Genomic DNA, 144,179 nt, shown 5'->3' on the forward strand with positions numbered 1-144,179 from the left:
AAAGACAAATAATTGAATGTCTGGCTCCAGTGTTATGCTCCACGTATTTAATGATGCATGATACTTCTTTAGTAACCTCAAATGTCTTTTAAGCTCTCCTTGTAACATCCTGATCTCACTGATTTGCCTGCAGATTTTAGGACCGCATTTATTTGCTGCATTTAACAGTTTTTATCTGTATACTGATGTCTTACAAAGGTGGAAGAAACTTGAACTATTCAGTTATATAATGGAGAACAAAATGCTTTCCCAGAAATTACTATTTGTATACTGAGGGAGGATGGGGGTGTGGGGACTGTTTCCTAAGCCTGCATTGTTGCAGTCATTGCAGACCTGCTTGTGTCTTTGTCATTTGTAAGCTTGAACATCAAATTAATTAGACTTTTTTCTTTTATATCTACCCATCCTGGGTTAATAGTTTAGAGGGTATGTATGAAAGACTGAAGTCTATAGCACTGCAAACATGTGAACAGTCTTATTCAAAAGACTGGTTTTGCTTCATGACAGACCAAAATGTAATCACACAAAAGCTAAAGCAAAAATACTTGTATTTTTACATGTGTATTATTACAAACCACTCAAATTTTATTGTAGAAAAATATAGTTTGATTCAAACACAAGGTCACAGAGTTCCATAATCATATGAGAGTGTATTATATTTCAAGAGAAATACAACAGGAGTTATCAGTTATAACAACATCCCTCTATACACTGGAGCCCAACTTGTGACAGGGAGTACCTGTCCCTCATCAGCCTTTCAAGCAGCCACACTGACACCTGCAGAAATGCTCACAGGCAGCCCACGAGCAGCCTCTCTCCATAGTGATGCAGCTCAGTGCCCAGAATGGATCCATAGCTACAGTGGGACAGACTCTGAGGTGTGCTTGAGTGCTCCCAGATCCCTGTGCTCTAGCAGGTGGCCTGATGTTGCACAGCTGGGTCTATGCCTGACAGAATGCATCTGTTCTAGAGGAAGAGTGTAGAGCATTCCTAGAAAGGGACAGTTGAGGTACGACCACTCAGGTCAAATATGAATCCATAATTAATCCATCTCTGTAGTAGCAAAGTCTCAAGTATGTCTTCCGCTGCTGTACAACAGAAAAAAACTAGAGGAAATCCTGTGTTCTCTTCCTAGGTTTTTTTGCTAGAGCTCTGACATCTTGTATAAAGAAATCTAATGGTCTAAGCTTAATTTAGGACAAAGACTATCTTGTAATCCATCTTTGCTTGATTTTCTAAATTGCTTATCTTTCTGCTTATCCCACAGATCTGTGAGTGGCTTTGCCTACTGTGTCGGAAAAACACCAGCCCAGTGGTTTAGATTTCACTGAATCTGGAAAAATTCAGATTGCCAGTTCAGCAAACCAAAATGCATATGTGCAGTCCTCTGGCTAAAATTATCAGGACTACTAATGAGCAGCACTGATCTTGTGAAACTAACTTTACTCTGAATTTTAACTTACTGAAACAGCGTGTCATGGCTATGCTGGGTACTGCACAAATATTTTTTCAACTGATTTCTCCATATATTAAAATACAGATTAGCAAGTTCAGTATCTTAAACTGATGAAGAAAAATGTTAGCAATTAAAAATCTGTTCCAGGGATTTTGAAAACGTGATGAGAAGCAAATGACATCTGGTTAGACTAATATCTTGAAGAAGACCTGAACCTTCTATATAGCATTGCTCTGAAGGCTCTGATCTTCAGGGAGAAATTTCAGAAATTTCAGCAGCAGTTCTCATGTAGCAAGGTGAAGAAGTGCACACAGAACATGCTGACATTTCAGTGCAGGTGACAATGCAGCTGCTGGCATTATTCACATTATCTGCATTAAACCCCCCCATGCAGACTTTGGGCATATCTTCATTTTGCTTCTAAAAACACCTTTAACAATACAGCCTCCCTTGCTGTATTTCCCAGGATGTGATGCTGATGAAAAAGACACGTAAGCAAAAATGTAATCTGCTCTGCTACTGTTAGCAGTATGACTATGTTACTATTGAAAAATAGTAAGATCTGTATTCTCTCCTTCACACAGAGCTGTATAGCAGGACAGCTGCTATCAGATTTTGTGTATGTGGGAGAATGAATAGCAAACCAAGCCTTTGCAAACACAATTACCTTTAAACAATCTTGTGTGGAACTGTGACAGATCCTTCCATGGGGAATGGTAGTGCTTTTGAAGATCTTAATACTTGGCATTGGTATTTAAAGTTTGAAATTTTACTTGCTAAGCAGAACTATAAACAGGAATCTAACTCAGCATTTCCATGGTCTGTTGCATTTGCAAACAAGGTTTTCTGAGCTCCAGTAGTTTTACAGTAACACCTGAAATAGGTCTTTGCATAAGAGAATTTCCCAAATGCTTGAGTAGCCTAGAAGAACTGACTTTCCACAGAAATGAAGGATGTTCTGAGCTGTATAACATGTATTTCTTACATTCTCCTAAAGGGAACTAAAAACTGACCTTTCAGAAAGAGGGAGTTTGGAGCAATTACTTGCTCTTCAGTAGTCCAAAACTATGCTTTACAGAATTAAACCTTAGAGATTCCGTCTCCTTTTTTTCCTCAAGGCATGTATAGTTTGATCACTGACATGCGTTCTCTGTGGGCTAAACCTAGGTTTTTTCCAAGAAAATGTTGAGCTCCTTGGAGCATATAACCTGCCATACTGCATTATGTTCATTTTGCCCAGTTGTGTGTCTCAAACTGTTGTCAACTCCCAGAGAAGAAGCAAAATGAAAAAAACCCCAAACATTTTCAACAGAACTCGGATGATGGCAACTCCATCCTAATTACTAATTAGTTTAAACTTTGTGTTTCCAGCTGGTTTGTTTTTTGGTTTTTTGTTTTTTTTTTGTTTTTTTTTTAAATACCTCTTATGTGAATAACAAGAATATCCAGAAATGCACTCATTCAGGACAAGAGACTATTGCTCTCTCTCTTAGACTCTTGCTGTGTGTTTTGACTGTAAGAACATCCTGGAGCAGTGAGTTTCACAGTCTATTTTGTTCTTTGATGAAAAGAACACACAAGGTTGCAAATATACAAGTTGTCAACTGCACAGTCTGCCTCCTCTTACACTACAAGACTAAGAAAATTAAAGCTTACTTTTTTATATTTTTACATTTGCAAGCCTTTTGGTAGATCTTGACCCAGAATTTCTAGGGAATATTTATTAAAATGTGACCTAAATAGTACTGTACTTCCCATTTACAAACAGCTTAACAAAACAGAACTTAGAAAGGAGGAAAATGAAGAAAGGGTAATAGGACAGCAACTACATTTCCCCTAAAGGACACTAGTTACAATTTAGTTTCCCTCTGATTTCTTGGTTCAGGTGACAGCCACTCACCTCACTTAGTATCAAGTGCCCTGGATTGACCACCTGCCCCAGTTTGGGCTGCTGCATCCTCAAGTGTCACCATGGAATTTGCAATGAGGAAAAAATTCTCCACCGTATTTAAATTATAGGAAGTTATGTAAAGCAAAAAAGGGCAGATCTTCAAAATATCAAACCTCCATTTTCATGCAAAGCCTCAGGGTTTTTTACTGGCTCCACGTAGAAGAAACTCTATATAGAAGATAATGAGTAATGAGGGGAGTAACCAGCTCTCCTTTTGATGTGTGAACTGGGAGAAAGAAACATATTTAGCTCCCAAACCAGAGATATTAGCAAGAGCAATGCTTAATCTCATCTACTTAAATTCTAGGGATGAAATTTTGAGCTATAGATGAACAATATAGATGAATGCAGCAAGCAGATGTTCAAACTACTCCCAGAATTCATCAGCTCCAGGATGTAACAAAATTTTAAACTTTCAGATGGAAAAAGTAGTAATCAAACCTGCTGGTTTCAATGTAGGTTGCAACTAGCATTTAATGCCAACTTAAAAATGTGTTATCTACTGTCTAGTCTGAACATTAATTCAGGATATAGGGAAAAAATGTTAATTATTTCACAAGATAGATGAATTGGACTGGTACTTTTGCCTTCATAGTCGATCTCAGTTTTACAACTTTTTAGCCTGATTTTGTCATCAAATGAGGTTCCTCTGCAACTTGACTTGATAACTTTAAAACATGTTAGCCAAATTCAACCAAATGCATCAAGTGTAGAGCTTGGAAGAAATTAACATTTTACAAATTTCATGTAAATAGCCATCATGAAAGAAGAAAAAGACAAACGAGGTGTCCTCAGCTGGGAAAGATTGACTGAGAAATCTCCTAGTTTCTTGGTCATCAGGGAATCTACACCAGTCAGAGCTCTGAGATTTGCTTTAGCCACAATTCACCCTGTTGTCTATTGGGATTTAATTTTCCTTCAAACTTAGGTTTCAGGATGTAGACTTTGCAAACTCACTGGGTATAATTTAAGGATTTTCCTCCAGATGAACCAATCCAACTCCTTTGGCATCTGTACTGATCTAGTTCTTGTCCAAATTCACCCCAGGTGGGTATAGTAACATTTTGTCCTTGAACCCTGTGATTGGGACCAGTGTTATTCTAAACAGCTTTTATTTAGTCTGGATAATTTGCTATAAAAGTCTGAAGGCAATTGGGGAGACCTCATATAAAAGGTTTTAACTGAACTGGACCAATGGGAGTTATCATTGGTGATTTTCTTAATTCTTTTCTTTCACATATTCCTTGAATACAGGCTGCTTTTTATACTGCTGCACCTATAGCAGAGTAGCCTGTAACTTTAATTTCTCTCAGCTCTCCCTTCTTTGGGGGCTCTATGCTGCCTGTCCAACATGCAGCCCATGCAGTTAAGGGATAGCTATGCTTCCCAGAAGTGGTGGTTAAAAAAACTCCAGGTCCCCCATATCCTCCTGCTTCATCCTCATTTAACGCAATTTGGTTTCCCCTGTCAAGAGAGGCTCATCACACACATTCCACTTCTGTTTCCCCAGTTTGCCTTGAGAATTTCTCTTGTATTTTAATTAATTCTGCTGGTGACCACAGGATGGTATGGACAAGTAGTGTGGATCTCATAACTGTCATCAGCAGTGGTTACAGTTTTAATTAAAGGTCATCAAGAAACGAATTGAGATTCAAAGTCACGGGGGTCTCCAACCTCTTCATCATTACTGTCATCAAATTTATGCCAAATGGGGTCATCTGAGGACTCAGGGTCACACATTAACTTGCAAATTTTCTTAACTGGAGCAGAGGGCTTCAATTTGTCAAGGAGATTTAATACCTTGTATAACAATTGATAAAGGCTGCAATTTTTGCTTAGTAACCTATCGTTTTCAGCTAAGTTTCTTAACTTGGATTCCTAATTTTTCCCTTGTCTTCCTCTCAAAAGTCAATGAGGATTTTAGCACTTCATTTTCCCACTTCAGTGTCATATAATCTACACTGAAAATCAGAGTGGAAGCAGGGGCTTCATTAGCTTCTGTATCTTCTTGTTGAGAACAAGATAAACAGGCTCCTAAAACTGCACACATGAAACCTTTTCCTTTTTTTCAGTATACTCTTCTGGGTGGCTTGACATTGCTCAATACATTTTACCCCTTTATCTTCAGCCTTCCAAAATTTCTAGACCCATTCCTTCCCAGCCTGGAAAGGAGCACATTTATATTTTTGCAGCAGTTTACCCATGGCAGTCCTGCCTGTGATGCCAATTTTCTGTTGCATTAAAGCGAGTAAATAAATTTGGCAGAAAATAAACCCCCTTGCCATCCAGCTGACCCTCAGATATTAGAGAGGCTGGGGGCAGCTGGGCTTAGATTCTGAGTGGTGGCCAATAGTAGCCTGGAAAATGAGGGTCTGGTTGCATTACTAACACTACACTAGTAAGGAAATTATTGTGGATATGTGCTGGAATTTGGTCATGCTTAAATGAGGTTCCATGAGGTTAATGAACAGTGTGATTTAGTAAAGCAACAGTATAAAAGTTCTTTTGGATTGGCAGTGATAGACTCCTGAAAGAAAAGCACAAGCAAAACACCTAGGCTATGAGTACTCCATGGAGATTTCCTGGCCAACCTGGCAAAAAAACGGGGGTGTAGAGGTTTGTACTATTAAAGAGATTCTGCAGAGAAAATGGCCCCAGGTGTCAGGAGTGTCCATGCAATGGTGTCTTCCCTAACACCCATCCCCTTGCTAACTATTTTTATGCTATTTTACCTGACAGGTGGATCTTCAGTGACTCTAGTCAAGCACATTTTTATTGTGGTTGGTGCAAAGTTCCTTCACTTTGTATTTAAAAGTATGGGCTGCAGAAAACTCAGTGCACAGCCTCTGTGAGGGGTGGTTGCACCTTGGAGGTGGGTAACTTTGGGAACGGAGGTGTGTTTTTTATATTAAAATGAGGCTATAGTGAGCAAAGTACACTCCAGGAACAGCATTTGTCAAGGGGTGGCAGGTTGTTGGCCCAGGGTATCAGCAGTGCACTTAGTGGGTATTGTTGCCACAGAGCGTGGCCACGGTGCCTCCACTCTGCTCCACCCTCCATGCAATCGCTCTTGGAGTTGGGACACTGAGTACCCCTGATAGTGCCAACATCTCTGGTAGTCATGGAACACTGGTTACATTCCACTGGCTCCAAATGCTGTGCCTTTTACTTAAAAAGTACAAGTGCACTCTGGGTAATTTTTAGCAATTATTGGAATTATTCCACAGGTACTCTTGTAGTATTTTTGCCCACCTGGTTCTTCAGGTGCCTTTGAGGTATCCTCAGAGATAGTCAAAGACTGGGTCTTTTAATATTTTTTTTCTAAAAGCAAATGAACACTCTTAATGCTTTCAGACATTCTTCATACATAGTGAAATGAAAAAGGAGTCTTTAAAAATACACTTGGAGAAAAATCACACTTAGGTTCTGAGCACCCTAGAATTATCTTGCCTTTCTCCCTTTTTTGCTGTCTTTTTCTCTTTGCTAAACTTTAATGAAGGGTGATTTGTTCAGACAAAGTTAGATTGCAACACAGTAAGTGCTACTAGAACAGGTGCCCTGTCAAGGCTAAATTACCTTCCAGACTCAAAATTGCATCTTTGTAGGAGCACAGATGATAAAGTCTTGAGATTAATCTAGTTCTCCAAATGAGGTGTCTTGGTACATTCCTCATTTGCTATGCTTCTGAGGTGAAAAAAAATGACTGTGGGTGTATCCACTTCAGCAGTTGAGCTGTAACTGGTTTTAATGCCACATACTTTTGCTAGTATCAGCTCAGACTTTTTGTTCCTGGACTCCTTCAGAAACCCAGAATGTCTGCAGATTTATGACTTGTACTCAGTACTAGCAGAGTAACTTTGAAATAAACCAGTGGAGGCATAACATTTAAAATAAGAGATGAATTGTATCCAGCCTCTGCTTTTTTACATAAATCTCATACTGTGACTTTTTAATATTTTTTTTTTTTCTTTTCAGCCGAGTTTCATGATTAAAGGCTATGCAGGGTTTAGCTGAAAAGAACTTCGACAAAAAAATGCCATCTGTTTTATTCTAACTAAAAAGATTTTGACTGTTGTGGAATAACCTCTTTGAAGAGGTGATGGGGTGTTTCCTTTGGTTCTGTAGGCATTATTTCATCTTTGTGATGCTACTGGCATGCTCTCAAAAATCTCCCATATCTGGAAAACACAAAACTGAACAGTCTGCTTCAGTTTTTTTTTTTCCCTTCCTAAATATCTTTAAATATTCCAGAAAATTCTGGAAGTCTTAGCCACTCTATTCAGCTAGAGTTGGGGGGAAAGGAGTACTTCTGTTTTGAGGTTGTGATATATATCATTGTGGAAGAACAAGAAGATGACAAAAAATCTTAAGAATTTATTGTACCTGAAAGTTTCAACTCCCCTTCTGCAGCCTTGCTTCTTTCTGCTTGTTAATAAAGAACCAAGTAAATGCAGTAAAATAAGAAGTGGTCAGGACTTAAAAATTCTTTAGTGACTGATTCCTAGCAAAAAGCTCTACTTTTCTAATATTTTTGTTATACACAAAGTTTTATGGCTGTATCTCAGAACAATGTACATGTGCCCTAGGGGGAAAAAAATTCACAAAAGACCCAAAGCAAAACAAAAATGTAAAACCAACAAAAAAGCCTCAAACAAAACAAAAAAACAAACCCTAAAGCACTTGCTCTGTGTCTGACAGTTGTATATATTTTTCAAGCTTTCAAACACTTGTATCCAGTTCCTTGATAACCATATTCCTACTTTTTTTTCAGCCACAGAATTAGTTTAACCTAAAAAGCTGTTATCTGGATGGGGCCTTTATCTCTGCTTAGTACCTTCCCTCCTATTTTATTTCAATATCAATACTTGACATCACTTTGCTAAAGTGAATACTGCCATGATTTTCAGTAACTTGGATTGCCAGTGCCACAGCCATGACCCTGTTACACAGCTACGTTATAACTCAAATAAACAGTCACTAAAAAAAAAATGCTGTCACTGTGAAACAACTTGTACTTGTCATAATAATTATAACTATGAATGAGATAAAAACATAAAGTGGCCAGAAGCAGGATCTGCAGCTAAAGTGTCATCTGTTTGATGACAACCTTATGTCCAGGGAAGGCATGTTTGGGTGACATCACACAAGAGCAGTGACATGAGCAGATATGTCCCATCTGGGATAAAGGAAATCAGACAGCTTGCCCCAACCTTAATTACAAACCAGCTTAATTTGTTAACTTGTCCCTCCAGCAATTACCAACAATTGCAAAAACACATCATAAAATTATAATGGCAGTTGAAATAATAGATGGAACATAAGGATTGTGTAACACATACTTTGTGTGCAAAAATTAAACTAGAAAATTATTACTACAGAGATGCAAATACTGATCCATTTAGAATGAATTGTTAAGATGCATATTGGACCCTGTTAAATACAAACTACCCTACAAGTGATTTTACTACTTCCAGTCTTGAACAGAAATGGTATTAAAATCAGCCTTGAGATAGGCTGACACCACTGGGGTACCAGAGACTGAATACCTAAGAGAAAACCAAACCCAGCTTGTTGGAAGGGGTCATCATGTGTGAGACCATCAGTGGTTCAGGCTTTGAGTTTTCTCTCACCCAGGCCTTACCCAGTGCAGTGTCTGCTGCTGGTGGGTGCAGTCACCAAGGGAAGTGTCTGCTCCTCAGTTCTTTCACTAGCAGGTGAATATTGGGCAGCAGAACGAAACTTTTGCAAACGACCTTACAGAATTTTGACAGTAAAGGTGTCTGCTGGGCAGCTGGGTTTCAGTGCCAATGTGAGAGGCTGAGCCTCTACAGCTAGGTTATTAAAACAAAAGGTGGAACAGCCTAGAATCCACCCAGCTGCCAGCACAGCAATTCATTAGATTATCCTGACTGCTGATTTCCACATTATCTCATCAGGGTTTTGGTTGCTGATTTATCCTTTTTGCTTCCTGCATGTCCCTGAACAAGAGAGAGAAGCCCACTTCCATAGTTTGAGGCTGTCCTGGCTCATCACAACACTTGTGGGAGGGAATATCCAGCTGGAGATTCCTAAACTTGGACTCCATGACATTTTTCCCGAGGCCGAGACTTGTGGAGGTGCTGTGAATTGCAGGATCGTGGCACTGAAGGACAGTTAAATGAGCTTCATACAGCTACGGTGTTTCATAAAGGAAAAGGATTAATCCCTCCAGAGTCGTACCAGATTTTGCCTTCTAAGTTTGATTGAAGCTGAGATTTACACACATCTGGAACGCTCAGTGTTGCTACTGGAACCCTTATATTTTTATTGCAACCTGGTATTTTAATAAAGCACAAAAAATACTTGGAATACTTTGGAATGAGATACATTTAATTTTAAATGACAGGCAAATTTAAAAATGGATATAAAAACTATTTCTTCAGACTTTTATTTTAACTTCCCCAAATATTTTCGATATCTGTGAATTGGATTCACTTAAAGACAACAAAATTCTTTAATTTCCATTTGTTTCTAGCAAGGACTTTAAAAGGCAATCTAATATTCTTGTTGGAAAAAGAAATACGATTAATGTCCATGAAGGTAACATAACCTATTATTGTTATTTAAATACTAACAAAAGAATAAACAATTTGGCTTTAAACCATACAATTAGTAATAGCAGAATTACCCTGCAATAATTTTAGATGATGTAAGGTCTGCTTCTGTAAACATATTAATAGATGAGTACGTGTGTGTTGAGTCATATGCATAAATATTCCCAGACAGAGTGGCTGGCTTCCAGGACTGTAGACCAAATCCAGCTTTTCATGTTAGCACCATAATAAGGGCAGAACTACCTTCCTATCCAGGCTGATGGCATAAATTTTAATTGAATTAAAGGATAAATTAAAGGTGTGTTACATACCGTTTAAGATTCCAAGAAATGCATGAATTCCTAAAAGTGTTTTTTTTATTTCATAGTTCTCCCTTCCACAATGTCTTTTCCATTAAATGCTCCTTGGACAGTATGTTCAGCTTTAATAAAATATAATATATATTTATATAAATATATATAACAAATATAATACTTAATAAAATATAGTCTCACACAACTGGGTCTCACTGACTAATGATTTACTCTGCAGGTGCATTGAACAAGAAGAGAAACATTGGCCCAGAAAACTCCACTTTTAAAAGTGAGTCCAGGATTGATTCTTCAGATAGGACAATGAAAGTTAAAAATCTGTTTTTCAATGAAGAATTGTATTTTGGCACTATTGCTGGAAGATAAACGTTTATATCTTGCATTTACAGCATTCTTATCATTATCTTTATAACCTACCTCTTTAAAAACTGTGTAATTTAAGTTGATATGGGTATCTGAAAGCTCTCTTTATTGCCTGTAGTTCTTTCTGTAGTTTCAGTTTCAAGGCTGAAAAGAATAAGATCTCTAACTACACTTCTGTTTTTACTGCCTGGTTTTATCAGATAAACTGCCATTTTACACCTTGTTAAGGAAGCAAGGTGGGAAGAAAACCACATCATACTGTTGACAAAGAAGATAAGCCTATTATTTACTTTAATATTTTTGAGCAATAATATTCTTCATGTAACAGGATAAAAGATAAAGCTTGTCCTATGGTGATAATGCACAAATTGAAAAAAAACTTTCTTCCACATGTTATCAACACTAGTAAAGAAACCATGCCCTAGTGCAGTAATTCTGTATTTGAGTTAGTTCACAATGGACTATTTTGGAAGAAAATCGACCCTCTAAGTCAGTCAGCTAAACACATTTTATCTGTGCACTGCACTGAATCATAGACTATTTCTTTAGGTGACTGAATGAAATAGGTTTGTGATGGTGGGGGCTTTGGTCTTGGTTTTTGTTTTGGTTTTTTTCTCCATTCCCCTTGGATCTTCCTCTGACCTGCAGGAAAGGCCATCTGAAGAGGGAAGATATGTTGCAGAATATTGGCAGCTTGTCACAGGAACTGTGTATCTGCAGAGACTGCAAGACACTTCGGAAGTTTAATGTTCTGCAAAATATTCTGTTTCAAGCCAGGATGTTCTTCACAATAGAGAACAACAGAGAGAAGAAGGATTTAGCCACTCTCATTTCTTCCTTGGAGCAAAATGGCATAAACAAAGCCGGAATTGAAATTTTAGACCATGGGAGGAAATTGAACATACCTTTAATAGACTGAGACATCCAGTTTCTGTGGTGATGGCAGAGAGAGAAATGCCTAGTTGAAATGTACAAAAAAATGCATAAAATCATTGTGGATTAAACTCTTTAAAGACTAGAAGAAGCAATTAAGATCAGGCTTATATAATTCAATTTATTTTCATAATAGTTTCTATTCTGTACTCATCTAGTTTATGAGAATGTTCTTTAAATGTTGCCCAAATGAATTTTAAAAAGTTTAGTCAGTGAAGCTCCCACAGATTCTCAGGAAGATTACTCCTTGTGGCTTGCCAGGATGCTCTCCTCTTCTCCCCACCTCCAATTCATCCTAATATGTTCTTATTATTCTTTTTTGAAGCACCTTTAATTGAAAATTCCTCTTAGTCCTTCCTCCAGCCTTTCTTTCTTTATCAGACAGCCAGAGGGTGAGGTGTATTAATAGCAGCTGCATGACTCAGAGTTGGTAGCTCAAGTGGATCTCTTTGCACTGAGCTTTGCCGTTTGGCCTCCCTGGCTATGTTGCCACTGAGCTTAGGGAAGACCTTCACTTTCTTTAAAAAAAAAAAAAAAATTGCAAAAACATAGAGGGGGCTGGGACTGCCTCAATCTCTCTGTCCTTCAGAAGGGTTTTCCGTACTGCTGTTTTCTTCTCTATCCGCATTGGGATTGTGCACGAAAAAATCAAGCTGTGTGTAAGCGGGGAAAAAAAAAAAAAAAACAAAACAAAAAAACAAACAAACAAAAAAAAAAGGTGTGATTCCATTCCCCAGAGTGACTCCTTCCCCCACATTAATGTTAAAAAAGGGGTGAGGGTCCCATCACTCCGATGAGATGGAAGACAACCGGGACGGAGCTCTGCACTCAGACTGCATTCCGTGCTCCTTCTCAGAGGGTTTCCCTTTCCCCAAGGGCCATGGCAGCTGGAGCCGTCCCACTCCCCCCCGAAACCCGCTCCTGCCCACCGCCGGTGGCACCGCCAGCTCCGTGCCACCCTATCTGCCGGCACACCCGCACTCCCGCCGCGCCTATCGCAGCCGCACGGCGCCCCGCAGCACCCCCTGCCTCCTTCTCCTCCCCCGCCAGAAAGGAGAGCGCGTTATTTCCCCGCGGGGTTTGAATGTGACACACCCACGCTGCCACCGCTCCCTCCCTGGCCCAGGCGTTCCTCCTTCGCCCAGCTGTGCTAACGGGACAGCAGCTCCGTCTCCTCATCTCCTTAACGATGTGAGCAAAGAGTTTTTTGAGGTTTGTGCCCGGACCGTTTCACCGCCGAGCAGATTTTACGAGCAAACACGGGCGGGCAGCGCTGGGTTCAGGTGACTCCCACGGGGCACTCGCGTCTCCGAGCACCGGCTCAGGACGCTGCGAAGCTCGCAGCAGAGGGGCCGCAGCGCGGTGCCGGCTCTGGCGGGCTGTGGGACCGCCGCGCTCCGGACAACTCCTCAGCACGGGGGGTGCTCGCCACCGTCCCCTCACAGGAGCTCCAGCTCTCGCTATCCCACCGTGGGATCCCCGGCTCCTCACGCTCCGCGTCTCTCAAAGGGAGCCCCAGCGGCCTCTCCCTCATATCCACGGAACGACGGCTTCCGCTCCCCCCGGGCCGCCCCCGCGCCCCTCTGGCTCTATGGGCAGCGGCTTCGCGCCGTCTGACGCGCAGGCCTGGCCGCGACGCGCATGCTCAGCCCGGGCGCAGGAGCAACATCTGATAGGGGGGAAAATCTGAACGGCGGCGGCTGCCGCCATATTGCGGAGCTGTCAGCGGCGGCCGCGCTTGGCGCCTCGTCCCCGGCGGCGCCGCGAGCACCACGGGGCGGCCCCGCAGCGCCTCCTGCCCCGCTGCGAGGGGGGAGCTGCGCGGCGGGGGGGACACGGCGCCTGCCCCGCGAGGAGCTGAGACCGCCGCGCACAGCACCCTGCCCGAGGGGCTCGTCCCTCCCCTCTGCCCGACGCCGCGGAGCGCCCACACCGCTCGCTGGGGAGCGGAACCCCAGGTGAGGTGGGGGCGGGGGCAGCGGACACGCCGCCGTTCAGGCCGCTCTGTCGTCGTGGGGCACTGAGGGGAGGGGTGCGCGGGCAGTTGTCAGCGAGCTCGGAGTTTTTCCCCGTCGCGATGCCCCGGAGCGCAGCGCAGCGCGGGGGTGGCAGGCCGCGGCTGTGGGGGCCTCTGCCCCGCCGCGCTGGCGGCAGCTTGAGGCGGGAGCCCGCCCGCAGCCCGCGGGGGTGGGGCACCAGGGCGCAGCGGGGCGACTTGTTGCGGCGGCGGTGCGGTGCTGGTCGGCGGGGCTCGCCCACCTCACCGCTTGAGAGCGGGGCCCGTCTCCCCGACTCCGCCGGCGCTGAGGGGGCGGCGAGCGGGCGGGAAGGAAGGCGCTTTGTTGGGGAAGCCCCGGGAGCGCGGCCTCGGCATGCCCGTGCCGCGCAGCCCCCTCTGCATTATTCATGTCCCCGAGCGCCGTGGCTCTGGAGGTTACCGTAGACATGTGGCAGTCGGGTCGGCCAGCTGACTGTGTCGGTGTGGAAGAAGAATAAGGAATTACTTCATAAGCAAGTGCTGTGAAGCATCTGTTGCTGTCTATTGTTTTCAACAAATGCACATTTTTACAGTCCTTAAATACTGACCGACGTAATGGGTACAGCGGCCCAGAATGAGCCTTTGTGCATTGTTTTTTTTGAATGGATTAATGTTTGGTACAAGTCGTGGGCATTGGTAATTAACCTTGCCGCTTAAAGTCTAGCGCAGATAAGGGGTTTTAGTTTCAACTTTGTGGAATTCACTTATCTTTTGTCAGTTTTCTTAATTCAGACGTGGAAAAACCCCCACCTCTTTGGACTTCATGCCAACACAACTAATCGCATCATTTGTAAGGTGCTATTATGCTGTCTTGCTGTCTTTTCCAGCCTATGTAACACCCTAGACAAGTATTTCATGTTCCTCTTTCTGGTGCAGGCTTTTGAAAAGATTACTTTTTTTTTTTTTTCCTTTTCAAATTGAGTTATGGGAGTTGCAGTTCTGAGTTTTAATTAGTTCTGTCTTTGTGACTGGTTTGTGTCAGGCTTTAGACGTGCCCCTGCACCTTACTCTGTTTTGTTTTCATCAGAGATGCTTGTCATTGTGTTTATGTCACAGAAACGCTTTGAGGCTGCATCTCTGCCTGCGTTTCACATATTCAGAAAACCACAGAAATACCATTGTTGCTGTCAGCTCTTAAATAGTGTGTTGGCACAATGCTGCTGGGCAACGTGTGTTGTGAGGGAAGACGTGGAGTTAGTATACGGTAACGTTATGGCTTCTGTGATGAGGTAGTTTTGTGATCCTTAAAGGCAAGAGACAACTAGTAACTATTTATTGAATTGTAAGACTTGCCTCTATTGATATATTGATCTAGCATGAGAGAGGCTGTGGGAAAAATAAACTGCAAGTCGTTGCAATGTTCCCAGATAAGCAACCTCCCAGCAAAAAGCAATTGCAAGGCAGTGGCATATTTCCAAGCTTTGTGCTGAAATGACACAGCTCTTCCATCAGGTTGGAAGACTAGAGAACAAAAGTACAAAAAACAGCTTTAGAAAACACACAGAAAACGACATGGTGTGACATGTCAGGAGCTGTCCAGAGAATTTTCCTTGCATGCTGACAGAAAGAAATGGTGTAAAAGTACTTGTGGAGATGACAAAGAGAATCCTGGTCTGACTGTTCCTGCTATTGCAGTGGAGAGCATTGCAGGGCTTGATGGTAATAGAGCTTCCAGAAAAAGTTGGTTCACAGAAAATAAAGCTATAAAGATAGAATATGGATCTGTTTACAAGATTGAAAATCAGCAGAGGGGGAATTGTAGATGTTATGATATTGGAAGGAATTCCTGGTAAGGAAGGTTACTTTGGGCACTGCCAGGGTAGGTCTTTTGCCTTTCTTCTTCAAGAATCTTACTCATCTTTTTTTGAGGGGGTACTTCTGTTGGCAGAGGTTAAGAGGGAAGTGTTTAAGGTATTACTTCTTTATGTTTGATGAGTTAAATACATCAAAGCTGTCCTATCACTTTGTCTTGCATTAGGAGTCTGTGGGAGTAGAGGAAAGGGAGGATTTTCAGGTCTGTAAATGTAAACAAAGCTTTATACAAAAAGAAAGTCCTGTTTGTTGAAAGATACTGATCCATTAAAGCAGTGCTTGTGCATCTTGTGTGTTCTGTGAGTTAACTCCAGCACTGAAGGGGCCTTGGTAAACTTTTTACTTTCAACATCGAAGGGCTGCATCTGTGAGCATTCTTAGCTGTGCTTTGAATTTAAATTCTTTTTATTTCATTTCAGCTTTAGATATTTATTAATCACTCTGTGAAATGAAACCTTCAAGTTATGTTGCACAAGTAAACACAAATATTACATTGGCCTCAAAAGAAAGTTAATAAACCTTACACTAGAAACATTTCAGTTTTAGAACTCTAGTATGGAGACTGATGCAAGTGGCCAGTTCATATTTATGGTTATTTTATGGAATTAGTTCTAAGAGCATTATTCAGAAAATATAATGTCTGGCTTTGAAATGGGATATATCCAGAATTTTGTTTATGCTGTAATTGTTTGCTAACTATTTTTAGATAGAGGTTTATTTCACCTTGAAACAAGAGAGTACCTGCATCAGTCATAGTTACTAATTTCCATTTTTGCTGGTGTATCAGATGTATCTACATGGAAAAATTGGCCTCCCTGTCATTGCAGGACTGTTCAAAATCTTAATTATTTCAGATAGGGTAGCTGTGGGTACTTTGAAACTGAAATTTCCAGTAAGGCCACTAAACTTAATAAATATAAACTACATATAAACTGTGCAGCATGTGTATCATACCAGTTTATTATCTGGTAAAATTGCAGGTATTTCACAGATATTCTTTGGGGTGCTCTGTGTAGCTTTTTGTTTAACTCCTGTGTTGGCAGCTGTCAAGTTTTCATTGTTATTTTTGAAGTTCTCAGGAACTCCAGTTTGGAAGAAACACATCACTCTTCAAAATACATTTATCTATAAAGACATTTAATGCATAACAGTTGTACTGGTTATATTGCAGTTATTTTTCAAAGGAACTGCAAGCCTATCTCAAGTATTTTATAGCAGGGGAGGACTAGGGGAAACTGGTTTTAAGAAGGTGAAGATACAGTACTCCAAAAAACAAATTGGTAATACTCTGCATGTGGTATCTAGCACTGGTCAAATCTCAGTTACAATATGTTAGTTGTATAGTTCAGCTCTTTTTTTTTTTTTTTTTTTTTTTTTTTTCCCTTTTGTGAGATAGATTGTTTTGGTTCCTGCTTTGGTTTACTTCCATTGCATACAGCTGTGTAGGCAAACCTCTCTGCCTGCCTGAAAAAGATGTATGGAGAAATGAAGTGTGTGGCAAATGAACTTCTTTATGGGACTGCAGCAAGTGTGTCATTAGGGACCAGTTAATGTGAAAGATCACTGCCCTGCAGACATTAGCAGGCTGCTTTGGAGTAGAGAGGTGTTTTTGTAGGAAGCTGAGACCAAAGTTAGTCAGTTACAGTGGCCTTGAAGTTGCCTATTGCTGCCTCTCAAAAGATCTAAAACTATTAGCTATCACAAAAAAAATGGAATCACATAAGACTGAAAAGAAACAATATATTTTGTTTTTAAATAAGTGAGTTATTCTTATTGCTGTGGCTAAAACTCTGTGGTTCCTGCCACCTCTGTATAGGAAAATAGATAATGAATCTCTTACTGGAGCTTAAGAGGCAGACTGCTGAAGAGCCTGCTTCTGAGAGAAGGTCCTAAGCTGTCAGGGATCCCCCCTTTGGGGGTTGGTTCTCTGCCGGCCAGGCATCCTGCTCAAGCTGTCTGCCTCCTATCCCATCCTCACCTGACCTCAGACCCATGGCTGTGTGTATGAATGTTTCTTTTGAAAACAGCTGCTGCATAAATTATTTGACAGAATTTTGGCATCAAGCATTTTTATGCACCATCATTTTCTGAAGAAAGCTTTCTTTGTCATCTTTCAACAATTGCTTTATTTGTTGGCTTCTGTGGCATAACTGGAAACATGGATTTAAAAATCCTAACTGCCTGGTAGCGAAATTAATTGAAATCATAGCTCTTCATTTCAAGAGAGTTCTGGAAGTTCTGCGTGATTTTTTTATTGTTTGTGACGTGGAGACTGCTGTTATTTTGGTGCTTTGGTCCAGAGTCCAGAATCCTGCATATGCTGTGAAGGTTTGAAGGGCTGGAGTCTCGTAGCAGTAGGAATGCTGCAAAGTCACAACCCTGCTAATCCTGACTTGGAGGGGCACCTTTGGGAATTGAAATACCAAAGTGATGAGCCTTGGTGTCTAATAGGTCACAAGCTGGTTTCAGAACATGGGAAGTGACAGGGATATCATTGCTGGTCCCAGCCGGCTGTTGGTTGGTTTTGTTTTCCTCTATTTGCAATGCCATTTCACATAAATGTTAAGATAAAAGTAAGTATAAGTAGTTAATACTTTCTGAAAGGAAAAAAAATTAAAGCTTGATATGATTGCATTCACTAAATATAAATTTATTGGAAATGTATAAGTAGCAGAAGTGAACTCCCACTCCAGTAACAATAGTGGAGATATGCAATATTTTGCCTGGCAGTGATACTTGGTTTCTTTTGGCCAAATATTTTCCTTATATTTGTTTTGTTTTCATGTTAGCTGGTGCCAGTAATTGGGAAAGATACGGTGTTATTTTTCTGTTCAGTGCTTATTTCATTTCAATTTTTGCACAGTTTTGTCATCTGTGAACTTCTTGATTATTTTCATACACTCATAATACTTACTTGCAATGCTTTTTTGTGAATATACTATTTTGAAATTGCATAACATTATGAGTATGAAAGAATATAGGCACAGGGTGGTTCTTGCATTTTATATAAAATGGAAACAGTCTTAAATTTAAGCTGTAGAACCTATCAGTTTAGTTTGATTTCTCTTTTTTCCTTATAATATGACACAAGTTCTTCATGATCTGAAACAGTACAAATTCAGCAGTTGGCTCTAAATTTATTCTGTTTCTTTTTTGCTTTACTAAATGATAGAATTTGTTTTTTACTCTCATAAAACATATTATAGCATATATTTTAACAAAAAAAAATCTCAACTGCTGTTTATTTTGCATAGCATTTTTTTCTGTTATTGTGTGCTGTGGTAATTTATCAGATCTATGAGATCTGTAGGACAGTGATACTTAATTTTTATTGAGTTTTGCACAAGAGAATTCTTACTTCCAGTGGGTAGCTTTTTTTATTGGATGTGAACAATAAATGTTGATTCTGTAAACTCATTTAAATTACGTCTACCAATTGTGATTTGGTGACAAAAAATTATCCTATAAAACTTTGAATTTATGTTTCTGATTAAAAAAATTACCTTAAGGTTTAAAATCTGTTTTTAAGTAAGTAATATACGGTTGCTTGATAGTAATTTTAAGTGGTATTTGGGTAAAACGTGAAGCAAAAAGTTAGTACATATTTATGGAAGATTTTGCAGTGATAAAATGTAGGAGGAAATGACAGTCTCTCTAGCAAGTGATAGACATGGTCTCTCTTAGAGAGCCCTCCAAGTCATCAGTTGATAGCACAGATCTCCACTGTTTGCCATGCACTCTCATTTGTCTCCTGGAGACCAGACTTAAGTACAGTCATCTAATGTAACTACATGCACATAGATAGTTGTGCTACTTTCTGTTCCTTTGAGTACTGTTGAGTTGACATACTTATAAAATGGAGAATCTAATTTAGCTTTTGCATTGTTAATTAACTTACTCTAACTCTTGGGCTTCAATCTGCCTTCAGTTTTGCAAGCAACAAGCCTCTACTGTGAAAAGTGTGAACCCCAGGGATTACTACAGCTCTAAATCCTGCTTACTGTTAGCAGATATTAGAACCAAGCTTGTTTTAATTTTTACCACTCTCTCGAATTTTATCTTCTGTAATAATAAAAAATAATCCATTGCATATAATTGTCTTTATGTTAGGTGAATACAGTCTGTCTTTATAGTTGTGCTGCATTAATTATGTCATAATTAATAACTTAAAGCTACTGTTTTCATTTTTTCATGTTGATTTTTTTCATTAGACAAATGTTGCTCCATATCTGCCTTGTCAGTCATTGTAGCATTATATCTCTCTGTAGTCTTTAGTCTTAACATTCATTTTTCTTTAGCAGAGAACATTGATGCTACTTAAAGTGTTTTCACTCTTTTTTTTTTCCAGCCCCACTTTTCAAACTTATCTCTGCAGATTAGAAAAATTAAAATGGAATGCTCTAGTGCATCTTTGGTTGCCGTGCAAACATTTCTATTATTTACTGTGGGTTTTTACTGGCAAGAAGCAAGGAGAAATAATTTCTTTTGTAGTTTTATGAAACAGCATTTCATATCTGCATTTTTATGAATGAGAAATCGTTTATCCAAAAGTTTGCTTTTTATAAATGAATTACTCAAAATATTTTGGTTTTCTACTTATCCTTAAATTGTTGGGTATTTTTAAGCACTTCTGAAAATCTTACTGATTTGATGGAATCACAGAGTTAGAATACTGGGTTCTCAGATTATTCTGAATAGTACATCACTTTTTCTTAGTATAACTGTAACTCCAGTTAATAATATTCTTGAGGGCAGTGCTACTTTTGGCACTTTTTTCAGGCCGGTAGCAAGAGTGATTCATGGAAGTCATTCCTTTAAAAGTGTGCAAGAAAGTGTCTAGCTGCATATTTTTTCTGGTTTAGAATGAATTGAGAAGGAGGCAGGATCCTATCTACTCATAACTTTGAAAGCATATTTATTCAAGGCATAAAGACTTTATTAGAACAGAACATAATACTGAATCAATTCATTACCATGGTCACGTAACTTAACAGCCTTTTATTAAAAAAAAAAAAAAGCTTTCTTAGGCAGAGCAGATTTCCTTCCTTTTTTCCTGTGATGGCGTACTTACATTTCTCTTGATTTGGGAAAAAAATTGCCATATCATTCCTTAACTGAGAGAAGTGGAGGGTTTTATAGACATGAAATACAGTTTTGCTGCTTTAGAATGATGTTGTTTTCATGTTTCAAGTGTGACTGGAGATGCCAGCTTAAATGCAGTTTTGGAGTCCTTTGTACAAATTTTACTTACCTCTAAGTAATGCTTAGGGGGTTTAATACTAGGAGATGCCTGATAGTAAAATTTATAAATTTATAGTACTTGGGGAGCTGTTGTGTCTGTATTCTAGCATTAGTGGATTTATATTCTACAAAAACTAGAAAGAAGGTTACTATTTGGAGAGCTGCAAATTATGGTGTTAGCTAACTTAATTGTTTTTTATTACCTACTGAAAAGTGTATTTTGTACATGTAGGGTACTTGTTTACCTCCTTTCAAATTTGTAGTATTTGCTGTCATGTACATGGACTTTGTTATGATTAATTTAAAAACAAGCCTTTTAATTTTGTTTTTGGCAGAGAGGGTCGCCGAGTTTATAGAAGACTTCAGTGGACAAGAGTCTAAAGAAAGCAAGAAAAATGCCGAAACCAGTAAGTAGTTCATAAGACCCCATAAAATACAACTGGAGTTGGTGTAGGTTGATACCAACATGTGGAAAGATCAAGCAAGCTTGGTACATGCTGCATGGAGCACACTCGAAGATGGGGAGAGCACTTAAAAACTATGATTAACTTGGAGCCCATTTGGCTGACAAGAGGAATGACTTTTCAGGAATTGTTGACTTTGAGATGGCTTATCTCACACTGGTTCATGGAGGCATAATTTGAGCCTGACATAACATCTGTAAGAATCAGTGGAAGGATTTGCTGCAGGGTTTGGCAGGGGAAGATGAAACACAGGTGAAGTGTCTGTGGCAGCAATAGCACTGAGTTGGGTGGTAGTTACACCATACTAGGGTTTATAACTTAAAAGGTAAGTCTGGAAGGGAGGATAGGAGCCATGTTTGTGGTCATGTATTCACCTCACTTCAGCTGGGGTAAGGGTGCATCCACTTTCTATCTGAGGGAGGGACAAATCCAATATTTGTATCAATAATAGCTCTAATTCTTTAAGGAGAAAAATTTTTAGTACCTGATTTTTCTGCTGTTGATGTAGTATATGCTGCTTAGAATTTCATCTGCCATGTGTTAAATGACTTCCAGTTGTCTCTTCCAATTGGACCCAGTGAGCACAGCATTCAGAAAGGCAAACAAATTGTCAGTGGAGATTATTTCAGTTCAACCCAATTGGCTTATGTACTAGCCTTCAGGCTTCCTTTCTGTACTGATGTTTCATTGAGGTGGTAGATTAGGAGCAGGGCAGATCTCTTACCATGAATAAATATGTCTGTGTGCATGGGTTTGCACATACATACCTATACATAAATGTATAAATGGTTTGTGCTATTAATCAGATGTTACCAGTGTAAATAGTCCATATTACACCCCAGTACTTGGGACTGGTACAGTTTAATGAATAACATGAGCTTGGGACTGTCCAAGGGCTAAGAGTTCTGTTCTGAGCTTTGCTGTTGGTAGCTGACCAACTGGCCATACCCCATTGTTCCTATAATTTCTTCCCCTCCTTGTGGACTAGTGGCACAATATCTCAATGCTTTTTGAAGTTGGAAGTAGTTGTTTATATCCTGCACCCATCTTACAGAAAGCTGCACTATTAAGGACAGGAAAAGGAATTGGCAGCATACTATTTTTTAACACTTTTAAATCCTGGCTGTAGGAATTGGGTAGTGCTTTTGGTGGAGCTTTTCAACTGGAAAACTGTACTTCAAGAATAAGGCAGAAAGTCATTGGGAGCTGTTGTGGTTCCTGAGGCCCCCAACCCTGTGCAGCTACAGAGCAACGAAGTCTCAGAATTGATGAGCAGAAAAAAACACGGTCTGCATGAGGCTGCTTCTTTTTAAATTCTGGTGATTGGAACCAGTCAGTTTGGGCAGGCAGGGTTCCCTCTGTTTTAAGGATCTAAGAAAATCATAGGAAATACAGTTTTAGGGTTGTTCACAAGTAAAGAAATACTTTTAGAACTGAGATTGCAGAGGTGTTGGAAGAGCTCACAGTCTACCCTAGGAATGGAGATTAGCTACCAGATCTTAGGGAAGTAGTTGAACTCATGCCAAAGATGAGGTAATTTTTTTTCCCCTTTTGTGACAGGCCTTATATAAAGAGTTCTCATGTTGGGATATTCTTGTGTATCTCCTGACTGTGTAAGTGCATGTGAGATCTTAGAACAAAGCAAAGTGGAAGGAGCCATTAAAAAATAAAATAAAGTTGATATTTATTGAAAAATATGGATTTGTTCCTCTAAACTGCTGGTTGCTCTAATTATGATTGGTAATCAGTGAAAGAAGTAGCAGCACATATGCCAAAATAATTTTCTGTATAATAATCAAAACAGATTTTGCCCTAGTTACTACTTATCCAGTAGATTGCTTTGGAGATTGAGATCCCTTTTCCCTCCTTTTTTTTTTTTTTTTTTTTTTTTTTTGGAGACTATAAGAGCCTAGTCATTGGTTATTTTTAATGAATCAAACATTGTCCTTTGAAGAGTCTTGCTGTTGTTCTGGAGTTTGATAGTACTGGACTGCCGAAGTTCTCTTGCCCTGGATATTCACAGTAGCTTATAGCAGTTGTCTTTAAAAGACAATCCACAATAACCAAATGTACTTCAAATCTGAAAACTATTTGTGCTTCAATGCTGCTTCTTCATTTCTGACAGCTGTTATGATAAGACTGTTGTTGTGCTATAGTTTTATTGAGATCTTTTAACCTGGTAACTAAGGATCTAGTCATGGATAAGATTGTGTAGAACTATGAAACCTGAGTGATTAAAACTGGTGCGAATCTTGACAGTGTTATTTGTTGCTGCCTCTATTACTGTGGCTTATTTAAGTTTACATTAATTTTTCCCAGATTCTGCTCTGATGATCCAACTGATAATTTTCAGAAAATCTGATCAGCTTGTAAATACATGAAGCCATGTAGTACAACTATAAATAAGTTCTCTCTACACGTGTTGAATTAATTTTTTGTTATGTATAAGAAAATACCATGAGTTGGACTTGATCTTTATGGGTCCCTTCCAGCTTGAGGTATTTTATGATTCTGTAATTGAATTGTAAATTGAATTCTGTAATTGAATAATTAAGCTATAGATTTCTCTAATCAAGAAACTAAATCACTGTACAATTAATGGGCTAGATTTTGTTTTCAGTTTTTTTGTTGTTTTTTTTTTCTTTTGTATTCAAGTTATGTAATACTCAAGTCAAAATTAAGTAAATGGAGACCATTTTAAAGCAAAGTTGTTTAATTTTCATGGAAGTCTCAACCAGAAGTAAGGTTCATGTTACTGTCAATGATCTTCTTACACATAGTAGTGAAAGGTCATTGTTCTTAAGTGTTTGGGATTTTCTCAGAGGCTACTAGGTTAAATAGCTTGAGTGAAAAGGCTGTTTTGAAAGGGTAAAAGTGACAAATATATATTGTCTTGAGATATTAATGTATTAGGTGTATGGAAAATACATGTTACTGAACTGTTTTCTTGTTTGCTTCAATTAGAAAAGTCTGCTCACTTTGGCTGTACATGTAACAAAGTGGCTTTCAGTTCTTTTTAACAGTTCACTCAATGCCTCCTCTAATTTTAAAATAAAATAGTCCTGAGACTTAATACTCTCAGTTCTGCCTAGCAGTGCAAAATTAAGTTTCATGTAGCTTCTGTTGTGATTCGTATAAAAATTGTGATTCTTTGTTTAATTAGATTTTTGCTTCTGTGATCAAAATTGGAGCTGTTAATAGGACTGTTTTCAGTGTGCTTAATTCTTTGCTTACTGAAAAACAGAGTATTTGTTGAATCTTATTTTCAGTGCTTTTTTCCTAGAAGAACGGATGCAAAATATTTTTCAGCTTTGTTGTTTCTCAGCCAAATGCCGTTTTCCCAGATCTTCACCAAAAATAGAAGCACAGAAGCTAAAATTAGACATTGTTAGTTACATAACTGTTAATCATTTCATAGCCAAAGAAGATTAGGTTTAATTGATTGAAATATTAGTTGCATTTATAAGGGTGAAAGAGGAGTTAAAATTGTCAGCCATTTCTGCTGGTATCTTGCAGCATTTTTGTACAAGACTGCAAGGCACAAAAGAGAAAGCATTGTGCTGAGTAGTAACATGGGTACATGTCAGAGTCACCAAGATTTAAAAAGATTACTTTTTTGGACTTTGACATTTTGTGTATAAAGAAGGAGTAGATACCAGATTGTGGAGAAATATGGATGTTTAAATTTAAATTAATGTTTAAAATATCAAGTTCATTGTTATAAGGTGGTTGAGCTGAAATAGTATAAGAATTATTTTTTCACTAGAGTGATGTTTACAGAAAAATCATTGGGATGTGTAATGCAGTATGCAAATTATGGTTTTAATATATAACTTATTTCTGCAGCATAAATAGACAACTGATGTCAGTTTGCAGGACTTTCTTTTGATTTATCTATTAGCAAAATCTATCTGCATCTACTCTGTAGCCTTCTGTTCCTAGTGCTGTTTAATCTTTAACTTTTTACTTTATCTTCTTTAATTTTTGTCCAGCATCTCCTGTTGTGTCTGTTTTGAGATTAATGTGGTGATGTGCTGTGTAAAGCAGTGGGACCAATGTGCTGCTACTGCTTAACACAAATAATTTAATATGCAAATTTGATACAGTAGTTGGCAGAACTAGTGTGAAGAAACTTGTGTGAGGAACGTTTTTGCTATATGCAATTTTCTTTTAATTAAGAAATGAACATGTTTCTGTAGCTTTTACATGAAACTAATATGGCATTTCTTAAAACACAGCAAAACCTCTGGAACCCTTTTTCATATAATTTTTAATTATCTTCTCATTAAATATTGGTACCTGCTTAGTTTTGGGCTTACTGATGAAAGCTGAAGTACTGCAACTAATTTCTGTGAACCATGGCTGGAGTAAAGTAATGGGAGGTCTTGTACTATGAAGCTAACACTTGTTTTTGCAAATATTCTATGGATTCTATCTACATTTGAGGAGAGTTCCAAAAGTTAATGTCATGACTGTGTAATAGCCCATTAAATTGGGGAGAGTTGAAGTTAGAATGTGTAAAACAAAAATGTAATTCCCTTACGAAATGCATGTTTTTCATTGTTCCAGGTCTGTTAATTGACTATACTCTGTTGGTTGGTATAATTTCTTTCATAGATAAATTGCTTTCGATTGTGGGGTTTTTTTAATCTTTTATAAATACTTTTTTCTGAGCTGTAGCAAATGCCTTCATAACCCATTGGCAACATTTGTTGTCAAAACATCAGTTGTTCCTTTTGCAAAGAATAATCAACATGAATGTGTGTGTGTCCTCTTCTCTTGACTATTTCTCATCATAATGAAGCATGTCTGGTAAAATAGAGAGAAACTCAGATTGCTAGTTCTAGTACCAAGGTGAAAAATATATCTGTCACAATGCAAGGGTTTAAAGCATAATGAATTGGGAAAAGTTTATTACAAATAGATTAAAAAGTAAGTACATTTACCTAGGTAGTGGGGAAAAACAGTTTTGTCAGAAATAAGGGAAATCTATATTTTTTTGTAGCATTTTTTTCCTCAAACATTTCGTGAGCCTTTCACAGTGAAAATTTGGGTCCCTGGGGCCTGATTATATTGTTCGGTGTAGGCAAGTGAGTCAAGCTAAATAGTCACTTTGAAAGCTGCAAGGTAGGTGTTGGTAGTCTAGACAGAGATTCAGTGCTAAAGTAGAGCTTTGCAGTCATGTTTTCCTAAATGTCCAGCAGACCTTTTTTGTATGTTATGCTAAACTTTACTGTGTCCTTTATACTATCTTACAGCAACTGTGAGATTTCTGGGGCTGGTCTAGGAGTGCTCTATTGCTGTCCTTCAGTTCTGTCATCATGGGGCTGCTGCTCAGGTTCAGGCATTTCAGGCAGGATGTTGCCTTATCTGTGGAGGAGGACGTGAAGTCTCACCACATGGACCTTGCCAGAGGAGTCACAAAGTCTTAAATAACCCAGTTACTAAGCCTACAACAGCATTTTTAAGTATTTCCTAGACGTGACCACTATGATGTTTTAGTATTTAATATTTGCACAGAGATCTCTAGGTCATTAATAAGTGACATAAATTGTTAAATTGTGACAACAAAAAAAAGTTTGTGTCCAGCCCCTTTTTAGACCTTTAAAAAAAAAAAAAAAAAAAGTTTAAAATTATTGACCAAGTCTTACCCAGAGCTCTGTGATAGTTTCTGAAGTGTGAAGGAAGATGTGTACTTCTGGTGAGAGCAATATTGAAAATTAGGCATAAAGGAGTCTTGTGGTATGAGTAGTGGTAGCCTTCCAGTGCTTGCTACAGGAAACCTTCACACGTTTCTGTTGTTACCATTGCAAGAGCTCCTTCCTGTTTCTGTATTCATGTGGTAAGGTTAGTTCAGAGTAATTATGTTCAGATTAGTGGCTGCCTTTGTAATTTGTGGTTCAGATCATTTCCCCATCGCCCATGTCACATGAGGAGCATTGCTGCAAAGTGGCTGGATACCAACAGTTTAGATGCTTAAGCTTTATTTTACACACAATGTGACTGACACCAGAGGGTTGAAGTTATTGAGGGCACACTGTTGTGATTGAGGTTTGGATTAGATAAATAGACCTTCTGAGCTCAGTCTCAGATTTTACCAAAAGTAACCTTTGTAATTTCCATGCCCCAAAATAACTTGTAAAAGCTTAGTATTTGAATGTCAAAAATTTAAGGCAGCCCAAGTGTCTGCAGAAGGAATATGATCAACTATAGTGTTACCTTTGTAGGTCTGTTTGAATATAGTTCGTATCATAAAAGATAACATTTTAATATTGCTACAGTTTAATTTGTGACAGAACTGTAAGTAAATACTAATTAGCAGTTGGGTGATCTGTTAACCAGAAGTTCAAAGAAGAAGAAAATTGCTGAAGACTTAAGCAGTTACTGTAATGCATATAAGTGATCAGATACTCCTGATGTGTATTTGGTTCTATCACAGATGTAGCAGCTGTGTAATCCTATAGCACTCTGTTTTTATTTGAGGCAGTAATGTCCAGAAATGAACAGGATCTACAGACATCTGGGTTTGCCTCTGCGTTCTACTGTTTGAGTATATTAGTTCTTGTGAGGGATATAGACTTACAGGTAGTGATTCTGGCATTTGTAGTAGATGACATTTGTTATAAGGCTATTTATGTAAGATGTTTCTGCTGCAGCTCTAAAAGGTCTGCTGCAATTAGTTACTGTGCTTTGTAGGCTTTCTGTGAGGCTTCTTGTTTTAGCAATGCTGCTGTTACATAACAGAGTGCTTTGGCATTTAATAAAGTTACATTTTAGCCTTATCCCTTGTAACTTATTGTAGCTGCCCTAAAGCAGGCCTCTTTTTTTCTTAAGGTTGAAAAACTGCTTTAAAAAATTAGCATATTGTAATAAAGGGGCAACCTCCTACACTTAAACCAGTGCAGCTGACAGTGAATTAAGCCTAACTGTTAAGATGGGTTCTGTTAGAGAATAAGTGGGGGTTTTTTTCTCTCTTGAAATGGGCAGGGTGAGAGAATATACAGGAAACACCTCTTTTCCCTCTTCCTGATACACTCGCTCTAATTTTTATTTTGGAGGATAAGTTTACTATCTTTTACTCCAAAGCCTTCAACTCTTGTTCTTTATCAGCATTTGCACACAAAAAAGTTTGTTAGCCCCCTACTATCTTCCTTGTTTGCAGGTCTGTAACCTAGAGTTCATCAGACTCACACTACTCTTATGTATCCAGCTTATGCCCCAAGCTGTTTACCTGGACACTGAAGAAAGGAGTGAACAAGCTTAATCTGTTGCCGGGGAACAAACTTCTACCCAGTTTTGGTTTTTTGTTTTTTTTTTGTTTGGACCTCAGATCTGCCTTTTGTGTTCTGTCTTGCTTAAACTTTTACAGACTCACTTCCCAAAGTATTCCACCTGGTGGCAAAAATAGGGAATTAGTGAGTGGAAATGGTTTACACAGGCATAGAGCAAGTAGTGTAAGAACCTGTAATACAAGTCCTAATTTATTCCTGTTTTGTATTTTGTAGTAGAGAGAGGGAAATTAGAATATTTCTGTGTGCTTTAAAAAAGTTTCATGCATCTGGTTTTTGCATTTATAGCAAAGTAGATATGACCTTTGCCACTTTATATTCCCATTCACTAAAGATAAATAAAATGTCATACCCTGGCAGTAGGAATGGGGGACTATTCTAGCAGTGAGAAGACAGTACTGTTCATTTAGTACTTTGTTCTGTTTCATGAAAATTTTCCCTTGTGTATGTACCAGTTGAAGAGAAATTAGAGTAGACTGTTGTGCTTCCAGATATCTCCTGAAATATTTGACTGTTTGTTTTAGAACACATAAAAACAGTGGTTGTCAGGAATCATCTGGAATATGATCTCTTCTTTCAGCAGAAGGAAGAGGTTCATTGAATAGTGGTGGATTTTTCAGTCTTGTAGTAAGGGAATTGGATGAGATCAGTGTTAAGGGGAGCTATCATGTAAAGTTCCTTTTTCCATTGATAAAATCTGCTATATATACTTTAAGGCCACTGAACCTCCTAATTTTGAAACAACATAGCAGGAGGCTGCTTGGGTTTTTTTATATTACCAAATATAAATACCTTAATGTGATATGTATACGACTAGAAACTTTTGCATGCATTCTGAGAAGCCCACTGAAGATATGGCTCAGTACCTGAGTGTCCTGGTGTTCTTTGAGTGTTTGGTAGTCACTGCAGCTTAACCATTATATTGGTTTTGAATTTTATTCCCTGATATGACCTTCAAGCCTAGTGTTAAATATTGTCCTGAATATGCTTTTATACTACATAAAAGATGAGATGGTTTTGCATATTCAAGTTTTTAATTTTTTAATCTGCCTGTTCTGACCATTAAAATGATTGAATTTACTTACCATACATTGTTTCTTACAGGCTATCACAGTACATGAAAGATTACGCTGTTGCAGTATAATTTAAATATTTCTTTATTTTCTGTAGATCAATGTCAGAGTAACGACAATGGATGCAGAGTTGGAATTTGCCATCCAGCCGAATACAACAGGCAAGCAGCTCTTTGATCAGGTAACTGGTGCATGTGTCTGTGTGTGTATGTCTACAAAAAAATGAAGCTATTGTGGGCTTTAAGGCACACTTTGAAAAAGTGGGACTATTCTCATGTAGATCAGATTTTCTTACGTTATCTAAGATATGCTCTCAGTTAGTTAGAACTTTGTTACTTCTAAAGAAATGTAATAAATTCAAAGAAAATTTGGTGTAAAGAGGTTAATGGTGAAGCTTGAGTTGGACTGCATATGAAACTACTTGGAAATTAATGGTATTTTTAATATCTAATAAAATAATAGCTGCAAGCACAGTATAATTGTTAGAATAACATGTATGAGAAATTTCTATAGCTTTTACTGTTTAATAAAGGATGTAACAATAAGAGTTCATTAAGGAAAGCTAACATCTTGTATGTTTTTTTTCTAGAATGGAAGCTGTAGGTATCTTTCAGATCCTGAATGTTAGAGAAGTAATGTTGTCCAATGATTCAGTTTGAAATTTAAGTTAGAAAAAACACAGACTAAATGGAAAAGTGAAAATGATGGCTTTAATGTGCTTAGGGTTGGCAAACTCATCAGTACTGTGTGTTCTCACTTGATAGTGTAATGGGCTAAATGCATGGTTTCTTAAAAAGAATTATTCTCACATTCATTTTGTGTGATGTAAACCATCGGAATCTTGAAACAATTTTTTGATCTGGGTCATGGATTATTCTAGAAAATGTTAAGAATAGAAGTTGTCAATGTGTTGTTTCATTTTTCCTTGAGTACCCAATACATCTTATATTAGATCTGAGATATATATCTAGTTAAAAATGCAAAAGTATTAAAAATCAGTCTTCAAAAAGTTTAACTGTATCAGCAATGTCTGGTAGAACTGTTGTTTCTGTTCTCCCTACTAATAGATGCTTAAATTATGTAAGGATGGGTATTAAGAGAAGGTAACAGACTGAAAGAGTTCCTTAAGAGCTATTAAACTTATAATTAACATTTAAGAGCCTGTTAAGTGTCTTAGTATGCAAGTTGAAGAGAGGTGAATATTTAGTATTTTGTGATACTGAGCTTTTTCCTGCAGAGGAAGGGTATTTAATTTGCTATTTTTTTTTTTAAATGTCTGACTCAACACTTGTACCCTCCTCTGCTCTATACCTAACATCAGTAGCAGTACATCTTCAGCCTCAGCAAAGCAATACACTTCATGACTCTTGCAAGAGCCTCGAGCTGTTACTTGTCTTTTGCCAACCTTTGCTATCTTCTGCCATGCAGTACTGGGTGGGGTGACTTTCTGCTGCATAACATCTTGTGCCCAGGTAATCAGGTTCATCCAAACTGGGCCATTTTCAGACAGGAAACAAAGATACAACTTTGAATTCTTTTTCATGACCTCTTCAGCTTTGTGTCTCAATTCACCGGTTGGCTTTTGACATATCTCACCACCTCTTACAGTTAACTTGTAGATGTTGAAGTTGACTAATTATCAGGTCAGTCAAAAGTCAATCAGCATAATTGTGTGTGAGCAGAGAAGCATTTTCAGCCTGTTCTAAATTAATGTGTGAGTTCCACAGAGTAACATCAAGAGCACAACTGTATTGCAAAACCAGCATGAAATTTTCAGACAAAAGTTATGCTTTTTCTCTGTTGAAAGAATTGAATAGCACTGTTACTCAGAGTATTGATCTTCAAGATTAATGCAGAAATGGTGAACATGACAGTAGTCATGTTAGTTATTGCTTGCAGAGAATAACTTCTCCATTAATTTATCTGTTATATAGTGCTCCCCCATTTGTTTGGTGAATAACTTGTCCTTTTTTTCAGTCAGTGGTTCTTTTAAGAACACTGTTTTAATTGGTATTTTCTGGAGTTGTGGATTTGTTTCCCGTTCCATGCGTGTGTTTTCATCTTCATCTGCTAGCAGACAAGAACTTAATATTTGAGGTCTGTAGCTTTCTCTTGCATTGTGAAACTCAAGTTAAATTTGTTGCACAAGCTAATTTTTAAAAAATGACTCATATTTCAGAAGATACCTTAATATATTTATCACCACTTTTTTTGTCTATCCTGCCGTAGGGATCTGTCTTCCTTTAGTCAACCAATTTAGCATCTAGATCTTTACTAGGAAGGGAAGAACCCTCGGTGGCAATGTTTCCACACAGTGGTACTATGGAGGTTGTTTTGTTCTTTTGTTTTAAATAAGATTTTTGTACCAAGCACCTGGTACTTCTGGTTTACTGTAGTTGCCATTCAGAAAGAATGGGATAGTGGTCTCATTTATTTCAAGTTGTACTCTTTTCCTTGTCCTTTCCACATACCTCAGAAACCTCCCTTATGATCTTTCCAAAGTAAACTCAATTAATTTCTTGCTAGATTGTCTTTATTTGTATGTTTTGAATTGTCAAAATGTTTTTTTCTCTGGTTGTCTTTCTTCTCTGTTGTTATTGCCTATTAACAGTCAAGTTGTAGGACGTGGTGATGGATAAATCTGTGTTACAGGTGTAGTGAAGACTTCCCTAGAGCCACTTAATGAATGTTTTGAGCCATCATCAAACTCGAAAGTTTCTCATTTTGTACTTAGTTTTCACATCATGCTACTGCAGTGCATAAGTGCTTACATTATCTTGGTACAAACTTTCAGATTTTTTTTCCCTTTCATATGCATTGACAGGCAGTAATAGATGGTGCTTTTGCCTTATTTTAGGATGATGAAGTGCAATAGGCTGATCTGTAAGCTGGGTTTGTGCTGATTTGCAAGCATGTGTAACTGTATTACAATAGGCAAGTTGTTTGTAAATGGTGTGAAATGTGCATCTCTGGAAGGGCTTTTTAGTTAGCAGATGAGAGCAAAATGGTTTGCCATGAGCATAAGCTCTTGTCTCCTTATGTCTTATGTCTTATGGGCAGAGCTGTTGAGCACCTGCTGTTCTTACTGACTTGTGCAGCTTGGAGACCTGATCAGGTACAAAGGCTCAACTTGGACAGCTGCAAAGCAAAGAATATTCATCTGATAAAGCCACAAGTAGTTTGATCAGCATCATATAGGAGATCTGTGTTAAAAGGAGTGCAGGTCTGAAATTTCTGTGTTAGGACACCAGGTGAATTGTTATTTAGGACCATACTAGTAACAATTTTTAGGAAAAAAAAAGTGTTCACTAAAGGAGTCAGAGTGGATTCTTGAACATTGTTCTGTGCTTGGAGCTTGAAGGTAAAATGGTAGAGGAAATAAAAAGGTGCATTTGAATGTTTGTTGAGTGATAATACAAAAGTTCAAGGCATCAGATCTAGGTTTGCACAGCTATTTTGTGACATTTCCTCATTTTCAAAATCTTAATTTTGCAACCCGATAGTACTATGTTAAAATGAAGGAGGATCTATGTGTAAAATAATATTTACTTCACATGCATTCAGTAAAACAGCTTGACAACATGGTCCAACCTGAGAACATACGTAAGTACTGCCATACTGGATCTTCTGGAGCCAGAGTTTACACTTACTTCATAATCTTTGCTGGACCTTTCTGATTAATTGCTTATCGAATCCACATGTACTTTTGCTATAGAAAAGACTTATAAGATAGTTCTACAGTTTCATTATACTGTGTGTAGTAAATGCTGCTTTTTGTTTGCTTTGAACCTGCAATCCTATGATTTCTGGTGATTTTCTTAATTCTTGTGAGAAGCAATGAATGATCATTTCCAATTTTCCTTCTACATGCCAGATCTTTAACATATTTTTATTTTCCTTGTTCCTCTGTCAATAGCCTTGGTTCTCATTTTAACTGTGCAGAAAATGTTCAGTATCACTGATAATTCTTTTCAATGTTTCTGAAATATTTCCAGTGCTTTAGCATCCCTTTTTTGAGTTGATATGACCTATGCTGTATTAGAGATCTGGGCATACCACAGACGTGTGTAGTTACATAACAGCATTATTGCTATTTTCCTTTGCAGTGAGAACTTTATTAGAATAATTAAAATTGTCCTTTATGTACAGTATTTGTTTTTTATTTAATACCATCTTTTATCATCTTCCTTTTTGCTGTTCATCCACTGATCTTTGTGGAAGGTTTCCTAGAGCAGATTTTGTCATGTCGCTTTCATTGGTTTTTTGCAGAACACCTTTGAAGTTCTAGGGGACTTAGCTAGTTGTTGCACTAGAAGTTTATTGTGAAAACAGCTTGTTTATTCTTGGCTTTATTTTTAACTAATATATCCATAAAAAGGCCTTCCTTCTCTTTAAGGGCAATTTTGTTTCTTTAGCAGCCTTTGGTGGCAGACATGATCAGAAATCTTAGACAAAATTCAGGGATGGTTTATCAGCTAGATCATCCTTATCCCTTTAACTAACTCTTAAAATATCTCAGAAATAATTGAAGGAGGTGATTCATCTTCATTACAGCATGCTCATCCACGACTATTATTCTTTATGAGAATTTCCCCACTTCTCTTCTGTTGAAATGGACTTACTTGTCTACAGGTATGCAGATCACTTCCCAGACCTGCTATCAAAGATCAGGGTCCTGTTTGCTACCTTGTATTCCTCATTAGTAAGCTGCACATTCCAGTTGGTAGTTTGGCAACACCAATTTAATTAAGAGTTAATTAGAACTTTAAAGGTGAATGTTTCCCTATTTTTTTTTCTTGTGAAACTTGATTACATTTCAGTTTGAGATGCTTTCTGTAGCTTATTTACCATTTTTAAAATCCTGTTGTAGTGATTACTGATAATTATGGGTAATTTATCTTTAGGTGGTGAAAACTGTCGGTCTTCGTGAAGTCTGGTTTTTTGGGCTACAGTATGTGGACAGCAAAGGCTACTCAACTTGGCTGAAGCTAAATAAAAAGGTAACAGTTCCTTAACATTTAGGCAAGCATGCAGCTTGAAATATATTATTCCAAAGTTTGCTGCTTTCATGTTAAAGGTTAGATATAGCAGGCTTGAAATGTAGTTGAAAAGTTGCTTTTCATTACCTTTAAATAACAAAATACAGTGTGAAGTTTGGTTAACAAGAACATGCAAAGCTGCATTAACATTTAATTTGAGAAGGAGATACAATTTCCTGTATTTCCAGTACCTTGGTGAGGCATGCATTAGTTTTCATGTAGCAAAACGTAAGAGAAAAAATGCTTTACAGTTGGAAGTGTGTGTGAAGTATTGGAGCTTCATGTATACAGCTATAGTTCTTTAAACATGGCACTAGAAATAGGCTTTTAAACTTCTGGTTAGTTATCAGGTACATTGTAGGATAATTTCTGTTTTTCCCCAACAGCAATAAGCACCTTGTCTCTCCCAGGTATTGGGAACCAAGTCATTTTACTTTAAGGTTTTTTATGAATTTAATGGTCACTTTTTATTTTAATATCACCTGTCATATTAATGGCACTGTTTAGAATGAAGAGAGGTTTTTGAGTTCAACTTGATAATACCTTTTTTATCTTAAATACTAGGAAGTAAAATAGGACATTTTAGGGACAAGTCCTATCCTCTGCATTTACATAGTCTTTCTCTTGTAAATCTGGTGAGTAAAACTTGAGAACCACCAAATCTGTCTCCTAGAATTTCGTATCTCGTTTCATAAGCAATAAGAATTATAAAACTACAAATATTTTGTTAACCATAACAGCTTGCCTACAGTCACTGGAGACTACAGGATTTGGCAAATAATTTATTAAAAAAAACCCCATGAACTGTTTCTCCATGTTAAGTTGTGTTTCTCCAGGTTAAGTTGCTGGTGCAGTTCAGGAGCAGCAATGGTTTGCTGATTTCTTTAATTTCTTTAGTTTTGATTAAGCCTTTTTTAAATTTTATTTTAAGCTTGTTATGTTTGATTTATGAATGCATCATCATAAACTGGTTCTGACTTGTATGTTGCTATTTAAATACTTGCATTACACACAGATAAGATTAATGACAGTGTGCAAATCAGGTTTCACTGGTGCAATTGAAGTTGAAGTGAAATACTGTGTAAATCAGAAGCAGATGGACAATAATGAAATATGAGCAAAACTTCTAAAAATTGAAACCTGTGGAATGTTGAGTACAATACTTATGCAGCATTATGTATGTGATTCAGTGGTTGCATTGTATTTACAGTTTTTATACTTCCTACAAATCAAGCAAAACACATGCATCATTTTTGTCCCTAGTTCTAGAGGGACTGCTAGTTCACATACCACTAAATGTGTAACTGGGTGCTTGAGGAGTTGGGATGGATGGGATTTATTATTGATGTAATTTTTAATAATCCCTGTATTGGCTGATGTTAAAACTAGCTTAGTTTTGAATGTTTTTGCTTTGGTCATAATCAATGCTGAAAGTTGAGCCCAAATGAAATAGAAAGTTCTGCATAAAAAAGATGATTTTGTGAAATTTGAAAGTGGCACTCACTTAAAACTTGAGATGACTACATCTGATCTCCTCAAAGAAATAATGATTAGAAGGCTTCCCCATTCTAGAAACATAATGGGATTAATGGAATATTTTTTCTTTTTGCACAGGAACAAAGCACATTCTTTTAATTCAATAGTTCAAAGACTTAAAATAATCCAACTTTACACTTATATTGAAGAAAAGTGCTGTCGTTCTTGCTAAAGAAACATTTAAATCCTAATCTGCTGCTTCCTGCATTTCATCCTCTGATATGGTTTTTATTTCTTTTAATGTATTACAGGGGTTTTTTTCAGATATTTTTTGTGATAATTCACACAAGTCGAAAAAAAACCCCCTCTTAAACAGCCAATTTCTGTACTTGACTGAGTGTAATTCTGAGAGATTGTGTGATTAAGTCCTGCATGTACCTTCAGTGACTTCCAGACCGGGCTTGTCAGGAAGAACTGGATTTCAGTGTAGAGGAGCTAAAGAGTTGGTAATATTTGATATACCATTTAGTGTTCTTTTTATTTTTTCTTTATGCCTTTTCCTCAGGTGACACAGCAAGATGTAAGGAAAGAAAATCCTTTGCAGTTCAAGTTCAGGGCCAAGTTTTTTCCAGAGGATGTATCGGAAGAACTAATTCAGGAAATAACTCAGAGACTTTTCTTCCTGCAAGTCAAAGAAGCAATCCTAAATGATGAAATCTATTGCCCACCAGAAACTGCAGTTCTTCTGGCTTCTTATGCTGTCCAGTCCAAGTATGGAGACTACAGTAAGGAGATCCATAAGCTGGGCTACCTGGCCAATGACAGACTTCTCCCTCAGCGGTGAGTGGGACTACTTATGGTTTTTGCATAATGTGGTGCATATAAACTTGATAACTTGTAACTTTTTTTTAAATAATTAAAATATTAAGTGATGATGTGCATTTAATGGTAGCTGTCTTAAAAGTGCTAATAAAATTTAAAGGTCCTAATTTAGGCTCTAAACAACAAATACTACAACTGTGGGTATCTTGAAACGTATTTTCTGTCCCATCCACAACCATCTGCACAGATTTAGTTGAACAAATTTCCAAGGTACTCCAAAATAATCTAGTGTTTTGATAAATTACAATCAAAATAATATAGAAGTTACTAAGATCATTCAGTACTATTTTCTTCTCCTCAGTTAGTGTTTTTTGTATGCTTAAATGATGGTAGTTTCTTGGAAATAATTATAAAGTGTATTGCAAATAAAATATTGCAGAAAGATGCTAGCCTGGACAGAAAATTTGGAAACTAAAATGTGGCCATTGCTGTTGACTATAAACTGTTTTGTATCAGTCACTCCTGTAGGTGATTAGAAAGTGTAAACACCAGTGTTCTGTTTATGCAACTGAAGCCGTGCTCCTGGCATGTTTTGGCAGCCAGAAAAGTGTTGCAACCCATATGTGCAAAGACAGTTCTGTTAGTTGATGTATCTTAGACAAATGTGTGATTGCTAAATATGTAACATTAATGCATCTTCTAAGAAATGAGGGTCATGGAATAATTGAGGTTTCTTTAAAAGTCTGGGGTTTATCTTTGATTTAAAAACTAAAAGCAGGAACTCACTTATTAATGTAACCAAGCTACAGGATTTTTTTGGAAGAAAGCATTTCAAAGTAGTGCAGTGAAATATTGAAAGAAATATATCTGCAAATGTTTCACATTTTTAAAAATCCTGGCTAAGAGTTTGCTTTTGGGTATTCAGTCACCTCTTTCTAGAAAATTACCCTTTGTTAGGAAGGCAGAGAAATGTAGTACCATTAAAACTGTCATTACTGAATATGTTAGTTCACAAATCTTGGGGTTTGCTGAGTTATGATGACAGCCTGTGAACACTGGAGTGCTTGTGTGCAACACAAATTCAAATACTTAGGATGCTCCTTTTCAGTAGACAAATGTTCAGATGATTTCCCAGCAGATTCTTTCAACCAGCTGTGTGGCAGTCTGCACTGAGTGAGCACATAGCTTTTGTATTTGTTCTAACAGAATTATTCATGTTTTACCTCCTGTCTCCTCCAGGAGACTTGCCAGAAAACTAACAAATGCACCACAAAAATACTTCAGAAAAGTATGCAATTTAAAGTAAAAAATACTTCCCAAAATAGAACAAAATAGTTGCTTCCCAAAATAGAACACTTTGCAACATTTTCCTGAAAAAACTGAGAAAAGATTAGCAGTTCCTGTTAATTGTGGAGTCTTTTTTATGGAGCCCTAACATTCACCTGCCAAAGCTACTGCATGTTTCTTGGCTCAAAATTATCAGCCAGATAGCAGCAAGGTATTGAGTCCTTGCTGAGTTATTTTATTTGAATAATCCCTGCATGTGTGAAGAGAGCAGAACCAAATGATGAGATAGCTATTGCCAGCTTTAAGGGTATCAGCAACAGAATAATTTGAGGTTGGAAAGGGAGCCCTAAAGTCCATGTCATCAGTCTTCCTAATCAAAGTAGAGTCACCCAGAGAGGGCAGTTGATGCCCCATGCTGGTCAGTGTTTAAAACTCATTTGGACAATGCCCTTAATTACATGCTTTAACTTTTGGTTAGCCCTGAACTGGTCTGGTAGTTGGATTAGGTGATTGCAATACCCTATCCTAAATACAGCAGGTTGTTTAAGGCATTTTCCAGTTGTGTTTTGAATAGGTAGGACAGATGCTCTGCAGCCTCTCTGAGCAACCTGTTCTGGTGTTAAAAATTGCATCTAAGTGCATTTCACTTGTGACCATTGCCTCCTGTCTTTCAGTTAAAATTCAAATCAAAATGAGGAAAGTGCAGAGAATTTCTGTAGAAACAGAAATTTAGAAAGCCCAGCAAAGCACAAGTCACCCCAAGAGTGGCTGAGTGCTGCACAGGTTTCTTGGAATCTCCCTCCTTAGAGATATTCAAAAGCTGTTCAGACATGGCCCTGGGCAGCTGGTCGTAGGTGACCCTGCTTGAGCAAGGGGGTGGATGAGATGACCTCCCAGAGGTTCCTTCCAACCTCAGCCATTCTGTGAGGAAGGCTTTGGGAGCAGAGCTTTTGTTTTCAGATGAGGACTTGTGTGTCATAATCCTGGCATAGTGTATTTTACCAGTGTCCTGTGTTGTCCTTTATTATTCTGATTGTTAGCTTTATGTCATACTGCTATGGAAACTTAAGAACATTTTGTGAATATTTGCTGGAGGAGGTAGAAGAAATAATAGTGGAAAGCAACTCACAATGTAAAAAGACCTAGTTTAATTACCAGACTTCTTTAATAAACTAACAGTATTCTGGAAGACTTGGAATTATTTTTTTTTATGTAATAGAAACTTCTAAATGATTGCCAAGCAGGGTGTTTGACTTTGTGGCTTCTGTAGGCATTGTATTTAGGACTTAATTCTTATATTCATGGCTCAACAAACAAGAAGTATTTCTTGTCGTTACATGTTTTATCATTTCGTTGTGAACCCATCAGCTTCCTTCACACAGGTGCAAAAAATAAAATCTCTGCCTCGGTTTTCAGGAGGAAAGCCTCCTGACAGGGATGCACACTAAGCAAATCAAAGTGTGATATGGCTTCTGCTGAAAAATGCTTTTTGCTAGATATGGGGCAGAGTGGTAAACTGGATGACAGAGAAGATCCTGTAACAGAAGAAACACTGCATTAGTATTTTCTTCACCACTCAGTCTGCTCCTTACTGTGCTTTTCTAAAAATGTAGGGGGTAAAAAAAATAAATCCTTGCTTTACTGAATAGAGAGAAAGGAAGAAAACCAACTCTTTCATCTTCTTAAGTAATATTATTTTGCAATTTCTTTTTTTATTAAATTGTCCTTTAAAATATTTTCTCTAGGAATGCTTGGGTTTCATGGAATACAGGCATAGTAAAGTTATGTGCATTTGATGTTTTACTTCAGTGCTACATTTAAAGTCCTAATAGTTCAAAACATAATTACAGCATTGCAGCCTGCTATAGATAAACCTCAAAATCCTTTTCTGAAACTGCTTCAGTACTAATTTTACTAATAAAAATGAAACCCAAACTCCCTCTGAAACTATACTGCTATCTTGTCTTAATGTGTTACCTTTTCTTTCAAACGACAACAGAATGAAAAATTGAGTGTGTCTGTGCATACCTAAGGATTAATTTGCAGCATTGTTGTATTATGATTTTATAGGTCTGAGTTTTCAGGTGTTCTAAACATTGCATTTTATGACTCTTGAGGGTTCAGATATGCCATGATGTGACTTCTATAGTACAAAAAGTATAGAATAACATGGAAAAAGAAGTAATGTCACACTATTTTAAAAGTGTATTTGTTGAAATACAAAGTTTCTTTGTCTGTTCGTGTTAAAAAGATGAGCAGTGTATAAGAAGACATATTTAAGTTCATTCAATTGAAGCTATTATGCTGTGTAACCAAACTTGGTTTTATAACTTGAAGAGATTAAATTAATTGTATATGTCATTTCATAGCAACAACTTTTGTTCACAGTGTGTTAGAGCAGCACAAACTGACAAAAGAACAGTGGGAAGAAAGAATACAGAATTGGCATGAAGAGCACAGAGGAATGTTAAGGTAATTACTTTAAAAAATCTTCCAAGAACCCTTTAGATTATTTTAAATTATTACTTTAAGGCTGAGGTTAAAGAAATTATTATTTTAAGTTGGGGAGTGCTGAGCATCCAGTGAGTTTATTGGCTTACCTACATAATTGCTGCTCAGCTTGTCAACTGTCATTGTCCACAGTTGTGGCTTCTAAAATATGCTTATAATTTCCTTAGTTTATGAGGTGAACAGACTAAGGGCAGTGACTGAACTATGCTTGGTTATTATGGTGTGGAGCTCTACAAGTATCTGAATCAATGTACATGTGAATTTTAAAGGAGATTTAATTCCTAACTAAGTTTTATACAAATGAGTTATTTTGCAGTTCTTTTTTTATTTAAAATGTACTCTTGATTTGTCTACATTATGCCTTTTTTTTTTCCTCCTTTCATCAGGGAAGATTCTATGATGGAATACCTTAAGATAGCACAAGACTTGGAAATGTATGGAGTCAACTATTTTGAAATAAAGAATAAAAAAGGAACCGAGTTGTGGCTAGGAGTTGATGCTTTGGGTTTGAATATTTATGAGCATGATGATAAGTAAGTGGCTAATACTCATTTTGCAATTCTGGCCTAGGAGATCCTATCTGAGATGATACAAAAACCACCTTACTGTGTGTTCAGTAACATCTAGCAAAACAGGTTCTCAGAGATCTTCAAATCTATGTAAAAGATAGAGAAAGAAGATAGACCTTAACTTCTACATTATTTTAATTTTAAGAATTAAATATGGATGCAAAAGAAGGGAAATGAGCAGTTCTGTAGAATTCTAATTTTACATTACTTAATCTGGATTTATGATGACGAGACTGTCTTTTTATGGTTTCTTTCTGTACTTTTCACTCCCTCAAAACTTCCTTTTCAGTCAGGATGATAAGGAAACTGAGAAGCTGAGCAACATATTTAATGAGAAACATTTTATAAGAGTAGTGACTAGGATTAGAGCATAAAAAATTTGGTATCTAAAATGGAAACTTTTTAGGCATCACAGAAAATAGTTGAGTCTTGTGTCCTGATAGATAGCAAAGAGTCTGTATTACTTCAAGAGGGATAAAAGTAAAGAGTACACAGTCTGAAGGATCTGAAAACAGAACAATTCTTTTGTTTCTTTCAAGACACAGTAGTATCTGATGTCAGCAGTATTTTCACAGTGATTTGAAGTTAAACATGATTTGTCAAAACACCAGATAACAGCTGTTAACTGAACTGAAACTTAATACTCTTCAATAGATATATACTCTGTAACAAAATTGTGTAAGCTTTAATTGCCATTAGATGGCAATATAACTCCTGAAACAAGGAAATACTCAGAAAATGTCCAGATCATATTGAAAGATCAACCAATTTTCAGTATTCTTTGGTTCCTGATAATTAGAAATCAAATACTTAAACATATTCTAATCCTTCTAATTAAGATAATTTAAATTAAATATCTGTGCTTATGGGGAGAAATACTTACAGTTATGTAGTCGGTACATGACATCTTAACAGTTTCTGGACCAAATTAAGAGAAAAGAAATTAATTTAATTTGACCTTTGGAAATTTAAGAACATGTGTCTTACATGTTAAACTTAGCACAGAATTGGTAAATGTTAATTTAATGTCAATATTTGAAATGTCAGACTTTCCTCAAGTTTAAATAGTTACTCTTTACGTCGAAAATAAAGTTATTGATATCTTATGAAGAATCAGTATGTGAGTGCAATGTTTAGCATCTATATAATAACAATAGAATAAACCAAAACTTTAAATTTCTAAATTCCTTCTGCTATGGTGACATGTAATTGATTCATTATGTAATTTGTTCATTTGATTGAATAATATGTAAAAAATTGTCTACCAAAACACACCTCAGTTGTGTGTTGTAAATGTAGCTGTTATGTTTAGTGAAAGTGGCACAGAGTTAAGATATAGTGGGTATAAATAAAATGTACATCTTCACTGCTTCTAATGAGAACTTTTCCTCTTTGAAGGCTGACACCCAAGATTGGTTTTCCTTGGAGTGAAATAAGAAACATCTCTTTTAATGACAAAAAATTTGTCATAAAGCCAATTGACAAAAAGGCCCCTGTAAGTAGAGTGCTGAATAGTATGCCTTTGTATATGAAGAGATTTAAGCCTGTGGGGACTTGCTTTGGCATTGCAACATGAGTTAAATAATTTGTGACATTATTCTTACTAGTAGTAGATACAGTAATCAAAATTTTTACTGGAAGTATAGTATGTTCATTTTCTTTTTTTTTCTTGTAAGTTGATGAATATTTTGTGATATGTTGAAGAAAATCAGTGTAAGATGCTAAATTCTCTGGCCTCTACCTCTGCTTTACTTCTTTTGTATTAAGCAGTACTTTTAATGATACTTTCTAGGTCAAAACTCTTCAGAAATAGAGAACGGTCTCAATTTTTTAGAAGTTTAAATGAGTAATTGTGTGTGAACTAGCTAAACTCTATATGGAGGAATCCAGATGTAATTTTGAATTTATCTTGTAAGTTCCTGACTGTAACTAGATTTATAGATTATGGTTTTTGATTGCTCAGAGGATGAAGGTCAAAATACTTGAAAGTTTAAATTTAAAAAATGTATTAAAGTACCTGGTAATGTTTTGAGCCTTGTCACAATTATGTTTTTAGATTAATGGATATGCTGCAATTATTTTTGCTAGGATTTTGTTTTTTATGCACCCCGTTTGAGAATTAACAAGCGAATTTTGGCACTGTGTATGGGAAATCATGAATTGTACATGAGGAGGAGGAAACCTGATACAATTGAAGTGCAACAGATGAAGGCCCAAGCTAGAGAAGAGAAACATCAGAAACAATTGGAAAGGTAATTAACAAACTTCCATGAAACAGAAAAAAATTTTCTTCTCCCCTTTTAAGAAAACTAAGTTGTAGAGTATCAGACATCTTAGCACTGTAGGAAAGAGAGAGCTGCTTTTCTTTCTGTGATGTGTCAGCAGGTTTGTGGGTTGGGATGTCTCACCTCCCCTAGCAGAAAGCCGGATCCTTTTTGAGCTTTCAGCATAGTAATAGCAGCCGTGCTGTTGTTTTTCCTGTTTTTGCAGAAGAGTCTTAACCCTCTGTCTCTTGATTCTCAGGTTCTTTTATACTATACATGTGAACTTTTAATTCAAGTTCAGTGAAGAATCTCATGACTTACCTTTTGTGTATTTAAAAAATACTGTTGCCATTTTTAGTCCACCTGAAACATCAGCCCTGTCTAAAATGCAGGTATAATTGTGGATTTACCTGGTTGAATTGTAAGCAAGCTTACTAATCAGTTCTGTTCATAAAGTGTTTTTCTGTACAGTATTTTGAAACAGAGGCTTAATTCTTCTTTTACTGTAACTGACTTTTAAATATTTAAAATTACATGCTGCTTTACTAGCTGAGTAAACTGAAAAACCAGCTATCAGAATCCTTAGAATATAATTTCATTCGTCTGAGTTTAAGGAAAAAAACCCACTGTGACTATTTGACTATTTTCAGGGCACAATTAGAAAATGAGAAGAAGAAGAGGGAGATAGCAGAAAAGGAAAAGGAAAGAATAGAGCGTGAAAAGGAAGAATTAATGGAACGCTTAAGACAAATCGAGGAACAAACAATGAAAGCTCAGAAAGGTGAGCTGTTACTGGTCTTGTGTTTCTTATACTTGGTGCCAATATTTAGTTCAGTTGGGTAGTTCGGTTCCAAAATTCTCTGGCTTGATGTTTTTTGGCATTGTTTTTCTGGTTTGGATTTTTTTTTATTTCTTAATAGTAGCAAGAATTTAGTGATGCATCCATTTAAATTAAGATATTCTTTTTCAAAGTTCTTAGAGTTAAATGGTGGTATGTGTGTGCACCTATTTGTGAATATTTGCACAGTTAAACACAATTCCTAATATTGCAACAGTTTCAGTTTTCTTTAATAAAAGGAAATCGGTGCAGTTCAACTTAGAATGATAAAATGTTTGAAGTGCTTAAAATCTGAAGTTGGAGTGAGCAGGGAATTTGAGAGGAAGATTCAATGTACTTGTCTAGGATTTTTTTTAATTTAGGTTTTCATTTGGGAATTCATTATTCCTTCATTTTCCCACTCCTATTTAAGATTTGAGACTTAAAATTAAAATCTTGTCAGATTTTAGTGAATAAACAGTTTCACTGATCTCAGGCCTTTGTGTAAACAACCCTCTGTAGTCTCTGATTCCACTACTTCCTGGTCTCTAATCTCCATGTTCTTTTTTTTTCTTCAGGTTTGGTTCACATTGGTATAAATTCTGTTCCTCTCTTTTGTTCATAACTGTTGGCTTCAGGCATGAAAGAGAGAATCACTGACTAAATCTTCGTAAATAAATTACATATGCCTGGCACTTTCATTTAGTTTTACCCCCACATTTTTGAGCCTTTCAATGCAGAACAGGTGACACACATCTAGACAAGTAACAGACAAATTATATGTACCTTGGAATTGTTTAAGGGGGAGCTGTTTAGCTCACAGTGTCAGGGTGATTCTGGAGATTTACAAAGTTCATTTTCTCATAACTTTTGTAAGCAATGTAGTCCAGTTTCTGATATAAAACAATGTTTATATGTTCTTTAGCCACAATTTGCATATAGAAAAATGTTTATGTAGAAGGTGTCTGTGTTCTGTAGTTGACTTGGTAGTTAAGTGTTCTCCATCATCATGGGAAAATTTTGCTTGAGTATTGGCTCTAAATATTCATTCATGAATTTATTTCATTTTCTAAGCATGGCATTTGTATAACTCCACATACTTAATACTGTTCATTTCATTTTATAACTGAAGTAGTAGACCTGGGAAAGCAACTGAAGAATATTGATTACGTGAGACCTGCTTAAAAACTGCAAGTGCAAAGTGTCCCTGGGGAAATGCAGTTTTAGTATTAAAGCATATAGTGAAAGGCAAGTGGATTGTTCCAATAACTGAGCAGTTGTTTAGATTTTCTGGTGAAGGGTCTAGGCAAAAACATAGTGGAAAACTCATCATTAGAACCTTCAAGGATCTTCAGAAAGACTTTTCTCAGTCTTTTTCCATAGTTGCTTAATTTTGCACATCAGAGGAGTGTGGGTTTTGTCTGTGCAAATCTTACCTTGCAGTACTGGTACATTATTTTTTTTCCCTACCTATTCCATTCAAATTGGAGTTCTGCTCTTTAGGTTGCGGTGCAGCCAGGCAGCTAGACAACTATTATCCTCACCTTGAATTAAATTTTTTCTTTTTTGCACCTTTTTGACTGTTCTATGGAGAATGTTTCTGTCCTTTCCAATGAATCATAGGTCATTTTGTTGGAGTCACATGCCTGAATTGGCTGTTACAATTCAGGAGTCTTCGTCAGGCATTTTGAAGAGGTTTTGTTTTTGTTTTTTACTGTAAGACAGTGTAATTTAATTTAGATAAAATCTCCTCAGTAGTAAGAGGGAGGGTGTGTGTGTATGTATGTATATTTACATATATTTGGGTGTTTAGTTCTATGGGCAAGGTGATAATTTTCTGAAACACTGGGCTCTCAGAAGTGTCAGGTGAGGTGAAGAATTGCCAAAGCCTGTCCTAAGGAAGGTGGGGGTGGGAGTCAGGCACAGACCACAGCTCCAGGTGACTGCTCAACAGCTCTTGGCTTGAGGCAGCCTTGCAAATCTTTGTCAGCTTTCTAGGTTACTTTATTCTGAGCTTATTTCAGCTGTCATCTGTGTTATAAACAACGAGGAGTTAGGTAGTGATATCTTGTCTGCAAACCTTCCTTTGGGCAGAGCTAGAGGAACAGACCAGAAGAGCTCTAGAACTGGATCAGGAACGAAAGCGTGCGAAAGAGGAAGCAGAGCGTCTGGAAAAGGAGCGTCGGGCAGCTGAAGAAGCTAAAGCTGCTCTAGCCAAGCAGGCAGCTGATCAAATGAAGAACCAGGAGCAGCTAGTAAGAAGTTTTGAACCCTGTTTTGAGGGAATTTCAAATTCTATTGTGTCAAACAGATAAGTAGCTTAAAGCACAGATAAAATATCTGGAATACTGTTTAGAGATTGTTGCGGGAACTTTTTTAGAAACCTACGTTTGATTTGCCACCACTTGCAAGAAAAAAATAACTCTGGGGTTCTATGAAATTAAGTTGTGAAGAAGTAGATGTTTTGAAGTGACAGCACCACTACATTCTCTTTCTAATAATGTCAGGCTTACCCAACTGAGAACACGATTAGCTTCCTTGTGCTGTCCACTGGGAGGCCTGTTCTCTGAAACAGGTCTGTTCTGAAGTTTGATGATAGTGGTGGGGAGCTGGTGATACTGGGGGATTTTTTGGTTGGTTGTTTTTTTCTTGTGCTTTTCCCCTCTCGTTTCCAACATCTGCAGTTTCTTCTAACATTCAGCATTAGGCTACTTCTAATTCAAGATTTCTGCATAAGAACTGAGAAAATAGTAGTAGAAATGATTTCTCAACTATAAAGCAGCTATTGATCTTCTATAAACTTAAAACAAAATTCTAAAGAAGTTGAGCTTTTTAGTGTTGAGATTATGATTCACAATGGTAACCTTGTTGGTGGAAACATAAAACTGTATTAAACAGAACAGTCCCAGATACTGATTTCTAACTATAACTTGCTTTTTCCGAGCAAGGTTTGGAGGTGCAGATGAAAAATACAATTTTTCTGGACTTTTTCCCATCAGGCAAGAGTATTGATTCATTCCTTCTGTCATGTATTCTTAAAACTTCTATTTTTAGCAGATAAGTGATGAATGATAACCAACTCTTTTCAAGTCAGACAGATCATGGCAAAAGCTCTGCTTTCTTCCACTGCAGAGCCTGAAGGATATCAATGAAAACTTCTTGATTTTTTTGTTTGTTTGTTTGTTTCAGGCAGCAGAACTTGCTGAATTCACTGCCAAGATTGCACTTCTAGAGGAGGCCAAGAAAAAGAAGGAAGAGGAAGCTTCAGAATGGCAGCACAAAGTGAGCTCATGCTGTGTGAAGTCAGAACTTCAAAGAAACTAAGGGAGATGAGTGCAGAAATCCCACTGGAATTCCATCCATGAGATTGAATCTTTCTCCTCCCCTTAGGCTTCAGAGAAGCCTTTCTTAAAGTTTTTTGTTCTCCAGTCTAGTGAAACCAACCTATACTTCTGTTTAATTAATTTCTTAACATTGAAGTCATACAGGGGGGATAGGAGTTCTTGTCACAAAGGTATGGTCTAAATGGCTTCGTTACATATGGTGATGAAACAGATTGAGGTGTTTTGTTGCAGAATAAAACACATGAGATCTGTAAAACTATGAGTGATGGTGAAAATTTGAACCTGAAGGCACATCAGGTGCAACTGGACAGTAGTGTAAAGCAACATAATGTTTCTTCACAAAATCTGTAATTAGCTATGGGATGCGAATGCTAATTTAATAATTGTGTGCATAGGTTCAAAAAGTGATTGAACAAATTCTTACAAGTTCCAGTTGAATATGAAATTCAAAGACATCATCTTTGATATAGGAAGTCTCTGATCTTCAAATTTCAGGAATCTAGGAAAGTTGGAAAGCTATCATTGTGACTGCCCTACTCTCTCCCTCTTGTCTACTGCTGGAGATAGCTGTACTTGGGTACAGCTGCCTTTGAACCCTTTGTTTTTTATCCTGTATTGCTATTTGACCATTTTCAGTGAGTTAGCATGTCATTTATAAGGACAGTTTCCATGTGCTTGAAAACTTCTTAAATATTTTTAATCTTCTAACTATTCATAAATCATTTTAAAAGCTGCTAAATACTGTTTACTATATTTAGGCTTTTGCAGCCCAAGAGGACTTGGAAAAGACCAAAGAAGAATTGAAATCTGTGATGTCTGCTCCTCCTCCACCTCCTCCCCCACCAGTTATTCCTCCAACAGAGAACGAACATGATGAGCATGATGAGAACAATGCTGAAGCCAGTGCAGAACTTTCTTCTGATGGTGTCATGAATCACAGGAGTGAGGAAGAACGGGTAACAGAAACACAGAAAAATGAACGTGTTAAGAAACAGCTCCAGGTAATGAAGATTCATAGTTGTAGCAACAGAATTCAGGCTTTGGGTTTTCATTCTTTATTTGACAGAAATCTCATTGAAATTACAGTGTGCCAAGGAAACAGTCTTTTTATAATTTACTAGGTTTATTACTAATTTACCAACCAATGTAACTTACAGTGTTCTAGGAGCAGAATAGATAGAGATTGTGCTTTATAGTTTAGAAGTATTAGTTTGTCACATTGGCCAGTAAACATTTCTAATAATTATATAATGTCCAGGACACTGCATGTTAAAATGTAACACATTCCTTTCTCAATACTAAATTTCATTAAGTGGTATGAACAGGTACTTGCCTACTAGTATTTGTGTTTATTTGCAGTCATTCACAGATGCTGTAAATACAGAAACTAACTTATACCCATTTTGGATTAACATAATTTCTCTCAAGTGGACCATTTCCTCTTAGACTAGTCTTATCCCTCAAAGTATTAATCTGTGTTAGTAGTACCTTGTTATGAAATGTCTGAGAAGGAAATCAAAGAAATGGAAAGAAACATCTTTTTCTGGCAGCAGTATCTTAGGGGCTTGTGTGTGTGTGAGTGTACAATAATCTTTCTGCTTGGCCAATCACTGAACAGGATCAGAGAGTTAAACAAGAGCTCTTTAGTCAAACAGATACTGAAAAATAAGGTCATTCTCCTGCTTTATCTTGCTGGTCCTTCTTGGATATTACGTAGGAGGCCTTTTTGTTTTTTTAATTTGGTGCCTACACTTAAATTTAAGGAAAGAATCCTATGCTCTCCTTTTTTTTCCCCTCTTGAGTCTTTCTGGTAGACCTCAGAACTTGAGTTACTGAAGAGCACAAAAAACATTTCATTGGTTGGCACTCCAGAAGTCCGTATCCGAGTTGCAGAGTTCTTATCAGAAATTCCAGAATCATTAAAAGATTAGTCAAAGCACTTAAACACAAATATTTTATTCAACAGGCTTTAAGTTCTGAGTTGGCTCAAGCCAGAGATGAAACCAAGAAAACACAAAATGATGTCCTTCATGCTGAGAATGTTAAAGCAGGCCGAGATAAGTACAAGACTCTTCGACAAATCCGACAAGGCAATACAAAGCAGCGTATTGATGAGTTTGAAGCAATGTGAGAGCTGTTATTTTGCATATATGTTCCTCGTAAAGCTGAACCACCAACAGAGAAAAAAGCAGGCCTTTGCAGATTTGATGGATTGCACCCCACTTTGCCAAAGCACTTAATACCAGTTTGACTACAGTGGCTAGAAGACAAATTAGGGGAAGCTATTCAACAGTAAGGCAGTCTGTCATCCCTAGCTTGTTCAGGGAGGGGGTGTGGAGAACAGCAGCAGTTTTTTCCCCATCCTGTTTTCAGTTTCATTGCTTTGTATTTTTTCCTTTGGAAACTGATGTGAAGTGCATAATGACTGACTAGTGTACCTATTGCTTAAGCATTTAAAAATCAGAAGAATGGAATCAAACCAAAACTAGATAAGTATGTTTTCAGTGTCAAGTTTGAAGTTACATTTTTCAATGTAGCTGAACCATTAAGAGTGATATTGATGATTTTCAGTGGGATGTTGGCTTTTTTTTTGCCTTCTTTTTTCTTTTTTTTTTCTTTATTTTTTTATTTTCTTTTAGGGTTGATTGTTTTTTTCTCCCAAGTGAAATTCTTTGGTGTTTCATGTCCTGTCATCATTGATGGTTTTCTTTGCCTGCCTGTTCACAAAGGTCTGGATGGCAGGTGGTAGTTCCAGGAAATATTTTTTAATGGAACACTACCTGTGGGCAGCACGTGGCTGCTGATAGGCTTAAGTAATGCTTTTGCTAGGTGATTCTTTTAGATATGCAAAATGTTCTAATGCAGCAAAGGAAAAATAAAAAATTAAAACCCCAAACTTGATGTGCTATTTGCTTGTAATTATTTTATTTGCAGTAGGGAGACCTGGACCTTTCTGGCAAGGGAGCATATGAAAACATCAGTCCCAGGGAGGGGACAGTATCCTACCTCACTACTATATACATGATGACTGGTCCTTCAAACACCATTAAAAAACCTGTTTAAATTGCCTACGATTACACAGTGGTATCTAGAACACTAGGAGCCCTTTCTCCTAGGATTTTGTTTGACTTCAATATGGATTAATAGTGCTAAATACTGTCTAACTGCCTTTTGTTGACTTTAAATTGTAAAAGCATCTTGTGTGTTTTAAAGCTGTAACCTGTCACTGGTATACTATCTCCTGGGAGGGGTGTAGAATGTGCGTGTGAGTTAGTCTGGTTTTGGGTTTCCAAATACAAAATGAAAGTTCCCAGAATTGGAACTGTGAAATTGTTTGTAGCTTCAGTCTTCACTGAAGTTAGCATTGTAATTGTCATATATGATGTCAGATCATTGTTATCAAGTCCTTTCCCTCTTGAAAAGGAGACCTGCTTTTTTGAGAAGTTTGTTTAGAAACTGAACTTAAGAAGTACTTTACAGGTAATGTGGACTGCAGTTACTCTTTCTGTTACAGTACCCTAGTAAATATCTACAGTGGAAAAACCCTGCTTTCTCTGAGGATGGTTCAGCTCTTTTCTGTTTGATATTATGCACTCATAAATTTACACTTATCTATTAAAATTTGCCATTTTATTAAACTTTTTTTTCATGCACAATAGGTTTAAAGTTCTTATGAACAGTCCAACTAAGTTGTTTTGTTTTTTTTTAATTTTTATTTTGTGGAGTTAAAGGTTGGCTATGTGGGATGACATCATGAAAATAAAATAAAGATGCATTAATATATTTTTGGTTTGTGGAGCTAAACATATCTGGTTGACCTTGAGGACTGATGTGCAGCTAGTGTGCACGTGCTTCAGGATGCTGGTTGGTGGAAGTTGGTGTTTCTACTTGCACTGCATTGTAAGAACAGCTTTTGTTTTGCAGGCTTCGTACACTGAAGGTAAAGCAAATTTCTCAAACATTCAAACAGTTTGCCATAGCAGGTAAAATACTGTGCTTCCAGTGAGTTTTCTTTTTTCCCTGGGAAGTGTGCACTAGCACTGCTACATCAGTTTCAGTGTTGAGAAAAATACCAGTAAAGTTTGCTGTTAATAAATCTACAATATATAGAGTAGGGCTAAATGGATTAGATCCATTTATAAAGCTGTGTGATTTTTTTTTTTTTTTCTAAACAGCCAGGAACAACCATTTGTAATAAGGATTTTCACAATGAACAAAGTGGTAATAGCTGCTGCTGTCACCAGCAGTTGGGAACACTTACTGGTGCAGAAATACTAAGAATACATTTAATGATTACGTGGTGAAGTAATTTTCCACATGCTTTTTCCTTTAGCATCATGTTTTGTGTTGTACAATTAAGCTACAATTACATCTACTATTTTGGATAACATTCATTGGTTAACAATAAAGAGATACAGTTAATTTCTCTGAGGTCCATTGTTGTTATTTAATACTCTTTTTTTCTAACAGCCCTGCTAAATACCCCATAGTAACCTTTTTCATGAGCAGTGTACGTCATGATCGTGATGTGTACATGTTGATCATCATTTGTTTCTCACTCTGGTCAAAATGAAATATAAAGAAAAATATTTTCAAATTGTTTCCCTAGAGGATTGTACTCTGTTGAAGTAATTTTAAGAAATTACCACATACAGTTGGGAGGAAGCACTGGTGTCAGTTCAAAACAGGACATGAATCATCACAGCAAATTGGCTTTCTTGAGAATAGAGGGTAATTTGGCCACGTAAGAGCTCTTTGGGAAATGTAAGAACTTTCAATCACTGCCTACATATAGCCCCAGGTTAAGTTGAATGTAGCTTAATAGGTCAATATCTTAAGTACTGAGAAACCTGGATGTGGGGTTTTTTTAGATACTGCACATTGTAGTGGACAGTGCTGCCAAATACATGCATGGCCATATGCTGCAGGTAATGGGCTGATGGACTTTTTCACTTGTCTAATACATATTTAAAGATGGCAGGAACAGTCCAATATAAATAGGTATACAAATTACTCTGCTAAGCAGCTCTCCCATAAACTCTACCTCCTCTCAGGTGACACTCCATTCTATCCTGTATTTGTTTGGCCTTGCACTCAGTACAAGCACATGAACTTTTTTGGTACTTTGGCAGAATTGTTGTGATGTAATTGAAACCTTAAACTCTGCATATTTCTAGTTTTATACTTCTTTCTTCTCGGAGCCCCTCCTGATGAAGTATTAGATTTGTGGCTTCTCATTTGTTAGAGAGCTTCTGCATAGATATGTAACTTAATATTTTCCTAGAGAAGGGAGGTAAGTGCTTGGAAAGGATTTTTTAAAAAATTTTAATATTTTTTTAATACGCTCTGGAATTGGAGAGAAAAGGATACCAAACAGTGCCTCTCTTTGGACACCTAACTGATAAGTTCCCCAGAACAAGTTACATTACTTGACTATGTTCCTTGTATACTCTGTTTTGTTCAAAACTGCACAAAATTTGTCTGCTTTTTTAAATCCAATTCAAAAGCATTGTTCTGCTTTTGTATTTTTCTTAAAACATATTCTCTAGGGCTGTGCAAGTTACCTGATTAATAACATCTGAGGAAAGAAGAGATTTGTTCTAAATGAAATATTTTGAATTTTTGAGGGCAAAGTACCTCAAGTATGGTTAATTAATTACATTTTATTAATTTTTTAAAAGAAGCTTCAATTTAAAATTATTATTTCAAGCGTTTGCTTTTTAAAAGGATCTTTTATGCAAGTATTTTCACATGTGGATAAGATAAAAGGTGTGGTTCTCCCCAAGACATCAGATTTAAATTTCAGGCATTGAGGGTTTTAACAAAGGTGATGTATCCCAGTGGGATGAGATTGTTGGTGCTCGTACCCATAAAGATACTTTGTGTAAAAATATCAAAGCCAGAAAATTGAACACTTCTTTACAAAAGAGCAAAGATCACTTCTATTAATAGAAAGTGTCTCATAGACATAAAGTGATGTAGCTTAGCAGGGTGATCCGATTTTCCTGGAAGATTTGGTGTCAGTGGATCAGCACACAAACTGCTGCCCTTTCTTTGGCCCCCTCAGAGCAAGTTCTGTTGTTTGTGCTCAGGGATGGAAAGTGCCTTCCTCCCAGCTGGGAAGCTGTGCTGAGTGCTGAGGAGGTGAGATGGTTCTGGCTGGTGGCCATGGGTGCTGCCAGGCCTGTGTCCCTCTGGCCATGCAGCACCTTTCCTCCCCAAACCATTGGTCTGCAGGCACCTGAGTTCCACATGACTGGTCTGACTGGTCCTTTCCCCAGCCTGGGGACTTGTTCAGCACCAAGGAGCAGCTGAGGGCTGGAACAGGTTGTGTGACGATGATGAGTAATGGGAGAGGACTGTAAGAAGCAAAAAACCCACAAAGTTTTGTCCTGAGGTAGAATCCTTAACTGGCCCATTTCGTTTGCTGGTGTTGTGTGCTTCTGTGTGCTGCTGCAGAATCCATAATTCAGTGTGTGACCAATAATTTGTTTAGCAAATTCAAAAGCTAATTTGTTGAAGGGAGCTGAATTTTTCATTTCACAGAGCTCAGCCCAGATCTATAGGCTTAGGCCAGATATCTCAGTTTGCTTTGACTCATGGATTTTGATACCACTTCTGTTCATAGAATCATAAAATGGTTTGGTTTGGGTTGGAAGGAATATTAAAGATCAGACAGCTCCAACCCCCCTGCCTGGGCAGGGAGAGCACCCATCAGACCAGGTTGCTCAGAGCCCCATCCAACCTGACCTTCCAACACTTCCAGTGAGGGGGCAGACACAACTTCCCTGGACAGCTTTGCCAGGGTCTCACCACCCTCACAGTAGAGAATTTCTTCCTAGTACCTAACCTACATCTACCTGCTTTCAGCTTAGAATCGTTGCTTGTTGTCCTATCTCACCATGCCCTTATAAAAAAATTCATCTCTGGTTTTCTTGTAGTCCCTCTTCAGGTACTAGAAGGATGCTAAAAGCTCTGCACAGAGCTGCCTCCTCTTCAGATCATTTTACTGTTTGCAGATTCCAGGCTAATAAAGTGCTCTTTTGGAGTACAGTAAGGTAAAGACTCCTTTTTTTTTTTTTTTCCCCTTCATTCTGCAGAGATTTCTAACATACCAAATGTTTGTCTCATTTAATGTGAATGAAAAGGACTCATCAAAGCCCAGCACCACCCCTCCAAAAAACTCCAATCCCAAACCATCAAATTTCTTCAGGAGAACAGACAACATTATTTCCAGCAGTGCCTGCAATATTCTTGGTATCCAGGAAGAGATAGATTGCTACAACATAGCTCACAGTTTAGAGGAGGTCAAAGTTGGAGAAGGGAGATGGAGCATTTGGAATTGTTGGGATTCCATTAAGTGTTTATATTGGCTTTTAAAAATTATGTGTCAAGAGTGTTTCTGTTCCCAGCAGTAGGCTTTAGGCAGCAGAAGAAATGAGAGATGGAAATGCACATCAAAGGAGGCCTCCTGGTTGGTGCAGATATTCCTAATGCAGATGTGTATAAGAGTTTATATGTTCCCTGTGCTCTGGATAAGTGAATCAGGTGAAAAGATCAGGCTCAGAGGTAGGACAATTATATTGCTGCTTTTTGTTTGGTTTTAGGGTTTTTTTCCTGAATTATCATTATTTGCTTTTAAACTACCTGGTTTTCAGGTGTGGATTTGCCATTTTCTGTATCTTTATCTGAAGGATTTTAGAAAGCCTGCTGCCCAGCACTTAAAAGGTCTTGGAGTTCTTAAGGCCACATGTACCCAGACTGGCCTCTGTATTAGAACTTGGGAAATTTCAGCAGAAAACTTCCTCCTAGGTCTGGTAATTTTGCCTAATTCTGCCCTAACATGATGACACTCTGTACATGCCCAGTTCTAGCTGCCCCATTGCTCCTTCCAGCAACCTGAAACCCATGTGTACCCCTGTGAAACAGAAACCCCAGGACAGGCTCCGTGGGGCTCTGTGGGATCTCCTGGCGAGGCTACAGCTCCCTGTGGCAGCAGCTTTCATGCTCCTTAATCACTCTGGATTTCTATAGTAAGCTTGATCCACTATTTAGCTTCTTAATCTGTAACTTCAACAATATTCTACTAAACTGAGCTTCCAGTGAATGGCTGAGTACCATGTCATATATTTTCTTAAAATACATTCTATTGATCTGTTGAAATACAGTCTGGCTTTATTTTTATTTGAGTGCCACATCTGATTAATTAATAATCTCTATGAATATGGTAATTGCAGTTGTGTTGCTAGAGAACGATCAATTTGCATTGGGGCTGAAGCTGAAAACTTTTCTTCCAAGTGCACTTTGATCTTTAACAAAGTAAGTTTAGAACGTGTAGGTAACATCCAGAACACGTAGACCAGTCTGTCCTGCCAGCACCTTCACTGCTGGGAACAAATTCATTTACATTTCAGTGAGCAGATTCAGTGTTCAAAGATTTGGGACAGGACACCACACTTGTTCACACATCAGAAAAAATCTAAAACTTGTAAGAATTTTTCATTTCACTAATCTGCTGAATGTTTCCTGTCCTTTGTAGTTTTTCTACAGTTGAATTCACATTTTGAATTCTTGGATCTTTTCTCTTGCAAACATTTTCAGGCATCGTCTTGCTGCTCAGTGCCAGATGTATTTCTCTCAACTATTTGAAAACATGGCTCTTCCTCTTTCTTCTTCTGCATTTGGAATCTTAGTTTGTTTTCAACGAAGCCACCTAATGCATCCTGTATAAATTTAAAACTATTACTGCTGCTCTCTGAACAATCTCTGGATCGATTTTGACTTTTATCAAGCATACGTGGTATATGCCACTTCATAGGAGAAATACCTAATAATTGCTGGTAGCACTCTGGAGAGCAAACAATATCAGAAAATAACTATGTTAACGCATGCAGGAAACCAGGGAAGATCTGAATCACAGTGTTTATCCCCTCCACAAAGTTCAACTTTGAGCCTAGCCCTGGTCACACAAGGGAGCACGTGGGAGAGAAGTTCTGTGATTTGGTTGTGTAGCTTCTCTGGCTGGGTGGACTATGCAAAGAAGCTCTGGGGTAGGATGGTTTTGGCAGCTGGAGGAGCTGGGCACACCTACCTGGTGCTGTGGCTTTGCTGTTCTGCACAACAGTTGCTCCAGATGTAAAAATACGAAAAAAAACCAGCCATGGAATTCTGATGGCTTCCTGTGGATCCTTAGTTTAAAAAGTTAATTGTTCTATTCCTACCTGGCATCAAACCTCATCTGCAGGGTCACCCTGGTAAAAGCTGAAGTCTCTGTAGCATCAGCACAGTATCTTTGAGGAGTTACCCAGCCATCTGCACTGACTTTGAGCTGCAGATATAGGTGTGATGGGAAAAGATCTCTTACATGTCTCTGGTCATTTCAGTTTGGGGCCATGAAAATAAATTCTGGTGAACCTTCTTTTTAGTGGCATTATATACTTTGGGTGGCCCTTCTCATGCCTGTTTCTCTCTGTCTTTGACTGGTGCTTCTCACCTTGCTCTACTGCTGTTTTGTTTGCTTGTTTGTTTTTGTTGTGGTCCTTGCTGGTGTTACACAGTTTATTTGATCTGAAGAATAAACTTTGGTTTACCTCACTATAATATATCATGCAATTAAATGACTGTTCAGGTACAGAATGCAAATTAAGACATGGAAAGATGATGTGGCATAATTATTAGTTTCAGATGTTGTAGGGAAAAGTTTAAACTTGAGGATTTACTGAAAAGAAATACATTGTGTTAGCTGACTACTGAGACTACAGGGTGAAAACAGGAGGCAGACATCTGTGTGTGGCAAAGTACACTTTTTCTCAAACTAAATTTATGGTAGCAAAGTACTTTGGTAAAATTCACTTGGCTTGTTACTTATTTACTGCTATTTGCTGGTTTCTCTAGAAACCACTGGAGAAGAGAATAGCATATATTTCTTTTTACAGTCATATATTCCTCAATTACTTGTGGTGTGGCTTATTCTGTGAATGTAATAAAATTGCCCTTTTCTTTCTCAGCAATTCTGTAAGATTGTGTTTTGTGTCAGACCCTGCAACTTTGCTGTCTGGAGCTTTATGGATAACAGTGTTTTCTGAGGGAAGGGAAGTATAATTTGCTTTGCATTTAGAATCATAGAATCATAGAATCATAGAATCATAGAATTAGCCGGGTTGGAAGGGACCTCAGAGATCATCAAGTCCAACCCTTGACCCACCGGAGCAGTTGCTAGACCATGGCACTGAGTGCCACATCCAGTCTTTTTTTAAATGTCTCCAGGGACGGAGAATCTACCACCTCTCCGGGCAGTCCATTCCATAGCCTAATCACCCTCTCCGTGAAGAAATTCTTTCTAATATCTAACCTAAGCTGAGCTTCATAATTTATATACACATACAAATCATACAAAAATATGTATATATAGCATAATTGAACTGTGAATTTCTAATACAGCCATTACAAGACTTGATGCTACATATTATATTAAAGTGAAATATGCAACTTGCTACCTTTGATCTTGAGTAGTTTTAGAAAAAAAAAGCTGTTTTTAAAAAGTGATTTTAAAAATTACAGCATGCAGAGTAAGTATGATTCAGTTTTGTCCTAGATATCAAAACTGAATCTATTTTTCTACGTGTTTGGTCTATTTGTTTGTTTTGTTTTGTTGTTTTTTTGGTTTGGTTTGGTTTTTAATCCTCCTGCAAAAGCCAGTTGTTGCTGGGGATCTCTGAGCTCCAGGAAACATTTCCCTGGTCTTGGTGGTACCTTCATAGCCTATGTGCAGTTCCACTCACTTCCAGAAGCCTCTTTCTCCTCCCCACCCCTAGCCAGGAATTGCTCTCAGACTTTTAAAACATCAGGGTGGTTTTAGTACTTCTTAATCTTATCCACATGGTTTACTTGCTTATGCTCAAGCCCTCAAAGTTCTCACTAACTTTCTGTGCCAGAAAATGATTTGTATGGGAGACAGGTTGTGGCATCCCTACCATTTGGTGTGGGGTTCCCACATGTTATGTGCTGTAGCTTAACTCTTAAACATAAAAAAAGTGCTATTGAGGGCTTCTTGTTTTTTAATAGCAACTCATTCCCTGTGCTTGCTGAATCATAAAGAGAGTCCAGTAATTAAATCTTTTTCCTGATTCCTTTTGAATAAAGTTTTCATCTACTAATACTTCTAGCTGCGGTGTTTCTCTAAAACACTGTAAGAAGTGTATGTAAGTTCACACTATAAGAAGTGTATATAAGTTCACACTATAAGAAGGCTGAATTTGAAGTACTGATTATTCTTTACCTACTCAGAATGTAGTTAAGGAAGTCTAAGAGAAAAACGACTTCAACAATCAATTTTCATTAAAATCAATATGGAAAATACACATTTTTGAAACGTATCTTCACGCAGGTAAATTCTGACTCATTGTAAAAATCTCCACCAGAGATCTTTAGCAGAGGAATAAATTTGAGAGAAGTCCTTTATGCTGTCCTCACCTCTTCTCATTCAAGGCAATGAACTGAATAAAGTAAACCCCAGAGCTTATGTACTGTGCTAAGGAGATGACTGAAATCATATTGGCTGTGATTGAATGTTCTACAAATATGTCCTATATTTGGTGTATTTATGCACACAGCATCTTATTTCAGCCACATTTGGGAGCAGTTTTAACAGTGTTTCCTATGCCATACTTGGCTGTGGTTTGTGTCACCTGCATTAGCAAATTAAAATTAAATTAAAACTACTCCCTGGGTGGATTTTAGGTTAGGTTCTTTATAATGCTAAAATTTGCCATAGAAACTGTAGCAGTATGTGCAAGAGTTGGAATCTGGCATAGAAGAGTAGTTAACAAGAGTTGGACCTGCTCTTCAAGCTGAGAGGCAATGAAGACAGGTTCTGGGTGGCCTTCAGGGTCCTTGGCCACAAGAACCACGTGTTTCTGAAATGATTCTTCACTGGTGCTCCCTCATTCTGCTGACACCTTGAACAAAATCCATTTCAGGAGTAGTTCCAGGGAGGGAAGAATGGCTTTTATGATGTTGCTGCATGATTCTGTTGGTTTTGTTTAGTATCCTTTTGCTAAATTTGCTTGATCTCTCTGTGTCTCTTTGTGCAGGTTACAAAAGTACGATCTCTTGCAGCCCTTAGGATAGGAACAAGGTAAAGATCAGCAGAAGATCTGGGGTCTGCCAAGGCTTTGCGCTTCTGCAAATCTGGACAGTTGACAGCATTTTAAATTAGGTGCTGCCTGGTCTCTGAAGAGTTTTCTGGAAGTACCAGGAAGTGCTATTACAACATTTTGTTAATGTTTGGTTCTCTTATGGTCTCTAAATCCTTCCTTTGTTGTCTTTTCCCAGGAGAAAAATAGCTTTTTGAAGTATTTAAGTTGTTGTTCTTCCCAGGAAAAAAAAAAAAAAAAAAGAACAAAACAAAACAACCCAGGGAATAATATGTTAATCTTTAACATGTAATGAGACGTGTTAGAGTGAATGGTGATGTGACCCTTCAAAGTGCTTGTGGATCTTGTAGGCTGTGCCCACAAAATAAATGATGTAGTGTGGGAAGCCTGACTTTATACCCAGCCTGGGTCAAGTGAAATAAGAGCAGATACTTTCCAAGTTTTATTGGTTTTCTACATGATTTCTAATAGCCTTGATGATACATGAATAGCATCAGGTAATTTTCTAATGTAAGCCTCCTGATTTAATATGTCTGTACATACCTTTCCAGTGTAAGCACCCGTTGCTATTTTCCTTTTTGTATGCTATTAGGATGTGCATACTGTGTATACGTACCTGCTTTGAATTGTGCACCCTGCACAAAAGCCTGAATAAATGGGTTTTAATGTTAATCCCAAGAATCACTATTCATTTGATGATCACTGTTGCTTATTGCCGGACTGGAAATTAATTTATTATTTTTTTTCATTTCTCTGAGAAGTTTTAATTCATTTTGTGGCACGAATCCGAAGTGGAATTTCCAATATATGTCTTGTGCTGTGATCAGTAAGTCATGGGAGGCTGGATTTGCAAAGAATGGATTGCTCTTGAAGGAAAAGATGGGAAGGAAAAGACTGGGAATTAAGGCAATTAAGGTACCTGAGTAGATGGACAGCTGTATTGTTCCCAAATTCAGCTAGCATCCCTTGGGAATACAGCAAACCTTGGAAACATCTGTGCTTCTCCCAGTGCCTTCCTGCAGGATGGCCTCCTTGGGATGCCTTGGGAACTGTGTGGGTGGATCCACTGGAGGACTTAGATTTGAAAGGGTGGCTCTCCAAGCATTAGGGCATGTGGCTAAAAATTGTTAATTAATAACTGCCTGACCAGGGAGCTGCCTCAGTGCTCTGCAAGCCTGCCATGGAACTGGGATGCTGCCCCAGTGCTGGCAGCTGGGCCTCCTGTAGGCAGCCACCACCCCCCCTGGGGAGCAGCCCCCCAACTCTGCTCCTCTGGGGGGTGCAGGCATTGACTCCTCCATCCTGGCAGGGCCTGGGCCACATCCTCCTGCAGCCTCAGGACTGCAGATGGGCAGGGTGGGCTGTGGGTCATGGCCAGGTTCCTGCTGAAACCCCTGGCAGACATGGGGAGCTGTGCAGAAGGAAGCTGCCCCCTCCCTCTGCGTGGGAGTGGGTTACACCAGGGCACCACCAGACCCCGACTCAGATCTTGGAAGACAAGGTTTGAGTTCAGGATCCCAAGATGAACACAAAATCCAGAGCTGTGGGATTTTAGGGGTGCTTTGCATCTAGGCCAGCACTGGCACTTTGGGATCAGCTTGCTCAGCACTCCAGTGATTGTTTTAAAATTATTTCTGCAGCATCTCCCTCCCTGCATTACCCACGTGGGGGGTTAGGGATGTTCCTGGTGCTTGGGGCAACTGAGGTGTGGTGGCCTCCATGAATTTCATGTCTATCCAGAAATGTTTCTGCAGTAACTGCGACTTGAAGCAGCCTTCCCCAAGACTGTTTACTTCAGGCTTCTAACACTGAGAGATTGTAAGACCCTGTAGTAAGAATACATCTTCTATACAACTTCAGAATGTTCCTGAGAACTTGATTCACTTGTGTGCTGCCTCTGCTGCTATCTGTGATGGTTTTTTTGCCTTCTTTTGTCAGCGTTGGTCTCTGTGGACATCCTGCAGGGGGGATTTGAGCAGGATGAAGGGTGTTGGACCTTAGCAGCCGGGCTTAAAAACAGAAACCTGAACCAAAGGGATTTGGATGCAATGAAAGTTTTCTCACTGCTGATGGTAGCTTTATTCAAAAGAGAGCTGCTCTGGTACAGCTGCTCCTTAGCTGGAAGGTGCAGGTTCTCACCCACTCCTGGTCTGGGAAGAGGGGGCAGCTCCCTGCTGGCAGCTGCTGCAGGACCCAGCCTGAGGATGTGGCCTCCTCCACTGCAGCAGCTGCTTTGTGTAAGCCTTATGGCTGAAAATTGTCACAATCTTCCATGCACGGTGACAATTGTGCCTGTGGGAAGGCCACAGGAGGTTTCTCAGTAATCCTGGAACAGGGGTCAGGATATTGCCCTGGTGAGGATGTGTCAGATTGATGTTCACCCCTGGATAAAGGTCTGTCTGAAGTAATGTTGCAGAGTTGTATGATGAAAGATGCTCTTCTGCTTGGAAGGAAAATATGAACTCAATCATGCCTGTGAATACCTGGTATGAAAGAGCAGTGCCTGGTGTGGAAGGCAGAAAGCAGCTTGGTTACCACTTGGAGTGGTGTTTTCCTCCCTTGTCCCCCTCACCTCTCACCACTGTGCTGTTTCCACACCTAGTGTCTGGCCAGCATCTTTGGTGGTCCTTCCATGGTTCATCGTGGGTCTTTCCTCTGATTTCAGGAGTGGTCTTTGCATTTGTAGCTGCAGCAGGGTCTGGGTTGGGAGCAGGGAGGTGGCAGCTGGCCAGGGCCAGGCAGCACCTGGGAGCTGGGGTGCAGCCACCTGGGTCCTGGGGCTTGGCCACCTTGACTACCAAGGGCAATACTGTAAACCTACATAGGGTCTGGGGGCTTTTCCCCCCATCTTTTTCTGTGACAGTGTAGCTGGAGTTCTGCTGCTGCTTTGCTTTCCATAGCAAGTTAGTGATGAAGCCCTGCAGCCCTGCCCAGCCCTGGCAGACTCCTGCCACAGCACTTGCTGGCCATCAGCAGGAGGCTGGTATCCCACTAAATTAGTTTTAAATGTTAAAAAGGTGGGGTAAGCAAGTTAGATGTCATTAGAAGTCTGATTCAGGTTTAGAATGGGGCATCAGCCCCATTTCCTGGCAGCACGGGGCACACTAACACTTTCTAATTTTATCATGGTGACATTTTCCTTTCTCAGAAATAATTCTATAGACGGAGCTCATGCCAACTATGAGCAGCTCTGCTGCACCCTCTGTGCACAGAGGTTCAGCATCAATTAAATCACTTTATCACAGAAGGAGCCAAGGGAACCTCATTTCTTCTTGTAGAAAATAAATCAATAAGCAAACATATCATCCCTCTCTGCAGTTCCTGGAGCATCTGTCTGCCTCTCCTCACCTGTGACAAGACCAGGGCAGAGCCTCAGCCTCAGAGCTGGGGACAGGCCAGGCTGAGGGTGGCCATGGCCTGCACCCCTCCCAGCCAGTTTCACTGGGGCTGAGCCCAGCTGGGGGGTGGCTGCAGCCACTCTGGGAGCACAGGGCTCATCCCAGTCACCAGCAGCTGCTGGAGCAGCAGGAGATGCTGCCATGGTCTGCATTGTGTTTGCGGGAGGGGGCAGGAAGGGAGGAACCCTGCCTGGACAAGGGAGTTTTGCTATTGAACTCAGGTTTGGGTTAAATAATAACGAAAGAATAATTTCTTTTCTGAAATGGGCAAAATATAAATTAAATCCAGGTTTGTGGGGGCAGTTTTCCCCTTTACATGTTGCTTCCCAAGGGGTGGGGTGTCAGGTCACCCCAACCACCACTGGAGCTCCTGTTCCAGGGGATCTCTGTAAGGTGAGCCTGGCGCATGTAAGGGACCTGCCTGGCAAATGCGTATTGCCAGCTCCTTATCCTCTGCTCTCCTCTTGCTTACACTTTGCTCACCTCATGTAAATTAATAGTGGTGTTTAATTTCTGTTGTACCTACCTGCTGTTCTTGGCAAGTTCAACTGGGGGAGGGGTGATGGTGGTGGTAAAGAAGAAAGCCCTAAAAAGCCCAGGCCTTTCTGTGGAGGCCTTTAAACAGCACCCCCCAGCCTGACTGCTGCCAAGAGGGCAATGGAGGTGCTCAGAGTCCAGCAGCAGCTCAGAACAAGGCAATGCAAGCACAAAATGATGTGTTAGAGGCCAAGCAGCTTCATGGTTAGAGCTTGTAAAGAAAGCACCCCCTGAAGCCAGACAGCAGCAGCAGCAGGGCTGGCAGGTAGTTCCTGGGATGGGAGTGTCCCACCCTGGGAGCTGGGAAGGGACCCTGGGAGCTGGGAAGAGCTTCCTACCCCTCATATTACATGCAGGCAGCTTTCCATCACTCCCTGCTTGGCTGCTGAGGTGATCAGTCCCAGTCCATGCACTCCACGACCAGTTTGAAGTTCAGCATCCCTGGAGCTACAGGGCTGTGGTATTTCCCCCCAGATGCTGGGGAGGGAACTTCACGTTTCACTCCAGTGCCCCTGTTTGCCTACAAAGGAGGCAGGGGCATCCCACACGCTCTGGTTGGATGCAGTGAACAGCAGATGTTCCCACCTGTGCAAGACATTTGCATTAAGCAAATCACCAGTGGGCACAACTGATGGAGGGTGATAAAGGGAAACACTGGTTTGGATTTGGGTTTTTTTAGGTCTGCTCATTCCCTTTGCATCCCTAGCATCCTGCTTTGCTCCTTGTTGTGGGGCTGCTGCTCCTGCACCTGCACATCAGGCTGGAGAGGGAAGGAAAAAGGGTCCCCCAGCAGATATGGCAGGCTGGCCAGAGGCAGGCAAAGCCTTTGGGCAAAAAACCCATTCAAGAGCTCCATCTATTTTGAATAGTTATTTTCTCACAGATTATAGCAGCTTCAGCTTTTTTTTTTTCTTACCTTCTTTTTTTTTCTTTTATTTTTTCATTCAGCAGATAACTATTTCATTGGTCTCCATCCAAATTCTGCTACTAAATGCCTGACACTGCTATTTAAACCCAGGGGTTTATTTGACTTTTTCAGTAAGCAAAATGAGAGGAAAACACCTATTAAATATGAATTAATGCATAAAAATGAACAGATATTCTATAGTATTTTTTATGTTTAGAACTGTTTAAAGGTACTCAGAAAGAGCAGTTTTGTTGTGCAAGTAGGAACACAGCTGCCTATAACTCACAGCTAACTTTTACGTTGCTCTTGAGATTATTTTTTTTTCTCTTACAGAACAAAAAACAGCCCATCAATGAGGAAAATTAATTTTATTTTTTTCTCTAAAAGCAGAATCCATGTACATCTTTTTTTCTGTATGGTTTAGAAGGTGGTTTTTAAGATGTGAATAGTCACATCACAGAAATCATACAGAACAACAAGTGAAGGAATGAAGAAGACCCAGCTTGACAATTGCTTTTCAAGTAGTCTAAACATTATTTTTAACTAATGTTTCTGCTGGAGCTGACTTCACAACAATATTAAAATCTCATCTACTAAACACAAGTATAGAGACAATGAGGGGGAAAAAGAACTACAAAACACAATTATTGCTGCTGTATCTGCATTTCTGTTTCCTTGCAAGGTTGTAATTTGCTGGTAAAACAGGTTTGAAATATCAGTTTCATTAAGGATGTCCTTCAGGAAAACAAAAAGTAACCAAGCAGGCAACCTAACTTGGAAAATTAGACTTCATCTGAGACCAAAAGCAAAAGCTGGCTTATAAAAAGCAGAGAGATTTTGTTTTACAAGGTGAAGAACAGATGAACACCTTTGAAACACTGAAAATGGATGTGCTTGACATCTAAAAAGATTTGGTTTGTAGGTGTTCCCAACCACCACAAAGTGCAATCCTGGCCAGATGGCAATTCCCCAGCTGTGCTCCAGATGTGCTCCTCAAGGTCCCCAGCCCTCCTGCACTTACACACGTTCCAGTTTTACTCAGATCTTCTCTATCACCACTAAAATTGGCCCAGGTGAATTCCTGTGCTCACAGGGGGTGTGTGAAGGGCTGAAGGGACTGGGCTCTTCACTGGCTCAGTCTGAGAGAAGAGGTGAGAACTATTGCAGTTGTTAAGAGGTAAAGAGTAACAAACACTTCAGAGTCCAAGTTATGACAGTCCTTTAGGACATGAAAATGGGAGCTGAAAATTATGTAAAGCATCCTTGCAACTCTAAACACCACATTGTATTCGACAGTGCCAGTGTAACAACATCTACTACATACTTGTAGCAGTACCACCTTGTAACACGCTGCAAGGAAAACCCAGCCTGAAGTAGGATGATTCACATGCAAACAGATGTTTCACAGGTGATAAGATGACCAGGTCACCAAGTCCTGATGAAACCTTAAGACAGATGAAATGTATTCTAGTACATCTAAAGATGAGGTCTGAGCATCTCTCATGTTACCTGGCAGAAGGTTAGCTGGAACAAACATTTAACACAGATGATTTTAGGATTAGTTCCATGGTAAGTCTAAACAATGTGCACATACATATTTAATTTGAACAAAATTATTAAACTATGCTTCTCTAAAATTTACGGAGTATATAAACCACACAAGGGTGTTTATAAAACCTCAGCCCTTTCGTAAAAAAAAAACAAACGAAAAAAAAACAAAGCAAGTTTTGTTTTGCTTAAAGTTTATATCTATTGTGGGGTTTTTTTCAGCAGTTCCTATGATAAATAAAAAATACACGATAAATGAGCAGATCCTATGATAAATAAAAAATATAAACAGCACTCCACCATGGCCTTATAATGCAAGGAATAAATTAGCAAGAGTCACATTGTAAATCAAAATAAATAATTTCTAAAATCTTTTTATTTTTTAAAATGGTCTCTTTAAATTGCACAGTATTTTAAACTTTCAGTAGCAATGCAAAGTCATTTGGGTATCTTTCGAAATGCTCTGGACATTAGGAAAGCATTGTGTCTCACTTTTCCAGCTTTACACAGTGAAAATACCTTGGTCAAACCATCAACTGATAAAACTCATCCATGTTTTGGTAGTCTCATACTGCAGCAGGATGCTGTGGGATCTCTCACCCAGGGCGTTCAGTCCTCTGGCACTCACTTTGCTGGGGCAGATGCCCCCTGCTTTCCAATCCCAGTGAGGTACTCTGGTTTCCACCAATAGCTTTGATAGTCTTTGAAAAATGTTCACCATTAACTACAACTTCCACAGCAGAAGATGGTCAAGAGCTCAACAACAGTCCACGTATTTCAAGGCTGCCCAAGTCCCCTCGCAGGGTCTCAGCAGACTGGCAGTGCCTTCTGCCGGGGGTGCCACGGGAACACATCAGGATTTGGGCTCTCCCAGAGCTATTCTGCAGTGGAAGACTGAGCTACAGTTCAAACATACAGAAGAAAATAGTGACACCTGAAAAGATATGATCTTACCTCAGGCTACTAGCAGTAGTCTTAAACCCATTTGCCAAGTGTATGCATGTGTATGTATGTATACTCACATGCACACATACATACATAAAATAAAATAAAAAAAAGACAAAAAAGTGATTAATACTGTCATAGCCTGGGCATATTTAGCTCCAAGTTAGGTATCCAAGGGAGATATTTAAAAACTCTAAATACTGGAAACACATTGTTTGTACACAAAACAGTTGTGGGCAGATGCCTAATGTAAATGTGCACTCAAAATACTGTGTATCTATATCCTATCACTGACCTAGCAGTAATAGCTTGGGATTGTATCTAAAAATACAGAGTTTCTGCTAGGGTTCAGAACAACTTTTAAGTACTGAAGACAAAGGAAAGTGTTGTCTTCCTCTTAATGGTCAGACAGGCCTAACTTGAAGGTATTTATCCTTTACTGCAATTCCAGCATTTAACTGGGACAAAGCCAGTATCACTGAACCACCTTTTACTGTTTAAGGAACATGGTATGATACAGTTCAGTTATCTGCATCAATGCAATTACACTGAAAAATTGAGTATCTGACCAGTACCATTGCTTTCATGTTTTTTACAGGTACCCTCCCTATAGGCTGTTGATCTCTTTGCTGTGGAGGAGTTCACATGGAACACCCCTAGTTCTCTCCATTATCACAGCAAAACCAAAGAAAATATCAAGGCCAGTATTTTGTCCACAGTAAACTTGGTTTACCCAACATAAGAGAATCCAAAGGGAGTTAACATTTCATTGCACAACATTAGAACCAGCAAAATGATCCTGTTCTTATACTTTTAAAGCATTTTCAGTGCTTGAGCTCACAGGGCAGAACCTACAACAATAATTCTCAAGCAGTCACCACAGTTTCAGGGATTCAGTGCTGCATTAAACACAAACAATACTGACAACCCTGGCCTGGGCACTGCAGCTCACAGTCCCATCTCTCTCCTTACACCATTCCAGAATGTGGCTGTGCCTGCTGATCCAATGATCCAGGCTAGACTGCTACATGTAGGTAGTGGGAAGCATTCTGATGCTCACGTGACAGGGACAAAGATGAAATGCCTGCATTAAACAAATGTTTCTGTTCATGCTTAAAGGAATTCAACTTTTGGCTGAAGTAAATTCCTACATAAAAAATAAATGTAGAAACCCATTAAAAACACAAATATAATAACTGCATTACTAAAACAGCTGCATCTACACTATGGTGTAGTACTTAAGTGTAATTCCATTTAAAAAGATCTTAGTGTACAACTAAGATGAGACCCATTTGCCAGTCCAAACCTCAGCATCAGCGTTGCATCGATCTCTACATTAAAACATGCTCTACAGATGGCAACCGACCAAATCCAGGGGAAAAAATGTTGCCACAGGTGAAGAAGTCCTCTCCCTAAACAGAAAACGCAGGACAGACGGTGTAGAGCCCCTCTGGTACTGCCGCAGGGACAGGCAATGGCAGATCCTGCAGCACATCAGCAGCAGAAGCTGCATGAGCACCACGTCCTGAATTGGTTTGCTGAACATGGTTCAGATTATTGGATATGTCTATATGCACAATGCTCTTTAGAAGCATTTGCTGTATACCCAAACCCTACCTGCTGCAACACACGGTGTTGCACAAGTAGTGAAAACGTCTTCGTATTCAAAGGTGCTTGGACATAATTTTCAGGCAGCATTTTACCTTTATTTTAGTGAGTTCCCACTACAAAGATTTTGGAAGGAAGAAGATGCCAATAAGCTCTTTTTTTTCTTTTTAATATGTGAAATTGAGACAGACACCTAAATTAATACCTACTTTTACTTGCCTAAGTCTATCCTATGTCTGAAATCCCTACTTTTTAAATAAGGGATAAAATGTTGCCCAAAAGACTAGTTATAATTATACATCTGTGTTTCTACTAAATCTACAAATCAAAATAGTTCTCAGTTAAAAAGATACAATTTGTATCAACAGTAAAAGGTACTTTCTGGTTCTTTAGGGCCTTACTTTAGATTCCAGCAAGTGTATAAAAATTATCAGCAGTAACAGTGTAAACTAGTGATTTTTTTTTTTTAATACTGAACATTGTTACAATGGATGGAAACCTAAAACTGTTGGCAACTGACTATGTCACATAAGTACATCTGATATCAATTGCAAAGTCTATTTCTATTTTAGATATATATATATATAGAAAAGCTTATGAGGTGCTAGTAAAACCCATGACTTAAAACCAGAAATATCCCTTACTAATACTAAACCAGACTTACTTTGTCTGTTTCTAAAACTACACTATTTGTGGCAAGAATCAGGCCTACATAATGCAACAGGCCAAAAACTAACTTCCTAACTTCAGGAACACATATGGTATCTTCTCTCCCCACAATCCTCCCCACCCCAACTGAATCAGAAAGAAAGGAAAAAAAGTTTAAGTTATCCTTTTGAGCTACAATATCATTAGTATAGTGCAGTTAATAAATGTTGCATATCCTCAACACACACAACCTTTTCAGGCCAGCCTTGATAAATAGCAAGAAAAAAAATCAAACAGTATCTTAAATACAAAACTTGCATTGAGATAATTAAATTCATTTAAAAACAGGTAAATATTTTATGAAAAGCTTATTTTATCCAGTACACTTGTGCAGCAATACAAAGACAAACACCTATAACAACTAAACAAGGCCCCTTTTTACTGACCAGAAATACACTGAGCTAGGTAACCACATGGGAACTGAAACAGGGTGGCCTGGTTTGGGCAGGTTCTGAGTCTTTGCAGCTTCTGCTAGGTTCAAAGGGGGCTGCAAATTCTCAGCACCTTCAAAAATCAGGCAAAAAGGTTTCTACCTTATCAATAAATTAAGTTAAAAAACGGGTATTTTTTCCCTCCTCTGATTGCATCTGGTCTTACTAATCAACTGCATCAACAAAACATGTAACTATTTAAACACAACAAAGAAAGCAATGAAAAGTGCCATACTATAAATTACTAATATATTGTTACCCATTTTACCATTAACTGGTAACTTTATTTGTTTAAAAAATGAAGTCAGTGCTGTATTAAATCTTTGTTTCCTATAAATAGATGATTATAGCACAAAAAAATTCACAACAAACAAACAAACAAACAAACAAACATGGTGCTGTAAAAAGTACAAAAACTTGGCTTGAAAATTGCCTGCCAGAAGTAGCAAAATCCTCTTTCTGCAGGTTGTTTTAATATCATGCAGGCCAAGGACAAACATCCAGCAAGTTAAAAAAATGAAAACAAAAATCCCAACAACATGTAACAAGGATAGAAAGTGCTGCATATAAACCCCTGATGCACCAAAGATTATAACCAGAGACTACAGATTTTTGTTTTTTTAGATATATATATATATATTAATTTAAACTGGAACATTCTCCAGCTGTGAAAATATCCATTTAAAAAATTTCAAACTAGGACACAAAACATATCTGGTACTTCCGATGCATGGGGCTATACATACAGACTCCATGATACAGTATTTCACATAAACGGATTACTATATAACCTCCTTGCTGAGAAGGAGATCCCAAATGCTATTGTAGCAAACCTCCCTCAGCATTAGAGCTGAGCTGAAAACTACGAGACACCACAAAGATGCATCATCTCTCAATAACCTAGCTGAGATTTCTCCACTAAGATGGCTGCAGCGAGCTGCTGAGCGTCCGTCACGTGAGGGTTCTTCTTCATAACGATCCTCACAAGATCAGGGGGGAAGATGTTGCAGAGATTTATGTAAACCTTCTCCCGGGTGTCTTGGTGCCTCAGAGGGTCTTGAGGGATTCCACAGTAAGGTACACGCCAGGTCTGGTCCTGCTGTTCAGGTAAGCTTTGGAAGGCAAACTGCTCGTAGCATGGCTGCGTGGGGTTGCTTGGCAAGGAGTAGGTCTGGCGGTAGCCATAGGCATCCATCCCGTAACTCTGCCTATCCCAACTTCCAAGCCCATCTTGGCCAGAATAAGGCTTCCTGTGTCTTAATGGAGAGTTATCGTACAAACGCGAGTCTGAAATGCTCTCTATTCTCGTGGACACGAGGGCTCTCCCCAGATGCATGGTCTTTGAATGTGAGGAACTCTGAGATGCGGAGTATTCGTTTGGACAACTCGAACGAGCACTGGCTGCTGGATGCTGCAGATGCACAGCCATGTAGGGAACTGGAGGTTTGTGGTGATGCTTTGGTTCTTCGTGACTATAGCTTTGCACTCTTGTGAGAGGCTCGTGGTAGCTCTGTAGGAAGGGCTGAGTGTTAAGGCGGCCGTGGGGGTGCATATGCTGGCACTTCAAGTTCTCCTCTAGCTGTGGGTCAGGAGAACTCATGTAGGAGCGGTCGCTGTAACCCACGTAGGAATCGCTACTGCCACAGCTAACGCTCCCCTCACTACTGCAGTCAGAAGCTACAGAGCTAATCCTATAATCTGTGTCCAAGGAGAAGCGCCTTTCAGGGCTGCGTGGACCAGATATACTTATATTTGAATATGCACTCAGCATAGAGTAATACCCTCCATCCACAGGAGACTCACATTTTGGGTACTGGTCATAAGGCATTGGCGTTCCGTGATTTTTGGTTGCCATCATCACTGTAGGATACTGTCCCTGTGGTCTTTGATCCTGAGGTGGGAAGTGAACTCCAGATGGAAGGCCGTTAGTTAAAGGTGCAGTACTTTGGGGTTTGGCAGCAGAGGAACTTGGTATACTAACTAAAGAAGGTACAGACCTGGTTTCCAATTTGTTTTTGGTGGGAAGCTTTTCCTCCAAGTCTTGATAGACTTGAGTCCGTATACTAGGATCCGATTGCCTCTTTGGAGCAGCACGTTTCAGCTCAGAAGTGCCATCATTTTTAGTGCTACAGGGAACGCTATTGCTTTTTACCAGTCCTCCTTCACTTGTAGTTTTGGCAGCTGTGATTCTAGACATGGCACGAAGTTCATCAGCTACAGATCGCTGAGGCTGATTTCCCCTTTCTGGATGATAGTATTTGCATTTGTGTCCATAGGTACATTTCTTCCCTATTAATACAAACATAATCGAATGAAAAAAAAACTTCAACCAAAATCTGTTAATCATCAAGCAATGGAAATGCCCCTCATTTAAAGTTTTACTGATGATTTGAAAGAGCTTGCAAATGTTTTGAACAGGACAGGGTAAGATCTAACATCTCTTTTTTTTGGGAGGTGGGGGAAAAAGAGGCACTGGTAGTGTGCAGTACCAAGTGCTCTAGAAAAGCAGACTAACACGTCCAGCCACATTTTGAGCTGAACATTGTCAGTGTATCTGTACACACCTGCTGTACTGGGGCAAGGAGATACAAGGGCAGAAAATTTAATAGAAAAGTCAGAAGAGTTGTCAGACTGGCAGGTTTCAGTTCAGTCAAGATGGTGGTGTGCCTGTAGGCATGCTTAAGTAGCTCAACTCCAGGCAGGTAAATCAATTTTCTGGAATAAAACTTCGATGTCTTATGACCGAATCACATTAGAAGGGCTTGCTGGACCCTGCAGAATTTATGTGCAGTTTTAGATCTACTCCTACAAATCATTAATGAAGTTGCTCTATTAGTAGACCAAAATGTTCTCTAGCTAGCACATGAAAAAAATCACTTCAGTTTCAGCCATCAGCTCAGCATTTTAACTATTCTCAGGCTAAGACAATAATGTAAAAACCTCTGTTTAAAAGCTTTTATTTTTGGCAGTGTTAAATTGAAGCTGGAGTTGGTCCCTAGTGCCAGCAGTACAGAAAACTGACAAGTTAAATTAAATTACCATATGGACACGGTTGCTTCTTATGTTCTGGCACAATAGGCTTCTTCCTAAGAAAATTGTCCAGACTTGGACCATGGCGCCCAAGAGGATCATCAGGAGGCATAAATCTATAAAGCAAAAAGAAAAGGTATGATGGAACCAAACAAGCTGTTTCATAATTTCATACAATGATCAAGCACCTCATGACTGTGTCCCACACCACGATGTGCCATGATGACATTTTTAAATCTGAGTACCTTGAGAAGTGTTTTGAAAGGCCACCTTTCTGCTCCAGGTGCTGCCCAAGAGATAAGTCACAGAAATACACTGTATGGACACCTCTAGGCTGCTTCAGACACCTTCAGTCTAGCTCAGCTGACTGCTCTGTGGCAAAGCAGGGCTGCACACAACCCATTCCTAAAGTCAGCAATTTCTTAAAATGCCACAACTAACTTTGCAAAACTCTATTCATTGTCTGGGACTCTTGCACCAGTATTTAGACATCAAATAGAAGTGTCTGCTTGGAAGAGTAGAGTCCTACCTGCTAGAAGAAGCCATCAGTAATAACTTCAGTTTATTTGTATGCTGGGGTGTGAAGATACCACAGATGGATCTAAGCAGCCAGTCAAACTAGAGACCTCCTGAGGTTCATTCCAACATGAGTTTTTCTATGGCTCTAGGATTTCGGAGTCTAACCACAGGCACTCAAAAAAACAGGCACTCAGTGCATCACGAGAATTGGAGTATTACACCATAGGATGCACCAAGTATAGCATATATGTATATATTTTGGTATACACCAAAAGGAGAAAAAATCAGCATAAAAAGATAAAAAGACATTGTTATAAAAAAGCTCTACAAAAAACAGAGCTTGAGTACTTCTAATCAGAAGACCAAATAACCAACTATGATCAACTGCTTTCCTACATGTACCTCATGACTTGGGTGTAAGGCAAGTAATTCATACAAGTCTTCAAACTTTGCTCAACGATTTTAGTGGCACACATACAGACAGCATGACTTACTTGTCATTAACAAATGAATACATCAACAAGCGTTCATCTATGAACTTCTTCCATTCAGGCTTTTCATTAGCTAGATCCCTGTAGTTATCATTAGATACAATAATGCCATCTGACTCAAAGGCCAACTTGACAATGAATCTGTCATCGTAGCACACCACCCTTCTCCCTTGCACTCGGCGGGATGGTGTAAACACAAGAATCTTCTCCTTTTCTAATTTACGCAAGATTTCTTGATCTACAAGGAATAAGAAGCAAAAGTTAAAAAAGAAAAAGAACGAGAAGAAAATAATACTTGTTTACTCTCCAAAGACATTGGATTTGAGGAATATCTGAGCATTATGGACTAAACATGTCTTAAATGGTTATAGTCCAGCACCAGGTGTCTGAGATATGACATTTGAAGTTACAGTCAGCAGTCTACTGGCAATATATTTTTTTAAAAAACAACAAACGAATACAAATCTTCTGCTCCACACCATTTCTTTGACACTAACACAGAGGACCTTGTTCATGTAGCTATGGTTCAAAATAAATTTAAGCCTCCAGGGAGACCTTCCAGAACCTGAAGCAAGTCTATCATAGAGCTGGAGAGGGACTTTTTACAAGGGCATGTAGTTATAGGACAAGGACTGATTTCAAGCTGCAAAAGAGTAGATTTATATTGGATACTAGGAATCTAGTGACAGTGGTGAGGGATGGGTTGCCCAGGGAAGCTGTGGATATCTCTCACTGGAAGTGTTCAAGCCAGGTTGGATGGGACAACCTTGTCTTGTGGGAGGTGTCCCTGACCATGGCAGGGGGTTTGGAAATGGATAATACTTAAGGTCACTTCCAACCTAAACCATTCTATGCTTCTATGAAAAATTCCTCTTTCAACCTCCTGGTTGAAAGGGTGGTTTTAAACACTATTGAATGTTTCAGCAAAAGAAGAACAAACTTATGTTCCATATAGGAAAAAAAAACTCAAAAGGAAGAAATACAAGATTAATATTACATATAAACAATGTATTTGACACAAGCATTTATCTGCTTAATAGAAATTGTTCAATATTCTAAATTATAACCAATGTCTTTGTAGTCACCTGGCTAAGTGGTACATGATGTATAAGAGTGTAATGGAAGGTGATTTTTTTGCCCACTAAAATAATAATATCTGCTATGTGATGATTAGCAGGCAACAATAAGAAAGGTGCAGCTGTTGTTTAATCCAAGAAGTTTCTCACCAATACTGACAGTCTAGAACTATCCTCACTTTAGTCGTCTAATACTTGTTAAAATTCTATGTGTCTGCATATTTCAGGTGCATACCTCTGGAAATTGGAGTTATCAGCACAATGTATTTCTCAAGACAAGCAGCAAACAGGCTCCCTACATCCTGATAAGAAAACTGAAGAACCTCTGTGTTACAGAAGATACAATAACCTCTTTGATGTTCCTCCCATTTTCAAACTCCATGATGACAAATGGCAAACTGATTCTTCATTGCTAGGCAACCAGCCAATTCTGAGTCTTGCTACTTTCTTCAAATTTCTTTTGAGGTTTCTTGTCCTATCCATAGCTCTATTAAATGCCTCATTTTATTTCTAAATAGCCAAATCTTTATTACTTAGCCAATGCTCTTCTCAGGCACTAGTACAGTGAAAGAGAATGCCTTCAAGAGAAAGACTCCACATTGCTGGTGATGAGGGGAGAATTGCAGCTTTCCAAACATTTTGTGCTTGAACATGGTATGTTCTAGTAGCAACCAAGCAAATCAAATGTAAAGATCCTTCCAGATACTTGAAAATGCACATGGTAATCAAATATCTATATTCTTTTATAAGCCATGGCTACTACTCTCAAATGCATCCTCCCCTTTAAAGGTAGCTATATTTAAGAAAACCAAACCAAGCAAACCCCCCACCTCCCAAAACAACAAAACTCACCACTCCACCCCCTTGAATCCTAGGGATATTTAACCCTGAATTCGCCTCTGCTTCAGCTTTAGGGCAAAGGGAGGATGACTCTACAGTCTTCACAAAGAATCAATTGGTTTGATCAAGAAATCAATGCATCTACACCAGTTTTTGAGGTTTTTTTTCTAGATAAACACATTCAAAATTAAAATTTTCAAAAGCTGTCTGACTCATTAATGCCTCTGATGAAAAGGGGAACCATTCCCTTTCTGTCAGGATAATGCTTATAACCCCAGCACAGGTGAGGACTCACTGATGCTGCCTGGCAGACAGGCCAGCCTGGCACTAGCTGCTCACAAGGAAGATCACCCAGCTAATCACTGCCTTCAAACCATTTGGAGGCCAATGCTACATGGGTGTAAAATTTTTTAAAAATGGCAGTTGCATTCTTCAACAAATAAACAGCAACATTAATGGAAAATTTATCAGGTGAGAGGAAAAGGAGGACTTGAGAGAGGGCATTGCTTTGTCTTTTTCCTCCCTGAAGATTTCAATTAAGTTGCTACACCACAGATATTCTATTATAGTCTTTCCTTTTTAAAGATTTGTTCATTTGAGCAGCAGCACTCATGGTGTGCAAAATATCAAACAAACCAGTAAAGGCAGAACTGAGCTTACCTGTGATAAGTGCATCAGGTCTTGACTGTTCTTTCCTCCAGGCTGGCACAAACACAGTTACATCCTTGTGGCCTCTTTCCAAAAACCAGTCTACAGCCAATTTGATTCCTCGACAAGAAAATACTTCTTTGTTCCCGTGACTGAAACACACATTAAAATTTCTTATAATGACTTTGTTCTTTGCTATGACTGTAAATGGAGCACAGTGAAACAAGGATCTCACAGTCACGCTCTTCACTTGCTCCACGGTTCCTAAAGGCAACTGGGAGTCAGTCTGAGCCTGGCCCATATATTACCATTACTTGCAAAATGGTGTTGGAGAGGGATACTCAATCTGCTGAGTATTTTTAGCATCTCTACAGAGATTTGACAGCTAAGGAAAAAAATAAGTAGGGAATGTTAAAAATCCTCATAGTCCAACCAAAAGTATGGAGGGTATCAGGCACCACAAACTTGATGGGGGAATACAGGAGGCCTGAAACACCTATATGAAAGAGTGCAATGTGCTTGGGAAATGCTGTCAGATGAGTACTGAGTGCTGGTGTTTGTGGCAACAGGGGATGAGGCAGCAGATTCCAGCTGCGGGACCTCTGTGAGTCCCATCTGAACAGAGAATGAGAAAAGAGGACTCCAAGCCCAAAGGGTTGGCAGGCATTCTGCAGGGATTAGGGAAACTGAAGAGACTATCCAAAATGTACATGACAAAACTAAGAATTTGCTTAGTACTGCATTTCAGAAGGAGAAATTAATTGTGTATTAAAAAAAACCCACGGAGAGACAGTTCAGAAGAAAGGGATCAGACACAAGCAAAACAAAAGGTGTGCGTCTGTTGTGCAATATCTGTCTCAGTTAAGGTGAGAGACACAATTAGGTCATTTTCTAAAGGCAAATGAGTCCTCAGGCAACTTCTACATCCAGTTTTGGGCCAGACATATTACAAAAGACACAGAGGAACTTGAAAGAACCCAAAATAAAGCGAAAAAAAGCCTATGGGAAAAGGCTGACGGAAGTGCATTTAGTTAATTTAGAGGAAAAATAAGTCAGCCTGTGGAGGGTCAAAACTATCTTCAATATATATGAAGTAATGAACACAGAGGACAGCAATCAACCACTGTAGGTTCATGCAAAAGTTTTGGTAGCAAGGGACTGCAGCATAGCCTCTGCAAGAAAAAGACAGGGCCTGCCCGTGCTGGCATGCCCAGTTCCAGCCAGCTCCACCACGGAGGAAAACGGAATGAGGGAACACCAAGTCCAGAGCAGGAGGTGCTCCAAGGGGAGCAGCTATACCCCCAGAGGGATCACTGGAATAGAAATATGAAAGGAAGCAACAGCAGAAACAGCCACGTCCTGGCCCCAACCCCTGTTGCCTCTCACAGTCGCTCTGCAGGTTCCCACTGTCACCTGCAACCATGACAGGGGGAGGGAGAGGTGTCTGAAGTGAAATGAACCTGGGAAAAGGAGAGGATAGATGTTTTTCCTGTGAGTATTATAATGTTTGCCAATTTTGTTTCCCATTATTTGAATCAGTAATTAACAACTATGTTAACTGGCTATAAATTAAAATCCCCATTTTGAGTCTGTTTGACATGCAACAGTACTTGATGACTGATTTTCTTGTCATTATTTTCACCCATGAGCTTTCTTGCTCCTGTTCCATTTTCTTTATTAGGAATAGTGTGGCCAGCAGGAGTAGGGCAGTGATTGTCCTCCCATACTCGGCACTGGTGAGGCCACACCTTGAATACTCTGTTCAGTTCTGGGCCCCACTACATTAAGGGCACCAAAGTGCTGGAGTGTGTCAAGACAAGGGCAACCAAGCTGGTAAAGAGTCTGGAGAACAAGTCATATGAGGTAACTGGGATACTGGGGGAGCTGCGATTTTTTAGTTTGGAGGAGGCTGAGGGGAGACCTTACTGATCTCTACAACTAGCTGAAAGGAGGTTGCAGGGAAGGGGATGTTGGCCTCTTATCTCAAGTAAATAATGATAGGACCAGAGGAAATGGCCTGAAGTTGCACCAGAGGAGGTTTAGACTAGATATTAGGAAGAATTTATTTACTGAGAGAGTAAGGAATGGGCTGCCCAGTGAGGTGGTGCAGTCACCATATCCGGAGGTATTAAAAAACTGTGTTTATGTAGCACTTCAGAACATGCTGTAGTGGGCATGGTGGATTTTTCTGGGTTGACAGGTGGACTTGCTGATCCTAAAGATGTTTTCCAACCATTACAATTCTATGATTCTTCCCCAGTTCTGCTGGCGGGGAGAGCAAGCACCCAAATGTGCCAGCCACAATTCCTATGTGCCAGCCACAATTGACCCACCACAGTCCCACTGGGTAAGGACAGAAAAGTCCTCACCAGCATAAGGAACAGTTAAACAATATGTTAAAAGCAGCTTTCTAACTGAGCACTGGGATGGGCCTATGGATTCTGAGATGTCCTCTCACTACATACTTGGCAAAAAACATCAGATGTCTCCTCTGGGCCAGCCTGAGATCTCCATGAACAGGAGGAGACAAGCAACTTTTGTGAGGTCTCTCACAACCCCACAGCATTATGCAGCAGAAGAAACACAAGGATGGCAGCAAGCTGTTGCCTTTTGCTTGGCTGGCTTTTTGTGTAATAGCAAGTAGGCCACAATCTGCTTTCCAGAAAGGTAAAAGACAATTCTTTCACTGTGCAGTGATTAAGAGGACAGTATGACAATGGGGAGCCATAAGGATCCTACAAGTTCCTCCAATTTGCATCTTTTGAAGGAAAGAAAATCACCAGAAAATTATTTTTAAAATTTTCTTTCTTAGGACCATTGTTTCTCGCTGCACTTAGGGTGCTCAAGTAATTGTGAAAGGCATGAAGTTCCACAGTAAAAGTGAGAAAAATTCTGACACATTGTTCAGGTTCCAGAAGCCTGTGAAGGAGCTGGTGTACAGGTTCACCAGAGTCTAGGTGCTGAGAGAGGATGAGACCTGGCTAACACATCTCACAAAGCAGCATCCTCAGCAGAGGCTCTGGTGAAGGTCACAGGCCCCAAATGAAAAAAAAAAAAAAAAAAGAGCCCACTACCATTATCTGGATTTAATTGAGGAACTGTACTATTTCCTCTTATGAAAACATAATAAAAAACTAAGATATTGCAATTATTGCTGGCCATAATAATCAAAGTTTGCATATTTCATTACAGGATACTCCAAGAATAGTTTTAAGTCCATCTTCAGTGCCTATATATCTATATTAGAAATACTGTCAGAAGCAAGACATCTATGTATCTCAGTATCTTCTTTAGCTATGGTTATAGGCCTCTTCAAAAAACACATTCCCTGTTTTGTACAACACCATAATGTAATACACTATTACATTGTAATAACACTGTAATAATAAAACACATAAACACATAGTAAGTCTTCCTAGGCACTGGTTTATACTATACAATTATTTGTGCTTGTCTGTCTGAAAGAGTAGTATCTTTGTGTACTTCATACCTTCACAGGAACTAGAAGCCAACTACACACAGATATGTCACATTTAAAATACACATGCAAAGGAAGTGTAATTGCATCTCCCTGTGACACCACCAAACCAGGCCATGGGGTGAGCATTCAGTGCCCAGTGGGCAGCCCTTAGGCCTCCTCTGTAAAGTCTGGTACCAGAAATGATTGTTCATGCTATCAGCAGACCATGTGCAACCACAAAAATATTGCAATCCATTTTAAAACAGTCAAGAAGGGCTTGTTCCAGCTACTAAATTCCAGTGAAATCACTGCACTGTTATTACTCTTAACAACCTCCATGGTTTCAAATGCATAAAACCACTTTTTGCTCCTGTCAGCGAATAAGTGTTGTGTTAGACTGCATTTTAGTAACAGTATGTTTGTTCCCTTAAGTCTGGAAGATAATTTCTGGAATTAAATCCTGGCCACTCTGAAGAAATGGACATTCTTGCCTATAGCTTTCCATCAGGCTGGAATTCAAGCTACCCTTTTAAAAGGCAGAGGAAGGACCAGGAAGTTCAGCTCCTTTGTTTTCTTTGCCTACTAAAGACTATTAAACTCACTCATCCAGACCAGAAATTTGAAATACACTTAAACTCCACAAAACAGAAATAGGAAATGCATTACAACATATACTAGTTTTTCTGCATCGCTGAGCAAGTAGATTTGTAGCTTGTATAAATCTTCACTTTTTTCCCCACTCCTTTTTAGAAACATGCCTAAGCTGGTTTCTGAATGGATACAAATTCCAAGAAGTTTAAATGATTAGTGAGAAAGTCTGTGAAAAAGATGTGCAATTAAAATTTGTTCTTTTCTTCTGTGTTGTTGTCATGTAGATTTGATGCTCTCCTTTTTGTGCTTCATCAGCTTTATGGTACATCGTACGGTGAAGAGACAAATCATGCTGCTGCTTCTGACTTTTTTTCTTTCTGATTAGTTGCAAAAAAGAGGAGAAATGTTTGTATTTTTTTATTAAAAAAACATCCTTTTGAAAATCTCTTCCGAATTATTGGAATTATGTGAAAGTTCAGATCAGTCAGGATGACAGCTGTAGCCTGGGTGAGACATTGGTGCATACAGCTTTGGTTCTGCTTGCTGACTGTGTTTTATCTACCACCCTTCCTTAGAGGAAGAAATATAAAGTATATTCCCTAAAAAGTATCTATTTCTCTCTCATACCATGTATGAATGGTTCTTTTTATCACCACTTTTATATTTGACCAGTTTATAATTGTGGTTTTATTTTTAATGACAAAAGTAGTATAACATTTCCTGAGCAAAAACCTATCAAGTATTTTCAAGGCTAGGTGAGAAAGTGGTAAAACATCTGATGAAAACATTTTCATTTTTTCTGTCACCTTCACAGCCCCCCAGATAGATTTTCAAGTGACTGTCTTGGAAAGAGTTGAGGTATATACACTCCTAAAGCACTATGTACAGCAGCTGCAAGATCTCTGGCATGCTCTAATGCAATATTCAAACCAACACAGAGCTCTCAGATATTGAAAGCTACAGAAAACATACACATTGATGGAAAGAGAAGTTAGGGCTGATGTCTAAAACAATGTCTGCTGCAATACCCATACAGGTTTTTTTTTTATACAACTGAAATCTGGGCACATCAAGGTATTTCCCATGTAAAAGCATTAGAAGCAAGTACAAAACTACACACAAATTTGCCTGGTAAATTTAGAGTAGCCAAACTATTTTCTTCTGTCAAGTCACAGGGTGAAAACAGTGTATAGAGTCTATAGTATATAGAGATAAGAATTTCCACCTCGTATCATCTTAGTGACTCACTAGGCTGGCAGCCTAGCTTTGCCACTAGCCTCACCCCTTCTATTTGTTTATTAATTAAAGCTCTACTAATTTCCTAATTACAGAGAGAAGTCAATCCAAAGCCCTTCTCAATAATCCAGGCCTTCTATCAGTCCTACATTTGTTCCTTATGTATGTATTCTGCTGCTGACACAAAGTGGATGAAACAGTTCCCAAATGTGCTTGTTTATTTTTCCATTACAAATTACTCAAGTGCTTTGAAGTCTTTGAATGAAAAAAGCCTGGGAAGCTGTAACACTCTCCAAAACATTTCTCATCTGTAGGGATCCCACCATCAGGGCACCCTAAGGACCACAGCAAGTGTGGCTGCCAGCCTGACTGCATCCAAGTGCCTGACCAAACAAGAGTCATGGACTCAGCACTGAGAGGTCAAAACAGGCAAAGAGAAGTTACACTCAGAGCTGTCAGTGACAATTTCCTACCCACAAGATTGTTACTTGCTCGAGAAATATCTGTATCTATTCCTTACAGTGACTTCTCAAAATAACATAAGAAACCAGACAGATGGTGCCACTGAAGGACAAACTCCTGAATCCAGGTACAAAGACATAATGTCTACCAAGCACAACTACAGTCTAAGAGGCCAATGCCAATTGCTAAGGCTGATTCCAGAGGCTAGTGCTAAATTGTTAGTTTGTTAAAATGCATACGCAATTAAATTGGCATATCAAAACTACATATGGCATAGATAAGACAACCAAACCATTCTTTGGTTGACACAATTTGCAGTTGTGGAAAAATTTCTATGTAGACAGGGTATCAGCAAAACTTTTACTACAGCCAATTGACTTGCCTAAGAGTTCACACCTGGGGACAAGGCTCAGTTGCCCAAACACAGATGTTTAATGCTGGGTAGGCACCTTTGGCTATCTCATACTTCCCCTAGCTGAACGCCAACTCCTGAAGGGCACTGGGGTCTCTGCCACATTCATCAGGCCTGGGTGTATGGTTCTGATGCCACCAAAGCACCTACAACACTCACAGCTGGAGGGATGGCTGGGCATGAAAGTTGTAAGAAAACTGTAAAGTATCTGCCTGAAGTGGGAGTGTATTAAACTAAAAAACCCTAACCATCCCAAATCAGCAGCTTTCTCTCACAAATAAAACTCAGCATGTAATGGTTATCTTGCACTGTGTTTTCTCTTGTATAATTAAGTACTATCAAACACTTGTTAAATATATAGGCCAAGGTTTTACAGAAGGGGAGACAGAAAAGCATCACCTCCATGGCATGAGAATCCTAAGGGTGAAGTTTTCAGAAAAAGATTGCACAAAACAAGATTCATTGATTTCAACCTGCAAACTCACATGGCTTGTGATCAAAACACTTCAGTTATTTTGCTGATACAATTCCAGAAGTGGTTGTCTAAAAATTGTAATACAGCAAGTCAAATATGCAATGATTTGCCTATTAGGGCATGCCCAACATTGCCGTCATGTTATGCTCTCTGTAAGCACTGCAGACTTTTTTTTTGCCCATATGTTTTCAATATAAAGTTTTATACACATTTATGTAAAATTTGAAACTCATTCTTTTCACTGTTGGCAAAGGAAGCCTGAAAGGGACCCAGGGTTGCCAGGTGCTCTGTAACAGAAGCAAGTTAATAAGAAGTTATGATTTTGCCACTGTCTTTGTAACCAACAACTGTTCATTATTCCTCACTTCTTGGTGGCAACAAGACTCCTTTGATTCCAGCAAAGAAAAGTATCACAGCAATAACCAGTTTTTGGCAATGTCCTTGTCCTTGTCCTTATCCTTGAAAAAGAAAAGGACTGTGCAAATATGCTCCAGTATATTTCTCTCCTCAGAAAGAACTTCCTCTCTCCTAACCTCAGCAGTAAAGGGAAGTCTTAAAATAAAGAGGCAAAAAGAGAACCTCAATTCCCTCTGCTGCCTCATGTTGAAACAGGACCTTCTCCCCTCCATTCCAGACTGTGGAGGCTCAGCTGAGGAAAACATGCACGAAGAGCAGGTCCAAGAACAGACTGGATAACAGACAGATACAGGGGTGAAGATCTAATGTGCTGTTTCTAGAGTTCATTTACTTTTGTCTAACTCTGTTGTGTAAAGGGAAAACTTAGGTTACCTTAAATCTCATCAGGCTAGTAGTACTACTACTGACTGTGTTACCCACCTACTACCCTAAACCTGCAGGCTACACTAAGGTCCTGAGTGCATTTTTTGTGAATGGACAAATGCCTTTCATATTTGCATGGATTAAGCTTCTAAATAAAGCAATTGCATTATAACATCATCATCTACATGCAAAAAAGCCCCCACCTTATGAAGAAGAGTTAAAGCTACACAGTTCTCTGGAAATCTAACATAGGTCAGTGCTCAGGTGTGGCATGATTGAATCTGTGGTCCTACTCCTTAATCCTGACTCTCAGCTGCAGGAAGCATCTATGGAGCTCCACAGTGGCTCTAGGGGATTATCTAATTTGCTGTTGAGCTCTGATTTTAAGTTTACACATTGAGAAAAATCAGACCCTTCCAATAAAAGACCCCTCCATCAGAGACTTTGGACTACATATAACTACACTTATATGTGTAGTTATCTTTCCTCTATGGGAAAAGGATGAACTCAACATCATGAAAAGCAGGATAATGAAAGAACAAGATCAGACTGAAGCATTGCATAGAAACTAAATGGCAATTCTTCAAGACATAGCCTGCAAAAGCCAACTTTCTGCTATTGAGATGAAAGGGGGAGTTTGCTTTGTTTTGAAAACTTTAATCAGTTCATATTCTTTAGCCTGTATTGGAGTCTTAAACACACAAGATGCTTCTGATCAACATTTTTCAGTTGAAGGCACAAATGACAAACAATACCATCTTAAAGTACAAGGTAAGCTTTCCAAACTTGCTAAAGCAAGTTACTCATCTGGAACAAGAGTAGCAAATAGACTAGACCAGCACATATGTGGGCTATGGCTGGCCAGAGTAAATTATTCTGTGCCAAGCCTTGATCTGTGCTCCCCTCAAGAAACACAAATCCGCCTTCCACCACTTGACTGGATGCAGCCAGTTGCACAAATATGAACAGCCAGTCACATAATCAGATATATCCTTCCTCCTTTGTGTCAGACCTAGCTGTTCTCCCAACCACAAAAACGTGGGGCTTCATTTACAGGTCTAACAGGCAAATAATCCTTTTTAAATTAGGAAGCTGAATCAACTGATTCTGCAGCCAGTCACTAGACAAGGTGTAAGGAGAAAAGCATTGCTGGTGGTGAGATAGAGACAAAGCTGAAACTAAGTCCCTCTGTGTCACTCATTAGCTGTTCTGTGAAACTGCATTCCTAATTAGTTGTACAATGGAGAGACAAGGCAGCATATAGTGCTTGAGCCTTCTGGGAATCATAAAATGGTTCATCCTACTTCTATTATTGGACATCATTCACCTCAACCTTCTCTGCAAAATTTCCTACTCCCATTAAATACATATCCCAAAGGAAAAAAAGCAGGTTTTATCTAGAACATTTTTAACAGTAAATGGTATCATCAAGTACGTGTATTACAATAGGAGAGTAAGAATATACACCACAGTCCAACTTTTTCTGTGAGAATGTATTCCCAAGAGTACCTCTTGAAAGACTTAACTCTAGCCCTGCTTAGGGCAGGTATCTGTTTCCTGTTAGCAACTCCAAAGTGAGCACACAGGCCACAGCTTGGAAAAGCAGAGAGGAATGAAGAGAACAGACTGTGTCAGTTTATAGGTTAGTTACTCATCCAAGGATCTTCTGGACACTTAGATGCAGAAATTTAAACAAGACTGTCTGAACTGCAAGCAAATTCCTGTATCTCCTCCACTCCTTTCAATATTGTTCTTTTACATGTTAAGGCTGAAATACTTTGTTTTAAAGTGCTTATTTACTATTGTCTATTTTGTTAAAGGGGAAAGGAGAGATCCTGATGGAAAGCAACTGGTTGCACAGCTCGTGTCAGCAACAGGATCTGATCTTTTAAAAACATGGGACCATCTTTCAAGGACTGGTTTCTAGGAAAAACTACAATCTGCCTGACCAAGCAGAATGAGAACATCTTTGCCACTGACTGAGCAAAAGCAGAGTAGAATTGTCTTTGCCAACAGAGTGGCCAACACAGCAATGTATGAACAATCCATGAAGTTTATGGAGTGCATTGGTGGTAATTTAACATAGGTGACTGAGGACTCAATGATGGAACCTGGCTGGACCTCAAACAAAGAAAAATCAAGAGATGTGAAGGCCAGGGTAGCCTTGGTTGCAGTGGCCATGGGTGGTGGAATCCTGTGAAGGATCCTGTAAAGAAAGAGGAAGGCAAAAAGCAGGATCACAGTGCCAGACTTCAAGAGAGTGGACTTTGGCCTGCTTAGCAGACTACCACATGATATGTCCCCGGAGAGAAGAGGGGCCCAGGAAACCTGGTTGATTTTCAATTATTATTTCTGCCAAGCTCAAGACTGGTCCACTCTGGTGTGCAGGAAGTTGGGTAAAGGTGACAGAACATGACTTTCTATCATCAGAGGCTAGGGAACACTGAAATGGGACATTTCCATGCTCCTGGGTCCTGACGGGATACATTCAAGGGTGTTGAGGGAGCTGGCTGATGACATTGTAGAGCTATGCTTGGTAATCTTTAAAAAGTTACTGATGGTGTTCCTAAGGACTAGAAGGCAGCAAATATCCCTTAATCTTCTAGGAAGGCAAGAAAGATAATTCAGAGAACTACAGGCTAGGCAGCCTCACCTTGATCCCTTCAAAGCCACTGGATCAAATCCCCCTGAAGACCCTTTCCTAACAAATTATGCAGGTAGGGTGAAGGTGATGAGGAATAGTCAGCATGGATTTATGAAGGGGAAATAGTCTTGCCCAACCTCACAGCCTTTGGTGAGATGACTGGCTCTGTGAATTAGGAAAGCAGCAGATGCTGTTTACTGTGGTTTTAACAAAGCTTTTGACACTGTCTCATAACAACTGACAAACTAATGAAGTATAGGCAAGATAAGATGACTGAGAGGTAGACTGGAATCTGGCTGAACTGCTGCAAAGGGTTATATTAGTGGCACAAAGCCCATCTGGAGGCCAATCAATATTGGTGCACACTGGGGACTGACAAAGGGGCATGCATTGCTTAGCATCTTTAATGATGGAGATAATGGGACAGAGTGCACCCTCAGCAAGTTTGTAGAGGATGCATCACTGGGGGGAGCACACTATTCCTGTGTACTGCTGTTCAGAGGGATCCTGGCAGAATTGAGAAATGGGCCAACAGGTACCTCAGCAAATACAACAAATGGAAATGCCAACCCCCTCCTGGGAAGGACTAACACCAAGTATCAGTACAGGTTGGGGCCAAGGACCCTGGGGTTCTGGTGAACATCAAGGTGACTATGAGACAGCACTGTGTATTTGCAGCACAGGAGGCCAACAGCCTCCTGGGTTGATTTAGGAAAAGTGTTGGCATCATCCTGAGGCAGGTGATCCTTCCCCTCTGTTCACTCTTGCTGAAGCACCCTGGAGTGCTAGGTTTAATTCTAGGCTGCCCAGTATAAAGCAGACATGGACAATATTAGAGAGTTCAGTGAAGGACAACAAAGTTAATTATGGGACTGGACCACCTGTCATACAAGGAGAGGCTGAGAGAGCTGGGACTAAAGAAGAGAAGGATCAGGGGGAACTTACCCATGTGTATAAAAACCCGATGGGAGGGAATAAAGCAGACAGAAACTGACTTCTCACTGGTGTCCAGTGACAGGACAAGAGGCAATGGGCACAAACTGGGTGGAAAATAAGAAATGTTGTTTAAACATAAAAAACCCTTTCTTCTTACAGTGAGGGCATTCAAACAAAGGCCCAGAGAATATAATGAATCTCCATCCTTGGAGACTTTCAAAACCCAGCCTGGCATGGCCTTGAATTGACACTGATCCGTGCAGGGGACTGACTAGAGTATATCCAGAGGTCCCTTCCAAACGGAATTATTTTGTGATTAAATTTGGTAGAAAACAAGTAAAGCCCAGTTAATTTGATTCTTGGAAACAGAGAGACTGCTATCTTACTACATTTAATTTGTTTTAAGGCCCTGTTAGCACACACTCATATTTGGGCTCATTTTATGTAGGTGGTAAAGAAAGTAAATCGAGCATAGGAAGGCAGGTCCTAAATATTTCTGCTACCAGCTGATAAACATTGAAGGGAAGTGACTGACCTGGAGCTACTTCTGGACTGTGTTCAGTGCAGTTTGTGGGAGAAGTTGAATCTACATCCACCCACCAATTCTGAGCTGTGTTAACTAGCTAGCACTTACACAACTGTTTTGGATTTATGTGAAATTTAATCCAAATCCATTTTATAAGTCCCTGGATAACTGCTTGGTTGAGTACCAGAACAGTCCTTGTTCAACTGGACATACTTCCTTTAAAGCCAAAGTTGAAAATGACACATCAGGTAGAAAGAACTTATAGGAATACCCCATTAATAAAGAACTAATATCCTTTTTTTATGGGCTAACACATTGACTTAAATAAACAAAACCTGTCTGCATAAATAAGAGCTGTATTTAAGTTTGATTTTAAAAAAGTTTCATTTTAAAAAGCCTCATTTAAAGGTAATTGACTTGATTAGGAGCTAAAAAAAACCTGGGCCTTTAGCCCAGAAATGTCTCACATGCACTTTTATTACTAATCTAATAAAAACCACATCAATTCATCAAAGGACTAAAACTGACCTTCTAAACCCTGGTGCTTGTAATTAGATAATCCTTATGAGCTACCCAATTAGTTACTAATCAGTTTGTCATTCAATCATTTATATAGCCATATAAAAACCATCTCTCTGCATGTCTCTTTTTGCCATTTCCTTCCTTCTCTAATCAGCAATGAGGCACGAACCTCCTGCCTCCCTGCAGACCTAGAAGGCTGGGGTCACATCAGTGAATGCTGTAGGCATGGAAGTGAAAGTATAAAGATTAGTTATCTCTGGTCTTAATTGGCAATTCCCTAATGTGACAACCAAACCAAATTTTGCAGAGAGGCTAGATATCACAGAATAGTCTACCAAGAAGAATTATCACTTAAAAAACTTATCTTAAGGAATGTTACATTTGCTTTAACCTCCTGTATGTAACTTGATACAGAAACTGCCCACAGCAATGGTACCTACTAAAAATTAATAAAGTACTTGGTTGGCAGGGGGAAGGAGACATTTGATAGCTGCCTACAAAGGGAGGCTGGCATTAACCTATGGTTGTTCTGAGTACAAACCATGGAACTCTTGCAGACCTCTAGCCTGATTACAAGAGTGGCATGTGTGGTAGACAAAGATGCTTAGAAGAGAACATGCATACAGTTCCAGGCAATTATACCAAACATCAGTGCTTGAGTGAGACAAGGTCATTCTGTTTCCATTTGAAAATAAAAGCAAAAGCTTCAAGGTCACATACCTCATTGCAACATTGCTGCCATCAATAACTATTGGCCTCAGGTTGTCACCATCCTCTGTTGCATCTTCCTGCAGTGGAGAATCTGATCTCTGAGACTCTATGGAAGATGCTTCACGCATTACACTAGTGTTAGCATTAGTTACAGTCTGCTCAGTCTCAGTTTTATTCCCAAGTTTGACAAGTTCTCCCAAAATATCATTTATTAAAGCATCAGTCCCAAGTTTATTTAGTACAAGTTGAACCTGCTCTTCAGAGTAACCCAACTTAAGTGCAAACTCCAGTTTGGTTTGATATTCTTTCATCACATCAGGGGGCTTTTTGACTTCCTTAGGTACTATCTGAGCCTCTTCTATCCTAAAGTCTTGTAAGATTTCATTTCTTTTTAGTATATGAGGCTCTAAGCAAGGAAATCGGCACAGCTGTTGGTGAGTCTTAGGCAATAAATGTGATTCTGATGCAGAATTATTCAGTCTCTCTGAATCATTATCAGAATTTGTGCTTTCTTCAGAGTCACAGCTGGAACTTCCAGAAGTCTCTTCAGATGCCTCCTTGTCTGCATCTTCTTTCCTAGAATTAACCTTATCCATCGTTGGCTTCTCCGCCACTGACCAAGGTACAATTGCATTTATTTGTGTGCCAGTGCTCCCCATATAAAGGTGGCCTAAATCATGCCCCAGATGATCCTTCAAGCCCATGAAGCTGCTGCATGTACTTGACTCCACTTTGCTGTTTTTCTTGTATTCCTGAATATAAAGTGTTCCGTATTCCTAAAGAGAGAACAAAAATGTTGCAACTGGTTACACATACTACTTGTTTCGTATTTCCTTGCTTCTTCATCAGAACTGCATTTATTCTCTCCCAGGAGAGAAATACAACCTTTTAAAAAAAATATACTTTTGATAAACTTTTTTGGGGGGCGGGAAAATTCCTCAGAAATATCCTTAGATAAGCAGAAAACCAAATGATCAACTGTTTTTTTGAGTGTTTCAAATTATATACTTTAATATTTCTAGAAATGAGTTTATGAAAGGTTAGGAATAAAATCACTAAGTTTACCTACTGTGACGCAAAGACAGAAGTCTCGTCATGATTTGAAGGAACACAGATATTTATTATTGCTTAAAACACTATTTTGACAACAACAAAAAAATGCAGCTACAAAATACAAGTACTAGAAATGCTTTCTAAACTAAATGCTTTAAACTCTGTTAAATAGAAAGAAATTAGTGCAATACTAAATTATCTGGCTTGTTAGGCAAATATAAGACATAACACAAAATAAATTAATAACAGAAAACACAATTAAATAAAAACTTAGTGGGTCTAAAAGACACTATCAGTTCAAAGGAACAAACAAGCTATTTCTGAATTCCCTTACAGAGTGATAATTAGGTGAAGAAAGACAAACTGCCCTCAACAGAGTGCTGTATTATTAACACATGCAGCACCTAGAGACACGGATTGAGCTAAAGGCCAGTAAAGCCAGTGCAAGTCTTTGCACTGATTGCAATACACCATTCATCAAGCCAACAGGGCAAAGAAATTAAAAACTGATTTCAACTCTTGGACTGGATATGTGCAAGCCTTTTTCCGAATCAAAACTAAATGTACAGAGAGAAGCCATGTAGAAAGAAACGAAGATGAAAAGTTGCAGTTTTCTGGACTCCATATGCTTGCCACATCCATTTTTCTGGAGGAAATTTGCATAATTTTTGGTAGCTATACAGAAGTTTGCTACCCATTTCATTGCAAGGATTACTTCTACTACCTGAACTTGCAGGCAGATTGCTACCTCTCTTTCCCTTAGCTTCTTCTTTTAAACAGAAGAATCTAATTTGTGAACTGCTTCAACAAATTAAAAAAAAAAAAAAAAAAAAAAAAAAAAGATAAATTCTCTCATAGATGAAAATGAACCATATGGACCAATTGTACTGCCATGAAAAAGAAGAATTTACATCAAGGGAAGACTGGAACAAAGACTTCTTTCACACTTCCAACTTGTAAGGCAGAATGTAAAAGCAACATATAGAGGCAAATGATTTCACTTGAACTTGACAGACAGACACAAATTTCATCAAGGAGGATAAACTGAGATAAAACATTATGTCAAACAGAATCTCTTCATCTATACTAATAGAAATTACAGGTGCACCTCATGAACAGCCAAAATTTCTGACAGCAAATACATTAACTTTCCCATTCACTTACAGGTTAGCATTTAAGAATGACTTGGTATTTAAAAGTACTTCCCTCTTCTTAGAATAAAGATCTGAGAGTACACACAGGAGAAGGCTTAATCAAGGCTTAAAACTAGAGTTAATCAAGCAAAAAAAATCCAGTCCATGATTCAGTAAAAGCAGATTCTGTAGGTGTAGAGTGTTAAGACATCACCACTGTGCTGGAGGTATTTAGCTATGGGGCACAAAAACTTGCTTTACCTAAGCATTTCTAGTTAAAATAAATAAATGCATGTATCATAAGACTTTAAATCTCCAACACCTTAATTCAAGCAAAAGTGACAGGAAAGAAAATATTCAAGTTGTTATTTAAATCTGATCTTGTTGTAAGGCAGTAGGGCTGTAGTACTCTCAAGCCGCATACCAAGAAATATTACTTTCTCTTCACTTGAATCTTCAGGATTTTCAAGCACCACCATAGATTAAACACAAGGAGAATTTAGGAAATGAACCTTTTCACACAGTGATTTATTAACTAGTGTAATGCACTCGATGGCACAGTGAAAGTAACAAATCACAACAATATCCCAATAAAAGGATACAGTTAAAAAAAACAACACTGTGGCCTTCACAGGAGTGACATCGAAAAAAAGAAAAAAAAATAATCTCAAACAAGAAACCCCTATTGGAAGTGAGGCTGCTTAGCAACCGGCCTTTAGTTGCTAGGATGCACTCCTTTAACATACCATCATGAATACTAGCACAGCAAAAGAATAATTTGGTATGAACAAAAGCCTATGAAAGAGAGCGGGACTTAAGTGTGTCTGGCTTCCCCTCAGAGAACAATGCAGCTGCCAAACCGATCTGGAAGCCCCGACATCATTGTTCCACCAACCCCACAATCTGCTCTGACTCGGAGGAAGTCTAGTTAATGGGCAACACTTTTAAGCTGGACTGAAAAGTTGAGCTGGCTCATGTACTGCTGCTGCAGAATACAGGGAGATAATGGGTCACTGCCTAAATCCGTGTACTGTGAAATGTCATTTTAGTATTGAACTAAAAGTAGAAGGAGGGAATATCTTTTTGGATGGGGGAGGAGGAGGCTGCATATTAACAGCCTGGAATCAACAAAGCTTGAAGTGCACAAATCAGAAAGAGGATTTTTGTGTGTGTGTGTTAGTTAAAATAATACTTAAGTCATTCTCCAATCACTTCTTCTTTGAAGTTTAAGTGCTTTACAGCAACTACAATCATAACACCCTCCAGTGGGATTCAATGAGCCACTAGCATATGAATGTGTCTGAAGATCAGGCATTGCATGAAACATACTTTAGATGATTTGCACATCAACTGCGTATGAAAAATGACCATAAACTGAGCTTTGTTCCTTGTTGGGAATGTGTGCATAATCAGTCTCGCATCTATCTGCTTTAAGTCTCTGTCAGTCTCCACTTAGCTCCAATATATAACTGCTTCTTTTGCACCAAACTACTGTTTTTTTTCCAGAAACTATTTAAAGAAGGCAGTAAGAGTAGCAGCTTTAAAATCTGCCACAAAGAGTATATAGTAATCATCTTATTGCTTTAAAATGGCAGTTAAAATTATGTTTATACTGTAAATTCAAAGGTAAAGATTTCTGAAATAGTTTTGCATAAGCACTACTCTATTCCTGGCATCTGGCCTAAGCCCTGAATGCAAACTATTATTTTCAGATTATTTTTTTTTTGTCTGTGAACTTTGCACACCATGTTTGCAGTCAGCAGCATCTCTTAGAAATGCTAGACTTTGGAACTCCCATTATGTCCTTTATGAACTCTGCTGATTAGAACCATGAAAATCAGATGCCACTGTTCAACACTGCTGGAATTGATTATTTTATCTTGTTAGTGAAGAGCAACATGCCAGCCACTTTACTTCAAAGAATGCATATTCCAAATAAACACCAGTGTACTTATATATAGGACAATGAAGCTCATGAAAGCCACAAAAGGTTACCCTAGGAGTAACATCAGGTAAGAAAGAACTTCTTGCACTCTTTATTTAGAAGGAACACTCATTACGCATATCTGGTTTGGAAGTATCCTTAGCAATACAGTTGAGGAGAGCTAAGAAAATGATCTGCTACAAATTTTGTCTCAACTGAGAGGCAAACAAAAATCAGCCAAAAAATTGTCAAGGAAGATTTCAGCTTCTGATTATGTTCACCACAGCTCGGTATTGCTTTTGTATTTCTGAAAATGTTAATAGATCAAACCAAATCTATTCCAGTTTAGACATATGACAATGTAAATTTTAAACTATAGTGTGAGATACTGTGGTCTTAACAGGCTAAGTTCATTGTTAAAGGCCTAAAATACTGTAACACTGAGTCAACTATTTTTCAGCTATAACTGTTACACTTCAGATGAGCACTGTGCTACTACATTGCAGAAGCACAATCTTTTCCGATTTCTTAGAAGTCATCATTATTTTCCACGAACCACTAACAATTATCATATTAGTTCACCTTGACACAAAACACAAATATTTTTTGAAGGATGTGGGCATGTAGATCAGCTAACCTTTTAGTCTGTATTCAGAATATTTTCTACTTACAACTGAGCACAAGAAAGCAGTTTAATACAAATCTAGTTGACAGAGTAAAATGAGTAAAATAGTGTGTCATGTGGCACAGTATAACAAAAATTGTGTATTCTCAAAATACTGTCAAGTTTCTGAAGATACGTTCTACAATGCAAATAGTCCAAGTTTTCATACAGACTTTTTCATACAAACTTTTTCTAAGTCTTCTACACACAACATGGGAAATACTGAAACCACAGTTTGTTGGAACAGTCATTACTTGTCACAAACAGAAGTGCAGGGCTGATTGGAAAAGAAAAAAAATGAATGTATCGGTTATCCAAATGATAGATACTGCAACAATGCAAATAAAATAATGAATATGTAATAAATACCTACTGCTGTAGTTTCTATGTATTTAATTACCATTGTATTTCAGCGAGTGCTGTTGTCTGCATCATTCTATCCAACAAAGGAGGGATGTCCTATTGAACAGATTGGTTAATGCTCTGGGGCAACAGATGTCTACTGGAACTGCAGGAGACCAGCAACTGGTGGCCTGCCCATCTTCTGAAAACTTTCAATAGACTCATGCATATGTTCACACAATAGGGCATGTGGTAGAAATGCAAACCTCTTTTTAACCCTTTCATATGCTCTTTCCCTCCCAACTGGTATATGAAGGTCTTTGTTTTGTTTTGTTTTGATTTTTTTTTCTTTACAGGATCCTTGGAACACAGGCTCATGGAGTATACAGTGCTTGTTCTTCAGTCTAACTCAAAATATAAAACAAAACAAATTAGAAACTTCATAAAATAGCCAGGTTCAATCTGATACACTTACAAAGAGCTTTCAAAGCACAAAACCTTTGACTGGAACATGTTCCCACCTGAGAGCATCCTAGTGCTCTACCTAGTGCTACAGTATCTTCAGGTAGTCCACAATGGAGCTCTTTGTATTCTCACAAACGCAGGAAGTTTCATGCATTGTACAGGATAATGGAGAAGTTGCTTCTCTTTTTTCTTTCTTAGACAGCTTCTTCTACCAGTCCCAAAGTAAATGCCAGTTTATTAAAAAGAAAAAAAAAAAAAAGGAGGGGAGGAAAGGGATAAATACCTTTCACTTAGAGCTGAAACTTCTCCTTTCCCCAAGGAAGGTAGAGGAGAATAATTTACTCTGCTCTGTTCCTTTCTACAGCCTACCATTTTCAAATTCTTTGAAATACACCATTGCTGATGATTTTGAAAGCTCCTCAATAGAATGCACTGGGTGAGATCATTGCTCTTTAATATTTTTACTCTTCAGATATAACTCTTTTTCTTTCTTTTCCTTTCTCAGCTGACAGACACACTACCTACACTGCCCAAACGCAAACCCATACCCTGCAACACCAGGAAGGGGAAACATCCCATTTCTGCAGAGAGAAGCCCGCATACTTACGTTTGCTGGAAAACACACAGACATTGGTTTCTTGTAGCTGTTCCAGAAGCAACTCCTTAACACGATTTCAGCTGCAGACTTCAGGCAAGCAAGCAGAACAATGAATGGATGAACAGATGGACCCGCGATGTCTTTGCTTAACCTATTACTGAGCAGCTGAGGAGCCAATCACAGCCCCCAGAGCTCACAATTAGTTGGCCGGGCAGATGCAAGGCAACCTCCCCACCCTGCATCAGGTTCGGAGGTTTCCAAGATAAGCAAGTTGATGTCATTCTCAGGGTCTGCCCGGGGCAGCATGTGTATTAACGAGGGGTGTGCTGCAACAATAGGCCATACAAAAGAGACTAGCAGGCAGCTGCTGTATGAGAGCCAGAGTCATTAGGGAGCAGGCTGCCAACAAGAAACACCTGGCTTGGGCAGACTTCAGCTTCTCCACATTGTTTCTAATTCATGAAACAAAGAAAGGAATTATTTTTAAGTAGTAAAAGTTGTGAGTTCCTATTAAAGTATCACAGTCTTAAGGAATATAATCCCTTCTATTATGGAGACAAAAAGTTCTTTGTAAGAAAAAAAAAAGATAAATAAATCTATCAGTAGCTATTTGTACTTCCCTTTTCTCATAGGCAAAATTAATCATATTAGTACAAATAACCAGGAGTCTACATTACATGGAAATGCATTCAGACACCACTTTCTCAATTTCCTGGCACTTTTGAACATCGGTCAATAAATGCAATAAACTTGTATTTACACACAACCCTAACAGAGTACTTGTGGATTATTTCAATGGAAGGTGAAACTGATTTAACTAAACTCACATAATATTAATATGTGAAATAATGGGTATTTCTAAGCAGTGCCATAGAAACATTAGGGCACTTGTCAGAAAGGACTGCAAAGCACTCTTTTGTTCTGTAGTCACTCGTATCTGCTTGCAACAGGACTTCTTTCTCTGTGATTCCATAGATATGGTCGAGATGCCAAGATCTTCCTGCCTCTTTGCAATGATGAAATACTTGAACAAAAGTCAGGGGCTAGGCCAGAGCCACCTCTTTAATGGTTTTATTTTTACTGAAGGAAGCTACATGGAAACACAAACTCTAGTTCATTATCTCCCATCCCCTCACTACCCAGTAGTTCCAATACTACCAAGTCCTGCAGCACACTAATTCAGTGACAGAACTGTAGGTAAAGTTTGATGCTTGATAAAAAAGGTGGAGCAAAGTGAACTTAAAAATAAAAAATTGCCATTGCTGGTAACTTCAGTGAAGACAGCCCAGCACAGAGGAGAGGATTCTGTATTTTCAAATGTTCATCTGCAAGACTGCTGGAAACGTGTATTTACTGATTCAGCACCATTACATGACTAAAAGCAATATTTAGGCAGCTGTTCTCCTCTGCTTGGGAAGACAGGAGATGTGCTGGGAAATATCTACTATAATTTTAAACCAGAAAAGGATGTGAATCTGTTTGTTAGAACCATTTTGAGTAATTTCCCAAGTTTTATGTGGATAATAAAGTGATCTAACATAGTAAATGAAATCACATAGCATCATGCTATTACACTGGTGCATTTATCATGTGCTCACATATTATGATGCAAAGTAGAAACTCCAACTATAGTTTCTCTGCACTGTCCATTAAACACTCTTAAGAAAAACGACCAACACCACTATTTTTGAGCTTTAAGTTGGAGGCAGGAGGAGACTCCTTGCCACTGTGAACACAAAGAGTGAGAGAAAGCTACCCACAAGCACAGTGGGATGCCTGATCTCCACCACTGGATTAAGCCTCTTTGCAAACAGTGAATAAAAGCAGTGATCTGAAAAAGCTAATCAGTCCCTGCTGTGGTATTTAGACTACCTCCGTTGTCGGTATTGGATAATGTTAAGCATATTAAAACTTCTGTAGGCAAAATAAAAAGCCAGACCAGTTCACCCATTTCCAAGAACTGCCCTTAAATGCAAGCAGGATCACTTGGTTAGTCATTAGTTGAATATCTTCCTGATTAGAGCCAGGCACTTCTCTGGCAACGTAAGAAATGCTTGATTTGGCAGAGGACATGTATGGTACCTGTATGTACATCTGTAACAAACACATCTGTACATCTGTACAGCACAGCACAGAAGTGGTGTACTTAGGGCTCTATAAGCACAACTAGCTCCAGTGTACAATCTAGCCTAAACATGTGCCTTAAAAAAAAAGTTGTAAGAAGTTCACTTGCAAAGCTATGTCCCCTCAATGTCTTCTTCAGTAACATTAAGAATACACCACATCCCCTCCAAATAACTCTCCAGACTCCAAGAGCATGTCTTCAGCTCTACACTTCAGTTGCATATTAATGCATATTAAAGGCTAATGCCATGCTGCAGCATTATGATCAGTCAAAACAGATACAGTCTGAACACCTGTTATACAATTTAATGTACACAAAATATTCTATCAAGTTGCAGTTGCATGAATTAAGGCATTTTCCTGTGTACAATGTCCATTAGTTACACCAGCTGCCTGTTCTGGAAGCATCTTCTCAGCTCTTTCCTAAAAAAAAGCTGGGCTGTCCAAGGTTTACAAGGTGTGAGATCATCCTGTTATATCATGCTTGTGATGACAACAAGCTGAAGATGTTTCTGCACATTCTAAGGGGTTTGGACTACATAGCCTTTAAAGGTCCTTTCCAATCCAAATTATTCTACAATTCTATGACAGAAAAACATTTTTATTAAACTTTAACAAGTACTCAAAGCTTTGTACTGAGAATGATGAGGTCAACAAAGAAACTTTTGTAAGAAACACTGTGGCTCTCCCATCACATCTCTGATGGGCTATAGGAGCATCACTAGAAGGTACACAGTGTGAGTGAACAAAGAGGTCCCTATTTCTTGTGCTAAAACTTCCAAATCCAATAGCCTGATCAGTTCAACCATCTCCCACCATCATATTTAAAATATAAAGTGTCAGTAAGTTAAATCCAGTCCCCAAAACTCAGCAAATACAGTAGCTCTTCAAATTTCTGGTCTTGGAAGATCAGGAAGCTATAAACACCTATTTTTGTGACCCCTAGAGACTAGGTCTCTCATGGCACTGGATTAAACATCTGGTCAGCACAGAATCATGAAGTGGCTGGAAGTGATGGGCTAACTCAGGGACCCCATGGTGGAAGGAGATTTCTGAACAGCTCACGGTAAGGCCATGGGATGCTGCAGAGGGTGAAACTCTAAGCTGGGCAGGGGGTGGGAAGGAGATCATCCCCTTCCCCTGCTGCCCAGTCTGATATGAGAAGCATGCATGGGAGAATCAAGAAGACCAGAGGAGGGAGAGCTGGAGCAGCTGGGAAATTCAGACAGTGTAGGATGCAAATATTAGGGAAACACTACTATAAAGGGAAAAAAAACCCACTCTAAAACAAAGCAAAACCCACCTTCTTGTTCCAGACAACTCTGGGTGTTTCAAATACACTGAAAACAGAGTCTTATTTAAAACCAAATTATTTTATGCAGCCATATAGAATGGTGATTCTGTAACTCAAGTGGTATTATTGCAGCAATCAGAAACACAACTTGTCCTATTGAAGTATTTAATTATCTTTTACTGCAGAACTTTGTTAAACCTCCAGTAGTAAGTGATGCATTTGCAAGAATATATTGCACAAGTTAAAGCAATCACATACAATGGAATTTCTGAAATGGAGATGAAGGCTGTATGCTACAGACAAAACCCACTGATACTGTTGGACTTAATTGTAAAGATAAACACCTTAAGATGTGGCAATGCAGCAGAAATTATTTTTTCAGTTAACATGCTAAGAGATGCAAACTAGCTTAAGTATAACACTTTGAAGTAAGTTTACTTAGTTTTGAGGATTGGTAAATAGTAAAACAAAGATCCACCAGCACTCTACAGCCATGCAGAGAAGTGAATTAAATGATCAGTAAAAAGCACCTAGAATTCAGAAAACCAAGTGATATTATGACAATTATGAGGAATGCTTTGCTTTGCTACAGGATAAATAATGTTAAAAATTATTTTAAAAGGACAACTGTGTTTTCAAATGCAGTGTAATTTTCACTGTAGAAAAACATGCATTTTCAAATGAATGAAAGCAGCAGGAGAACTTTGAAAGGAGACTCAGCTGTCTGTAGATATCCTTAAAACTTACAAAGACACATTTTTCACCAGGCCCACATCTTAAAAGGTTACAAAGTCTACAGTTTCTAGTACAATCCCACCAGATCACCAGCACTGACTACATGCGAGATGTGAGCAAACCATTGCAACTTTTACCATTTCAAGGCATGGTTAGAGGATGCAGAGAAGAGGAAAACCCTAAGTTTCATCATAAGCAGTGATTATTTTTGGATAGTATAAACAGTTCATCCAGTCTTTCCTTGCCTATAGGTGGGCAAAGGCCATGACAAGGAGCTTTTCATCACAAGATGACATGATGCACCTCTGCAGCTTCCTCTACTTAAGTTTGCCCATGGAATGAGCCCCAGCAAAAACACTTGCATCTCCAGAGAGTATCACACCGAGAAGCAGCTCCTGAAATGAGACATCTTTTCTGAACCAGTTTCATTCTGACAGGGAACAGTTTTGATCATGTGACAAAATAAAACCCCACTATGTTTACCTAAGAGGATAATGAAAAAGTAGTTGCCTCAGCATTATGGATATCCACTGTAGGCACGGATCCCCAAGCAATGCCCCTTCTGCAGGATCACAGAACCACTGCAGTTGGAAGGGACCTCTGGAGGTCACCTGGTCCAGACCCCCTTCTCAAGCAGCGTCAACTAGAACCAGTTGCTCAGGACTTTGTCCAGACAACTTTTGAGTATCTCCCAAGGATGGAAACTTCAAGCAGAGTGGGTCAGTGCTTGGTAACCCTCACCCTAAAAAGTGTTTCTTGATGTCCAGAGGGAACCTCCAGCATTTCAGTCTGTGCCCACTGCCTTTGGCTCTGTCCCTGAGCACCACCGAACAGAGCCTGGCCCTGTCCTCTTAGGGCCCTCACTTCAGATAGTTATAGACATTGTTAAGATCCCCCTGAGCCTTCTTTTCTCCAGGATGAATGGTTGATGCTCCAGTCCCTTCATCATCTTAGTGGCTCCCTGTTGGACTTTCTCCAGCACGTCCATGCCTCTTGTAGTACGGAGCATGGAACTGAACACAGCACTCCAGGTGTATTTGATCAGTGCTGAGCAGAGGGGAAGGATTACCTCTTTTAACAGGCTGCACCATCCCTCCTGATGCAGCCCAGGACACTGCTGGCCTTCTCTGCCACAAGGACACATTGCAGGCTCAAGGATTTCCCCATCTCTAAATGGATGCTCCAACTCAAGAGGGGTTAAAAACTGTCACAAACATACAAGTCACTATGAGCACACCTGCACAAATACAGATGTGGGTTTGTAGAGATGGCACGATCACAGAAGTCTTGTTTCTTGTTTCCAAGGGATGTGAGTCACATGCCCAGAAATGCTTGGGGTTTTTTTGGGAAGAGACACCCAAAAACACTCGACCAAATGTATCAGGGAAATATTTTCCTTTACTAGGCACATAAGCTATGCGACAATTTCCATAGTTTATCCAGTTAATGTTCAACTTTGGAACTATGCCTGTGTTGGTAGGGGTAGATCCTTTCACTCCCTGCCTTGATACAGCCACATGTAAGACCCTCTCTACCCTACTTCCTTTAGGATTGTGGGCTGTTACCATTTTCCATCTCAAAAAAATCTTGCTATTTTTCTTTAAAATGCACATATCAGGAAAAAATAATACATCTGCCATTAGCACCAAGGTAGGTCTTTTTAGCTTTCTTCAAAACTTCACTTTTATCCAGTATCTTTTTGTTTCTGCCATTCTGGGGAATGCAAGAGCCTAAAACATCTTACATTACTGAGAAAATGTAACAGATTACAAATCTTTAAAAAAGCAAAACCAAAACACATCTTCTGCCACTGGTATTCAAATTTCAGTCTACAGAAAACAAAAAGCCTACTCTATTTTTAGTTTGTCCAAGAAAATCCAACCTCAATTCAGTTAACTTCAGTCTCAAATCAGTTAACTTAGTGCTGGGCTGTCCAGCTCTACCAGGAAGTTTTCAGAGATTTGGAAGCCTGAAAATCTTAAAACCTGCTGTCCTGTGGTGAAATGGCTGTCAAGCAACTGCTCTCCAATCAATACCAGGGCAGCGTGGAACACACTGCTGATTTCAGGAGCAAATGGGAATACAGTGTGTTTTTTAAGGTCATTGCCAAAGGGCACTCTGTTTAATTTATTTCTTAATATTGCTGTCTATGAATTGAAGCTGAGACCCTTAGATATAGTGCACTCCAGGAAAAAAAATTTCCACCAATACACGTTAGATTTGACCTCTTTCCATTTCCAGAATGAGTCACCCTGTCTGGATGCTTTCTGAGCACGAAAACTTGAACTAATTAACTTTCCCTGTGACAATATTGGGCAGTCAGACAATGCCTACGACTGTACAAAGTGTACGCCGTCATGCTTAGCAAAGTACTTTTATTCAAATTTGTTCTGTCAGAAGAAAATCCTCTAACAAAACTAACATGGTTATGTGAAAAAAAAAAAGTATTCTTCTCATTTAAATACAAATTTAAGAGACTTAGCTAGTCAACCTAACATCTTTTATTTGTGCTACAGACTATTATTAAGAGTGTGAAAGGCTCGTCAAGAGGAAAATGGGCCTCTCAAACTGTCTAGTGACATGGCCAGGTTGTGTTTCAGGTCATGCTGCTGGCAAGAGAGCTCCATAATCTCCAGGGTTCCTGGATGGAGTTCAAGGTGTTGGCTGGACTCTGTGTTGCCCTAAATGGCTTCACAGGGTTATGCTTATTTGAGAGACAATTCCTGTGCCTGTACCACACGGCTGCAGTTGTCACTTTGGACTGAAGCCTTCTGTGAGAGCTGCCAGCAGTGGATTTTCTACAAGACTTTCAACCTTGCCATTTACTCTCTAACAGGATGACAGGGCCAGAGAATTTGTTAAGGTCCAATTTTTTACCCGGATTTAGTAAATTAAGAATCAGGGAAGACAGAGATAGCCAGAAGGTCTGTCAAGATGCATTTAGAATATAATTATTTCTTACTCTCTGTGAAAGCTTTTCATAGACCTGACAAATAGCAAGAATAGACAGATCTTACAGGAAGTGGGTTACTGTAGCTGCAAATCCAAGTTCAAAAATAAATAGTGAGAAAATAGCTACACAGAAGTCTATCTCACTACCTGCCAACTGGCCATGGTTTTTCCAGATCTGCTGTATCCCTGAACTCAGGAGAGACCACCAGGAAGTTCCCACACTGAATGGTGTACTTTGAAATTATGATATGTTATGTGTTAATAAAATAGCTTGCTTGCTTTAATTTAATAACTCAATATATCAAAAAAGAGACAAACCATCTGTTAGAGATGGCACATAATAGGTCCTCAGAGTCTCAGAGTCATTTCATCCTAAGCTCAGAAGTTTGCAACTTTTAAAGTAGAAATGAATGTTGAAGTAAAAATTTCCTGATGTTTAGTTTCCACTTTATTAATCTTTTTTCATTTTTTTCTTTGTTTTTTTATTGTTGGGGTTTGTTTGGTTGTTTTTTGTTTGGTTTTTTTTTTAAGTTGGAAAGCTGACTAGATTTTAATCCTGTGATGCCTTCACAGATTTCTTCAAAAAGGGTAGTACTTTGGACCCTTTTTGGCCCTACTACAGAGTTCACATTTTGCTTTTCAGAGTCCCATCTCATCATGAAATTAGATCCAACAATGGAAGATGCAATGGGGAAGAAGTCATTCAGAACTGGTGATGCTATTAACATTTAGAATTTAGTATTTTCATTTAGAAGGGCTCTCTAGATCCAGCTATTCCAACAAATCCCCACTCAACACAGGGTCAACTACAGTAGGTTGCTCAGTGCCTTTTCCAAGTCAACTTTGGGGCGTCTCCAAAGCCAGAGATTCCACACTTTCCCCAGACACCTATCCCAGTGTTTATACTCACATTACACGGCTGAAGACAGCAGCAGGATTCTCCCTTAATCTTCTCTTAGGCTGAGGAAATTCAGCTCTCCCAGTCTCTCCTTACATGTGATGTACTTCAGCCCCCAAATCACCCTGGTAGCTGTCCACTGGACTTGCTCCAGTAAATCACTGCCATCTCCTGTTCTCTGGACACCACAACTGGACACAGTGCTCCAAATGTAATCTCATCAATGCCAAAAGGAGGCAAATCATCAGCCTGATCTGCTGGCTGTGCTCGTGCTAATACAGCCTATTTGGCTTTATTACTGGTTTTTGCAACATCACCTGCATTTATCAAGGGATGAGGCTTGACTTTCCACAAAAGCATTCCATGTCAGCAGATGAACTAAACTCTACTTGCAATGCCCACTGGGGGCACCCGTTTTCAGTCTGACTGCTACAAATGTTTTCTCTCCAGAGCTCCCAGGTGCATAGGGATGAGCGTATCCAAGCTGCAGAGGAACAGTTCAAGCTGCTGGCATACATTTGTAGAGGACAGCAGGGAAGATCAGCTTTAAGATGATAATGCTTGTTTTCACATTAATTAATTTCCTTATCTGAGGTCTCTCTTACAACAACTGTACACATCAAAAGGTAATTGATTTACTAATGTTTGAAATTTAGCAAGGTGTCCCATGTGAACTGTTCTGCTAGCACAGCCTAAGGAAACTTTGGACCTGACAGACTTGTGAAACAAATCATAGGGAAGATCACTACCAAATACTGAACAAAACATTATGGAGAGACCAGGCTTGGTACCAACACAGTTAAACTTATGAAAGCCAAACAGTAATTATTTTGAGCCTCGAAAAAGACTGACTGCATAATTTCACTATGCCGAAACATGTTACATCTCTGAAGATCTGTAGTTTAATTTCTCCTATTTATCAGGCAAGGGTGGTTTACCAAGTTTCACTTATGACATAAGTGATGGTCAATTCAGAGCTCACAAGAAAGGAAGTTGAAACTTTGAATGAGTCTTAGTAACAAGGGCGAATTCCAGCTACCAGGCACCACCTAAACACATTATGAGCCACACAGTCTTTTGCTGGAACCAGATGAAAGTCACATCAATGTATGCATGATACCAGATGTTATTTTCTTCCACACAACAGCTCCAACAAAAAGCTATTAACAGACAAGTGAACAAGTGGCTGAGGAAACAACAATTGAAGCAGCAAACACTGGTTTTAATCTTTCAGTAGTAAGCATGAGCTATAAGCAACAACTTCAAGAAACCCAGACAGTAATCCCAACAGTGACAGTCCCAAAAACACTAACGAGTCCAACTCCCAGCTCAGCAAGAGCAGTGATAGCCCAGTTAGCATCCCAGCAGGAATGGCAGCAGCAATCCCAGAAGCAGCTGCTACAGAGACTCGAGAACCCAGGTGCACAGCCTTGGGCACTTGCTCATCATGGCCCTTTCCTAGCCAGAACAAACTATTTCCAGAGATGTATCTGATTTTACAAATAGTATGTAATGGAATTATTCCTGAAGCAGAAATCATCCGAGGTCTTCAAATCAGTTCAATGCTTTAAGGTAGAAAGGCTTCAGAGAATATTGCTGCAAACTATGAGGCTCTCAGACCTTCCACTTAGACAAAGGGGAGAACTCCATGAAAGCTCTGAAGTTACTTCTTACAAGAGAAGTGTCTCTCATCAAGGATAAGGCCATGCACTCATACTGGAAAGATTAGATAGCTCAGTGATTCAAACAGTAGCTTCACAGGTAACAAAGGACTGAGGAGACCTGTTGAGAATCAGGGCACCAACTGCAGTGGGGACTAGGAAAGCACAGAGATGAGGACTTACAGGTATCAGCTACTTCAAAGTTTGCAAACCAAAAGGAGACAAGGAAGTAGTTTCTGTTAAAGGAAATACAATTTTCCAGACAATCTCTGCCAAACCATCAACTTTCATTAGTCCCAAGATAATAGATCCAAGTCACAGCACAAGAGACTTTTCATCTCATTGCAAAACTTCAAAGTTTGATGGGACTGATTCATTGATTTTGCAACTTAACACATTACTTTTTACAGCTCTCAGGGGAAGATGGCTCACACAAGATGGCTTGTAATTTAGGAATTCTTAGAACAATTTTGCCTATTAGTAAAGGACTTTAGAAGGATTTAAAAGGATTTAAGATTCTTCCCAGCCTTTGAGCTTTACCTACTCCCAGCAAGCAGACCACATCTCAGGTACTTCCTATGACCTGTGTCACATTTACTGGAGAAGACCTGAGCTGGAGCTTCACTGAGCTCCCCAATCTCTGGCACTCCTCTGCAACTTTCACTCACCTCCCAAGACATTCCTTTCATACCAAAAGAAATTACTGTATTTCTTCCATTGGGAGGATTATTAATTTCCATTAGACTCTCCTGCACTCCCAACTACTGAATGTCTTGCTTTGCCTCACCCTCCTCTCTCCACAGCATTTTCTCAAAATATCAACTTCCTATTAAATCAAATCCCTCCTCCTGAACATAGATTTAGTTTCCTCACTATTAACCTTCCAAAAAACGATTATTTTGACTCAGAATAAGTTTTAAATATTTTGCATAATCTTGAAGAAGTGTCATGCAAAGAACTTGGTCTAAAACAGAGGTACTGGGAGCTGTATTTGTGAGAACTAGGAACTTTCTACCTCCAAAGTATAGCCGACCCCAGGATGGTCTACCATTCTATTCAGTGTCTACCTAAACACATATACATGTACATAGACATCCCCCTTCCCAAGGAGGATGATGAGGTACATGAAACTTTGAAGTGTTACACTGGTTTCATAAATCAAGTAAATACAACCTTAAACTGGCCAGGCAGACAGGCGAGGTAGCCTGTCATGCTGTGAGGTGAGCCTGGAAGAATGACAAATCCTGCAGTGGTGGAGGGTGAGCTTCGGTACTCCAGAGGGTAAATGTTGAAAAGGTCTTGTCCAGACCTTTCCAGCTGGGACAGCAGAAGTACAAGTCTGAAAATTAAAGTACACTTTCAAAATACTATCATTCTTGAATACTATGATTCAAGAATGAATGGAGCCTGAGTTTATGAAAAAGCTGGGGATTTGTATCCCCATAACTGGGGACAAAATATCCTAGCAGAATGAGAAAATTTGTGTCAGGTGTCAAGCCCAGCACTTCAAACTAAGCAAAATGCAATTTAAATTTTTGGTAGTGCAAGCTCAGTTGTTTACAAGAGAAATGTGATCTACACCAAAGTAATCAATCCTGATAGGTAAAAGAGAAATTCCTAGTTCATCTAAGCAGAAAGCCCCAAGGTTATGAAAACCTTCCAGTTTCAGCTTCTCACTAAATAACACAGGAAGGAACATATCTTTTTTTGACACAGACTTAAGTTGTCATACAAAAACACTTAAAGATGCAGAACTTTAGAGTGAAAAAAACCCATACAGTAGTTTTCCCTATAGTTCAGGAGAGTTGCCAATTACACAAGATATGGACAACAATACAGATAAGAGAGGAAAAAAGATATAAAAGGAAAAAAATACAGAAGGGAAGAGATTTGCATCTACCAGGAAGGCAATTATGAGCAGATGACATATTTTTTGTCTATGTGCTAATTGGAATGACTGCATGTTGAAACCAAGAGGAATAAAAAATGATTCTGCTTCTTCTTAACCTATCTCATCTCTGCTTTTGTTATATTGTACTCTTAACGTAACATTTAGTAACTAAAATCAAGTATCAACTCTTCAAAGCATAAAAATACAGATCTGTTCAATTAAAGGGTTTCTTGTTTCTAACAAATGGTAGAAGTTGTACATTTACTGTAAACATTTAGCAATCTTGAAGACAGGATGCATTTTAGACATAACTGTACAGAATATGAGAGATAAAACATCCAATAACTTCAAGGATAGAAACATTTCAGTCTCTTCATAGAAACAACTCACTGCAGTCTTTGTACAACATTTGTTTCTTCCAGTACTTTAGATATAATTCCCAGTACCACAAGACACAAAGTGTAACCACCTTAATCACTAATAGGGCTGCTGGCTGGCTGCCATGGCAACAAACACGCAGGAAATGAGCAAACGATGAAATCTCTCTTGAATAACTTAAAGAAAATCCTAACCACGACTTCCGAGTTACATGTGGGACAGAGCTTCACAGAACAGCAAAAGCAGCAGAATAATATCTACAGAACAGGAAAAAGAGGAGATTTACGTCATAACCTTACCCATCACATGTTTTCTAACCTTCCTCTGAGTTACTCTAAGCCCCTTTTCCCCATACTGGTTCAAACCAGAAGAGATTGATTTGATGCAGAAAATAAACAAGATTTTACGACTTGTGTAATGAAAGAAGTCAAACTAAATCTCACATCTCCTTTCTACTAAACATGAAGCTGCTTAGCCAGTCATCTCTAAGTACAATAAAAACTGATCAGAGCCAAGTAAGTTCCCTGTTGCACTTCACACTGACTGAACTGTTTTTCCAGCTTGCTTGAAGAGTATTTCAAGCTGCAAATACAATGTATTTGTATTCACAGGAGAAAAGCTCATGAGGTTTTCTCCTAATCTATGTAAAATTGAACAGTAAATGGGTTTCATGAAATAGCAAACTGAATCCCCAATCTTTTCAAGCCTCATCACTTGCAAGCCGAGTTTTCTTCCAAAAACTATACAGCTCTGAAACACCAATAATGTTTTCAAAGGTTGGCAGAACCCAGAGAAGCAGTCAGTGAAATCACTCCAGTGAGCTGTTGCTCAGCTCAGCAGTCAGCGTGAAAAGCACAATCTACACAGTTGAGTCAAGTCTGTATAATCCCTTCATGCTCTGCCAGGTTGAGAGTATGAGGTTTGTTTTTAAATTGCATACCTTTAATAAACTCTGCTTCTCTCTGTATTTACATTATCTGATGACATTTTAAAACCATGTTTTCATTTGCAGATGCCTAAAAATATTTTAAGTGGAACCCTGTCTATCAGGACCTCAAAAGTAGTAACTGCCTTTTTAAAAGTATCACAAACAGTAATGGTAACTCTAAGACTATTAAGTGACTGCTGCCCTGTCAAAATCTAGTGTACTAATAAAGGTGTAATAACCACGTTGGACTAAAGCCATAAATATGGCAAGGTTTGTGGAGAGATGGAATACCCTAAGTATGGAATACCCTAACTACTTCCATTAGGAAAAAGAAAAAAAAAAAGAATATTTTTTAATTCTTAAGACTAACTGGTCTAAAAAAACCAAAACAAAACAGAGGAGGGAAAACAAAAAATATCTTGCCTTATTTCCCTTAAATAGTGACAAATGAGCATTATCCTGACATGACAATTTTTTCTTTAAAATGACAACATGCTCAAATTTTGATCCATTTGCTTCAGTACTCTGCTAAAGTGTGATCTCACCCCAGAGCATCACTCAATAGAAAATTCATTAAGACTTACCTAATACAGAACTGGAAAAAGTGCTGTTGTGACCTCACTGACTCGCTATATGGGCAAATGCTAAGTAGTACAGAAGTACCCTGACACTTTGAAAACCCCGACATACTTGAAAGGTTTATTTTCTTCCCAGATCAAAAGACTATGCTACTGCTATCTTAAGTATGCTGTTAATTGCATAAACCTAAAAGCCGCAATTATGAATTATGTCTCCACTTCGCAAACAAAACCCAAGTACCAGTAAACAAGACATTTCAATACAGCTGCTGCTGTTAAAGAAATGTGTGGTCTATGCTTCGCTCCGCAGGATGGGTTTACTTAACCCAACTTCCAGCAACATCACCGCCTAAGGGCCACTTGGCCGTGCCCCGAGCCAGGCACGGGAGTGCCAGACAGGACCAGAGCGGCTGCAGAAGGTGCTGTACAAACAGCGCAGCAGTTTCCTCCCCCGGGGACATCATAAAATAACGTCACCGCTCCACAAATACAACCCTACATGCCCGCGTCACTCTGACATGCCTGCAGAACTAGGTCCAAAACACACAGGTGAATGAAAATTAATTTGTTTTAGGAGAAACTGCAAGTTCAAAGCCACAGCTGGGACTAAGAAAGGTGCAACCAAGGCTTTTAGAGGTTTATGCCCGTTACAGTTTGGTTGAACAGAGCAAGCCAACTTGCCCAGAGAATAAAGCTCCACTGCTCTCATGGAATTATTAAAAAAAAACCCAAAACACCAAACACACACCAGCAGAAAAAAAAAAAGAAGAAAACAAACCCAAAAGTCAGAGGCAGGGGAACGGCAAGATGGACAAGAGTACCTGAAATAACTTTTAAATTCCTCCTCAGACAGACGGTACCCGCGGTTCCTCCGTGTCCCCCAGGACAGCTTCAGCTCCGAATGCCGCCGTGGGACCAGCCTCCCGGGAGTGGCCCGACACGACCCGGCCCGGCCCAACCCAGCCCAGCCCAGCCAGGCGCGGCGGGCAGAGGAGGGGAGGGGAGGGGAGAGGAAGGACGGGCGCTCCCCTTGGCTCGGCCCGCGGCTCCCCCAGGGGTGGGCAACGACGAGGCAGAAAACTTTCCGCAGGGGCAGGGCCCGCCGACGGGCCGGACGCGGGCCTGCCGAGGCGCGGGCCGGCCGGCGCCGGCCCGCCGGCCCCCTGAGGTAGCGGAGCGGAGGGACGGAGCTGTCTGCTGGCTCCTACCTCCCCGGGAAGCACGGAGCGGCGGCCGCTTCTCTCCGCCGCCCGGGCGACCTCCGCCGGGCGACCTCGGGGAAGCGCCGGGGGCAGGGCCGGCGCCGCGGCCCCGTGTTGACACACGCGCCGGCTCGGCCCCGGCAATGGGCGGCGCCGGATCGGGAGCGTGGAGCAGGGCAGCCGCTGCCGGCCACGGCACTCCCTTCGCCGCCATCGCCTCGGGCGGGCGCGTACCCCGCCCCGCCCGTAACCCGGCCCCCCGAGCCCCCGCAGTTACCCACCTGCAGTCTGGCGGCAGCCGCATGCCGTCAGGAGAGCGGCACGCCCCGCGTCTGCGGGCGGCGGTAGTGGCCCCAAGGTCGCTTTCTCCTCGTCCGCCGCTGTCCGCCTCATACCCGCGGCGCTGGGAGAGGCTCCGGGGGGCCCTGCAGTCCGCCCGCCGGGCCCCTCTCGCCACCCGGGCGCCCCCGCCCCCTCCCGCCGCGCCGCTGGGAGGCCGGGCCGGGGAGGGCAGTGCCAGGCCAGGCGGGCACCTGCTGGCGGGGTGCGGCTAAACCTGACGGAGGAGCAACCGCTCGGGCTGGCGCTCGGCGCCGCGTGGTGTGGGCCTGGCTGGCCTGGCCTCCGCAGCGGCCTTGTGTGCTGGCAGCTGAGGGACGCGGGTCAGCCTCCATGTCGTGGGTCCCCGCCCCGGGGGGGCCAAGGCCGCCCTAGTAACACCCTCCCGACATACCAAGGCATTACCGTCTCCCGCTGGGGCCAGGCGAGCTGGTACCGCGCTGAAGCGGCCTGGGCGATGTGTCCTCCCGGCCTGGCCGAGGTCCTGCTGCCACCTGAGAAAATCTCCGTGTGTTATGGACACCCACTGCTCAAGTCTCCCCGTGCCATAACTGCCCTTTGCTTTGTAGGTGGAGGAAGGGAGGTCGAGGGAGAGTGTTTTTGCCAAGGATTGCAAACTCCGTCTGTGGCAGAGTCGGTCAAAACCTTAATTTCTGTCCCGTGTCCTAGTGATGAGATGTTTCTTCCTCCCGCAGTTACTTTCATGCAGATAAAGTAATCTACCTCCCACCATCCCACACCCCGCTTTCCCCGCTCCTGCTGAGGCGGCTGAGTGCCAGGAGGCTGGTTAGAAGGCATGAATGAAACTAATGTTGTCAGTACAGCTTGTGAGCTGAGTGAGCATATTGTATGCAAGATGCCACATACAGTATTGCTGCTCACAGACTTGGAGTGTGTATGTGTGACTTGATCTTACTCTACTATTGAAGTTTATAAAGAACTCTTCCAGTATGCAGCAGAAAGTGGGCTAAATGCACGGTTTGTTTTTCCAATAAGCTGGCATAGATTTGCTTGGACATAGATAATAGAGGAATGGAGCTATCACAGAAACCACTAAAAGTTAGGGGTTGGAAGGGACCTTGAGAGATCATCAGGTCCAAGCCCCCTGCCAGAGCAGGGTCACCTACAGCAGGTCAAGTAGGATTGTATCCAGGTGGGCTTTGAATGTCTCCAGAGAAGGAGACTCCACAACACCCCTGGGAGCCTGTGCCAGTGCTTTGTCACCCAATGAGGCTATGTTTATTTCCTATATATTTTTCAATAGACCCTCCCTCTTAGAGCTGCAATAAGTGCAGTGCAGTACGTAAGTGCAGTGGCATGATTTTGTCTGTACAACTCATTCAGTAGCAGGTCTGTTGGGTTGTGTAGTGTACCTCATCCCCACCCTAGGCATGAGTTTGGAGGTTTTAGCTCATGGTACAGGGGACTGGCTCTCTTCTCTGGTTACCTAGCTGTGTAGAAGGAGTTTGAGACCTCTACTAAAAAAAATACAAAATCCTTGTTTCCTCAGTTCCAGACCTGCTGATGCTGTTTCAGGAATGTCAGAGTGGTGTTCACATGAAACTATGAATGTTAATTTAGTAGATGAAATTGGTGAAAGCAAGACTAAAGAGTTAGACACTTGCAGTGCACTTTGCTGCTTATGGAAGCCTTTTCTGGTGATTGAAGAGTGTATGAGTCAGTTAAAAGCACTGCAATGCTGGAGAAAATTATTCTCAATTATCAGAATGAGAGAGAACAATACAATATGGGGTGGAACTGATTTTGAAACTACTTGAAGTCACAAGAGAGTTTCACATTAACTTTTTTTTACTCCTGTTCCTGGTGAGTTTGTCTAAAGGATTGTTTTGACCTCATCTCCTGTTTAGATGTACCTACAGTACCTTTCCAATTTAAACAAACTTGTGGTAGTCAGAATCCAGGATTTTTCTGTCCCATGACCACAAACCCCAAATATGGCAGTAGTACCTTAGAAGAGAGGGTTGCACATGTTGAAAGACTTTCTTTGGGTAGGAGAGTCAGGAGCTGAGCATTAGTATGACTCCAGCACTACTATCTCTCTCCTCTCCTCTGGGTTTTGTTCCCCATTGTATGGCCACAGTCTTTCCCAGACCACTGCTATTCAGGTTTTGCCGAAACTCAAGGTTTCTATATTTTCTCTGGGACTTTCACACATTGCACAACGCTTTCCTGTTTAGCAAATGGAGGAAAACATTGTCATTAATCAATGAGAAGACACTCGTGAGTTTAATCCCTATTCAGAAACAAGAAGAGCAAAACCAGGACTGGCTGTCCCATTCTGAAACTAGAACCTTCTTAATTTCCAGAATTTGTATTTGCCCAACTATAATGTAACAACACTAAATAGCAAGTTTATAAACAATACTTTTTCTATAAAACTGTCCTGTGCATATTGTGCTTCTCTCTTTAGGAATCTCTGTCAAGTCAGACTTGCTTTAGATTTTCAGTAGTTACCTTTTTTTTTTTTTTAATTAAAACCTCACACATTCATATCTTCAAAATTTCTTTAGCTTTTCAATTACATTGTGCACTTCATCTTCCATTTCTGCTCTTCCCTTACAAACTACATCTGTTTTCCATTACTTACATGTTTTCTGCCAGTGACATAGAGAACGCCTCTTTCATTCCTGCAGTTGTTCAGTGAACTGGCCAGCCCATGTAATTGAGCTTACTCCTTACTCTCTTGGCCCAGGGAACCTGTGTTTTGTGCCCACTTCTCAGGTAACCCCTGCCCAAAGCTGTTGTGATCGAGCTTTTTCTTGAGATTATCAGATGTGCCACAGTGGATTAACTGATTTCAGCAGAATGTCATCACTATTAATGTCTGTTGCTTCTGTCTTCTTAAATAACTATTCCTTTTCTTGAAGATTCTAAACAACTCTACTTGCTGGCTTTCTGCCTCTGTCTTTTGAGTACTTTTTGCAGGTACCCCCTCATCCTTTCCTTTTTACCTTTAACCACAGTTACAATCCTTGATTCCAAACTGTCACCCTTGAAATGTCTAGATGACTTCAGCTTTCTTTAGCTTTCACCTAGCATTATTTTCCCTTTTCAGCTACCACATTGTGTCCATTAACATTTTTATCACAGCGTCTTGGGCTGCTTCTGCCATTATTTGTGTAGAAAAGCCCACATACTTCATATGACAAAGCTGCTATGACAATGTACATTTTGTTAATTTATGTTACCACAGCAACTGAGTCATGGGAAAATATAATGTTACATTGTTTGATAGTGTACCTTAGTATTCTGCTAAAAAGCTAGGGAAACATCCTCTGTGTAGAGCTGCTATGGAGCTGGGGCTTATCTAGGCTGATATCCATGCCAGCAGAGTAGGTATCAAGGACTGGTGTCAAAATGGTTCTAAAAATTAGGATCCCCTAGAATCTATATCCAGTTCTGTTCTGGGAAGAATTTCAGGCATGTTGGAGGAGGAAGGGGATTAGGAGTTTGACAAATAGAAAACTGATCTAGAAAAAGAAAAGGAGCAACTGGTGAAAACGTAATCTGAATGAGTCAGCAATGTGTTTTCGTGGCAAAATAGCTGCCCTCATACAACCCTAAACATCCACTGGGCTGACTGTGTGACCAATGTCACTGTCCTTGAACGGGCAGGGGTCACCAGTACTGAGGCCATGCTACTGGGGACACAGTGCTGGGCAGGGCACATCTCCAGGATGGAGGATCACCACCTCCCTGAGATTGTGCTCTGTGGTGAACTTGCCACTGGCTGCAAGAGAGGAGCCCAAAGAGGAGATACAGGGACTCCCTGAAACAATCCCTCAGCTTTGGCCATACTGACTGCCAGCAGTGCTCCACTCTGGCCTCCAGTTGGGAGACATGGAGACATCATCCATAATGCTGCTGCCTCCTTTGAGAACACACGGAAAATCAGTCTGGAGGAGGAAAGACAGCACAGAAAGAGCTGTGCCTTGGCTGTCCCCTCACAGGACACTTTCTGCTGTGTCTTTTGCAGCCTCACTGCCTGTCCCTTGTTGGCCTCACCAGCCATCAGCGTGCCTGCAGCAAGCCTGGGGAGAGAGAGCCCTTCTGAAATCTTCATTTGTGAAGCCACATGATGAGTAAACATCCCAGGGAGAGGCACACATGGGAAGCAGTCCATGGACTGCTCTATGCAGTATTGGTTGGATGCCAGTGGAAGGGCCACTTTTGTGCACTGTAGGTCAAGAAGTGAAATGAGGAGGCAGGGCAGGTGGCAACAAAAATGAGCAGGAGACAGGAAGACTAAAGGAATTGGAGTTGTTCAGGCTAAAGAAAAGGCAGGAGAAAAACATTCAAAGAGCTTTCATATAGTTAAAAGCCCATTGCAAAGAGAAAGGGAATCATCCATTCTTGGAAGGTAGGGTGAGATGGACTTAAATTGCATCAAGGAGGAAAAGCTTTTTTAATGGTAACATTAGTGAGGCACAGCTTTATGCTACAGAGACTATGCTATAGTCTCTGTTACTGGTAGTCTCTAAGTACGTACTGGACATACAGTAAGTACTATTGATCTGGCATTGGAATTGGAGGATGGACTAGGTGACTAATCAAGGTCCATTTCAGACCTATTTTTCTGTGATTACCTATAATCTAAGGCTTTTCATTAATCATCATTGCCCACTTCCATTGTACATTCTGTTTTGTTTGGAGGACAAAACATGTTTTGACCCATTTTTCTCTTAGTGAAGTTGAAAACCAAAGCCTTTATCATTTTCCTGGCAGTGTCCTGCAATGAACACCAACTGGTGAATTGTACTACAGTGCTGAGGTAACTATTATAATTTCATGTGAGTCAAGCATGCAATAAAAACTATTTAAATGACTGCTGCCAGTCTATTCAAACAGGTTCCACATAGACCCTACATAAAGGTAACCTAAATCTGAGATTTGTTTTACATATACTAGATAAAATTACTCAATTCATACAATGTTATTGTATGTCAGACCTGCCTCTAGCCCACAATCCTAAATTCTGCAGTCTTCACTGCTAGGAGCCCACGTGAGTTTTCATTTTGTGAACTGTACAATGGTATTTATTTTCTAAGCATGATTTGCTTTTGCAAAGACTTGGGTATTTAAAAAAATGTAGTTTAACATTCACTTATCCATAAATAGCTCACACCAAGAACTGGCCTTTTTTTCCTTGGCAGATCTAAGCAATAAGAAGTATGCCTGATAAGTTTTCTATTTTTCTGACATGTTATCTAGTCTGTTTAGCTATTACTTCTTTCAGCAGACTTTTGCTGTTAGAGCCTTAAAACAGCAAGTCTGTGAGAACAGACCCCTGTACATTTTGGGCACCTGAGAATAAAAAAGCTGTTGTGATAGTTCCTAATACTGAATATATTACTTGCAGAACTTTTTAAAAGATGATCAGAAGTTTAAACGTCCATCAGGAGTTTAAACCTAACTGTTCAGAGACAACTTTGGCAGGGAATAAAATGGCAACATTTTGTGATAGTATTGTATTTCTCAGGATGATAAAACCCAAAATCCAACACTGAAGAGCTATTGACCTCATGTGAGGCAAAGGAGATCTAGTGAAAATGGCAGTGTTCAGAGGAAAGAAAACAGAAAGAAGCATTATGGTACTGTACAAGTTTATGGTGCTCCTTTTTTTTCTGACTGCTGCAAGCAGTTCTTGCCTTCTTTCAATAGGGATGCTGTAGGAATAGAAAAGAGTGTTATGAATGACCACAGATATGGGAGAGCTTCTTCATGAGGTGTGGCTGTGAATAGACAGACTCCTCAGCCTGAAAGAGACACAGCCAAGAAAAGGTAGGAAGAGGACCTGTAAAGCATGGATGGAAGAACCCCCATGAATAGACTGTCTCAATATAGGAGTTTGGGAGCATCAGATATCCTGCAAGATGTCAGGTTTCAGAGTGGAAAAAAGAGAAACTCCCTGAAACCAACAATGTTTTCAGAAAGCAAGTGGATATACTTATGGTTTAGAAATCCATCTAGACTGAAAACTAAGGTGCAGACATTTTTTCAGCAAGTCCCTCAGGTAACCCTGAGCCCCAGGTTCCAGCCCTACTGGAGCCTTTGTGCATTGGTTTAGTTCTTGTGTTTGGCTGAGGATATCTTCAGCTGGCCAGAGAGGTCACAGAGAGGTCCTAGGCTGGACTGAGACCCGTGTCCTATTGTGAACATTCTTACTTTGTTGTTTTTTAGCCTGATAGCTGGGAAAGCTCTGAAACCTTTTGGCTTGCCTGAGGCTGTGCTTCTGCAACCTTGTAGAGCCATGGGAGATGGTTTGCCTGGGAAGTGATCAAAAGAACAAGCAGGAGGCAGGAATCTGCCTTTGATAATTTAGAGGTTTTTTATTTAAGTAGAAAAAAAGATTGCCTCCTACGTCTGTGGACACAGACATACATGGACAGATGCCTGACTCCGTTATTATTTTCTCCTTCATCATGAAAAAGCCAAGCAAGGTCCTCAGGCACTCTTGAGGCCATAAAACCTGTCAATAATGCGGTGAGTGGGGGAAGCAGTGAAGAAATCTTTTTGCTGTGCTTGCCAGAGACTGAATCAAGTGTATGCAAACCTATTTTCTGCAGCTAGGACTCATCACTTGGGGGATCCCTGAAGTGGGTCAGGGTGGGGGTCATGCTTGCTGTTCTCAAAATTTCCAGAGCATCAGCAAGAATGAGTATTATCCACTGTCAACACATCCAGAGGTATGATTGAAAACTAGCATGGGAATTTTCTTCCCAGCAGAGGATGAGAAAGCAGTTTGATGTTTGAAAAAGTCTGACTGACAAGAATATTAAACAGTTTTTTGCTTAGCAGCACATTTACGTGTTGGCTCCTGGAGACCATAAAGGACAGAAGTCACCTCGAGCAGCAGCTTATCAGAGAACTCTGAGAAACTGTAGAGGCAGAGAGAGAAGATTAGTGCTGAGGGATTCCTTGTACCTATGGTCCCCTCAAGGCTGAGGGTATGCTGGGAGAAGGTGTTAGAGAAAACTCATGTTAGCAGAAGAAAACACTCCATATATTCATATATTGCTACTGTCATGCTGCAGTTTAGTGAATAAGGGAGAGAAGGAACAAAAATTTTGGATACATAAATTTTACAGAATTTTCATTAATTAATTTGCGTTTCCATCCTCAATTGGGTTTTTCGATTCCTTGATTAAATTCTGACTCTGAAATTTACTTTAGTTTATTTTAAAATATTTAAGTGCCAGTGATTAAATGGAGGAGCACTTTGATAATAATTTTCAGATAATCAAATGTTGACCTTAGATCTTTCCTTTTTTTCACAGCTGGCAAAAATTGGCAGAGCACTACAGAGGAACAAGGTTTTTTTCTTTCCTTCTGTGGCCAATATGGCTCTTACTCATAGTCTGCTGTTTCACATGACAGTATTTTTTGTTACAAGTTTTATAGCTCACTGCTGTGGGTAGCTGAGGCTTCTGTAAGGTGAAGTGATACCATTTGGTTTCCTTTGCTTTTGCAAAGTCTGATCTTACTGATGAAAAAGCAAAACAACAAAAAAACCACACACACACACCAAAAAAAAAAAAAAAAATCAATACTCGTGCTTGTTCTGCTTCATGATGGCTCAGAAGTCAACATTCACCACAAAAGAACAGAATGGCTTTCAGTTGCAGTGAGAATTCTTTTTCAGGAACTGTGCAATTTGCCCAAAAGCTGCTAATTACACACTACCATTTTCTTAGTGGCTTTGCATATCTTTAATGAGATAGCAGTAATATCTTCTATCTTAATGCTTGCTTTTTTTTATACCTCATCTCCTGGGAGAGGAGAATACCTACTTTCTGTATTCCTTCCAATTATGTAATTTTTCTACCCCCTTTTTTGAACAAAGTCGTGAAAGCAAACAAGCATTACATAGTCTCAGTATTTATTTATTCACTGTATTTGGGATAGAAGTACTGTGATAGTTGGGACTCAACATTTGTTCCTCAGACTGGTCCATTTTGATTTCTTTTCCAAGAGAACAGTTTCCAGTGTCTAATTTCAGTTGGGAGGCAATAATAACTTTATATAATAACTTTTTTATCTGATCCAGTCTTTGATCCTCTTGTGACCTATTTTTTCCATTCCTGACTGCCCTTGATACATCCTTTTAATCAAAATCATAGACATGATAGAAAGTAGTATGAGAAGAGTCAGCATTTGCCCCATCTTTATACTCCATAGCAGGGTCATCTACCCCTAAATTAGCCCTGAAATTGACTTTGATAATTAATGGAGACACCACATACTCTACAGGCAAAATGTTTCAGCACTGAGTGGTCTGTACTGCTTGAAGAATTTCCCTGGGCAACATCTTTCAAATAGTCTTCATGGGTTGAATTTTCTAACTCTAGATGTCTACAGGCAGGTATCTGTGAATGCTGTAGGTTTCCAAGTTTCTGCTAGAAGAACTGGAGATATAGATTGTGATTCAGTTGTCTACAAACAGGTAATGAGAGCCATCTTAGACGGGAAGAGCACCCTAGTGTCCAGCCTGTATCAAAAGCTATTTGACCTGTCCCATCCCATAGGACAGAGTGTAATGTCTCATCTTTTACACTTAACCTTTATTTATCATGCTGCTTCCCATCTTCTCTGGGCTGAACAAGTCCACTAGTTCTTCAAACACTCTTTATTCTCAAATCATCCTTTTTGTTCCTCTTTGAACTTCTTCCACCTGGTTCATGTTGTTCTCATAAGAAGGAACTGGAAGCTGAACACATGGTGGAAGAGAGACTGCATGGCATTAAGTGTACACTGTGTGAAACCCAGCTTATATTTTAGGATAGTGGGTGGGGGAATTAATCAGAGGTAAAGCTCTCTTCCATTACATCACCATGGAAGAAAAAAAAAGTACATGCAGCTGTGTAGAGCTCACATCAGGCTATTCTTACTGTAAAGTTGAGCACTGGATACTGGTGAGCCACCAGGCCTGGTAGGAGAGTATCAAAATCAGCAAGCATCATTTCAGCAAAATGCTCTGTTTCTTTATGACATATGTCTACAATGCTTAAAAAAAGATGCTCTCAGAAACAAGATGCCAGAAATGTACTTAAGACACTTTATTATCTTGATTGCTAGTTTAAGAGGGTATTGCCTTCATTCTTGAAGTTGTGGAGTAAATTTTCAAATTCACATGTGGGGGAGGAGTACTGGGAGGATTTTTTGCATATATTTTAAAGGCAAGTTGATCTAAAAATATGCTCCACTGTACCTCTGTGTTCAGAAATATTATTTTTTTCAGTTCTATTTTTATAAACTGTTTCAATGATTTATAATAGTTGCTTAAAAGACCCTTCTTACTATAGCACATCATATGATGGAGGATAATTGTTTCTGAACCTTCTAATTGCTCATGTGTCAATCTATAAGAATCTCAGAAGTTTTGTGAGAGTAATGGAACAAACTTCAAGTGGAGAGAGTTGTCTCGGGTCAAAGGTAATAAAAAGAAAATGCAAACAGCCAGACTGATATTAGGACTGTTAGAGAATGCACAAGTATTTGCAGATAGCATTTGTGGTAAAGTCACTGTATTTTAATAGCATTATGACACTAATAATGACCAGAATGCACATGTAACCTGGGATTCTGAATTTCACATTAATATAATTGATTTAGAGAAATCATCACAGTTTGAGAGATGGAAACCAAGATAAAAGATGGAAAACCTACTTCCTACACTGTTGCCACTGTTTGTTCACCTAGAAACATCATATTTAGTTCCTGCTGCTTTGATGTTCTGGGTTCAAAATAATCTGAGAGGAAAGATAGGACATTCTCTCTGTGCAAACAGAGATGAATTAAATTTTCAAGTCTGAACTATTCTTGCACCTCCAGAAACTCAGAGCGGTGCCCACTGGAGGCTTGGAGTGGGATTTCTGCTCAGTTGTTTTGATGCAGAGCAAGATCCTGGGCATGTGACCTGACACATGGGCTGAAGGCTTTTATGTCAGAAACCTTGTGAGAATTGGTTGTGTTTGTGATTCTGAAATTGAAGACTGATCAACTTTTGATTGCATTCCTTCTGCTTCCTGATATTGCCTAATATGCAAGATTTTCCACATGTACCATATATTGCGAAGTGCTTTATGTTCATTATTGTTGTAATTCATGAATAAATCCCTCCTGCAGTATTCTCTTACTATAGTTACTGCTTGAAATTAATTTACTGGCAAATCAGAATAAGCTTCTTGTGATGTACTAACTGCTTCTGAGTTTCTCTGTGGCCTTTTGGGTATCAGTTTTGTCTTAATAATGTTGTTTAGGACATGCTGACATAAAGGATAACCTGCTTCTTCCAGCTGTTCAATTATTGTTTACTGCTTGCATTATTATTAAATTTAAAGGCTTATTAATAATAGATCAAGAACTTGGTCCAGGTATTGTACAAACAGAGAAAAAAAGAGGATCTCTGTTCCCTCCACCTAACTTAGAACAAGAGAAGATAGATGGGTGCCATAGTCAGAGATGTGATCTCAACAGCCATTGGGTTTGGAAATACAAAATGATGTATTTCAAGATTTCTATGCAGTCAATTCCATTTTTCTCATTTGAAATTGACTTGTCTACTGAAATTTTAGGGTAAAATCCATACAATTTCAAAATCATCAAAATCATCAAAACTGAACTGAAATCTCTCTTTAAACTCAAGTAATTTAATATTTTTTATTATTATTTTTTTTTAATTGACATGAATAGTCCTTATCCTGTTTTGGAGTAGAGACTTTTTTTCATCTCTTGAAAATTTTCCTCAGGAAAATCTTTTCCTCTTCCAAAGAGGACAGTTGGATGAGGGAAGACTCTCTGGATCTTGTGGCACAGACACAAGGATGCATACAGCTCACTTTTCATGAATGCCAAGAAATTTAATATTCAATATCCCTGATTTGGACTTCTTCCAAGTAATACTTAATTGCATTTACTAAGCATGCCAATAGTGCTTTTCAAAACTCAGAGTTAACCATGTTGCAGGTAACTTTTGTTAAATGGACAGTTTATCTCTAGGAGCACTCAATGTTATAACCAACTGAAACAAGGGCTCACTGCTTAACATTTGAGAGGTGGGATGTGGAAAAGGTCCTGACATTAGTTCTCTGTTTCTCTTGTCAAATGTCAGGTTAATTTTAGTTACCACTGTTGCTTTTACTTGGGTTTTGTTCTATATGTAGTTGGTCTCAATTTGCTTAAGCATTTTAGACTGTCAAACCTAAGGCACAGTGACACTAAGTAGGGTTGGTTCTATGTTAGCAGATGATTTATTGTTTAGACATACTGTCCTGGGGTGAAATCTCACCACCTATTTAAAAGTAGCAGTGTGAAAAGATTAACACATTTAAGAGGCAGACTGATTACTGATTTGATTTTTTTAATAGGTCCCACTGCAAAATTCACTGACTTGATTGCTCTGGGTGCACTTTGCCCAGATTACACATGCAAAACATGTTATGAAAGAGTGGCATCTCAGGCAGAGGTGAAAAGACATCTCAGAAATGCTTTCCTAACCAAACATACTTGCCCCATACCAGACCTACCCTGAAAAGAGATGGTTCATGTTTTTAATGTCTTCAAGTCCCCAAAAGTATTCCTGTGTTTCACCATCTGTACAACACATGAACTACATTGTGATCACCACCCTTGTTCAAGTAAAAATAATACTGCAATTTTTACTTACAAGCCAAAACTAATTTAGTACAGGTCTGGAGGAATGTGCATAATGCTGGATGGAAAGCTGCTTCTATGTCACCAGCAGCATGTGGATTTTCTGTAAATTAGGACATTTAATTATGTTTCAGCTTTCACAGATGAAAGGTAAGAAAGATTTACATTTCCACATAAACATACACAGGAGGGGGGAGGCTCATCTGCCTCCCTGCTTGAGGCAACTGTTCAAAGGAAAATGAACACTTGTTAGGAGGTCTGTTCTGGGGAGGGCTCAGAGTCCATGTTGCTCACTGTGCAAATGGCCCCAAGAGCAGAACACCTAAGATGTATGCCATGACACAGCCTGGCTAACAAGCATACCCTCAGCTTAAAAGGGTTATGGAGTTCAAGGAATTGCTTATTGATCATAGATGAAAGAGCTCAGCAGATAGTGGTGGAGGTTCCTGTGTATACCAGAGATATGCATACTGTGCCCTAGAAGAGACACAGGTTGGTAATGAAACACTGGTACAATTACTAAGCCAGCAGGAGGTTGGGGGGTGGGAAGAGTCTGGGCCATGTATCTGCCTTGGTGTCAGAGCACTTGTGTTTTGGCTTTTGATGAAATCCTGGCCAATTTGGGACTGGTCTCTTTTTCAAAATCTGCAGTGTATTTGTCTTACTGGAGGCAAATCTGTCTTGTTTGCTGAGGGGATGAGTCCAGAGCCACTTTCTTCCTGGGGCAGATGGGAGGAATAGTGAGCACCTTGGTATAGTAACTCTACATGATCCTTATTATTGGGGATGGCAGGAACTGCTTGATGGCAACATTAAACAGCTTTAATTTTAGCTCAAATCCATTTGTGGGTTTTGTCCCTGTTAACAGATCTGTATCCTGGGTGTGTTCAGGGTCCTGCTACAGAGGTGTTCTGCATGAGGTTTAAATTTGTGTTTTATCCTTGGGTAGTTTCTCTCCACAGACATTTTGGTCAGCAAAGAACCAAACTGTGCTGGTTTGTTGAGCAGAGAAATGGTTACCTACCATGGGAAAAAAAAATCCTCAAGCTGCTTTTTAGAGCTATGAACTGTTAGAGGCAGAGCTGGATGCTCCTGGGACAATCTAATGCCATGTTAGAGGCAGAGAATCAGAATGGTTTGGGTTGGAGGGAACCTTAAAGATCATCTAGATCCAACCCACCTGCCATGGGCAGAGACACCTCCCACTAGACCAGGTTGCTTAGAGCCACATCAAACCAGGCCTTGAACACTTCCAGGGATGGGGATTCTACTACTTCCCTGGGCAACCTGTTCTCACCACCTTCATAGTAAAGAATTTCCTCCTAAAATATAATCTAAATCTCCCCTCTTCAAATTTTAAACCATTGCCCCCTGTCCTCTTGCTACATGCCCATGCAAAAAGTCTTACCCCACCTTTCTTGTAGGCCCCTTTCAGGTACTGGAAAGCCACAATAAAGTCACCTTGGAGCCTTCTCTAAGGTGAACAACCCCAATTTCCTCAGCGTGTGTTCATGGGGGTGTGCTCTGGTCCTCTGATCATTTTTGTGGCTCTCCTCTGGACACATCCCAGGAGCTCTATGTCCTTATGCTGGGGACTCCAGAACTGGACACAGTACTCCAGGTGGGGTCTCCCCAGGGCAGAGTAGAGGGGGAGACTCACATCCCTTGACCAGCTGTCTGTGCTTCTTTTGATGCAGCCCAGGACCTGGTTGGCTTTGTGAGCTATGAGTGCACACTGATGGCTCATGTTAAGCTTCTCATCCCCCACCACCCCCAAGTCCTTCTCCATAGGGCTGTTTCCCCTTATGTTTCCCCTTTTCCAATCAGGAGGAACTTCCCCAGACTGCCATGACTTTTCAAATATGATGGACAGTGGCTTTGCAACTCTGTTGGTGAGAACAAGGTCTGGCAAAGTTCTTTTTCTGGTTGGCTCCTCTACCATTTGGAAGAGGAAGTTGTCATCCATGCACTCAAGCAACTTTCTGGAATGCCAGTGCTCTGTTGTCCCTCCAAGCAGATGTCAGAGTACTCAAAGACCCCCATGAGGACCATGGCTTGCAAGTGTGAAGCAGGTCCTATCAGTCTAAAGAGGGCCTCATCCACTTGGTAATCTTGGTTGGGTGGCCTGTAGCAGATCCCCACTATGATATCTCTTGCCCCTGCCTTACCTTTAGTCCTGACCCATAGGGTCTATGTCAGCTCCTCATCCATCCACAGGCAGAGCTCCATGGACTCTCTCTGGTCACTGGTGTAGACCCTCCTCTCATGCCCTTCCTGTCCTTTCTAAACAGTTCATACACAGCCATCCCCATGCTTCAGTCAGAGGAGGCATCCCACCACTTCTCAGTGATACCAATAACATCAGAGCCCTGGAGGCATGCAGGCCTGGCCAACTCCTCTTCTTTAGTTCCCATGCTTCATGGCATTTGAGAGGCATTTGAGATGTGCTCCTTCCGAGGCAGGGCTTGTGTCTATCCATACACATACTTTCCTGTTGGCCTGTGGTTCTCTTCCAGGCCCAAGGCATCTGTGGTTCTGTCCTCAATGTGGTGGATGTGGGATGAACTGAGGATCCTATCCCCCAGCCTCAACCTCCCAAGCTTAAAGCCCTCTAACTCTGGCCAAAGGCTTTTTCCCCTTTCTCTGGCAGGTGAAACCCATCAGCCCCCATCAGCCCAAGTTTATCTAAATGAGCTTTATGGTCTAGGTAGGCAAAGCCCTGACTATGGCACCACTCCTTCATTCACCCGTTGACTTTTCCAATTCTGTCTTTCCCACCCTTTTCCCTTGGCTGGGAGGATTGATGAGGACACTACCTGTGCTCCTGAGTCCTTCACTGCTACTCCTAATGTTCTGTAATCTTTCCTGATAGTTTTCAGGTTACTTCTATCTTTGTCATTGGTGCCCATGTGAAATAGTAGGAGTGGGTAATAGCCAGTGAGATGTACGAGTTTATGCAGTCTTCCTGCTATGTCCTTAATTTGACTATAAAAAAGAAATCACAAGGCTCCTTTCTTTGCCTTTTCTAGATTTACTCAAAAGATGATCAATTGTTCTCATATTTTCTATTAGTTAGCATTGAGACTTTAACATAGGAGACATTAGCTTCATTGTCAGGCAGGCTGATGGTTTGGCATAAGGTTAAGTTTGTATCTTGTTATTTGAACAGAGCTTGCAGCAAGCCTGAACGAAACTTGCTGTTCTTGCCTCATTTTCTGTTAATACATTTTCAGGATCATCTGCTGGTATTACTGCATGTATATTTGCATCACACTTAATCAGTATGATTAATCTGCTATTTTTACACAGGCGCCAAGCTTCTATTTTAGGAAAATGCCAGACCCTAGCCTTAGATGTCACAACTTCCCCCATATCAGTCTTTATTTTGAGGATTAATTAAATTTGACTGAAATGATGTCATACCCCAGGATTAACTCTCTTTTTATTTGACAGCAGATGATTATTTCCTTTTTTAATGTGATTTGTTGTTTGGCTGGCTGAGAGTTATGAGTCTGGAAGCAGACTGAGGTTTAAAACATGAAGTGAAAATGCAGCCTTCAAGTTGATGGCTTCTCATCTGTGTGGGGCAGAAAATTTGTAAGATACCCAGTTTTAGATCTCTCTAACTGTAATAAGACCACAACTTCATTCTACCAAATAGCAGTGTGAGCTGGTGTAAAATGAGATTGCTTACGTCCCCCTGGATGCTGTGGTACCCTGCATGGGCTGTGAACCCTGGTGGCATGACTTTGGGGAAACTCCAGCAGTTCGGTTTCTCTGCTGCTCTGGTGTGTGCCACTGACACTCAGCATCAGTTTGACTTCTCATGCATGTTTCTCAGATCACTTGCGTACCCAAATATCTACTAGGGCTCCTGGGGTCTGAAAGGGTGTCAGTTTTCTTCAGGATCTGGTCTATTTTTTTATCTCTACTTTTCCAGCTACCCTAAAATCACTCAAAGCATTATGAGTGTTAGTACTGTGAGAACTGCATTTTAAAAAAGAAATAAACCCCCCCTATATTATACTAAAGCAGATGTGAGAAAGTCATTGCTTTGTTTAAGGTCAAATTCACAGAAATATGTGAGCTTTTTCTTTTTTGTTCCTCTTCAAAGCTCTCACAGAATCACAGAATAACAGAAAGTTGAGGGTTGGAAGAGACCTGGAAAGATCAAGTCCAACCCTACTGTCAGAGCAGGGTCACCTACAGCAGGTTACACAGGAACACGACCATGTGTGGATCCCCTTCCAGGGCAGGAGACTCTACAACCCCCTTGGGCAGCCTGTTCCAGTGCTCTGTCACCCTCACAGTAAAAAAATTTCTCCTTATGTTTGTATGAAACCTCCTATGCCTATAGGAGTTTAAACAGTTTATATCTGTTTATATCTGTTTCTTTTTGTCCTGTAATTGGGCATCAGTGGGAAGAGCCGGGCACCAGCCTCCTGGCTCTCTCCTTTTTGGTATTTATAAACATTAATGAGATTGCTCACTGAATCCAGTTCTTCCATGAATCTCACCTTCAAACTTATTTGTTTTGAAATGGAGCCTGATTTGGGTTCAAATGTCACCATTTTTCCTACAAAAAAGAAATGAAAATCCAGAAATCTGTCTGGATTCTGCTGTGCCTGGTTCAGCTTAGAAAGCAGCTTCATGGTGCAGATTCTCACTGCTCATTCCTGGCCTGATGTCACTTGTACTTCACCACTCTGTTGTGGGGGATGCTTAGGAAATAGGAAATAGAGCCTTTTGGGAGGTGTTTTTTACTTTTGTTATTGTAAGCCACAATAACTCCAGCTGGTCCTGGAGTAAAGATATCTCATGTGTGCTCATGTTTTTTTTAAGACTTACAGCTAATGCTTGGGGGAGATGTTATAGATACACATATTTGTACATAAATAAAAATATAAAATTGAATGCTTTCTGCGTATTCATCTGTGAACATGTTTTAGTCAGTAACAATCAAATGAGGTACTTTAAATGTCTTTTTTTGTGTGTGTTTTTCCACAGAAGCACAACATCCATATAGGATCAAGGAGGGTGGCATTAATTCCCTGTACCATGTGATGTTTGCACCTGTCATTTTTGCTATTTATTGCTTTTGAGTCTCAGGAAATGCAGCACCTAAAAGATATCTTGATAAATAATTTTATCTTGCCTGATTTTTCCCCATGTTGGGTGAAGGTGGTTTCACTAGGAAAGATTTTGATACAGGATTATTTTTACACTCTGCTTGGTGATTTTGTGCCAGGCTTTATGAAATGCTGGTCTGTTTTCTGTCCAGAGAAAGCATCAGTGATGGTATCAGCACCAAAGGGGAAAATAATCACAGAGGTTATGCAGCAGTGGCTACAGGAAGAACCCTATTTGCTTCAAATGAAGCTGCTAATGGCTTTTGCATTAAACTAAAACCAAGTTATTGCAGTAACTTGTAAACCATGCAGGATCACATTTCTGTTTCTCACTGCAGAAAACTGTTGCTGTAACCTGTTGGATGGTGTTGAGCACAGGAGTATAAATGTTGCTTTTGGAGAACATACCTGCAACTGGGGTCACTTGGTGGCATTGGTGACTGTGGGGACAGCCCCCAGCAGCTGCTGTGCAGAGCATCAGAAACAGAGATGGGTGGGAAGTGGGTGCTCCCAAAGGGCAGGGCAGGGTGCTCAGGGTGACTGTCCTGCTCTCACCTCCATTTGTGCTGGGTTTGTAGCACACTACCCATGGTGGTTTGGCCTAAGACAAAGCCTGGGACAAAGTTTGAAGGAAGCCACTATGTTTTAGTGGGTGGAGAATACCTACATAGATATAGGCTGTGCTGTGCCAGTGGGTCAGGTAAGAGTCCCTGAGCTGTTTTATTTACTTGTACAGATGTGGTGCAATGGACAAACGGGCCTCACTACCTGTATTTTAATTATCTCTCTGTTGAATGAGTTTAGAAAATATTACAGAAATGATATGACAATTAGTACATTGAGAAAATGCTGTGAGATGCTCAGAAAATATGGCTATGAGGACCACTTAAGCACTGTTGATTAACTGGAGCATGGTATTTAATGAATCTCTACCACCTCTTTTCCTACTTTACTCTTCTTGTATGCTCAGCATAGTAGAAGAAGGCATGGAGAAATAAATACATATAAACCATTTTCCCCAAAGCAAGTGGTAGCATAAAAATAACTGTGCCAGCAAGGGTGTGTATAATGCAAAGCATCTGAATGTTTTAACTGTTACTGGGACTGAGTGAGGCTCTTGTTGTTCCTACTTTCGTTGTTCCTTCCTCTTTGTCTCCCTGTTTTATGGGAGGAAAGGCTTTTATATAAGGCCTTATTTTTATAAGGCCCTCTTAAAAAGACAGGTCGTGTGTTGCCATCCAAAAAGCATCTCTTTCTGCACCCAAGGAGTCATTTCCATCTCTCCTGCAGTACACTGAACATGTAGCCCATCTGGAAGAATGCAACACGCTGCTACATCCCTGCTGGTCCCAAAGGCTGCCCCCAGTTGTGTAGACATAGATCTAACTGGGGTTTGCCATATGCTGGAGCTCTTACAGCTTCATTACTACAACTCATTAGGTCTCAATCAGCTTAAAACCAACAGTGCTTGATTGTGCCAAGTGACAATGTGTTTGCTTCATGACTGTGCTCTGCTCTGTATTGCTCTCCTCTCCCAGTACAGGGCCTGATTCAGGCACAATGTCCCTCATGTGACCCTGGCATGAGCTTCCTGAGCCCTCACTGCTCCTGGGATGGTGTGCAATGGAAGATGTCCTCTGCTGGAAGACATTCTGGACTCATGCCATAGCCAGGCATACTCCAGCTCCCTCAAAGTCAAAGGCAGTACAGTGGTCTGAGAGAGGAATATTTAAAGCCCTGAGTGTGCTGGAGCTTTTTTAATGTCAGAACAACTCTTGCGCACTAGCAGCTATATAAATACCAAATTAACTGCAAACTCACGAGCATGGAAAGCCCTTCCAAGCTGAGCTTTTCATTAAGAATTACTGTTCCCAAAATATCCATCTGGCTTGTCCCATGGGTCACCCCAGATATCTATTCTGTTTAAAAGACCAGGAATTACTTTATCTTCCAAGTGAAAACATGTGGCAGGTGTCAACATCCTTTCCAAGGTAGAAGGCCAGCTTGAATAATTCCTGTCCAAATTAAAAAGGTCAGATGTACTAGCAGAGAACTGCAGGAACTGGAGCAAGATGCTGTTAATTAGGTATCTGAAGCAACTTGGCTAAGGTCAAACATGGGCCAGAGAGACAAGGGATCTGAAGCCCAGCTCTCTTGTGTCCTGCACAATGTCACAGCCATGAGCTCCAGTTCTCAGTGCACCATCAGGATTCTGACCATGGGCCTTCCTTATAGTCAAAGGGATGAACAGGTAGTGGCCCTATTTTTAAGGGCAGCAGCTCAAGGTTGGTGAGGTGGGGATAAGGATGAGAAAGATATTCACAAAATTATCAGATCCACTTGTTGAAAAGTTGTGAATCAGTTTCCTCTCTTGCCCCAAACTCAGTGGGCAATTTATTTTCTCTCTGGTCATCCTTCCCCACTCCCTGGCCATGTCTCATAGAATCATAGAATCATAGAATTGGCTGGGTTGGAAGATCATCAAGTCAGAGATCATCAAGTCCAAACCTTGATCCACTACTGCTGCAGTTACCAGACCATGGCACTGAGTGCCACATCCAGTCTCTTTTTAAATATCTCCAGGGATGGAGAATCCACTACTTCCCGGGGCAGCCCATTCCAATGCCTGATCACCCTCTCCGTAAGGAAATTCTTTCTAACATCCAACCTAAACTTCCCCCGGCACAACTTAAGACCATGCTCTCTTGTTTTGCTGAGAGTTGCCTGGGAAAAGAGACCAACCCCCACCTGGCTACAACCTCCTGTCAGTTAGTTGTAGAGAGTGATGAGGTCTCCTCTGAGCCTCCTCTTCTCCAGGCTGAACAGCCCCAGCTCCCTCAGCTTCTCCTCATAGGATCTGTGCTCAAGAATATGTGTCTCCATACTTTATTGCTCAAAAATGGGATTATTTTCCACCACAGACCAAGCTCCTCACCTAACTGCTGACCCTGGCCTTTGAGCTGGGCATGGGCAGAAGCCAAGAGAAGAGAAGAGTGTGACCACTGTGACAGAGAGACTGCAGCACAACCCGGGGTGGGGACCCCCCTCCCAGCTCAGACAGGTGAGTTCAGAGAACAGAGAGAAAAAGCAGTAACAGGAAGCAGTCTATTTTAGCAGGCTCAGAGGAGCAGGGCTGAGGATGAGGGAATCAATGAGGAGTTTTGAAGCTCTGTGCAAATCTCAGGAGGCATTAAAGAGCCTTAAGGTGTTTGTGATATCTCCTCCTTCCTTACTCACTAGCACTTCCTTACTCACTACCTGTGGAAAGCACTCACCTTATGTTTAAAACTGGTCCAGGACTGGGATTTTTTTCCTAGGAGTTATTAAGATGCTAAGAAAAATATTTGTGGGTTGGTTTTTGTTTTTATGTCTTTGCTGCTGATTGTTGTCAGCCCATTGCAGACATCTTGGCTTGTCTGTGTCAGGAACAGATGTGTGTTAGTTGGTGTCCTGCATAACCTTTCTCTGAGCCCACTTTATACGAAGTCCTATGAGCAAGACTTGAAAAAACATTTAGATAAGCTCCAAAGGAATTTAGGGGAGTGCCATGCCTTCGAGGGGGCACTGATGGCTGAGGCCAATGCTGTAAGAATTGTTTTTTTCTGCTAACTCTATTAGTGATAAAACCAGTGCTCATCACTCATCTTCTGCAAAACATGGCCCTCAAAGTTGCTAAAAACTGGTATATAATTTTATTTTTTTTTAATTTGGACGATCATATATTATGTCTGTAGCTGTTTTGGCTCAGAAGTTTGTGAAAAAAGAAACAGAAAACGGATAAGCCATAAAAATTGAATAATTTCATTTTCTCCATTATGAAATGCAGCAATTTCATTAGCAGAATTCTTCTCCTGGTGGGTCAATTCCAGTGTCAGGGGTGAACTCGCATTTGACACCTCTGAATATTTCTGTGGTTGTTACTTATGGTGATATCCAGATTTAATTTGTAGAAGCAGTAGACAAGGGAAGGAAAATTCAGTCTGAACATTTTGACCTTAAAACTATCTGTACAGAGTTAATAACACAGCTAAAACTTTAATTAATGTTATTTTTAATACCCTTTCTGAACTAGGACTGCTGACGTCTTTGGTGTAACCTTTTCAATGCAACCCCACAAAAGCCTTTCCCCACATAACATCCTGTAGGAACCAGAGTACCTGAACACATCCTTGTTTATTGTCCTCTTCACTCAGCCTTAAATACCAGAGCTTTGCCTCAGCAGGAATGCTTTGGGCACAACTCATCATGCTCTGTACACTGACTCAGTACCCTGCACTGTGCTGTGAATCTCACTTTCCTTTTTCTTTCTTCAAAGCCCTCGAGGACAAAAAGCCATTTACTGGTACTAGCTCTGCTTTTTTATGGGTGAAGAAAATATTCAATTTATTTCTAGAGATGTGCATTTGCCTTTTATATCCTTTTCTTTTTCTTGTTACCTAAGAAGCTATCTTAAGAGTTTCTTTCTCCCTTGGTAGATTTTTCCACATAATCAGTGGAGAAATGGCAGTTGCAATGTTCAACGTTTACTTGTGCTCTGGACAAATCACATTCAAGCACTCTGAAAAAAGTAGTGTGATTTCCCACCAAATGGAATGAACAATATCACACCACCTACTGAGTGACAATCTGCAAAGCACTGACTGCCCAGGGGTTGATGCAGAATGGCTGATGTTCTTTATTAACTCACAAAGCCTAGATAATAAAAAATTGTGATCCACAAGATGATGAATACTGCTTAATTTTTATTTCACTGTGTCTTTCTGAAGGGGCTAGAGTGGATTGTGATGGCTTTGGTCTGTCCAAAACTGTGTTTATTAAACAACCTCAGGAGTGAATGCCATACAGGGCTAGCTTTAGGCAGCTGTCTCGGGTATTTGGAGCAGTCTAGGCATGGTGCTTGTCTTGTGCCCCTCATCCCAGCCTGCTGATTGAAACTGGCAGCTTTTGGGTTGCAGATACATTCCCATTAATAGTGGAACTGAGATCAGAAATCTATTAATTTCTAAAATTACTGCATCTTGAGGGGACTGAGATAAATGGGCATTTTGATAAGTCCTCAACTCCTTCAGATAAACCTTCCAGCAGTTTTTGTGGAGATAAAGCAGAAGAACACTTCTTGTTTATTGGTTCCTCAAGCTAATCGGGTAAAGATGAGGACTCAAAGGAAGGTCATTATTACTGTAGTAAGTTGTGGTCACTCCACCAAGCAGTGTCCCTTAAACAAAGCAACAATTTTTTGCTGCTACACCATGCAACATTTCCTCATTCAGTTGGTATGCAAGGGCATGTGTCACGTGGCAGCAGTGAAATAGGATACAAAGGTAAAAGAAAAATGAATCTCAGTCATCCACTCTTGTCTGTCTGACAGCCCTAATAACAGTAATCTAATAAATGATTCAATATTTTTACAGGAGGCAGTAAAAAGGTCAGTTCTTCACTGTTAAGAAAATGAAACTTGTATCCCAAATTTCCAACATGCAGCACATTTACTAAGTGCAACATTCTGAATGTAAAATCTGAGTTTAACTCTCCTGGCCAAGTTCTGACTCAGAAGGAGTAGGAGGGCCTGATCCCACATCCTTCAAAGCCAGAGTAACTAGTCCAGGGGACTCCCATATAATACAGACAAGGCTCTAACATCCATTAGGTAGGTAAACTTAGGTAAACTTCAGCCTCTGTTGAAGTCAGTGGAATTGCTGAACCTGGGGTATTGAAGAACTGGAAATCCAGAAGGTTATTTCTACAATGTTTCTTCATTCTTGAGTCTGCACTCTTCAGCCTGGCCATAGCTTCTTGCTCTGTACTTAGAAATGAGTACAACAGAGCTTGCTTTTTGCTCACAGCTTCCATTGTAAATTGACTGTAATATTTAAAAGCTCTGTGCAAATCCCAGGAGGCATTAAAGAGCCTTAAGGTGTTTGTGATATCTCCTCCTTCCTTACTCACTAGCAAGATTACCTGTGGAAAGCACTCACCTTATGTTTAAAACTGGTCCAGGACTGGGATTTTTTTCCTAGGAGTTATTAAGATGCTAAGAAAAATATTTGGGGGTTGGTTTTTGTTTCTTCATTCTTGAGTCTGCACTCTTCAGCCTGGCCATAGCTTCTCGCTCTGTACTTAGAAATGAGTACAACAGAGCTTGCTTTTTGCTCACAGCTTCCATTGTAAATTGACTGTAATATTTAAAAGCTTTCAGGAAGAGAAATCTTTTGCACCTTTATTGAAAAAGCCACTTGAAGGTTACTTGTGAGGTTATATTAAAGAGCATATGAAACTGACTGCAATTTGTTTTAAATAGAAACAGCATCAGTACCCTTTTAAACATGTTTTTCCTAGCAATGTCAAAGCTGTGGATGTCACAGGACACAACATACTCCTAATTCCTAGGAGGAAATCCCACACTTTCCCCTTTGCTTGTGCGGTTTCCTACATAGCTGAGAATTATAGCTGAAAAAGCCCAGGGCTGGATGGATCCTTACAGGTCACCTGGTTTTCCTTTCACCCCAAGTTAAAATGAACTATGACTCAGCTGTCCCTGGAATATGTTTCTCCAATGTGTTCTTAAAGATGACAAGGATGGACAGGGGTCAGCTGATGCCTCACCTGCTCTGTGCCAGTTGTATCTACCACAGCTTTCTTGCCTGCTCACCTCTGCTTTATTCACCCACAGCACAATTTGTGTCCTTTTGGAAGAGTTTGGCTTCTCTTAATCCTCTGCTTCTTTCTAATTTCCTGAGCATCTTAATTCCTGTGTAGTTGTGGCTGCAACTGGGAATTATGAAAGTATAGAAGCATATCCATTATTTTAAGGAAAAACTTTCTTTTTTTTTCCTACTTAATTTTGTTGGGGTGTTTTTTCTGCTGTTTCTGTGTTTCTTGTATTTGTTGAAATATGTTTTAACACAGGAGGCTGGGAAAGAAGGGCAGCATTTTTCACCTTGGTTTGGCTAATCCATAGCAAAGTCCCCAGCTGTACTGATTTGAAGCCATTATCATGCCTCTTGGCTGCCTGGATAATATGAATTATCTAGATACTATGTCTGGAAGCATCACTGTCATGTCCCCCATGGTAGGAGGGACATGGCAAATGATTTAACACTTTACTCAGACATAAGCCTGGTCCAGCCACCCTACATTTGAAATAAGAACAGAAAGTGGCACAGTAGGCTCAATAGGTGAATTTAAAATTTTAGCATTTATACCTAAAATCTGACACTGTCTGTCGGCAGTAGATTTATGGAGGCATGCAAAACCAGAGGAAACTCTATTATTTATAAGAGAGTGTTGCAGGTGGAACAGATTAACTGAGATCACAGTCACATCTTTTTAATATTCAGGGGCAGACCTACATTTCAAATCGTAGTTTCTTTCTGTTTCCTCTCAGCTTAATTTTAGCAGGGCTAAATTCCTCTTTTCAGGCTGATTTGCACAGATGGATTATCTGGCAAAACATAACACAGACTCCTGAGAGAACCAGATTTCTGTAGCTGGTTGCCATAATTCAGATTATATTTAAGGCAGTGAAAAATTTTAGCAGAGGAAAAACAGAGAAGTGAGGACAGGAATCAGAAGAAATGAAGCCAGGGTCATATCAAGATCATCAAAGTCATGGGAAGGAAGGAGATGCATTGACTTCCATAGCTTGTGGGTTGGGCCCATAGGAGACAATTATTAGAGCCCTTGGGCACTGGGGTGAGTTTGACTCTGCAGTTTATTACTTGTAGTGGGATTAAAGTGAGAATAAATTTAGCAGAGTCATCAAGCTTTCATCCTGCTCCTTTCATTTATACTCAATATGCTGTCCCTTCCCTCCTATATTTCTCTGTTGCTCCTCTGCACCCTGATTTTGTAGCACGTGGAGTAAGAGGCAAATGCCTTTCAGTTGAAACTGGGAGAAGGTGATGAAGGCTGATCTGATTTATGAGCTGCTCAAAAAGGAGAGCAGGTCAGGGGAGGACAGGTGACACCAGGGAAAGTTTACCTCAGAGTATTCTGCCTGAGAGCTGCAGGCATAACCAACTTCTCCTGGTGCTCCCTGCACTTGTGAAAAGAGTGGAAAAGATAATTTCTCAAGGCCTTTGGGACCCATACATTTTCCTAAGCCCCTGACAAACCATCCTGACTATTTTTTCTTCTTCTGCTGTGCCCCTGGAAAAGGGGCTTTCTTATTAACAGTGAAGTTAGGTGGCTGGAACAGCCCTTGATAGCTTGTATACTAAGAGGAGAGCAGGGCAGGGCATACTGAACCCCTTTCAAAGCAGTAAGATTTAAGCAAATGTTCAACATATAAATACATGTGTGAGTGTGCCCCAAATAAAAATGCTTTCCTGAACTGGGGCATTAGTTACCAAAGTAACTGAGTAAAGGAAGAAAGGAGAAAACTCTTTAAAGGTCACTTCATCTTCTTCAGCAACATAGTAAAAGACAAGACAAACCTGTCCAGCATCCAGGGAAGGATTCAGTTTGAGGTTATGAAACCTGAATGTAAGGGACTGAGCTCTGGTGTAGATTATCCCAGCATGGGTAATGGCATCCCAGAAGAGACAACCCAAACATGGAGGGAGCTGGGTGCTCAGTGGGCAGGCATTACAGACCTGCATGCCTGGTTTGGTGCCTGCATATTGTGTCATTTAAGCTTCTTGACCTCCAGCAGGCCATGTTCCTTTGTAGGTCATGGGGCTGCCTGCTAGCTCTGTGTGGAAATCTTGGGTGTTCTTAAGCATCCCAAAGATCACTAAGTCTTCATATAAAGAAAACTGAATCCAGCAGTCAGTAAATACATCAGGATGAACTGAATTATTCTCTGAGGTTTGCTGGCTGTGTTTCCTCAGGCTTCAATCCAGTTTGCACATAGGTGCCAGGGCCAACTGGGATGTCCTTGACAATCCAAGACATCCATGTGAGCTGGTTCATGTGGCAGAGGACCTATAAGAGAATAACATCTTCCATAGTAGCAGCTGGGGACCAGACATATCAGCTGGTGCTCAACACTTCTCTGAGCTGAGTTCTATATCTCCACTGACCACAGTGGGCCCTGGATGCCCAGCTCACATGTGGACATCTCGAAGTACAGGCTAAAAGGTACATGGATACTCTGCAACTGCTTGCTAGCCTGGGTGAACCACCCTTACCTCCCTCAGTAGCCATTCTTTGAGACAGGTGCACAAGCTGGTAAATCCAGAAGGCACTTTCACTAAATGAACCCTGCAGGGGACATCCTTACATTTAAACAAAGGAGGCAAAAAGTAATAGAATTGTAGACCAGAATTTTTATTCTTTACTTAGGCAGAACAAAGTTCAGGGCTGTTGGCCGTACTGGTGAAGAGCATTACTTCACATTGAATAATTATTTAATGCTCTGTAATAATGGTAAGATATTGCAGTCATTTTCTAGAAATTAATCTCTAATCATAGAGAATAATAATTTGACTGTCATCCATTGATGTGTTTGTGACAGTGTTTAAAAAAGTAGAAGGTATTAAAACAGTGTTTTGATCAACACAGCTTCACTGATTATATATCTCATCTATCTTGATAGATTAATTTCCATCCATATTATTAACTTTGAAACTTGTCTTCTTCTAACAGTTATTTCTAAATCCAGTATTTCCATTAGGCAGTTAATTCATCTGTTTTTTGCACATGCTAGTTATAGCTGAAAAGTCAGTGTTGGTAACATGGTCTTATGTTAAGTGCTGGATATAGAAGATGGTGTACCCAAAATTGCTGACAGATTAGTGGCAGACTCTCCTCATACATGCTGGAAAAAGCCATGTCCCCAGGGCACATCACCTGGGATATTTTCTGCACACTTCTGAGACCCCTTCTGGGGAGTCTGTACCTGTGGAGCATGGAAGCCATGGCAGGCAGATTTCACTTCTCCCAGCTTCAGTCATCCAGAAGTAAGGTGCAGGCTAAGCTTATGAAATAGCCTCCATCAATGGCCAGAGAGGCAGAAAAAGGCATTTCAAAGTGTGATTCACTTTGCTCGTTGACTAGAGAGAGAACTTAATCATTAACTGAGGCTGGATTCTAACTTTTAGACAGATGAAATTGTGTGACATGAATACCTCTAAAGTCCTGAATCTGTAGGAATACTTGTAACAGCTCTGGAGCCTTTTGCTCTGTACTTAGAAAATTGCTGCTTCTACTGTGATTTTAAGTAAAGGTCTATTGTCAGTGAAAATGAGACTCCAGTAAAAAGCCTGACATTTAAAGCTGTGTTAATGAATTGAAAGATCTGAAGACCATTTAAAATTACATGCCTTTCTATCTGCTCACTGAGTAACTAATGTTGGTCTGGTTACTAATTTCTGCGTAGTTTAACAGGGCACTCAGACTGTTATCATACTCATTTCATCTGGAGCAGAGCTCAAGACTGACAAGTACCACTGTGCATGTAATTATCAATCACTGTCTCTGCAGTTGCCTTAATTGCACTTCATTACTTGTATCAGTATCATGTATTCCAGGACTTTAAATAGACTTGTCTCATTTTTGAAGGTTCTAGTGAAGAGAACATGCTTCAGCATCTCTGGAGACTTTTTACTAGTTAAAACAGATTGCCAAATGCAGAAATATTACAATTTTTTCTTCTATCTCTAAGTGTGATTTTAAGATTTATTTTCCAGTCCAGTAACCAAATTTAGTGGATTGTATTTTGATCATGTCCTCTAACTTGAGATTTTAGAGTGAGGTTTGAACCTCCTAAAAGGACCTTGTTTTTCAGTCATATGACATGATAGCTTCTTTTTGAGGTCACCTAGAACATTAATTTTCTACTTTGGATTCCATTTACAAATCCCAGGAGATTGGTTTAAGTAAGAAAACCTATCAGAAGTACTAAGAAGTACTAAGGACTGTGTCCTACATTTCACTGTGGTTACAAAGCATCTTAGGAGTCTTTGGAATGATCAAACACTAAAATGCAAATCTTGGCCAGTATCTTTCAAAGCTGACAAATCATTTGGGACATTTTATTTCTTAAGTATTCTGCGTGACACCTTGACTAAAATTGCTGTATTTGACAAATGTGCCAACTCCTAACCTCTAAAAATCAATTTCTTTCATTCAATTGAATGAAAGCTCCAGAAATGTTGACCGCTAAATGTAATGATCTTATGTATATGGGGAAAAGGCACACTTCTTCCTCCCTGTGCTCTGTTCTCTATCAATCAGATTAATGAGCAATCTTGGCTTAGATAAAGGTTTTCTGTAAAAGTTTCTTTTGACCTTGAATATTAAATTGCTCTGGCAGGCAATACTAGTAAGAGTTTAAATATACATGCTTGTGATTTCAAGGTTTGTTTTTATATTTGTCCCTTTTATCTGGTGCCAAGAAGCCTGTTATTGCAGAATTATTTCTCAGCTCCTTACCAATGAATATGTAAAATTCTACCCATGGCAGGGAAAGATTCCCTTTTTGATAGGAATGTTTGCAGTATCATTGTATCCTCTACCGATTTTGCCCTTACATCCCAAATGTAATGACACAATTTTGGAATTACTTTTGTTGTTGATCATAAGTGCAGCTTTTCAAATGCCATGTTAAGAAGTCCAATTATCTCAAACCAGAAGTAACAGGGAGCTCATCTTCACAAACTTGTGTTATCAAGTTCAGAGAATGGAGTTGTGATATTAAGATGATTAAGGTTGCTTATGATATAATCTAATATGCAGGGACTAAGATTTTTTGCAGTCATAAGAAGAAGAAACTCACCACCTATGACTTTGAAGAGTGTCTCTTAAACACAAGTACCATTATTTGGGAAGACATATAGCCCATTATTTAGCTTTTTTCTTATTTTGATGTGTAAGTCAGAACTCCATCAGACACTGCTTCTTTTCAGAGCATCTTTTTATTTTCCTGATGCTGGGAGAAGCTGATGGGAACTTCAGCTTCTGACGTCAGGCTCAGCTTTTGTTGGTGGTGGGTTTTGTTTTCAGTGGTTTTGGTTATAGGTCAGGTCTAGGGAGGTCTGGACTTGGCCAGCTTGCCTGTAGGCACAGCTTCTGTAACACTGGAAGCTGCAGCATTCCCAGTATATGCCATTCTCTTGCATACCTGAGCTGATAGGTGATGGGCCTTTTGGTGCAGAACAGCTTGGTGAGGAGGGCAGATGTGTCCGTGTTCCAGCCCTCAGGAATGAAGGGACTCTGCTGTCTCCTGAGAGGACAGAGACTGAAAGGGCTGATCAGATCTGGACAATTGGCTACTAGGTAAAAGCAGGCCACTCTCTTTCCCCTCTTGAGCCTTCTGGCTTTTTTCAACTGCTCTGTAGTGAGTCCTGGAGTAAAAGTGATAATGTAGGAACGGTCAGTCAGAAAAAGCTACTCTTGAGTTAGTCTTCCATCAGAAAAACTGAGAATAATTTTTCTGATTTTTGGAGCAGGAGGCTCTGTGCCAACTGCAAATCAAGTCCTGTATCCCGTTTCAGGTCTAGGTTCCCAAGGTGGCCCTCAGGTACTGAGGTCACCAGAATCAGTGTCTGCTCTTTAAAATGTGGACATTAATCCCAAAGGCTTCTCACTGAGATCAAAGTGTGCATAACTGAGATTCGGTGGAAGAGACAAGAATAATAAGAGATTAATAGATGACTTAGTGGATTTGTCTGGTGTTAATTAGAGTACATTACTGAAGTGGACCTAAAGTTCCAGCTTAGTTGTGGTCATCACATCATGATGTGAATGATGAGGTGACAGGAATGGTTTGCCAGACACTGAAATGAGCACATCCCTTGGAAGCACATGTGCTGGAATTGATCCATTGACTTGATGAATTAAATTGTGTTTAAAGCATTAAACTGACAGCTGCTAATCAATTAAAGGAGATGCCTATTTTCGAGTGCTGATATAAAGAAAATAGCCAATATCTTTTAAAAATGGACAATTACAGCATACTTTGTGACAGGTTAAGGAGGAGGCTCTATACAGGAGAAAACGTTTGGTCTTCATAATGGTTTCTGTTACACTGGTTGAACTTCAGACCTTTGTGGCCAAATCTGCACTTAGCTGAAATAGCTAAGATGAAGTAGATTAATTTTTCTGTCTTTATACATACAAGTTTAAACTCTAGCAGACAAAGTTAAAGGTTTTGGCCTGAACTCCCAGAAGGCAAAGTTTGTTGTTTATTTACTATTGCTCCCCAAAACACTCCATGACGTAAATACCTTGTTAAATGTCCTGGTAACCTTTACCATTTAATTTAATTTAATTAATATGAATTCCATATATTTAAGAATGCAGAAAGTATTTTTTGTAGTGAGGATGATTTAAAAAAAAAATTGCTCTTTGAACACGTTCTTCAACTTCTTGCTCCCAACCCCCCAGTGACTCCATGTGCTCTTTGTGTTAATCACAGCACCACAGGGTAGCTCAGGCTGGAGAGGGCCTCAGGAGGTCTCTGGTCCATTCTCCTGCTTCCAGCACGATTGGCTCTGAGGTCAGATGAGACTGATCAGATCTCCATGTAGTTGTGGCTTGAAAACCTCAAAGGATGAAGTGTTGTTTCCTGCCCCCAAGCAGTGGTGACTCCCATGTATAGGAGAGGCAAAAAGGTAGAAGAGGAGCCAAGTCACAGGGTCATACAGAGAGCTGCTGGAAGAGTCAGGAGCAAAGGTCCGATCTCTGGTTCTCAAGTCAACTCAGTAGAAGTCAACAAACTATTCTATAGACACTGATTATATTTAGTTTCCAGTTTCTCCAGAAGCAGAACAGCTATGCAGCCCTTCCCTGCAGGCAGGCCCCTCTCTGGAGGGGAGGTGTCTATCATCAGGACACACAGTCTTGTGACTGTTGAGAAGACCATCTCACAGCTTGGAAGATTCATCTGGAAGAGGCTGAATTCATTAAAGCAGACATGGTTCTGCATTAATCTTCCTGCCTGTTTGTGCTGGATTGAGTAGCTTATAGCTGCCAGTGTGTGACAGGGGAGTGATGCCCCAGGGGAGGAAAGATAAGAGGTGCTGTAGTTTGAGGATAATACCTTTCAGCAAGGAACTGCAAGGGGTTTGAGGTGAGGATGTGGATGATTTAAAATAAGGAGTCATGCAGAACTGGTCTTGTTCTCAGTGTGTTTGTGCTGTAATCATGCTGTGCTGATGATGCTCAGCTTAAGCTAACACATTAGCTGCATTCAGAGCCTACTCATGGCAACTTAGAGCTAACACACATCTCATCCTACAGTATCACTTACTAATGAGATCATTTGTTTCTCAGCTGAAGAAGGTGAAAGCACACACAGTGATTTAAAACCAGCACAGTATTGTAGGGACAGCTTATCTTTGTCTAAACCTATTTTGGCTTAAATCAAATAGGTGGTTGTTTGAAATCACACACACAATGCTTATGCTGTTTTCATTAATTCTATTCAGAACTTGCTCTAGCTAAATCAGGACATCTCCTGGTGTGATATAATGAGGTCTCTCCTCAGATGAGTTATACTGATATAAAGAACCTATAGAGGAACGGTCAATGAAGCACAAAACTGTCTGTAAACAAGCCTTAAGGCACAGCAGATTAAGATGGTCTGCTCAGGGTTTTGCAGTGGTTTAACTGTTTTGGTTTGTTAATTGATTTTCATTTATTTATGGTGAGTAATTTTTTTTTTGTTTTAGACAAAAGCTTGGGCCCTGATCTTCTGTTTGGACCTGTCAGTAGTGCTGGATGAGCTCCTTTTGGTGAATGTACAACTTGTATGAAAGCACCGTGTTGAGTCTGTATGACCCAATTTGCCAAATGCTTTCCCTGAAAAGAAGTTTTGGGGGCTGATGCTGAGGTGGTTTCCTGTTTATGATCTCTGAGCTCACTGTCTTTGGCATAACAGGGTGTGTAGGACTCAAATTCACTTTGAATACTCTGTTCAAAGGGATGTGAACTGATAGGTCCTTGGCTGAGCAAAAAAAGGTTTATTTCCTTCTCCACCTCAGGAACTGAGTGCCCTGTCTCACTGCAGTAATGCCATTTTTTGCAGGGTTGGTTTATGCAGCAGCTCGGAGTACCCTGGCTGGGGCTGCTGTGAGACCAAGGAAAATTAGAGGGAAGGAATGGAAAAGCAGGAGGAGCATATCTGCTGAAGTCAGGAAACAGAGCACTATCAGAGCCCCATCTGAAGAATGTGTTGGTTAGGTGGCTGTGCAAAAGCCTGAGCAAAAGCTGGAGGCTGTGCTGGCTCCTCCTTAGATGAGAGGTGAGGTAACGTGGGTGAGAAGACCCATTAAAAGGGGGGTTTCTCTAGAAACTAATTTGAAGATCTGGTATGGAGAGAAAAACTCACATTCAAACTGACTGGGTCACGGTGCTTCCACCTCTGTTTGCTTGTGCCATGCTAAAAAATCCAACAAGCAAACAAACAGCCTAGAAGTTTTGGGCAAGAGGGTGAGTCACTGTTACTGGGATGGGTGTGTGGTACAGAGCACAGAGGTTATTTCTGTGAATTTTGTGCTTATGAAAATGCAAGAAAGGACCTTTACACCATGTAAAAGCATATGAATTTAATGTAACTTGGTTAAGCTTTGTGTAACTGTTACATATCCTCTTCGAGTGCCAAATGCAAACAAAAAGAAGCAACCTGATAAGTAAACTGTGACATTTCCAAGGAAATAATGCTGCTGTGTTGGCTCCCTAATTCCTGCTCCAGGAGTTTTCACCAGCAATGATAACAATGCATCTTTAGAGGGTCTAGAAATACAACCAAAAAAACATTTCTTTTGTAGGCTTTTTTTGTTTGTTTGTTTATTCATCCCTCCCTTCTCAACCTGAACATTTTTGTTCCAAAATGTTGCCTGAGGCTCATTACCTGTGTCCCCTGGGAGTAGCAATTTCAGTGACTAAACCTCCCATTTTCCTGATTGGATTATGCTCTCTGGCTGAGTGACACCTTCCCAGGGCAGCACATCTCCTGGGATGCCTCGCAGTGGTGGCACCTCAACTTGTCAGCATGTAAGAGATGTGACACATCCTGGGAATCACAGCCCCTCCCAACAGCCTGACTTGGGGTAAAGTGAACTGTCATTTGGCCAAGGGGGTGTTCCATTGGTGCAAAGTGGGAAACACCTGGAGTGAAGTGGTTGCTAACCATGTTTCATGTGGTTGCAGCTCTGAGATGCTGCTGGGAAAAGATGAGACTCTTTCCCTGCCCTGGAGCCAGACCTTTGATGAGGAGGGAGAGCCCTTCATTTTGCCTGTTGAGGGAGAGAGGGGATAAGGTGCCAGGAGGTGTGTAGGCGAGGGACAGGTTGGGTTTCTCCTCACACTGCTGCTGCTCGCTGGCTTCCCCTGGGTAAAGGGATTGGGCTGCACCAGAGCTGGGCTCTGCAGCTTCCAAGGGGTTGCCCTCTGCAGGGTTTGGCACAGGCTGTGCTCACAGCCACGGCGTGCTGGCACAGCCTCTTGAGCAAATAGATCAGCGCTTCCATGGAAATTTTGCAATTTACTCATCAAGTTATTCCTTTTTGCTTGTATTTGACCCCCTGTAAGACAGCAGCTGCAAAAACTGTTGCACGGGACCAGTGTTGTTGCTGGGGGCACCCCGGGGTCCCTGGGTCCACTGCCGTGGGGACATGGGCATTTCTGCAGCAGGAAGGGTGTCACCCATGCTGGGGTGGCATAGCTGGAGATCTCCAAAGGGACAAAGAAGGCGCAAGGCGGGTGCTCCTGCGGCACCGGGAGCCCCTCCCGCTGCTCAGCCCCGGCTCTGCCGGGCAAAGCGCAGAAAAAGCCCATTTGGTGGCTAAAAGGGAGCTTTCTTTTCCCCAGCTTTTAGGACGGCACCGTCTAGCGGGCTGTGTGAGTATTACCCGCTGCCCAGCACAGCCCGGCCCGCACCCTCTTTTCCCGCAGCCGGGAGGGAGCGCGGGCAGCGCGGCAGCATCCACCGCACTCACCCCGGCCCCGGAGGGCTGATGCCCGGCCCCGGGGGGGGGGGGGGGGGGGGGGGGGGGGGGCGGGACCTGGGGGCTTTGTAGCCTCA

The 144,179-nt window shown here is 40.0% G+C and overlaps 2 protein-coding genes across 3 annotated transcripts; one reads left to right on the plus strand and one right to left on the minus strand.

Annotated features, from left to right (window-relative positions):
• The first annotated feature begins 13,300 nt into the window (after positions 1–13,300).
• Positions 13,301–52,084, plus strand: RDX (radixin). Its single transcript, XM_030469074.1, has 14 exons — positions 13,301–13,565; positions 21,034–21,105; positions 29,622–29,705; positions 34,429–34,524; positions 36,605–36,879; positions 40,537–40,620; positions 41,046–41,192; positions 42,627–42,723; positions 43,317–43,480; positions 44,143–44,273; positions 46,404–46,564; positions 47,499–47,591; positions 48,412–48,654; positions 49,620–52,084. Exons 2-14 carry the CDS (start codon positions 21,094–21,096, stop codon positions 49,782–49,784), a joined length of 1,752 nt encoding a protein of 583 aa, XP_030324934.1. The 5' UTR covers positions 13,301–13,565; positions 21,034–21,093; the 3' UTR covers positions 49,785–52,084.
• A 17,510-nt stretch (positions 52,085–69,594) lies between these two features.
• ZC3H12C (zinc finger CCCH-type containing 12C) lies at positions 69,595–110,489 on the minus strand. Of its 2 annotated transcripts, none has more exons than XM_030469285.1 (6): positions 110,351–110,489; positions 89,259–90,025; positions 76,507–76,646; positions 73,934–74,168; positions 72,930–73,036; positions 69,595–72,179 (listed from the first exon to the last, which is right to left on the minus strand). In XM_030469285.1, the coding sequence occupies exons 2-6, from the start codon at positions 89,951–89,953 to the stop codon at positions 70,783–70,785; spliced, it is 2,574 nt and encodes an 857-aa protein (XP_030325145.1). In that variant the 5' UTR covers positions 89,954–90,025; positions 110,351–110,489; the 3' UTR covers positions 69,595–70,782. The 2 variants fall into 2 exon arrangements, with proteins under 2 accessions (XP_030325145.1, XP_030325144.1); XM_030469284.1 differs by lacking the exon at positions 110,351–110,489 and adding an exon at positions 109,689–109,797.
• Positions 110,490–144,179: the final 33,690 nt, after the last annotated feature.

The sequence above is a fragment of the Calypte anna genome, chromosome 1, assembly GCF_003957555.1.
Source record: "Calypte anna isolate BGI_N300 chromosome 1, bCalAnn1_v1.p, whole genome shotgun sequence".
In the NCBI taxonomy this organism is placed as follows: Eukaryota; Metazoa; Chordata; class Aves; order Apodiformes; family Trochilidae; genus Calypte; species Calypte anna.

What these genes read in the sequence shown, in the direction of transcription:
- RDX (XM_030469074.1), top strand. An exon ending in GCAAGCAGCTCTTTGATCAG is followed by an intron (nt 29,706 to 34,428) that starts GTAACTGGTGCA and finishes ATTTATCTTTAG; the next exon opens with GTGGTGAAAACTGTCGGTCT. An exon ending in AACAATGAAAGCTCAGAAAG is followed by an intron (nt 44,274 to 46,403) that starts GTGAGCTGTTAC and finishes TCCTTTGGGCAG; the next exon opens with AGCTAGAGGAACAGACCAGA.
- ZC3H12C (XM_030469285.1), bottom strand. Translation starts at nt 89,953, where the DNA reads ATGGGCTTGAAGGATCATCTGGGGCATGATTTAGGCCACCTTTATATG. An exon ending in GGCAGCAATGTTGCAATGAG is followed by an intron (nt 76,647 to 89,258) that starts GTATGTGACCTT and finishes TGTGTGTTTCAG; the next exon opens with TCACGGGAACAAAGAAGTAT. An exon ending in TATTCATTTGTTAATGACAA is followed by an intron (nt 73,037 to 73,933) that starts GTAAGTCATGCT and finishes TTTGCTTTATAG; the next exon opens with ATTTATGCCTCCTGATGATC.